Source organism: Brassica napus, chromosome C8, assembly GCF_020379485.1.
Source record: "Brassica napus cultivar Da-Ae chromosome C8, Da-Ae, whole genome shotgun sequence".
Taxonomy (NCBI): Eukaryota; Viridiplantae; Streptophyta; class Magnoliopsida; order Brassicales; family Brassicaceae; genus Brassica; species Brassica napus.
The window spans coordinates 29,888,503-30,027,921 of NC_063451.1; the positions used below are offsets into that span (position 1 = coordinate 29,888,503).

At 37.0% G+C, this 139,419-nt stretch overlaps 20 protein-coding genes and 4 non-coding genes across 26 annotated transcripts in view; 12 read left to right on the forward strand and 12 right to left on the reverse strand.

Moving 5' to 3' along the window:
• Positions 1 to 11,439: 11,439 nt before the first annotated feature.
• LOC125591965 lies at positions 11,440 to 11,976 on the forward strand. Its single transcript, XM_048766909.1, has one exon. The coding sequence runs from the start codon at positions 11,440 to 11,442 to the stop codon at positions 11,974 to 11,976; it is 537 nt and encodes a 178-aa protein (XP_048622866.1).
• A 4,594-nt stretch (positions 11,977 to 16,570) lies between these two features.
• Positions 16,571 to 19,763, forward strand: LOC106449785 (synaptotagmin-2). Its single transcript, XM_013891481.3, has 12 exons — positions 16,571 to 16,897; positions 17,124 to 17,222; positions 17,321 to 17,371; positions 17,458 to 17,581; positions 17,670 to 17,788; positions 17,867 to 17,968; positions 18,052 to 18,126; positions 18,243 to 18,319; positions 18,402 to 18,648; positions 18,732 to 19,082; positions 19,167 to 19,298; positions 19,386 to 19,763. Exons 1-12 carry the CDS (start codon positions 16,787 to 16,789, stop codon positions 19,515 to 19,517), a joined length of 1,620 nt encoding a protein of 539 aa, XP_013746935.1. The 5' UTR covers positions 16,571 to 16,786; the 3' UTR covers positions 19,518 to 19,763.
• Positions 19,764 to 21,602: 1,839 nt separating this feature from the next.
• LOC125591730 (ATP-dependent DNA helicase PIF1-like) lies at positions 21,603 to 22,865 on the reverse strand. The gene has a single exon (XM_048766476.1). It carries the CDS (start codon positions 22,850 to 22,852, stop codon positions 22,286 to 22,288), a length of 567 nt encoding a protein of 188 aa, XP_048622433.1. The 5' UTR covers positions 22,853 to 22,865; the 3' UTR covers positions 21,603 to 22,285.
• Positions 22,866 to 23,985: 1,120 nt separating this feature from the next.
• LOC106448487 lies at positions 23,986 to 27,491 on the reverse strand. Its single transcript, XM_048766910.1, has 9 exons — positions 27,431 to 27,491; positions 27,119 to 27,337; positions 26,607 to 27,045; positions 25,574 to 26,517; positions 24,892 to 25,486; positions 24,700 to 24,794; positions 24,318 to 24,594; positions 24,139 to 24,230; positions 23,986 to 24,038 (listed from the first exon to the last, which is right to left on the reverse strand). The coding sequence occupies exons 1-9, from the start codon at positions 27,489 to 27,491 to the stop codon at positions 23,986 to 23,988; spliced, it is 2,775 nt and encodes a 924-aa protein (XP_048622867.1).
• A 1,720-nt stretch (positions 27,492 to 29,211) lies between these two features.
• On the reverse strand, positions 29,212 to 30,745 carry LOC106448486. Its single transcript, XM_013890366.1, has 7 exons — positions 30,703 to 30,745; positions 30,508 to 30,592; positions 30,292 to 30,421; positions 30,000 to 30,202; positions 29,780 to 29,903; positions 29,490 to 29,705; positions 29,212 to 29,385 (listed from the first exon to the last, which is right to left on the reverse strand). The coding sequence occupies exons 1-7, from the start codon at positions 30,743 to 30,745 to the stop codon at positions 29,212 to 29,214; spliced, it is 975 nt and encodes a 324-aa protein (XP_013745820.1).
• A 4,606-nt stretch (positions 30,746 to 35,351) lies between these two features.
• LOC106431131 (rac-like GTP-binding protein ARAC4) lies at positions 35,352 to 37,005 on the forward strand. The gene is made up of 7 exons (XM_013871945.3): positions 35,352 to 35,682; positions 35,768 to 35,855; positions 35,951 to 36,060; positions 36,158 to 36,221; positions 36,312 to 36,376; positions 36,455 to 36,520; positions 36,606 to 37,005. The coding sequence occupies exons 1-7, from the start codon at positions 35,584 to 35,586 to the stop codon at positions 36,705 to 36,707; spliced, it is 594 nt and encodes a 197-aa protein (XP_013727399.1). The 5' UTR covers positions 35,352 to 35,583; the 3' UTR covers positions 36,708 to 37,005.
• Positions 37,006 to 37,987: 982 nt separating this feature from the next.
• BNACNNG26830D (protein FREE1) lies at positions 37,988 to 41,641 on the forward strand. The gene is made up of 10 exons (XM_013871976.3): positions 37,988 to 39,278; positions 39,421 to 39,507; positions 39,595 to 39,726; positions 39,822 to 39,953; positions 40,056 to 40,121; positions 40,215 to 40,325; positions 40,518 to 40,610; positions 40,719 to 40,752; positions 40,843 to 40,910; positions 41,313 to 41,641. The coding sequence occupies exons 1-10, from the start codon at positions 38,406 to 38,408 to the stop codon at positions 41,388 to 41,390; spliced, it is 1,674 nt and encodes a 557-aa protein (XP_013727430.1). The 5' UTR covers positions 37,988 to 38,405; the 3' UTR covers positions 41,391 to 41,641.
• Positions 41,642 to 41,980: 339 nt separating this feature from the next.
• On the forward strand, positions 41,981 to 44,179 carry LOC106431148 (GDSL esterase/lipase At1g20120). Its single transcript, XM_013871962.3, has 5 exons — positions 41,981 to 42,444; positions 42,991 to 43,121; positions 43,212 to 43,445; positions 43,534 to 43,789; positions 43,866 to 44,179. The coding sequence occupies exons 1-5, from the start codon at positions 42,015 to 42,017 to the stop codon at positions 44,057 to 44,059; spliced, it is 1,245 nt and encodes a 414-aa protein (XP_013727416.1). The 5' UTR covers positions 41,981 to 42,014; the 3' UTR covers positions 44,060 to 44,179.
• Positions 44,180 to 44,888: 709 nt separating this feature from the next.
• TRNAE-UUC lies at positions 44,889 to 44,960 on the reverse strand. Its single transcript has one exon. It is a non-coding gene; the product is annotated as a tRNA-Glu (tRNA).
• Positions 44,961 to 45,423: 463 nt separating this feature from the next.
• Positions 45,424 to 49,440, forward strand: LOC106431143 (UPF0496 protein At1g20180). The gene is made up of 2 exons (XM_013871957.3): positions 45,424 to 46,743; positions 46,969 to 49,440. Exons 1-2 carry the CDS (start codon positions 46,686 to 46,688, stop codon positions 48,084 to 48,086), a joined length of 1,176 nt encoding a protein of 391 aa, XP_013727411.2. The 5' UTR covers positions 45,424 to 46,685; the 3' UTR covers positions 48,087 to 49,440.
• Positions 49,441 to 60,469: 11,029 nt separating this feature from the next.
• LOC106431140 (expansin-A11) lies at positions 60,470 to 64,265 on the reverse strand. Its single transcript, XM_013871955.3, has 3 exons — positions 63,852 to 64,265; positions 63,458 to 63,779; positions 60,470 to 63,022 (listed from the first exon to the last, which is right to left on the reverse strand). Exons 1-3 carry the CDS (start codon positions 63,979 to 63,981, stop codon positions 62,716 to 62,718), a joined length of 759 nt encoding a protein of 252 aa, XP_013727409.1. The 5' UTR covers positions 63,982 to 64,265; the 3' UTR covers positions 60,470 to 62,715.
• On the reverse strand, positions 60,642 to 61,888 carry LOC111210787. The gene is made up of 4 exons (XM_022711391.1): positions 61,748 to 61,888; positions 61,454 to 61,630; positions 60,858 to 60,977; positions 60,642 to 60,782 (listed from the first exon to the last, which is right to left on the reverse strand). Exons 1-4 carry the CDS (start codon positions 61,886 to 61,888, stop codon positions 60,642 to 60,644), a joined length of 579 nt encoding a protein of 192 aa, XP_022567112.1.
• A 700-nt stretch (positions 64,266 to 64,965) lies between the features above and the next one.
• LOC106431172 (26S proteasome non-ATPase regulatory subunit 3 homolog A) lies at positions 64,966 to 67,344 on the reverse strand. 2 transcript variants are annotated; one of them, XM_013871980.3, is made up of 6 exons: positions 66,939 to 67,344; positions 66,723 to 66,852; positions 66,503 to 66,640; positions 66,184 to 66,238; positions 65,741 to 66,091; positions 64,966 to 65,665 (listed from the first exon to the last, which is right to left on the reverse strand). In XM_013871980.3, the coding sequence occupies exons 1-6, from the start codon at positions 67,018 to 67,020 to the stop codon at positions 65,153 to 65,155; spliced, it is 1,269 nt and encodes a 422-aa protein (XP_013727434.1). In that variant the 5' UTR covers positions 67,021 to 67,344; the 3' UTR covers positions 64,966 to 65,152. The 2 variants fall into 2 exon arrangements, with proteins under 2 accessions (XP_013727434.1, XP_022567110.1); XM_022711389.2 differs by having other exon boundaries at positions 66,711 to 66,852.
• A 211-nt stretch (positions 67,345 to 67,555) lies between these two features.
• Positions 67,556 to 70,817, reverse strand: LOC106431173 (polyribonucleotide nucleotidyltransferase-like). 2 transcript variants are annotated; one of them, XM_048766478.1, is made up of 11 exons: positions 70,579 to 70,817; positions 70,344 to 70,466; positions 70,119 to 70,199; positions 69,950 to 70,038; positions 69,795 to 69,869; positions 69,603 to 69,667; positions 69,455 to 69,517; positions 68,821 to 69,340; positions 68,557 to 68,615; positions 67,987 to 68,306; positions 67,556 to 67,894 (listed from the first exon to the last, which is right to left on the reverse strand). In XM_048766478.1, exons 2-8 carry the CDS (start codon positions 70,464 to 70,466, stop codon positions 68,904 to 68,906), a joined length of 933 nt encoding a protein of 310 aa, XP_048622435.1. In that variant the 5' UTR covers positions 70,579 to 70,817; the 3' UTR covers positions 67,556 to 67,894; positions 67,987 to 68,306; positions 68,557 to 68,615; positions 68,821 to 68,903. The 2 variants fall into 2 exon arrangements, with proteins under 2 accessions (XP_048622435.1, XP_022567113.1); XM_022711392.2 differs by lacking the exon at positions 68,557 to 68,615.
• A 1,799-nt stretch (positions 70,818 to 72,616) lies between these two features.
• On the forward strand, positions 72,617 to 72,689 carry TRNAK-CUU. The gene has a single exon. It is a non-coding gene; the product is annotated as a tRNA-Lys (tRNA).
• On the forward strand, positions 72,646 to 76,121 carry LOC106431166 (V-type proton ATPase subunit B3). The gene is made up of 15 exons (XM_048766477.1): positions 72,646 to 72,858; positions 72,971 to 73,053; positions 73,183 to 73,238; positions 73,315 to 73,413; positions 73,493 to 73,552; positions 73,627 to 73,738; positions 73,826 to 74,034; positions 74,268 to 74,396; positions 74,501 to 74,638; positions 74,767 to 74,917; positions 74,997 to 75,079; positions 75,197 to 75,244; positions 75,339 to 75,392; positions 75,475 to 75,558; positions 75,649 to 76,121. The coding sequence occupies exons 2-15, from the start codon at positions 73,002 to 73,004 to the stop codon at positions 75,832 to 75,834; spliced, it is 1,461 nt and encodes a 486-aa protein (XP_048622434.1). The 5' UTR covers positions 72,646 to 72,858; positions 72,971 to 73,001; the 3' UTR covers positions 75,835 to 76,121.
• Positions 76,122 to 76,232: 111 nt separating this feature from the next.
• LOC106431134 (probable prolyl 4-hydroxylase 3) lies at positions 76,233 to 78,143 on the reverse strand. The gene is made up of 7 exons (XM_013871949.3): positions 77,813 to 78,143; positions 77,643 to 77,727; positions 77,365 to 77,560; positions 77,081 to 77,210; positions 76,816 to 77,003; positions 76,624 to 76,712; positions 76,233 to 76,520 (listed from the first exon to the last, which is right to left on the reverse strand). The coding sequence occupies exons 1-6, from the start codon at positions 78,010 to 78,012 to the stop codon at positions 76,639 to 76,641; spliced, it is 873 nt and encodes a 290-aa protein (XP_013727403.2). The 5' UTR covers positions 78,013 to 78,143; the 3' UTR covers positions 76,233 to 76,520; positions 76,624 to 76,638.
• A 3,655-nt stretch (positions 78,144 to 81,798) lies between these two features.
• Positions 81,799 to 83,841, reverse strand: LOC106431163 (plastocyanin). The gene has a single exon (XM_013871971.3). It carries the CDS (start codon positions 82,445 to 82,447, stop codon positions 81,950 to 81,952), a length of 498 nt encoding a protein of 165 aa, XP_013727425.1. The 5' UTR covers positions 82,448 to 83,841; the 3' UTR covers positions 81,799 to 81,949.
• Positions 83,842 to 103,381: 19,540 nt separating this feature from the next.
• Positions 103,382 to 104,217, forward strand: LOC111203390 (mitochondrial import inner membrane translocase subunit TIM17-1-like). Its single transcript, XM_022697198.2, has one exon. It carries the CDS (start codon positions 103,382 to 103,384, stop codon positions 104,000 to 104,002), a length of 621 nt encoding a protein of 206 aa, XP_022552919.1. The 3' UTR covers positions 104,003 to 104,217.
• A 1,038-nt stretch (positions 104,218 to 105,255) lies between these two features.
• On the forward strand, positions 105,256 to 107,545 carry LOC106431145 (mitochondrial import inner membrane translocase subunit TIM17-1-like). Its single transcript, XM_013871960.3, has one exon. It carries the CDS (start codon positions 105,531 to 105,533, stop codon positions 106,185 to 106,187), a length of 657 nt encoding a protein of 218 aa, XP_013727414.2. The 5' UTR covers positions 105,256 to 105,530; the 3' UTR covers positions 106,188 to 107,545.
• A 342-nt stretch (positions 107,546 to 107,887) lies between these two features.
• LOC125591731 (mitochondrial import inner membrane translocase subunit TIM17-1-like) lies at positions 107,888 to 110,451 on the forward strand. Its single transcript, XM_048766479.1, has one exon. The coding sequence runs from the start codon at positions 109,418 to 109,420 to the stop codon at positions 110,060 to 110,062; it is 645 nt and encodes a 214-aa protein (XP_048622436.1). The 5' UTR covers positions 107,888 to 109,417; the 3' UTR covers positions 110,063 to 110,451.
• Positions 110,452 to 114,556: 4,105 nt separating this feature from the next.
• On the reverse strand, positions 114,557 to 114,663 carry LOC125592255. The gene has a single exon (XR_007328093.1). It is a non-coding gene; the product is annotated as a small nucleolar RNA R71 (small nucleolar RNA).
• Positions 114,664 to 122,409: 7,746 nt separating this feature from the next.
• On the forward strand, positions 122,410 to 122,516 carry LOC125592063. The gene has a single exon (XR_007327913.1). It is a non-coding gene; the product is annotated as a small nucleolar RNA R71 (small nucleolar RNA).
• Positions 122,517 to 139,223: 16,707 nt separating this feature from the next.
• The window catches only part of LOC106431155 (4-coumarate--CoA ligase-like 2), a 3,166-nt gene continuing 2,970 nt past the window's right edge, over positions 139,224 to 139,419 (reverse strand). Inside the window, exon 4 of the mRNA XM_013871964.3 lies at positions 139,224 to 139,419. This exon is cut by the window's right edge and continues 81 nt beyond it. Coding sequence (XP_013727418.1) covers positions 139,387 to 139,419 — 33 coding nt within the window. The 3' untranslated portion in view covers positions 139,224 to 139,386.

Below are 139,419 nucleotides of genomic sequence, written 5' to 3' on the forward strand. Positions count from 1 at the left end.
TTGGTATCAAGCTCCCATTGGAGGTAATTATCTCCGGAGAGATTGAGGGAAGCATATTCAAGTTGTTGATTTTCGACATCTGAATCAAATATCCATAAAGGAGTAAGGATTCATAATATAATTCAGGACTTGAATTTATATGCCAAGGAGATTGATGATTTATTATGCATTTTATTTTCAGAAAATATTTTATATGTATTAAGATAAAAATTTTGTCAATCAATGTGGATGGATTTAAAAATGCATCATGGACAAGACAAATAACTTTTATAATGTTCAAGATATTTGTAAACCAAAGTAGATTTTCAAAATCGGTTAAAACTTGGCTTATAATTTTGAATAAAGCAAATGTACTAGATTTTAAATGGAAACTGATTTTGTCTAACTATATGCAAACAGTGTGAATCATTTAGATGCAAACAACATGAACCACTTCAGACGCACTAGTATCATCATTGCTAAAGCTATGCGAACATGTATGTTTTGGTTTCAATTATGTGATACCTATGTCCAGTTTTAACAATATGATAGTTGGATGCATGCAAAGGTCAGTTCATGGATGATTCAAGTTCGATCTAATGATTTACTAAATGATACTATCAGGTATGTAAATGATCAGTTCATAATTTAATCATAGAATCAGGTTCAAGGATGAAACTAGATCAAGTTTTATTTTAACTAGCAAACTTATGTGATCAAAATTCAGTATGATATAAAATTTGTTCATGGTTGGTTTAATTAACAATATGATCAAATGATTTCAACCAGATTTTATTCTACCTTATGACATATCAATTTTAAAACAAGACTATGGCTTATAAAACTTTTAGAAATAATTTTCAGTCAAAGATATGCACTTAATAAATTCAAACAAGCATTTATAAAATCGATTATGCATTTATAAAATCATAAAAGGTTTTTAAAACTTTGATAGTTACAAAATAAATATTAATAGTCAAGGATATGCAATGAATGATTTTAATTTCGATTTTATTGATGGGTTGACTGATTTTAGGAGATCTGGCCGAAAATGGCACAGCAAGGGATTGATGGAATTTTGTTTTGGCCAGATTATACACTTATGTTTATCACATCTGGTAAAATGGCCAAACAAAAGGATTGAATCAAAAGGTTTAAGCTTTCTCTAATAATTTTATGATTCATAAGTTTTTATAAACAAGATTCATGTAGATCTTTAGGTATTTTGATAAGTTTATAAGTTTTTTAGAGAAACATAGAACCTTTAGAGAATTTTAAGTTTTATGGATTCAAGATACTTTTAGAATCAAGTTTCATATGGATCATATGGATCATAGAAACAAGATCAATATTTTAAATCCATAGATTGTTTATAAGTTATGGATTCATATAGATCATAGATTTGTTTCAGACATAATGGTGTTCTATAGATTTCAAGGTTTTGATTTGTTTACCTTTTTTCACCACAAGAATCTGAGAGGACCACCGTGAGAGTTGGCCGGAATTTGAGAGAGAGAGGAGTTTTCCGGCGGAGAGAGAGAGGTGGCCTGGTGGAGAGGAGGCTGAGCGCCGGTGGAGCAAAGGCTGAGCACCGGAGGAGCTGGCCGGAAAGAGGATCGCCGGCTGAGAGAGATTTCTCAGGTGGAGAGCACAATCGTGCTGATAACGTGTTAGAAATATGAGAGAAGTGTTGTTGTGAAAGTTGTGTCTTTCTCATTAGCTCTCACTATCAATATATAGTGGAGGTTCCAAGGGTTTACAACAAAAGAGAGAATCTACACATTTATTACATATTGACCACAAAGATATAGTCTTGGTCAAAGCTCATAAATGCTCCGGTTGAATGAGTCTTCATCTTGACTAGTCTTGGTCGGATGAGACGAACCGGAGACGGGTGTAGACGGACCGGATAGTCTGGACGGATGTAAACCTCCTTGATGGTTAATGGCAATCCACATATCCATATCATGGATTTATAACAGAATTTGATTTTTCTAATTATTTATTTGTTTTACACTAAAAATGTTATGTTATAGCCTTCAAGTTTACATTGCGCTCGCGCAATACAACACAAGTCCCGGGAAACATTTGTAGGACGGTCACCGCCGATTTAATCTGAACTGTTGGATCATGAAATAAGTATTACAATAGCCGCTGAGAGAATCTGAGCCGTCTAACACGTGATTTGCTTTAGGTAGAACTTGACCATACACGTCGGTGACTTTCTTCCTTAATGATCTCACGACTCACGTCGCACCAACCATTCATTGTTGTTGTGAGTTTTTTCAAGAATAGGATTGGTCGGTATTCATGCATCGTTTGCATGTGCCTGCCATAAAAATAATACCAAGAAAGATTATATCGAGTGGTTGTTTTATTCATGGTGGACATTATAATAGAAAGAATGGAGTATATCACTAGGATATTGTCTATTGCGTAAATATCAATTTAAAACACAGGGACATATTTACAATCTTTAATTGAAAAAATGCAAATGATATGTTACCCATTCGAACGACTGAGCCTAGCTAGAAATCGAATAAACTAATTAATAATCCTACGTGTTATAAACCAAATGATAATCGACCATAGAGAAGCCCGTACTGCAGGCCCAATCCGGAACACGATAAAAACAACCAGAGACTATGTGTTTATCTAGTATATATTCCATGTATATCTGTAACATAGTATTTATCCTTATCCTTATCTTGTTAGGATAAACATGACTTTATGACGGTCTAATACCTTGTATATATATGGACCTTCTGGTCGACAGTAATAATAACAGAAGTATTTCTCCAACACTTCATTTACAACACGTTATCAGCACGACGTTGCTCTCATAAACCCTAACCCTAAAAACCAGAAATAAATCCGAGCAGTAAAAACCCTAATTCCCGACGAACTTCAAACAGCTCTATCCCTCAACTCCGGTGGATCCAGACGACGAGCCAGATACCAAATTAAAGCTCTTGACGAGACGAAGCCAACGCCGCTAACCCCGCATCAATCGGAGTTCGGACGCGCCCTCACGCTCAGCTACAATACAGGCGGAAAATTTATTACAGAAACCAAAATCTCTCTCAACCATATACCAGTCTCCTATTCCAACAAGCAACAACAAAAACAATAATTCCGAGCAATCCATCAGCTAACCAGGAAGATCTCTAACTGATAGACCGATCAACCCATCAAAAGTTTTCAGGTATCATCGAAAACTCATCTAAAACCCATAAAAGTATTAAATACCCCCATCCGCAGCGATGTAGCTATATTTAGCAACATGTCTCTGCAAATAAAATAAAACCAGAAACCATAAACTCTTTAAAATCTCGAACCTGAACTTGTTTTGAACCTGTTCTTAATCTGAAACTGATTTTAAAATTGTTTAAAACTTTTTCTGATGATAGTTTCACATTAGAACTGTTTAGGATTGAAAGTTAAACAATTTTTTTTAAATCTAACTGCTATATGTTTAAAGAAACCGACTGTTACTTGCTTAAACTTATCATTATTGTTCTGTTTAATGTTCTTATCTGATCTGAATCAACTAGAACTGTTAAGGACTGCATGTTACCTAATTTTTTTGAAAATCTGATCATGGTTTCATAAATTAATCCGAGGTTTTACCTTCTGTTCTTGTCTGAGAAATTTGTTTTCCTGATGATTGATAACGACTAGAACTTGATTAGGATTGAAAAAAATATTTTTTTTTAATATTTAAAATCAAAATATCAGAGATATATCTAAGAAAATATATTTATTTTTAAATCGAAAAGTATATAATAAATTGCTTGAATAAATCAAATCTTCCTGATTTATTTTTTTAAGTCACAATAATTTCTGATTTGATTATTTTTCGAAAAAAAAAATAATAATAATAATAAATATATGGTATATTTTTCGAAAACCCTAACCTGATTTCATGATTGAATTGGTTTGTTTGATTGCATATTGTTTGCATACTAATATTGCATACTGAACATGAAATCTCGACTGTTAGGGATATAGATCATTCATAGTTTTCAAGAAATCTGATCTGAACTGAAAAAAAAATCATTATACTAAATGATCTGATCCAATGGGATGAAGAAAATATGGAACATTTTCCTGATCATCTAAGATAGAATCCCTAAAGGCCTTGAAACCTTGTGTTTGAAATAAGAGGACCTTAAATCTGAAAAATACATTGATCCACACCTTAAACCGTATGGTTTTAAGAAAATGCATCATTTAGAATTTTTTTTCTTTTGGTCCGTGTGTGGCATTGATATGAAGCATGAAAAATTTCAAAAAGATTACTTGATTAAGACCTGTTTTGAATAATGATTTCAGATGTCGAGTCACTACAAGAAAACGTAGCAGTAACAACGGCGGTTTACGACGAAATTATTTCCTCGTAACTTTACATGGGCTTTACAACGCAATTACGACGAGACATTATTTCGTCGTAAACTCCATGGTAATTTACGACGAAAGGATTTCGTCGTAAAGTCAATGTAAGTTTACGACGAAAGTACGTGGAATGCGAAATAGTTGTAAACGTTACATCGACATTACAACGAATCATGTTACCGTTATATAAAGGTGAAAACGTGTATTCAATGTGCTTTAACTTACCTAAATTCGTTGTAAAGTCGTTGTAAATGTTCCATGTAAAATCCATGTAAAACTTTTCTTGTAAAATCATTGTTATATTTCTCTATATATATATGTCATTTCCCACAACTCTCTTCTTCACAACACACAACTCTCTTCCTCTCGAACCTGATGGCGTTTAGACTCTGTTCCTCATTCAGCCACCAATTACTATTTCGAAGATGACGATAAGGAACATGAGTCATTCGTCTGTCTGCCAATTCAGTGGAGCGACAAGGAGAAGTGGACGGAAGTGCAGTTGGTTTATACTTGAAAGGAACCTCCGACCATCGTCAAAGGTTCCTCTCAAGTACAAACCAGCTGCACTTCCGTCCACTTTCTCCTTGTCATTCCACTGAATTGGCAGACAGACGAACGACACAGGTTCCTTATCGTCGTCTTAGAAATAGTAACTAGTGGCTTAACAACGCAATTACGACGAAACCAACGAAACCAAATTTCGTCGTAAACGCCATGTAATATATATTACGACGCAAGTACGTCGAAAAGTAAACTTTACATCGACATTACAACGAATCATGTTACCGTTATATTTAGGTGAAAACGTGTATTCAATGTGCTTTAACTTACCTAATTTCGTCGTAAATTCGTTGTAAATAATATGTTAAAACCATGTAAAATCCATGTAAAATATTCCTTGTAAAATCGTTGTTATTTTTCAACTACCCAACTCGAAAATTTCTCTATATATATGTCATTTCCCACAACTCTCTTCCTCACAACACACAAACGGGAGAAAAAAAATCAGAAAAAAAAAGATTTGAAAAAAAAATCTAAGAAAAAATGGCCGGTGGCGGTAGTATTTACGAGTTACGGAGTTGGATGTATTTGCACAAAGATTCCGACGGGAGGGTGACAAACGCATTTCTGAGCGGGCTAGAGACATTCATGCACCAGGCGGGCTGTACACCGATCACACAGGAAAGCGGTAAGATGTTCTGCCCCTGTCGGAAATGCAAGAATTCAAAATTTGCACGTAGTGAAACTGTATGGAAGCATTTAGTAAACAGAGGATTTACACCACAGTACTACATTTGGTATCAACATGGAGAGGGTTATGGGGGAAATGAAGCTAGTAGTAGTAATAATAATTTTGAGGATGGTCATCATAGTGAAGAACCGAATCATTTGCATAATGAATATAATTATCATCAAGATCATGAGCAGATGGTAGATCATGATAGGGTTCAAGATATGATTAGTGATGCATTTTTAGAAACAACTACAACAATAGCTGATGGAACTGGAAATGTAGAAGAACCTAATTTGGATGCAAAAAGGTTTTATGAAATGCTAGATGCTGCAAATCAACCAATCTACACTGGTTGTAGAGAAGGTCTCTCTAAATTGTCTCTAGCAGCTAGGATGATGAATATTAAAACGGATCATAATTTACCTGAGAATTGCATGGATGCATGGGCGGAGTTGTTTAAAGAGTATTTGCCAGAAGACAACGTGTCTGCTGAATCTTATTATGAGATTCAGAAATTGGTTTATAGTCTTGGGTTGCCTTCGGAGATGATTGATGTTTGCATCGACAACTGCATGATCTACTGGAAAGAAGATGACAAGTTAGAAGAGTGTCGATTCTGCAAAAAACCACGATTCAAACCGCAAGGTCGTGGGAGGAATAGGGTACCGTACCAAAGGATGTGGTACCTACCAATTACAGACAGATTGAAAAGATTATATCCATCTGAGAGGACTGCTGCATCGATGAGGTGGCATGCGGAACATGTCCAGAGAGATGGTGAGGTTGCACATCCATCAGACGCAAGAGCGTGGAAACATTTCAACAAGGTACACGCAGATTTTGCTACAAATATTCGGAATGTCTATCTTGGGTTATGCACCGATGGATTTTCTCCATTTGGAATGTCTGGTAGACAATATTCTTTGTGGCCAGTCATTCTTACGCCGTACAATTTACCGCCGGATATGTGCATGAAACAAAAATTTCTATTTTTGACCATATTAATCCCTGGGCCGAAGCATCCAAAACGGTCTCTTGATGTTTTTCTTCAACCATTGATAGAAGAGCTAAAGCAATTGTGGTCAGAAGGGGTGTGGACGTACGATTGTTCCTTGAAAAACAATTTTACGATGCGAGCAGTTCTGCTGTGGACGATAAGTGATTTCCCTGCTTATGGGATGTTGTCTGGCTGGACAACACATGGAAGATTATCTTGTCCATATTGTCTTGGATCGACGGATGCTTTTCAACTGAAGAATGGTAGGAAGAGTTGTTGGTTTGACTGTCATCGTCGCTTTCTTCCACTTGCCCATCCGTACAGAAGAAATAAGACATTGTTTCGGCACAAAAAAATTGTCAGAGACGGTCCTCCTCCATATCTCACCGGCCAGCAGATCGAAGCAGACATTGATTATTACGGAGCTCAGGAAACAATTAAAGTTGGAGGAAATTGACATGTTCCTGGAAATATGCCTGATGGATATGGTGTGTCTCACAATTGGCATAAGAAGAGTATATTTTGGGAGCTACCCTATTGGAAGGATCTTCTCTTACGCCACAATCTGGATGTCATGCATATTGAGAAGAACTTTTTTGAGAACATCATGAATACATTACTTAACGTCCCTGGGAAGACAAAAGATAACAAAAAGTCAAGGATGGACTTACCTGATATTTGCTCAAGAAGTGAGTTACATATCAAGAGCAATGGAAACGTTCCTGTTCCCATCTTCCGGTTGTCATCAGAAGCCAAAACAACCTTGTTTGACTGGGTTGCATCAGAAGTTAAGTTTCCTGATGGTTATGTTTCAAATCTGTCAAAATGTGTTGAACGAGGTCAAAAGTTCTCCGGAATGAAGAGTCATGATTGTCATGTGTTTATGCAACGACTTCTTCCATTTGCTTTTGCCGAGCTCCTTCCAGCAAATGTCCATGAAGCACTTGCAGGTAATTATAAAACGTTAATATATATACATATGTTATGAAATGTTATTAATTTGATTACTTTTGCAATATACAGCCATCGACGCTTTTTTCAGAGATCTCAGCACACGTAGGTCCAGTTGCAAAGGTCACCACATCACCTATGTATTTCACACGAGGATTTACCTTTCACACATACGAGTATGGGAGACATCGGGCAACGAGTAACTACGGAATATGTGTGAAAGGTGAAACGGACTTTTACGGGATCTTGCAGGAGATTATTGAAGTGGAATTTTCGGGGTTATTGAAGCTAAAATGCGTCCTCTTCAAATGTGAATGGTTCGATCCTGTTGTGAACCGAGGGATTCGGTATAACAAATTTGGTGTTGTGGATGTCAATTTTGGGAGAAGATACAACAAATTTGAGCCTTTCATTTTAGCTTCACAAGCCGAGCAAGTAAGCTTCCTTCCTTATCCTCGGCTTCGAACTTCCGGGATAAACTGGTTAGCTGCTATCAAAATTACACCTCGTGGATGCATTGTCGCTGGAGAAGAACCGCCCTTGCAAGAAGAAGACGCTATCAATGAAGTTGAGGTACCAGAACAACCAACTGATGAAATCCTTTTGATCGACCCGCAAAACTTTCAATATGAAGATATTCCCGAAGATGCGACAGATGAAGCACGTGAAGACGAGTTCGAGAGAAGCGACGATGATGATTGTAATGATAGTGATGAGAACGAAAACGATTTAGAGTGATGTAATATTGATGAGAACGAAAACGATTTAGAGTGATGTAATATATGTCTCTGATGTTGTATTTCTCTATTGTAAAGTATGTTTAAAGAAATATTGTTTTTTTACCATCCTAATGTATGTGTAACAAATGTTGTTTTATATAATATGTATTTGTGTTAATTTTAAAAAAATTATTTGGAGTTTTAGGGTTTTAGAGTTTAAGTTGGAGAAAGAGCACAAAGTAGTAGAGAAGAAGAGATATGATGTTAGATGATATGTGACTTTGGGGTTTAGGGATTTCATTCTCGGTGTTTAGGGTTAAGCGTTGTAAAATCATCGTAAACCGATTTTTCGACGTAATTTCGTCGTAAATGGAAAAACGCGGGCCTGGTAACTTCGTCGTAAACGTGGGCCTTGTAAATTCGTCGTAAACCAATGTTTCGACGTAATTTCGTCGTAAATCGAAAAACACGGGCCTGGTAACTTCGTCGTAAATTAAAAAACACGGGCCTGGTAACTTCGTCGTAATGTTACGAGGAAGTTACGAGGAAACCGTTTTTATATATATGGGAGAAGTCTTTCAGACGAGCACTGCTCGTATCTTCCTCCCTAACTCCTCTCCCCCTCTAAGGTAACTTTCTCTCTCTATCTTTTTTTTTTTTTTTTTATAGTTTAGGTTGTTAGTTTAGGTGATTAGTTTAGGGAATTAGTTTAGGTGATTAGTTAACGGAATTAGTTTAGATGATTAGTTTAGAAAATTATTTTAAACAATTCGTTTAGGATATATATTAATTTAATTTTTTTAAATTTTCTAGATGGCTCCTAGACCGAGACCAGCAGCTCCTGCACCTACGTATGCGGATTTGTTTGGCGATGGATCTTCCTCTAGCGGTCCATCGTCTTCTTCCGGGACAGTTCCAGACTCTCACACATCTCGGAGAGTTCCTTCGACCCCTCCTCCTCTTCCATCTCAGATGCCTCCCCCACGAGCTCCACCTGTCGCCCCGGATCAGCCTGCCCCACCGGCTGCAGTTCATCCCGATTTGCGGGTGCCAGCTCATGCACCATTCGCAAGATACACCGTCGAGGATTTGCTTGCCCAGCCCGGACGAGAGGGTTTACACGTTCTGGACCCCGATAGACCCCCGGGTACTTATTGGTAAGTACATAAAATTATTAATTTTAAATTTAAAATCTTTGATCAATTTTTTTAACAAATTTGTTATATTTGCATGTTTAGGGCTAACAACCGTGTTAGCCGGAGCGTTTCAGAGACGATGAAGGGATATTATGACGGCCCTTATCCCAACTGGACCATGACTCCCGATCACGTCAAGACGACGTGGTTTAAATATTTTGCGGTAATTATATTTACATATTATTAATATTTATATTGTTAATTAAATAATTATTATTTTTTTTTCTAATCTTTTAAAATGTTTGTTTTTTCAGCAAAGGTGGAACTGGTCCGTAGGAATCACCGAGAGGGTGAAGAGCGAATTTATTGCAAAGGCGAAAACTCGTCTTTGCAACACCGTCTCCGATTGGAAGGACAAGTGGGAGATTTACGGCTATGAGGGGAAGCCGAGCGGGGTCACAAAGGAAGCATAGGATGGCCTCATCACCTATTGGAACGAACCCAGCTCCATCCGCAAAGCCAACTCCTGCTCCGCTTCCCGAAGAACGAGGGATAAAGATGGCCATTTGCCCATGGTTCATAGATCCGGCCAAAAACCCCATGCCGGAATTCGTCTCGAAGCTGTAAGTTTTATTTAAATTTATAATTTTCATTATTTTAAACTTGTATTTATTAATTATATTTATTTTATTTATTATTGTTGTTTATTAGTTGGAGAAGACGGGAGTTTTGCCATCTCTCTCGGACTTATTCAAGATGACTCACGCCTCACCAGATGGGGTTTTTGTGGATCCTGCATCCGAGAAACTCTTCAACGCTGTGGCGTCTCGGGTTGAAGAGCAAGAGACGCAACTTACCCAACAGTCTGCAGATGGATTACCCGTCAAGTTGTCAACCGTAGAGGTCGACCGGATCTTCGAGGAGGTAAAATTTAATAATTTTAATTTTTCTTCTTTATTTTATTATTAACTCTAAATACGGTTTTATATATATACATATAGGTGGCTCCTAGAAAGAAGGGAAGGACGGTTGGAATAGGTTCCGTTAACGAAGTTGCAAGGGCGACTTCGTCATACTATTCGAGACGGGACCAGGACAACGACCGGATGCAGGCTCGCATGGATACCCAGAAGCAGCGTTTGGACTCTCTCGAGGGTTTGCTGGATGTGATGGCGGTGGGAAATCCAACTTTGCAGAGAGCTTTGGCGGAGAGACGAGCAGCTCTCGGGATGAGCCAGCCGGATCCCGAAGCAGGAACGTCTACAGACCCGAACCCCTCAGCCAACTACTTCGATGACCATGATGTTGGCCTTTAGTTTCCTTTTTTAATTTCTTTTGTTTTGTATAAAAAATTTAAATTCTATTTAATTAATGAATTTATAGTTTTTTTAAAAAAATTATTTGGTTTCATATTTAATTTTATTTCAAATATTTTAAATTTTAAAATTATTGTTTTATAAAATTTATATAATTATTATAATTAATTAATATTTTAAATATGGAGATGTAAATTCGTTATAAAATTCCACGTTAAGTCCTCGTAACGTTTACGAGGAATTTACATGAAGTCGTTGTAAAGTCCTCGTAAAATTTACATCGACTTTACGTGGAAGCCTTACGTGGCTTTTACAACGAACTATTACGAGGTATTTACATCGTCATTTACGAGGGCATTACGACGAATAGTTTCCTTCCGCTTTACGAGGAATTGACTTCCTCGTAAACGTAACTAGGACTTTACGACGAAACCTCCGTTACGACGAGCGTTTAACAACGAAACGCGTATCGATGTTAATTCGTCGTAAAGCCCCTATTACGACGAATTTACAACGAATACCGCCCTCGTAAAAAATATGTTTTCTTGTAGTGAGTTTCATACCCTCAGATTACAAAGCCCTTGATCTCTCTGGAGATAATTATCTTGATTGGGCTATAAACACTTCAGCCGTCTTGAAGTCTAGAGGACTTGGGAAGTGCATCAAGTATGGCAATGACACCCTTGCGTGTGAAAGACACAGAGCCATAATGATTATGCGACACCATCTCTGTGAGGACCTAAGAGACGAGTTTGGATATGTTAATGATCCTCATAATCTTTGGTCATTTTTGAATTCTAGATTCTGTGAGCCATTGTTGCACGAATCCAAGAAAAAATGGGAAGCTCTAAGGTTCCACGATTATGAATCCGTGGACAATTATCACTCTGATCTTATGAGAATCACCTATAGTCTTAGACTATGTGGTGAATTGGTAACAAACGAGGATTTGTTAAACAAAACTCGTGACACATTCCATTCAGAGGAAGTTATGTTATCACATCAGGCCAAAGGTTTCACCACCTATTATGACATGTTCTCATATTTATTAGACATTGAGCAAAAGAAGCAGAAAAGGATGGATAACATCAGACGGTTTAATGACATCATGGAGATATATTATGAAGTACTAGACAGTGAGATGAAAATCCCTGAAGCTAATAAAACCACATTTGATAAGAAGAGATCTGAGGAGGATTCCGAGTGGACACTCATGGACCATGAGGTCGGATTATACATTGAATAATTTTCCGACATTCTGATTTTATGTTTTCATATCTGATTTGATTTATTTGTTATTCATTTATGTTATTGAAATAATAAAAACGATTTTGTTTTTATATATTATCTTGCTTGGTCTTGCTTGATGATTCTTGATTAAATAACAAATAAAACCTTAATAAAAGGATAATCAGTCCACTGATAGTTGATTTCATGCATGGTTTAACTTTACCTTGATTGTATAGGTTTAACTTTACCTTCCTGCAATCACATAAAATGAATTGTTGGGTGTAGACTAATGAGTCAGTTCACTGATAGATTGATTTCTCGCATAGATTTAACTTCATCTTGATTGTATGGGTTCAACTTTACCTTCCTACAATCACTTGAAATCAATTAATTGGTACTGACAATGGCAAAAGACACGAAATTATTCAGACCCATTGAGTTATAAAGAAAAAAAAAATTTCAATGTTTTCTACATTGAACCAGTGAGCAAAGAAAATATGATTCCTTTCAGATTTTTGAAAAATCGCCTAAAAGCATTATGAATGCCTATACCCATATTTTCTACTGATTTATTCTATGCTAAGGATCAGTATGAAAGAGGCATAAAGCCATGGTAACCAGTATGGTTCACCACGAAATAAACACTTATGGCATGACCAGATTAGCCATCTTGATCCAAAACATGATGAAAAATTAATTAAGGCACAAAAGTGATCCAGTAAAATCTCACAATGTATTATAAGTACACAAAAGGGAAAATCACTAAAATAATTAAGGCTCCACTGTCCTAAGCACTACGAAATTATGAGTATGTTCATGAGGGGGAGAGAGGACTAAAACCCACAGTCCATGATCATATCATAAATTCGGATTCCATGGTTTACAACCATAATATACACGGCTGGAAAGCTTTAAAGCTCTCACTAATGGTACATCACCCACGTCCAGCCTAAAGCTTAAGGACTAAATGTATATAAATATTGATTTACATCAGGCCATACATGTAAGCATAGACATTCCCACCTCTGAATGATTAAGGGTCATAAACCAGACATATACACAAACCATCTTAAGAAAATACAAATATTCCACCACATATATGTGTGCCATTTAAGATGGAACCTCAGATGAGGATTGGGAATATATATTAGATAAATAAGACTTCCTCCACGAAACTATAATGTATCTTGTGCCAAACATGGATGATTTAATCAAGTGGCCAAGAACACAGATTACAAAAGATAGTAATCTGATTATCCAACTTTGAAAGGAGAAAGTTATCAGGCTGATAAAGAGTAAAGAGGAAAAGAGAAATATAATGGTATCAACCATAGTTGTCTTGGCAAGATCCTCAGACCAAAGATAATGATCTAGACGTTCTAAAAGAATATGATGAAAAGATATAAAAGCTAGCAGAAATATATGCCAGACACACTGACCCGAAAAGAAAAAAATGACTATGTCATACCAGCTTAAGCACCACGAATTTGATCTCTAAGAGACACAATCAAGTTGCTACAATGTCTATTAGAGATAAACAAATAAGTTCCAAATAATAAGGAACCTCGGAAAGTAATGAAAGGTGCTCAGAATCGTACAAATCCGAGTTCATAAGAGAAACCAGTTCAGACAGAGAAATAAGGTTGCGCAACCACACATCTAAGGTACCAGACCATGTAGTTTGGGACGCCAAACTGCAAGGTATAAAGGTCTTGGATAATAAGATCTCAAAATCTAATTAGATCATGTCTGGAACAGTATGAAACTAAAGATAAAGAGTGTTAACACCAAAGATGTATTTACATACATAAGAGCTCATAAAAGATTGTAGTACTTGGGATTTGAAGGATATAACCTGAAGATCATGAACCCACATAGAGTACTCATAAAACCTATATAGGGACGTGGGGTGTTCAAAGAATTCAAAGTAATTATAAGACAGATGGACATAGTAACCATGTACATACAGAAAAGTCATCTAAGAAAGAAACCAGTGAATGGATCTTGTGAGATAAGAAATTTCGTGAGATTAAAGGACATGACCACATGGTATAGTGTATCCATGTTCCTTCTAAATAACGTTCAAGTATAGCTTGATTACACAAGGACCAAGAAACAATTTATAAAGAGATATGCTCATATATGGTGGATGCTACTACAGAAAATCAAGTTTAATTTTGTCTGGATATTTACTAAAGAAATAATGGTGTAGTAAGCAGCAAATGGATCACTGGATAAAGGTATCAACGTACCATAGAAATATAAGAAAGAAATTCTCATAGAACAAGCTTTGTTCCTAAGTTGTTTATGGATTGTAATATACAGCAGCTGTAAGTAATATGAAAGACTAAGTATTTACTTAGTACAGTCAGTCCATACAGAAAATATTATAATTCCTTGTGATCATAATAAAGACCAACTGAGAGAAAAAGGTTTAATGGTTCAAAGGTTCAATGATACAAGTTATCGATTGATTAAACAGACTATGTTTTACATATGGAAAGTCTGTAGAAAAATCATAGCCATGTGTGTGTGTGTCAGCACGCCTAAGTGAGAACCATAAACCAGGATAGTGACCAGAAGGATGTCTGGTCGTGGCTTAATGATTATAAGCATTGCTAAAGCAAGAAAAGATCGATAACCATGTACAAAGGACATGAGTGTATGACTGCGAATTCATTGTGTGATGAGTTTCATTGCAGCAAATAATTATTGATGGTATGACCTTAGACACTCATGATTATGAATGAATTTAGACAAGGTCTATAGCTCAACATGGATCGACAAAAGAAAATAAAGAATGATTGGTTACAATGGATAAAGCCATTGGCACATACGAAGAGATATAAGTCCGAATGAACGAAAGATATGAAGTAAAGTTGTTCGTATGTGTTCTGGGTCTATGACTCAATATATATTGAATGTCCACGTTTTGGGAAAGCCATATAACCAAAGAGAATCCGTGGGACATGAAAAAGGACCAGCAAGTAAAGTTTTATTGCAGATTATAAAGTCCATCCGAGCACCGTTTGAAGCACCATCAGTTCATCCAAGACTTACAAGCTCATTCAAGGAGAATCCAGCTGATCATCTTCACCAAGTCATAGGCAACTTCAACGTTCAAGAAGACTCGGATATCAGATGGGAATGTGTCTACTACAGTGATGCATTCATCTGGGGGAGTTCATGTGTTGTACTCTTTTTCCTGTCTTTGGTTTCCCATTTTGCCACATTGGTTTTGGGGTTTTTCAGGAGAGGTTTTAATGAGGCAACATTAAGCATGCAACGAACCTGTACCGGATGTGTCGATCAAGGGGGAGTGTTATAAATCAAATGATGATCGACCATGGACCAGCCCGTACTGCAGGCCCAATCCAGGACATGATAAAGACAACCAGAGACTATGTGTTATCTAGTATATATTCCATGTATATCTGTAACATAGTGTTTATCCTTATCCTTATCTTGTTAGGATAAACATGACCTTATGACGGTCTAATACCTTGTATATATATGGACCTTCTGGTCGACAGTAATAATAACAGAAGTATTTCCCCAACATTTCATTTACAACACTACGTACTATCTATCAACACATTACAATTTTCTTAATGTTACCATTTGAACGTTTGAGGCAATCCGCAGCATTGAAGCTTTAACGATGGAATTTTCTTTCCATTTTAGAAAAAGGAAAATTCACTGCTGATGACGGCTAACATTACAAAATATATTTTAAAGTTGGAATTTAGCTAACTATAGTTGTCTAGTATATGAAAATTCTTCAGTGGTCGGCAATTTTAGTCACGACTTATCAATAGATCATATATAAGAAAAAAAATGATTTTTTCACAAACTTTAAAGATTGATATGAAGCTTTGGTCCATGAAGAGTTGATATACTTTTAACAGTTCCTACACCATAAAAGTTCAAGCACTCAAACCTGGTATTAACCAAAGGTATGGGGTAGTTTAATATAGTAAATTAAGAAGGTTTGTTCATCTGTATTATAGATTCAACATTTCTTTAATTAATAACTTTTTGGACCTTTAGATCAAATCTCTATGGACATAAGTTACTTAACATTTGTTTAAATTTAAAACAAACTAGTAATAGTATAGTAGACAAGAAGAGGAAAAATACTACACATAAATATAGAAGATTAAGCAAGAAAATGGAAACGAGAAGTTGAAGCAAAGGTATGATAAAATGGACAGCAAAAATCCTTATTTGTCGATCGATTCCACTGAAACTGTAAGAGCACCCGCAACCCATAACCGACGGCTCGATAACCAAGAAACAACTTTTGGAATATTTTATTTTTTTTTTCTTTTTTCGTCCGAAAAAAAAAAAAAAATTTGACCAATCGCGGACCGCCACGCGTAGTGGGGCCCGCGAACATTAACGAACTTGCGTATGAATCAGTCGTTATGCAAGAGGTTTATGGGGCACAGAAACCTAAAAAAGGAATATTATAATATTTTTTCTCCTAAAAAACATTGTTAAGGACTCCTACCAACCTAGTGCGGGTGCTCTAAAGTCCAGCCAAACAAATGGACGTTACAGGGAGACTCCGTACATAACGCTCTTGAAAGTTTCTTCTGTGATTAATTTCTCTCACGTAAAGAAAAATAGTAATGTGTCTATGTTTTTTTTTTTTGTGATTTCACTTTTATAACGTAAATACACAGCTAAATCAATATTATTTATTAACACTATAATATCCCCCATCAATGTGATCTCCTCTTTTTCGATTTCATTTTGTTGTAGTTTTAAGTAAAGAGTTTCTTTCTTTTTTTTCTCCAGGAGATTTGGACTTTGAATGAGATATGGGAATAATCAGCACAATATTGGGTACGTTTGGTTTCGGATTCGGAACGACGATCGGAATCTTGATCGGTTACTACTTGTTCATCTATCACCAATCTACCGATGTTCAGGCATCTTCTAATCTTCTTCTCAACTCTTTGGTTTAATTAATCACTCTTTTTTTTGTTTTTTTTTTGTCACGAACTCTTTTTTTGTTTGTTTAATACATCTATTGTACTGACAATTTTTTTCATGCATGCATGATGTTCTGATACTTATAATGTTCTTATTGGATCATAAAGAAACGTTCTTATTGTTTTCTATTTTGTTTATTTATAAAATTGTTTCACTGATCAGGATCCTGAGATAAAGCCATTGATGGAGTTAGATTCAGAAGCTATTGCAAAAATGTTCCCTGAAATACCTTTGTGGGTGAAAAATCCAGATTTTGATCGTGTATGTTTCTCAACTTCCTCTTAGTTAAATGTATATATGAGTAATATATATATGGTCTAATTATTTGTAACAAAGTCTCTCTGTTGTTCTCTCTGAAGATTGACTGGCTTAACAAGCTCATTGGCTATATGTGGCCTTATCTAGACAAGGTAAAGTCTTCTTCTTCTTAGCGTTCATGTTTTTGCATTCATGAGTCCTTAATTCCTATAAACAATGTATCTTATAACGTTTTCAGGCTATTTCTAATATGGCAAAGTCTATTGCAAAACCAATTATTGCTGAACAAATTCCAAACTACAAAATAGATTCAGTTGAATTTGAAATGCTCACTTTGGGTTCACTACCACCAACTTTCCAAGGTTTCTCCTTATCAACACTCATAATTACACATTGTTCAGCTTCTTCTTCTTCCATTTTTATATGTTTTGATTCTCACTCTCATTGCAGGAATGAAAGTTTATGCAACTGATAACAAAGAGCTAATCATGGAGTTGTCAGTAAAGTGGGCTGGGAACCCCAATATACTTGTTGCAGCTAAAGCATTTGGGTTAAAAGCCACTGTCCAGGTATGTTTTTGATCATTACATCTCCAAGAAAAGCCTATACATTTTTTCTTCTGATTACTTGCAAAATTGTATTATCAGGTGGTTGATTTGCAAGTCTATGCTACCCCAAGGATTACTTTGAAGCCATTGGTTCCATCATTCCCCTGTTTTGCCAACATATTTGTCTCCCTTATGGATAAGGTCTAAATCCAAAAAGGATTACATTATTATATATAGCACCTTACACACAGACATATAGTCTAAAATGTGATTTTTTTGTGCAGCCACAAGTAGATTTTGGACTGAAGTTACTAGGTGCAGATGTGATGGCAATCCCTGGCTTGTACCGATTTGTCCAGGTATGACGCTTCCAAAGCTGTATCATCTCCTTTCCCACCTACCAAAATGTTATTTGTTTTTTTTTTAACATCAAAAAATGTTATTTGTTGATACTAAACTCTGCAAAAACTTGTAGGAACTCATTAAAGATCAGGTTGCTAACATGTACCTATGGCCAAAGACTTTGTGTGTACAGATCATGGATCCTTCTACGTAAGTTTTGTTGTTTCCTACTTAAAGTCTCACTTCTACTACTATTGAGTAACTGATAAATATTGAGTTTCATGACGTGCAGTGCAATGAAGAAGCCTGTTGGATTGCTTAACGTGAATGTCATAAAGGCAATAAAGCTTAAGAAGAAAGACTTTCTCGGTGGATCAGACCCTTATGTGAAACTAACACTCTCTGGAGACAGAGTTCCTGGTAAGAAGACAGTTGTTAAACACAGCAATCTAAACCCTGAGTGGAACGAAGAGTTCGATTTAGTTGTTAAAGATCCAGAGAGCCAAGAATTGCACCTCATTGTTTATGACTGGGAACAGGTAACAATAACTTCTTTTTCTAAACTGCCTTGCGTCTCAAGATTCACATTTTTAGGTAATAACCACTCATTTGAACGTCTCAGGTTGGTAAACATGATAAGATAGGAATGAATGTGATTCCACTTAAAGACCTTACACCAGAGGAGCCAAAACTCATGACACTTGAGCTGTTGAAATCCATGGAACCAAACGAGCCAGTTAGCGAGAAATCGCGTGGACAGCTCGTTGTGGAAGTGGAGTATAAACCTTTTAAGGAAGATAACATTCCAGACAACTTAGATGATCCAAATGCAGTAGAGAAAGCACCAGAAGGCACACCTTCTGGTGGTGGATTGCTTGTGGTTATTGTTCACGAAGCTGAAGATTTAGAAGGCAAATACCACACGAATCCTTACGTTCGTTTGCTGTTTAAAGGAGAAGAACGTAAAACAAAGGTGTGATAAATTACTCTTTTAAACTCATATCTTAAAGACATCAACATTTGTGCTTTTTGAAACATGTTTTGTTTGATTTTGCAGCGTGTGAAGAAGAATAGAGAGCCGAGATGGGATGAAGATTTTCAGTTTCCATTAGACGAGCCTCCCGTAAACGACAAGCTTCACGTTGAAGTCATAAGTACTTCTTCACGAATGGGCTTGATTCAATCTAAGGTATTAACACAAGATCTGATGTTTTTGAATCCCTTTTGATTTTTTGAGCTAGAACAAGAACTTGATTGAGTGGTTTTCGTTTATCAGGAAGCTCTTGGGTACGTAGTGATTAATCTTGCTGATGTGGTGAGTAATCGGAGAATCAACGATAAGTATCATCTGATCGATTCCAAGAATGGTCGGGTTCAGATTGAGCTTCAGTGGAGAACTTCTTCTTGAGACCAGAGGTTTGGGTGTTTCTTCTCCTAGGGTTCAAGAAAGAACACTTGTTTGGTTTCGAGTTCCTTGCATTGTATGTAAAGTCTCTAGATTAACTATTTTTTGCTTGCTGTCATTTGATTTTAAGCATAACTAGATTTGGACCCGCGCGGTTTATTTTTATTTATATAATCATTTTATTTTTATGTCGAAAATGATGTATATTCAAATGTGTATATGAATTTTTCAAAAGTAAGTATGTGATTACATTTTCTTGTTTTCATCAAATTAACCATTTCTAAATGTAGCATGTATTTGTATCTTCTTTTATATATTTTTGTTTGATGAATTAGTGTTTGATTATTGAACTCATGAATTTTTATAATCTAGTTTGGTAAAATATAAAATTATTTTTATTTCCAAAGATATTGAAACATTTCACAAAAACTGAAATCAAACATATATTTTTGTTTGTTGAATTAGTGTTTGATTATTGAACTCATGATTTTTTAAAATCTAGTTTGGTAACATATAGAATTATTTGTATTTTCAAAGATATTGAAACATTTCACAAAAAACTGAAGTCAAACAAAATAAAACTTATATCTCTTATATTATAATTATAAGATAAATCAATGAAATATATATTTTGTTTTTGTTATTTTTACACAAAAATGAACTATCTTTTATTCAACAAATAACATTGACATATATTTTAAATGACTTATAGATATATCTTAAAAATACGTTAGAATCTTTTTTTCTCAAATTTTTAATAACTTATCTTCTTGAGTTAAATTAAAAAATCAAAAAAAAATCAGAGATTAAATTGGAGATTGTAATATGGGCCACTATAGTCTATGATCCAAGTAATGAGTCCATTAGATTTTAGTTACCTATTTTTTTCCGGGAACAAAACAAACTTTTTGTGATAATACACGCGACTATTCCTAATGTCTTCACAAACCTGATCTCAGTCTTCGTTTATGTCTTTCTCAGCAAATCGTTAAACATATATACAGATCACTTTTCATTTGAATCTAAACGGAAAAAGTTTTTGAAGATCATCACTAACTAACTCTTATCTACAAAGGTTTGGAGTTTATTTTAATTTTATCTAACTACCGATTTTATATTTTAGATGATTTTAGGGTTTTGTTATGTTCAATCACAAACTGATTGATTCTAAATGAATCATACAGATCGGCGTTTATATGAAATTGGAGAAGCAACAACGAAGATCGGTTACTGGGTGATCAAGCTTAGTTCCTGAGATCAAAAATCTGTTCAATAAAAGTCTTGGAACCTCAATTGTGTTCGGGGGAGAGGAATAACAGAGACAGAGCTCAAAATAGACAGGTACTTTAATATACTCAGTTGATATTGATCTGTTTTGGAGCTTCAGCGTAGGATAATCTCAAGTTAATGAAGAAATATAAAACAGTTGAGCTCTGTTTCATATTCTTAAGCTCTGTTTTGTTCACTCTGCAGAGAATCATCTTGACGATAACGGAAATGGAAGATACCAGCAAATTCATTATAATGCAGAGGAACTGTCGAATGATCTTCAGATCAAGAAACAGAGCTCAACATCTTACCCACTGGAAAGTCTCGTACATGGTTTAGTTGTGCAGAGAAACTTTTGTCCAGTCGTGAGGAATGATATTGCGAGGTGTAGATATTAATTTCTCGAACTGCACAACCGATTGATTTCGTCATTGAACATTTTGTGCGCAACCGATATATTTCGTCAAGCTAACAGATATATTATACAAACTGTTTCGCAGGACGCGTTTGCGCGGATTCAAAAATGTGAGGTCGATAGTAAAGAGGCTCCAAGGAAAGGCAAGGATCATTACACTTTGTTAATGATCGCCATCTCAACAACCAATATTTGAGCTTTGAAATGTTTTTTACACCATTGTTAATGATCGCCATCTCAACAACCAATATTTGAGCTTTGAAATGTTTTTTACTTGGTGTATTTTGTTGCAGGAAAGCAGTTCCGCTTATCGGATAACTGAAGAATGTTAGATGGAAATCACCAAGTGCTGGAATAATCATGCTACTTGTCACTTAATTCATGGAAACAGCAGGTGAACTATACAAATTGTTTTTCCAGACTTTTATTGATTAATAATTAAGACAATATAGATTAACTACTAAGATTAAGTACTTAAAGTAGATTAAATATTGATTAATTACTAAGACAATATTTCTTTGTTTCAGGAATGATATTGATAACAATGAATTGTAGAAAAGACTCCATCATAACTCAGCCACTTGACTCTCACTACTCGATAAGTCGGGTTAGCTTTTTAGAACCATTTATCATATGAATAGTATATCTAAGTGTTTTGGTTAGATAAGAAGGGAACCAGCCGTTAGATTAGAACCATCTACATTTTCCTAGTATATCTAAGTGGTTTGGTTAGATAAGAAGTGATGTACAACAGATTCATTGGTTTATTGTTTTGTTGCTGTGAGTTGATTGAAGTTTTCATATGTTGGTTTTCTTGTTTTTATTTCTTTGCTATAGTTTTAACATCTAGAAAATGTAGAGAAAAATGATAAGCTATATCAAAAACAATACAAATCCGTAAATAAGTTGAAAACAGCTTAAAGAAACTCAAGTACGATAAAGAACTTCCTCCTCTCTTCTCATCCTTAGCATAAATCTGAAAAACACATCACGTTTCAAAGATATTTTTAAATTATGATCTTAACATATAGTAATAAACAGTAAATGATGGAGAGCTTAAATAAATACCTCATCATGACTCCTTGGCTTATAGATTATTGAAAACCTCTTTGAAAACAACATTGACAGTCTTATGCTGAGGTTTTCCATCTTTGTCCACAATAAGAATTTTCAACCCTTTCTTCGACGTGACCCTAGAAATAGCTACGTAGAGCTGTCCGTGTGAAAACACAGGTCTAGGTAGGAAGAGTCCAACTTCTGAAAGAGACTGCCCTTGACTTTTCTTTATTGTTATAGCAAAAGCAACAGCTAAAGGCAATTGCCTTCGACGCATTTTGAAAGGCAGTCTCGTATCAGATGGTGTTGTCAATAATCTAGGAATATAGACTGTCTTCCCAACATTAGATCCAGTGATAATCTTAGCGGCAACCATAAATTCCATCAGCTGAGTAATCTGTAGTCTTGTTCCGTTCATTAACCCTTCTGGAGGATCAACATTCCTGAGAACCATAACTGGGCAACCAACTTTCAGGCGAAGTCTATGATTCGGCAATCCAGACACTTTAATATTCTTTAGAAAATCTGAGTCAAGTGCTTCATCATTCACCGCTTTTGTATCAGTAGGATCAATACTATCGGCACTGAGATAAATCATTTCCTCACCTAAAAAAATATCAAAACATAGGATTTAGTTAATGTATATAAGAAACAGTATATTTAGGATCTAAAATCAATCACGATAAAAGTGAAAATAAAAAAATTACCATCCAGCTTATCCAACATGTAATCATTGATCATGTTAACATCCTCATTGGTTGGACACAAAATAGCTCTCTCTTGGAAAAATTTAGCTTCTTTGTTTCCTTTTAATGAAGAAGGATCTCCGTACACTGCTTTGCTAATGGCCTCTATTGGTTCATCAGAATCAGTAATCAAAAATTCAGAGGGGATCTCGATCTCAGCTATTCCATCGTTAGGCTCTCCAAGTGTACCATCACCAACCTTTAAGATCCACTCAGAGAATTCCTTTAGATCCGCCAACTCTTCAGCTGACAAACCACCAGATGATAATCGCATGTTCTTAGTTAATTTCAGGACTTTACAATGCTCCCATAGATACGAAGAATTCATTGAAGCCATAACGATTGCAGCTCTACTACCTCCATTTATTACTGGGAGCACTTGTCTGAAATCGCCTCCGAAAACTACAACCTTTCCACCAAAAGGCTTGTCGCTCTGCTTCCCAATAATATCAGATAAGCTTATATCTAGTGCCTCAAAACAATACCTACTCATCATGGGGGCTTCATCCCATATAATCAGTGATGCCTCTTTCACCAAATTGGCTTGATCGGATCCATGAGCCATAGTACACGAAGAAAACTCATCTGGATTAAGTGGTATCCCAAACCTTGAATGAGCAGTCCTACCACCTTGTAACAACAAAGAAGCAATGCCACTCGATGCAACATTAAGAGCAATATCTCCTCGCGATCTAATGGCTGCAGATAGTAATTTCCAGAGAAAAGTTTTCCTAGTGCCACCAAATCCAGACACGAAAAACATTCCACCTCTTTCCTTGTTAACAACATCTAGGATTTCATCATATATTTTTCTTTGCTCTGTAGTCATCTTTGGAATATCTCTATCTAGAGTTTCTAACAATGCCTCACGATCATAGCTTCTCTCATCTAATATCAACACATTTGAATCCTTACTATGTGTCTTTGCTAGCTGTGGCATAGAAGGATATTTTGCCAAAGAAGTCCCACAACGCTTCAGAAGCTTTTAAATCTCCAGCAAAGCGAATTTCTTTTTCTCATCGTCACTTAACAATAGTCCTACAAAAGAAATTAAACTATTTAAAAAAAAGACACGATGGAGTATGTAACATTTTGCTAGAACATCAAATTCAAAACGAAAATAGTAAAATAATACTACCTGGCCTATTGAAAGTTTTACGCCTGTGATGCTCAATATCATCTGAAAGACATTCCCAAGTCTTCTCCCAAACGTCCTCTGGCCCAGATAAACTATTGTTCATGAGCATCATAACAAACAATTGTCTTAGTTCAGCTCATGTGCTTTCATAGCTTCTCCTTAGAATATCATCAATGTACTCTTGATCATCATCTAACAATCCTCGAGCATAACATTCATCTTTGTAGGTTGGATAAACAACACCTTCAAATGTTTTGATGTCATCGTAACTCGTAGGACCTCTCACATAGTTCAACAACACACGGAGATAATAAGCATGTTCTTGATTACGTGGAGCATAGTTGATTCGGCCAACACTGAATCCCCTTTTCCGTCTTATGAACTTCTTCTGGCTCTTGGAATATGTAAAGAAGTTAGGAATCTGAGCATAGGTTAGAGTTTTAGCCAGATCATCAACTATACACAACTCAAACCATGCTAAGAACATTGTATTCTCAATGAGTTTACGACTGATCACTGCTTCCAGCTTGTCTTTTTTTTTGAAAATAACCGTTTGTTTGCCTGGAAGATGGAAATTAAGCTTCTCAACTGCGGTTGACCTGAAATGAATGGGGAACTTAAAAATTCTCCATGATCCTTCAGACGCAGAAACATATCTACAATACCAATCAAAAACAGATTTTATTAGTTTTTTATATCATGTTATGATATTTTAAAATATAAATTGTATATAAAGATTTTGAAAAACAATACCTGCAATCAAAGAACTCTTTGAATTCATTCCTTTTGATTTGGTCCACTTCTCCTTCTGGAATACCAAGCGCCTCTGCAACCATGTGATCCGGTGGTTCCACAGCTACTGTCACACGATCACTTCCTTTATTAATGTACTTAAATAAGTACTTTATAGAACCAGTCTGGTTGCACCACTCTACATTAATATGAGCTCGATAACGTAGAGATAGTTTCTTGTTATAAGGAATAACAAATCTGTTGTCACATTTCACTCCACTCTTCTCTACATAACGATCTGTATCTTCTCTTCTACGGTAAATCGGAAATCCTTCTTTACTCACTGTTGTCTTATCAGCAAATGATTTCGGGTAAAGCTTAGAACATTTCCCATTTTCCATGCAAGGAGATTTCATATTAGCAGCCCCACATGGTCCATGAATCATCATATCCTTGACAATATCGTACAGCTCTGGTTCTTGAGACTTATCTGGAATCTCAGCTGAAATGATCTTGTCAATATCATCTGTAGTGGGAAACTTGGCCGTAGGATGCATAAATAAGAGAATGTGAGCATATGGTAGACCACGCTTCTGAAATTCAATCGTGTACATAGCTGCAACGATCAGACAACAAACACTGGTTTAGTATATAGTTGAAAATATAAAAGCATATGATCAAGAAAGCTGAATATTTAACTCACAGGATACAGTTTTGCCAAGGATATTCTTCTTAGTTAAATCATCCATCAATGAATCCAGTTTCATTTTGAACATCCTGCAAATGATGTCTGATCTGTCCTCTGCCTTTGACTTGCGGTTGGTAAGATGTCTTGTGATCTCTGGCCATTTAGGATTGCATGTAAAAGTGATGAAAAGATTTGGAAAACCAAAATTCTTACATATAGTCATTGCATCCAGATAAAGGTTTTTCATATATCTAGGACCACCAGTGAACGTAGCTGGTAAGACAAACGAAGATCCTTGCTCGGCCATATCAATCCTGCCCGCATTTTCTGACTGCTTGATAGAGTCATAACTATCAGAACGCAAAGTCGTCTGGTGAGTCCTCAGATAGCGTAGGCGATTGGATTCTATAGTTGTGTAGGCATCCACAACAAACTGCTGAAACAACCTTCCTGAATTTAGGATAGTATGAGCCTCATTCTTGCGTTCATGCAAACGAAAAGCAAAGAACTGCCTCATGCTGATATTTTCCTTTTTTAGTTTTTTAGTAGCTTTAGTAACACCTTTCTTTATTCCAAGTCTGAAACCATCCTCTCCATGTACAAATAAAAGAGGATACTGAAGTGCAAGATATGAAGCATGTATTTCATCGATCCTTAGCAACTTCCCTGATTTCTGTTGAAGAACAATATCTCTTTTATCCATGTCCAGATTGAAATCTCCAGGAATCAGTGCAGCAACTTCTGATGCTGTAGGTGTGTCATATGTTCTTCCATCCTTTACTCTATCACTGACTATCCTCATATGAAAAGAGTCTCTAGGATTGATGGTGAAACGATCTTTTGCTGATCTGAACTGTTTAACGTAAGGGTTGGTCTCATTCAGCATCTTTATCAGAAGGTCGATGATCTCTTTCTTAAGTCCATCACTTTTTTTATAAGCTTTCGCTTGACCCCTTTTGCTGTTAAAAATAACACATACAACGGTTCAGATTAATAATTATAGTAAACAAATATAAAATTAGGGAGAGAAGCAGATTGAAATAATTACCTCAAAGCCTTTGTTCTATTTTCTGTTTCATTTTCAGTGTCAACGATATAAAGCTGTCCGAACTTAGCATCATTTCCATTTGGTGGTTGTAAACTACCAATTAAATGGTAATTCTCACCTTGGAGTACCAACATGTTTGGCCCTTTTCCCTTTCGAACAGATCTATCAATTTTTCCACCAAGTGAAGTGAATGAGAAGACCATGTTGTAAGCTCTTGTGTTTCTCTGAAAATGTTTGCTTAATTTATCATCTCCAATCAGCAAATTCTTAAGAACTTCTGGTGGTTGTTTTAGTAATGGTAACTGCACTTGTCCTTGCATACAACATAGAGAAAACTTAGGATTGGGTGTTTTCAGACGCCTATTTAAGCGTTCACCAAACCACATAATAGCTCCACAATAAGAACATGTGTAAGTTGCATCCCCTTCATCTATATAAGCTGTAGATGGTAATAAGAAAATAGTTAGTGATTATTTAAACAAATTCGATTTTAGTATCTTGCTGTTTATTACCATCTTCTTTTGGTACAGCCTTTTTAGTTGCCTTTTCTGTAGCACGAAATGCTTCTTCAAAAAGTGCTGCCAGAGATTTAACTCTGTTAGTGTTAACCATGGTATCTGGAGCTGTGTCAATGGTTAAGTCAACAACTTTGATTTCTGGTTCCGATTCCGAATCGGTGTTTTCTCGTGAACTACAGTAAAAGTCTGGTTGAAAATTTTCATCAAATATATCTACATTTAGATAAAACACAAAATGTTAATACAGATACAATATCACAAATTATTACAGCGTATATACATATACAAATTAAGCTAATATATAACCTTCAAAGTCAGATTCTGTTGCTACTGAATTCCCATTATCTTCACTTTCATCACCACTCATTTGCGAGGTGTGGACTGTATCACACGCCAAATCTTCATCAAGACGACTTATAAAACTTTTCTTATGGCTGTTGTGTGGTAAGCTAGATCGTGGTCTCTTTCTGATGCCAGATGTGTCTAGCACATTAATAGGATAAAAACGGAAGTTTTGTCACAATCATTATATATATGCGATTGATACTATATTCAGAACTAATATTTATACTTACATGGTTAAGATGTGATTTGACTTCTCTGTAAACTTCCGTGTGAAGCTTGGCCAGTCCCACTGTCCACACCTACTGAAGAAAAACATATAGCCCTTTGGTTTAAGTCAAATGAACAGGGTCGCACAGAACACTAAAACAAACCATAAATATATTGAACCTTATTTTTAAAGCATTTGCTTATGTTTCTTGGTGTACATGGAGTCAGTAGTTTCAATATATTTTAAAGCATTCAATATATGCGATTGATAGTATATTCAGTACTAATATTTATACTTACATGCTAGTGATGTGATACAACTTCTCTGTAAACTTCCGTTTGAAGCTTGGCCAGTCCCACTGTACACACCTACTGAAGAAAAACATATAATGCTTGGTTTAAGTCAAATGAACAGGGTCACACAAAACATTATCATTAGAAGTAAATATATTGAACCTTACTTTTTAAGCATTTGCTTATGTTTCTTGGTGTACATGGAGTTTGTAATTTCTGTTGATTGCTAGGTGGAGCAGCATCAGTAGGGATGTATACAACATCCTGTAACAGTCTCTTAAAAACATAAGACAAAGGGACATCCTGACTTCTGATAGATTTTCTGTTCTGATTTCTGTCGACTTGTTCAAAATTCACACTGTTTTGTTTTCTCTGCAGCCTTTTATTCTCTGTTTGTTGTGTTGAATCCTTCCTTTGATTAGGCGGATCACTATGTTTTCTTTTCATTGTGCCTGCAAACTACGTTTGTTGACATTCACAAATTATACAAAACACAAATCAATGGTTACATAGTTTAGTTCTAAAATTGCACCTGAGTTATTTTTGAAGTCTCGCTCAATATGATATGGAAGAGCAAAGACGATGAATCAGAGTTTGGAAGTGAAAATTGATAATTTTTAGTTCCTATAATGTAGCAATATTGTGATATTAGCCATATATCTTAGTTCCTAAAATGTAGCAAGTGTGTTAAAATAAACTATAAGAATCTCCTAATTATTTTCGACATATGTTTTTAGATATGAAAATGTACTAATATTCTTTAAGGATCACAAAAATACTCAAATTTAATACATAGTGTACTATAGTAAACTTATTTTGCTTTCAATATTTTATTAGTCAAAAATATTGTGTTTATGAATATATTTTATATTTTAGCTTTGTTTCAGAGATCATAATATTTTGGCAATGTATGGTGGCTCTGGGAACTTGGACAAAAAAGGGCCGGACTCTAATACACGTCTTTGCCAAGTAAGTTTGAAACATATACAAAATTTAGAGAGTAAATCTTCTGGTCTGGTTAGATAACATAGGGCGGGTTCATATAGCTTTCCCATATTAGGTTTTGCCATTGGTCAACCAAAATTTTTAATATTGGTTGGATGTTCAAAATAAACAAACCACATTTAAAAAAGACTTCAATTATTAAGTAAAACTAAGAAAACAAAGTGTCTGTTTTATGATATAACAGACATTATTAAAAAAACACAAGTAATTAAAAAACCCTAAAAGCAATAAAAATACTAAACATTAAGATCATCATCTTTAATATTTTCCATCTTCACCAGCTTGGTGCACATTTTTTTGGAAGTTGAAGTCTGATCAACTTGATCTTTTCCCTTACGCTTTGAAAATGGCGTTGAAGAACCTTCTGATGAACTTGCTTCGTTTTTTTCTTTTATAGAAACCTTATCACACTACAAAAACACATTCCAAATAACAGTAAAATCATCTAAAACAACAAATAATGGTTTTATATAATACACGTGATTTTATTATTTCATATATATTGAAAATATACCTCTCCACCGGACATAATTGATGAACCAGAGCTAACATGAGTAATAGGCTCAGAGTTGGACTCGAGTTGGAGAATCTTATCACCAGACCATACTTGTGAAACCAAAAAGATGTCTGATCCATTTTTAACATTTTCAGAACCAAGAGTAAGACCAAAACAAAAAGATTTTCCAACCAAATCTGTTATAGCTTGAGGCAAAATATCTGGATCTTCAATCTGTAATGAAAAAAGATGAATATAAGTTGACGAAGTATATAAAATATATTTATGATAATATAAATTCTTATAACCTCTTCATAGGAACCATCCCAAATATCTTTAGCCTCAAAGCCCACAACGACTTTAGCAACAGAATCAAGAAGCATTAGTTTGCAAGTACTGGTGTCATCCTTGACAGTGAGATGCAATTTGAATCTGTTTCATTTCCAACCAAAATCATCACCAATCTGAAACGTAAATGTATATTGTTTTTTAAAAAAAATATATAGTTAAAGGATAGCAAAAACTAACTGTGGGGTTACGGTGGTGGTATTAACACGACATGTTGTGCACCAGAATATTGGTTTCTCATTTGGAGCCAAATTACCACCACCCTTCGATTTGATTCTCATGCAACGCTTGTTACACCTGTTCCGGCTAACATGACCAAAAATAAACCAGCTCCAATCCGTATCAATAGATTCGATTGAGCAGATTATTTTGCAATCCTCCTCCTAAGGTTACAAACATATAAATAGTTTTAGAAATGATAAAATGATGACTTTGGTACATATAATGCTAATTAGAATTTCAGAAAAGATACCTGAGTTGCTGTGATGATTTCAGAGATAGATATAATACCAACATCATTCCAATCATCAATTAGATCCTTGATCGGACGCTTGTCATTCTTTGTAGCCGTTAGAGCAAGAGCAAACTCATCATTTGGCATACTGAAAAAAATAAATAAAACCGTTTTTTAAGATGTGCAGAAAAATTTTACGTATTTGATAAAATATAATATTTCCAACGTGGTTACTTGTTTTTTAAAGTGAGACATTCAGGTAAATCATGATCGAAACAAATGAGGGATGAATCAAAAGCATTGGTTATCTGCACATCTCCTACACATCATAAGCAAAAGACATTTAGTAAATATTTATTATATAAAATGTAAAAATATAAATATACAAAAGGTAAAAGGATAAATTATTTATATCTATATTTGTAATACCTCTGTAAAACCCTATTTTAGCAAAGGGGATCAGGCACACCATATTAGGATTATTTGTTTGTTGGAGATGTTCTTCAAGTTGTTCTGCATATTTACCCCACAAACAGCATGCAATGCTTTCACCCCTGAAATAATAAGGTATTGTAAAAAAATTAAACTGAAAGTATATATAATATATAGTGTAATCAAAGTACATATCTTGATTCACATGACTTGATGTCCATTAAGCGAAATTCAACTTTTTTCTTATCATTCCCCGCAACTTGGACAGTTTGGACGTCACGAAGACTGGAAACTTGACCAACAACATCTGTCAAATAATTAATTGCTTAATATTAGTACAATATACATATATTATGAAAAAAAAATCTCATTGACTGACTAACCGATCAGGAAGTGAGTATTAAGAGTTCCATTTCCAATCTTTTCAAAAGGTGGGAAATTCAGAAACTGATCATCACACTCAAAAGTACTTTGGTCTATAGAGGTGTCTTCAATGATAGACATTTTGTAAATATGGTCTGTGGGACGGTACTGTCCTCTCGCGTGAGACACTGTAAATGTGTCAATGAGTCGCCATTCACCAAGCCGTATTTTACTCTCTGTTTTTTTTATGAGATTCTTCCTGGCCGAGCAGTGTATCTTAACACCCTGAAACAAAACCGATCATAAAACTTAGAACATGTACATAGTTATTTATAATGTAAAGTACAAAAACAATTGCAAAAGTGATAAAATAAAACATATAAAAATAATCGAACAGTTTCATCTGCGAAGATCATCTCAAGGGTATCTCCTCCATAATTTGTTTTCTGCCTCCAGGAGTGAAGCAACTTAACTTGGACTCGCCAGCCTTGTTTGTAGGGCTTGACGTCTTTTAATAACGAAAATGCTTGGATCATAGACATAGCTCAAACTGATTAAGTTTAGGTGATGGTTGAGCTTAACTTCCGCACGATCGATATATATATATTGATAGGATATTTAGTTTGTTAGGGTATTTAGGGAGAATATGCCATGAATTTATTCGCAAAGAATAAAATCAATTGTAGTCAATTTTGTGCCGGTTGTTATGGTTAGTTATATCGTAGATAATGATATCTTGATCATAATGATATCAATTGTAGTCAAGTAAAGATGCTGTTTCGAAATTTCATAGCAAAAATGTAGGAAACAAACATGAGAAGTCTACAGCAGATTAATCATTCGATCATCAAGTTAAGAATATCCTTTTTAATGAATCTTAGTTTATTCAAATTAGTTGGTTTAGATATAATCTTAGTTTTGGCATTCCCCGTTATTGTTGCAACAGAATATCACACGATAAAATCTTGTTATTCTTGTTGCTAAAGATAAAACCATGATTTGAATTTTAAATGAATTATATTAGCAGTGTTATATCTGTTTTAAAGATAAAACCAGCTGATGTGTTGGCTCGATCTCGATATGATAAGACCGGTTTGATGGTTCTTTTCAGTTGAACAGGTTCAAACAAAAGAACTCGAATTATAACAGGTTTGATGTATAAATAATGTGTAAATGACTACAAAAATCTAAAACAGAGGTTTTATGAACCATTAACGGTGAATGGTGGAGTAGTTAACGATGAATAGGATGTAAGGTGAATGGGGGAGTAGTTTACGAAGAACATTATGTATCTTCTGTCCACAAATATGGTTTACACTGAAGGTAGTTGGTTACGTTTATTACATGAACAGCATGTATAAAATACCAGAACTCTTAAACAGTTTCAGCTTCGTATTGGTCTATGAAATAGTTAAAATGCAAGTATACGATTTCATAGGTGGATTCGATTATGAATAATATGTCAATCATACGAAGCTAGATCTAATTATAATATATTAAGTACTCTAATGTATGTTCGTTAACCAAGCCTTTTTTCTAGGAGTCATTTTATTAGCAATGATATAAGTTAAGCCATATAATTAAAAATAAATGGATGATAACAAATTTCTAGTAATGGTCCATTTTTTAAAAAATCACACATGAAGAGAAGTCATGACTTCTGTTTTAATATATAAGACTAGATTTGGACCCGCACAACCGTGCGGATATTAATTTTCATGTTTATATATATTTTACATAATTAGAATATATTTTTAAAGTTACTTACATATTTAAATGTTTATATATAATTATTTTAAATATAACAGTTTGATAGTTTTCATGCTGTAAGTTAATTGATTATTTCAAATCATCACATATATTTGGTATTTTTTAATATATATATATTTTAAAATTATTTTTTATTCAATTATTATGATCTTGACCCGTAATTCAAAGCGCTATATTTTCTTTATCAATATTTTCTTATATTTATTCATTTAAGATAATAACTATATATATATATATATAAAGTTTAAGATAAGTTTATTTTATACATGAATTATCTAATTTACTAATGTTAACCCATTCTACCAACATATTATATTTCTAGCATAAATTTTTAATGGTTGTGAATTTTATAAAAGATAACTTAGTATATATATATATATATATATTAATGTATAATAACATTAATTTCATTATTAATTACAAAATTAGTGAAAATATTTATATACAATTTTTGATAATTAAGATATTGTTATAATCTTTCAACACATTTGTTAAAAAAATTAAATATATATATATATATATATATTTATAATTTAAATTAAAAGACATCAAATTATATTATGATTCAAGTAGTTAAAAGATTATATATTAGCATTAAGGAAATACATTTAATAAAAAATTTAAATGATGATCCAAATAAAAATATCACACATGAATCAAGGTGAGTTTGTTAACCAATTCGGGTTTTTAGGAGTCGATGTTATATTAGGAATGATATATTATTAATCCATATTATTAGTAATAAATGAATGATAACTGATTTCTAGTGAGAGTCTATTTTAAGAAAATAATCACACATGAATCAAGGTTGTGACTTATGTTTTAATATATAAGATGTGTCTATCAATTTTTAAAACATAATAAGTTTACAGTATATTTTTTCATTGAATAGATTGTATCAAACTTTCACATGTATTTGTATCTTCTTCTATATATATATTTTCAGATTATTAAAATCGTAACTATATATATAAAGATTAGTAAAATATTATTTTATTGTCATATTCAAAAATATTGTAACATTTTACAAATTTAGAAAGTTTTTTAAGAATTAAACTTTTCGCTTCATAGATTTATATTATCGAGATAATAATTAAACATTTAGTTTTTGTTTAATTTTTAAAATAAACTATATAGTTTAAAATTTGTTTTCATTGGTTTAAGTTAGTAAAGATTAATCATTGTTAGATAATATGATTTTTGTTATTTAAAAAAAAAAATCTTTATAATTTTAAAAGTTAACATCGATAAATATTTAAATAATTAACATATGGATGTATAATATTACGACATTAAATTATATTTATTTAATTTATACTATCTACAAATCCAATGAATCATTTATTGGTTAAATCCAATTATTGATAGCCCAATAAAAATTTCTTGTAGATCCAAAATTTAAATGATAAGATTAGAGATTAAATGTAACATGACTTTCTAGGAATATGTCTATTAGGTTCATTTTTAAAAAAATCACACATTAATCAAAGTTGTGATTTCTGTTTTAATATATAAGATGGTTTTATACAAACATAATGGGCCTTATGTTAACCATAGTTCAAATGAGTTTCATGAAAATTACCGGGCCAATAAACGTTCTGATTTATCTTCCAGCTTATTGAAAAAATGAGAATAGCGATCACGTTTAAGTTTTGCAAATTCATGTTTTTCGTTGATAGTTTGCAGAGTTATGGTTATTAGTATAATGATATTATATAAATATTATTTTAAAATAACACTGAGATGGAGTTAGTTAATAAAGAAAAGTGGGATGGGTTAATGGTTGGTGTATAGTTGGTAGGAAGGGCAGGCAGATGTATTAAGCTTAACTTCTCAAGATACAATGATTTGGTTAGCTCATATCTTCCTCGCTTTCTCCTCTATATATTTTTTGGTTAATCATTTCTTCTAATCTCCTCTTGAGCTGTTATATTTGCCTCTTGAGTTGTTTCTTTCAACAACGAAGCTACTGTCTGGTGTGAGTATGATTTGATGATGGGACATTCAGTGACATGGAGGATCGTTATTGGTTGGGTTAGTTAGAGTTAGGCACGTCCCTTTGGAGTTTGGACTCTCGTCGCCTATGTTTCGTAATCCTAAAGGAATTGAGAAAGAAAAAGAAAAGAGATTGATATATAGGAATCGTGCTGTAACACTAAGTAGCACGTTCTTGGTGATAGTTGCCAAATCCAATGATTATAGATTTCCATTATCGCCTATCCATATTTAGCTATAATACAAAGTCTCTATCCCGTATGTCTTTTTGTACTCTTGTCGTAGACAAATAAAACGAAGAGATAGAGAGCAATACAAAACATTCATGACATTTTGTATTATTCAAAAATTGAAAAACCCGTGACATAAAAAAGAAAAGAAAAAGAGATATTCAAATTTGCAAATGAAAATAAATAAACACACAAAACCAAGTGGTGAATAAATAAAGTAATAAATTAAAAATATTAATAAAGTAGGAGGAAGGGGGTGTAGTATATATGCATCTTAGCTGGCACATAGTTGTAATGTAACGACTCTCTTTAGTCATCATCAAAGTCATCAATCTCTCTCTCTCTCTCTCTCTCTCTCTCTCTCTCTCATCCATTTTTAAATTTTGTCCGGTCCTCTGCAACTTCTTGGTGCTTCTGAGATTCACAAGCTTGCGAGTTCGATTTTGGCGAGAATTAAGCTTTTTGGTTGTTAGCAGAATGTCTAAGATCTGAGGAAACTTTTTTCGATCCAGCAGAGGAGATGAGCGCGTCAAGGTTCATAAAGTGTGTTACTGTCGGAGATGGTGCTGTCGGAAAAACCTGCATGCTGATCTCTTACACCAGCAACACTTTCCCCACTGTAATTTTTTGTTTTAATAAATCGCTTTAAGTTTGGTTTGTACAATCAGGATAGTTTTAACATAAGATCTGTAAAATTGTGACAGGACTATGTGCCAACTGTGTTCGACAACTTCAGTGCTAATGTGGTTGTAGATGGGAACACCGTCAATCTTGGCTTGTGGGACACAGCTGGTTAATAATCTGTCTTCTTTAAACCGGTTTTGAACATTCAAACACACTTTTTTTGTTTCGGGGTGTCTTGACTTAAGTCTTTTGTTTGAAAACAGGGCAAGAAGACTACAACAGGTTACGACCTCTGAGCTACCGTGGCGCTGATGTTTTCATTCTTGCCTTCTCTCTCATCAGCAAGGCTAGCTATGAGAATATCGCCAAAAAGGTTTTGCCTATTTTCTTATATAATCAAACATTGGCGTGTGTGGTGAGTGAAATAAACATTAGTCTAATTTGATTCTTCTGCTCCTATTCTCTCTCAGTGGATTCCTGAGCTGAGGCACTATGCTCCTGGTGTTCCCATCATCCTCGTTGGCACAAAACTTGGTAACCAAACTCTTTCCTGATTCAACTCACCATGCTATATTGCTTTTATTTTACTAAACTTTTCTTACAAAGTTTTGTATGTATTTGCAGACCTTCGAGATGACAAACAATTCTTCATAGATCATCCTGGTGCTGTACCCATCACTACAAACCAGGTACTTGTTGTAATCTTGTAACACGGTTAGTCTTGCCATGATTACCAGTTCTTGATGTTGTTATGAATGATGATGCAGGGAGAGGAGCTGAAGAAACTGATTGGGTCTGCTGTCTACATTGAATGTAGTTCAAAGACCCAGCAGGTAAGACATACAATATATTGCTTGTCTTGATTCTCATTGTTTGCATATATTCTTGTTGTGAGACTGACGTTGTGGGATTCTGCAGAATGTGAAGGCAGTGTTTGATGCAGCCATCAAAGTGGTGCTTCAGCCACCAAAGCAGAAAAAGAAGAAGAAAAAGAACAAGAACCGTTGCGCCTTCTTGTGATTAAAAGAAAATCTCTTTACTGTAAAGAGACTAGGTAACCAACTAAAAAGAAGAAGAATGATGATTTCAACTATTTGATTCGGTTCCTCCCCATTTTAATGTGACCATTCCGACAGTGAAGGGAGAACATTTCGAGTAGCTTTTTGTATAGTTTCGAGTTGTTGTTGTTGTTGTGTCTTTTGCTCTTTCGTTTTGATTTAACAGTGTGTTGTACTCTTGCTATGTAGTCTAATCTCTATCTCTCTTCTCTTTCATTCTCGACAATGTGAATCTAATTAATATTGCAACTTTTGTTAAAGCTGTTTGTCTTCTGCTTCTGCCTCCAATTGTGTATATGCAAGTGATCTGATTGAGAATCATGGTATGAATCTAGTTTGGATCATTCCCCTGCTGCCTGTTCAAACTCTTAAGTCGACTTCGAACACCAAAACTTCTAACAATTGATTTCTTCTCTTCCATCACAACCGAGCAGAGAAAATTGAAAAGAGAGATGCAATAACTCAATGATATCAGGGAGGGCAGTGCAGTGACCATCACATGACTATTGTAAATGGATGCTGGGATCGGCAATTTAAAGAAGCCCGCCAGACTTTGAAACACATTAAAAAAAAAACAGTACAAGATTACTGTCAAAAACAGGGACACCCATTTTTATTATTATTACTTGTGAATGTTACAAACAGTGGAACTGTACAAGCTAAGGCATAGGCTAAAGCTGACAAAGGACCTAAAACATAACTGTGTATGGCAATGAAAAAAAATTCCCATCTCCCGACCTCATGACCATTGTCTTGCCGCCTTTCACCAAGAAGCCAGTCATCGCTTTTGCTATTGTCTTCCTCCATGGAAATGCAGCGAAGAAATGGTTCATCAAACAATGAACTGTACCGGGTTTCTTTGCTTGTCCTGTGTTTCTTTTTCTTCTTTGGTTCGGAAAGAATCGCAGTCTTGTCTCATTTTCAATAGAAGTGGAAAGCAGATTCTCATCATGGGTCGATGGGGGGGGGGGGGGGGGGGGGGGGGAGCAAACACGATCCTCTAGAGGCACTTGAGGGACAACAAATTTGGGAGTCCTAAACAAATGTTTCAACCAGCTTTACCGTGATATTACTCTCAGTAGAAGGAGAAGCTTCTCTTCTTTTTTTTTTTTACTATTTTGGCTGCCATCAGACAGATATCCAACATGGTGGTGTTGCTGCTCATGTTCTTCCATCAAACAACTCTTCTCAAGTTCATCTAACACTTGCTTGGTTGATAGATTTAGCTGCTTAATGGATTTAGTTTTTTTTTTAATATTCTTTTTCGAATATAACACTTCATCTAAGAATGCAACGTCATGTGAAATGAGTCGACTTTCGTATAGTCTCACTTTGTTATTGGGCTTAGTTTAGTTTACAGCCCAATTGCATTGTTAATAATGGGTCTTTGTCCTCCGTCGCACTTGTTGCACAGAGAGGAAAAACAGCGAGAATCATCTGTCCGCGTATCTATCTATCTATTCACAACGCGTCAAAATAATCTCCATCGGCCTCCTATCACGCCACGTGTATTATTATAAAAGATTAACGTAGTCCGCGAAACAGACAATCTTCTTTCCTGACGAAAAAAGTTCCATTGACCCCCAAAGATCTATCTTTCTTTCATCATCTCCACGCTTCGTCGTCCTCTTTCACAGATCAATCTAATCAGAGATCAAAGATGCAACCTGGAGATTACAATTCCTATTATCATCATCACCAGTACCCTCCTCAGTTTCCTAATCCTAATCCTAATCCCACCGATCTTTCTCAGAACACGTACGCGTCGGCTCCACCGTTTAGTGGCGGTTACGGCGCCGGCGATTACTCCCAGAACTATCAACCGGGGAAAAACACTGAACATGTCCCTCCTCCTTCAGCTCCTCCTTCCTTCACTCCTCCTCCGGCAACAAACCCTAATTCTTATTCGGCCTTGAACCAACCGCCCCCGATTCACCCGCCCGCACCATCTTCTTACGGATCGTCTGCTCCTCCGTATACATCGCAGCAGCCCATGTATTATCCACCCTATGATCCTCCTCCATCATCTGCTGCAGCTTCACCCAATCCTAATCCTCTGGTTCATACTCCGCAACAGCCTTACTCATCATCCTACTCTTCAACTCCTTACACTGGAGGAGGAGGAGGATCTTCCTATGAGAAACCGCCTGTGAAATTCGATCAACCTTCTTATGGCGATTACGGCAGATCCGAATCAGCCTCAGATCTATACGGAAAACAACGATCTGGCAGCGGAGGAGGATACCCAGCGTTCGAAGATTCATCCTACGGAGATGGAGTCTATCCTTATTCAGGAGGAGGCAAAGTTGAGCCGTACGGGTCTCGTGGAACAGCGCCCAAATCATCGAACTCGACCTTGTTCGACGATTACGGACGGCCCATCAGCGTCTCTGATTCCTCCTCCTCCGCTAAGATCGCTAGAGCTGTCCCCAAGGCTGATGTCCAGGAAGATGCCTCTGGTGGTGTTCAGAAGTTTCGTGTCAAATTGTTGGCTGAAACTTACGGACAGACCACTACTGATGTTCTTTGTCAGGTATTAATAATTCCCTTAGTTCCAAATCCTTTGTCGCCTTGCTTAAGTTATTACTAAGCTTAACTCATTGGTAATGTTAGGAAGTTGCAAAGTTTATAGCTTTTTTGTGTAATTTGGACTTGTCTGTTTTTGTTGTTGGCAGATTGGTTTGGATGGCCTCCGTATGCTTGATCCAAGTAGTAGCCGGACTTTGAGAATATATCCTCTCGAGAACATCACTAGATGCGAAGTAAAACTTACCTACTCACTCATAATACCTTTTTTTAATGTTTGCATGATTGGATTGTCTCCTTATGTATTTATTTCGTTCAATCAGAAACTAGACTCGTCTATACTGGCTTTTTGGTCTAAGACTCCGGTAGACTTCGAAGCTAAACGTATCAGACTGCAATCGAATAGTTACACCACCAACACCCTTTTGGACACTGTGACAGCTGCAATGTTTCAGGTTCTCTCTTAAGCCTGCATTTTTATAACATCTAGTCCTAGGTTTCATGCTTTCTCTTCATTAATCTGATATTGTTTTGTGATGATGGGTTTTAGGCCAAGGAGATTGGGGGAAGTAGCAGGCCTCCTGTCTCTGCCAAGCTGGTCGAACAGTCTGCTGAGAAGAAGAAAGGATTGGGTGATTGGATGAACAAAATAAAGCCTGTGAATGAGGAGAAAGATCATTGGGTATGATTTTTTTCGTTTTTGTATAAATAAACTGCTGGGAAAAAAGTCCCTCATTTTTTGCTATGGTGTCATTGTTCTCACTCCTTTTATATTTGGCTTCAGGTCCCTGATGAAGCAGTTTCAAAGTGCACATCGTGTGGGTCAGATTTTGGTGCATTTTTGCGAAGGGTATTGTTTCCCTCTCTGATCTGTCTAATCGGGAATTAAGTTCTGGTCATATCTGGGACTGACGAATGTTATGATCATTATTTTTTATTTCAGCATCATTGCAGGAACTGTGGTGACGTCTTCTGTGACAAGTGCAGTCAAGGTAGGATTGCTCTCACTGCTGAGGAGAATGCTCCCGAAGTCCGTGTCTGCGATAGATGCATGGTAAGCTCTGCTCAGTTTCCCTAAAAGTTGAGAAATAATGTTTCATGAATTTCTGACAATGCGTTGATCTAGCTTTAACATGGAAAATCTTGGCTGGCTGTTCTAGTTAAAAGTAAATTTGTTGTCGGGGTAGGCCTTTTAAGTTTTTAAAGTGTTGATCCTTATGTGATTCTGACTCTTGATGATGTGCAGGCTGAAGTGTCACAAAGGTTGAGTAATGCCAAGGAATCTGCTAGCAGGAACATGAGTTTGCAAAGCCATGAAGACCTCGCTAGGAAGTTACAGGTAGGGTTATCTCTCCGGGTTCTTTACTAAGTTTATGATTTGGAAATTGAGTTGATATCCGGCACAGACTATATACTTGTTTTCTGATTGCTGATATGTTTTCCACAGGAGGAAATGCAGAGAAACCGCAAGTCTTCGTCTGGTAATCTATATGTTTGATATACTTCATGCTATTGATTTGTTGTTTCTGGTCATTTATGATTGCTGAGAATGATACGTCTGGTTTCAACAGGTTTGAGAGAAGGATCTGGTAGGCGGATGAAGGAAGTAGCCTGTCCAACATGCACAGTTCACTTGCAGGTTAGATTCTTTGATAACCCATGTTTCTTTCTTTGTATGATTTTCGGATCTAGAACAAGGAAAACAGAGTAGTCCTCATAGATGTAATCACGTTTTGAAATAGAATAGGTTGGCAAATGTTGATAATCATACCATGCATCTATGAGATGCCTTGATTTGACATAATCGCAGGACTTACCTCCTACTCCTTTATTTTATAAATGTGAGGATAGATAGCACTGTTGTTGCCTATGCTTAGCTCTAGTATCAAACAGCTAGGTAGGTTGTCGCTTAATCATCTGAACGATTGGTTAAACCAAGTGGATGTAATTAAGACTCGAGCCAGATTGGAAGTTTTGATTTTTGTAGTCTCTCCTGGTACCATGCGTGCACTTATTAGATCATTTCTATATGAATTTGCAGGTTCAGGTTCCATCCTCAGGATCAGAGACCATCGAGTGCGGGGTTTGCCAGAACCCTTTCCTTGTTAGCTCGCATTGATCTTCCTACCCGCCTGTTTTGCTCTTTGACATATATTACCAATTAAACATATGAGATTTGGGTCATTTGGTTACTGAATTGGGTTTGATCACCAAAAATAAGTTGGTCGTCGTGTCTCATGTGGGTGTTGCTTCCCCCTTCTGTGTGTATATGAAAGTCTTTTGAGTGACTGAACAGTCTTTACCCTCAACGTCTTTGATCATGGACATGCTCCAAAAGTTTTAATATTATATATATGATTTCATTGTTCACGTGAATGAGCACTGCTCAATAAAAAACATTTCAAGATTATATATGAGTTTCAGCGATTCGCTACAAACCAGTTTATACTAAATTTTGAAAATTATGGACACATCTTGAATTCGCAGAAAATAATTGATGCCTTGGTGATGTGCTTAAAGTAAGTTGTTTTCTCATGAGCGTCTATTCTCATGAGTGCTAACTAGATCTGATCGGCAACCGCTGTTAAAGCTAAATATTAGGAAGTTTCAAAATGTGTGAACAAAAAAGACACCCAACCAGCTCCATACATGGTCACATGCATAGCATGTTCGAATCAATTTGTATATAATTGACTTGACAGCTAAACACATAAGCAAATAAGTGAATACATTTCATATAGTGATGAAGCAATATAGACTGGTTCGGTTTCTTATCTTCCTCTTATCACTTTTTATATGCTTCGTCACAATCCATTCTCAATGCCCACCAACACTACCTGCGCCTCAACCAATGCCACCACCACCACCTGGCCCACCTTCAAAGCCATGTCCACCGCAAGGCACATATAAATTCCCACCTGCGCCTCAACCGGTGCCATCACTAGCACCTTGCACATGTCCGTGTCCATCAGACTCATCTCCAAGACAAGTGCCACCAAAGAACATAACCGTACCGGCATTGTTTGTATTTGGGGATTCGCTCGTAGACACAGGAAATAACAATAACGTAAGCACACCTCTCAGGTGTAATTTTCGACCATATGGTATCGATTTCTTACAAGGTGTTCCCACTGGTCGGTACTCCGATGGCAAAGTCCCTTCCGATTTTTTAGGTTCTTTCCTTTGGCCTTTTTCTCCTTTTCTTTTTACAGTTAACTCTAGTAAGTCGAGTTTTGCTCGTATTCTTTTAGTAAAAAGCAAAAGTTGATTATGTAAATTGTAGCTCCGATTGTTTGTATGAACTTACGTATAAACAAGTGCTTGCATTTCCATGTTAAAATAAACATGGAATGCATACGTAAAATGCATGCATACAAATAATCGGTGGGTTCGTAAAACATGCATCTCTGTTTAATAAATGCGTTGAATGAATATGATTTTAATTGGTTAATCGATTATATAAGTTATGTCAAATTTGATATATAATATAGAAAAAGGAGCTATATCTCTATGGATAATAACTTACACAATATAATCCTCTTATTATATTATATATATAATTATATCCTCTCATTTTCATTTGTTTCTACTAGAACTGTTTTTTATTATATATTTATCAGTTGGAATATAATAATATGTGCTATTATGTTTAGCAAAAAAAAAAGTGCTATTATTTTTTCTTTTTTTAAATACATTTTGATTTAATCTTTATTTTGCAGCGGAGTATTTGGGGATAAAATCGGTCGTACCAGCATATATGGATCCAAAATTACAACCAGATGATTTACTCACCGGTGTATGCTTCGCTTCGGGTGGTAGTGGTTACATTCCTATGACACCCACATATTTGGTAAACTCGAATTAGTCTCCTCTCACCACCACTCTCTTTTAACTTAATCATCCTAACCATTTGATCTTATTATATAATAATCAAAACCAGAACGTGATACCAATGTTGCACCAATTGACATATTTTCAACACTACATAGCGAGAGTGAAGAAGTTAGTAGGACAAGAGAAGGGCGATCAGATAATAACCAATGGCTTAGCCATTGTGTTCGCAGGTAGCAACGATATGGGCATTACGTATTATGGTCCAGGTGCTCAGTGGGTCAAAGACGATATCTACTCCTTTACCTCTAATATGGTTGAGTCTGCTACCAGTTTCGCCATGGTATGCTTCTTTCTTTCATAGTTTTACTGGCTTATGAAAAAGGATATTTATATTCATGAACATTTACTCTTGGAAACATTTTGAACAGCAATTATATGGATATGGAGCAAGACATATAGGGGTAGCTGGAATGACACCACTGGGATGTATACCAGCACAAAGAACTCTTAAAGGAGGTCCCCATAGAAAATGTGCTCAAGATGTTAACTATGCTGTTCAGATTTTCAATACCAAACTCTCCATTGCTTTAGATCATTTGGCTAAAACTCTACCGGATTCTAAATTGGTTTTCATGGACATCTATTCTCCATTCAGTCAGATTCTAGAAAACCCTGCGGATTACGGTAATTTTAAAAACTGTTTTTAACAACTATATACGTTTCATATCTTATGTATAGCGTATGTGTAATATGTTTGTAGGGTTTGAAGTGATAAATAGAGGATGTTGTGGAACCGGACTAGTGGAAACTGGTCCACTTTGCAACGAAGAGACATCAACTGTGTGTAGAAATATTTCTGCTTATCTGTTTTGGGATAGTTTCCATCCATCGCAAAGATTATATGAAATCTTAACCAAAAAACTTGTTAAAAAATACATCCCTCTATTATTTTGAGAAGTAGATTTTTACTTGAGACATTTTTTTTTTTAATTCTGAGAGGATATAACATTTTGTATTTGTATTAATCATATTGTTATTACGAAATGGTTGTTGTTTCTGATAGTTACCGATCGATATTATTTGTCTTTGAAATGGTTTTCAATTTTTTGTTTGATAAATCCAGCGATTGCAGTACTATTTCCCGATGCATAGGTTCCTTCAGCATTTATTAAGAATCTCGGATGAAAACAATACTAGAAGTGTTCATCCATTCATTTTTGTTTGAATTTAAGATAAACTTTCATTTACTTTCAGATACCTCCCTTGCTCTTCACCTCACCCTCGTCCCTAGCGCTTGATGCATAAGATGATCCATCAACGTTATAGCATAACACAATCTTCCTGTTCACCTTCTCTTGATCTAGATGAGTACCATAGTCACATTTCCTGAAAACCAACTATTCAATCAAAACCTTAAGTAATTCTATATATGATCAGAGCTAAAGCTAACATATGTTCAAGGTAATGAGGTGTTATTGTATTTGAATCCACTGGTGTTTTACAAAGTATACAGGAGACTTGCTAACATTCCCAAAATGTATATCTTCAGCTGTCAAACGAGCTGCGAAACCAGTGGAGTTAAGTGCAATGGTGCTACCTTGGGAAAGTATGTATTTATCATGAATATATGTCATGCCATTATCTTGATTTCTGTTATCCAATTTAAGAGGGAAGAAAAAGAGGAGACAGTGGAAGCCAGCCCAAAAAAAAGGAAAACTCATGAGAACCTCTGGAAGCCCAACTAGATTTCTACATAAAAAATAATAAAAAATAATAAAAAAAGCTCCGATGCCGGGAATCGAAACCGGGTCTCCTGGGTGAAAGCCAGATATCCTAACCGCTGGACGACATCGGATAGATATCTTAATGTTTTAAACTAATTTATATAAAGATTTCTTTTATCATAACTGTTGCATTATGGAACTTCAAAAGCTAAAGTAATGTCAAACAAGGTTTGATTTATAAATACGGTAAATGTATAAAATAATAACCAACTACATTTAACCAAACAAAGAAATGAAAGTTGTATTCAATCATACTTCATCAAATTATTCTGAAAACTTTACTCGAATTCAAAGTCTAGATAACATTTCTTATTCACATATTCAGTTAAACTAACTAAGTATGAGCATGTAACTATATATTTTTCATCGGAGGTCTAGTTCCACCATCTTGTGTAGTTAGACGATATTAACGGTAAAAATTAAAATACATGACTAGCTAGGAATATGGATTGCGATCCAATACTATTCATTTTCGGTTATAAAGAATTTAAAAGTGTTATATACACTGATTATCAGTCTATATTTGATGATATATGGTCTACTTATTGGAGATGGTATCTACACTTGGTGAGATATATTTAACCATTATTAAATCAGTTTATATTACTACAGCCACATATACTTCAATCTATGAACAATAGCAAGTATCCGTATATTAGCACATTATTAAATCATCTGATATTACTACAGCTAGCAGTAGTACCATGACAAGTCCAAATATTATTATCTCCTATCCTTCGAGTAATCATGTAGATGTATATTATATAGCATGACTCTTCATACTATAACGTATTAACTACAAACTCTGTTTATATGATAATCTCGAAAGCAAATCCATATTATTATTGGTGTAACTTAGGATAATTTTGGTTTATTTTACCCAAAAAAAAATCCATATTATTATAATCTCTAATGTGTAGTTCGGTTTAGGGTTTTCAATCTCCCAACTTATTATTAATTAACCTACACTAGACCTATATATAAATAACACCCTCGTGAAGAATTATAATAAACTCAAATTGAAACAAGTCCATGCATGATTTGCATCAAATTAGTTCAAAAGAACAAGTCCATGATTAGATATTTTCATATCTTACCAAAACGTCAAACATCTCAATCACATGATGTTGAAAGATGAGAATTAAGAGGGCCACTCTTCGTATTGCTTGAGCGTTGAGACTTTGGATGATAAATGTCTTTAAAAAAATCTGCAAAAGATTAGCAATAAAATTAATAATAATTAGAAAAAAGCAATTTTCCAAATCAGATAATATTTGAAATAGTTCTACTTCTACGTGGCAAACACTCGTTTTGGGAAAGCGTACGAGGAACTCCATACTAATTTCTCGTAACGAATTATGATCTTTTAAAATTAATCTCCCTGACGAATTTCTTATTTATCCATTAAACACCGTAAAAGGAAACTTCTTCTCCAAAATAACAAGTCATCTTCCACGCCAAGAGCACAACACGTGTCAAAAGCGCAACGTGTCGTTCCATCTAACTTGCGCCTTAAGACATCGTTCAAAGATCCAAAAGGAAAATCTATATAGCGGTGCTAACGTACACCATCTCTCTAGCTGTCGCTTCTCAATCTTCTCTTCCTTCTCCCTTGTTTCATCTCTCTCTCTAATCTTTGTCTAACCAATCATTCCTACATATACGCTTATATATAATCACAAAAATAAATTATAAACCGCCATACAAAAAAAAAAACAAAGACGTATGTATATAAGAAACAAGAAGCTTTGTCTATCATTCACCTGAATCACATATACCTTTGAGCTCCAGAGAAGATGATGAAAATGAAGAATCTTCTTAGTTCTAGATTAAAGTCTTCCTCTGCAAGACAAGGTGAAACTTTTTTTCTTTATTTTCTCAATTTTTTCTCTGAAAATCTTGAATGATTTGTTTCTCTTTTTCTCTTACACCTAGTTCTTGAAATTGTTTTTTTAAGCTCTTGAAATTTTTTATAAAGAATCTTGAAATGTTTTTACTTCTGCAATGTTTAGATTTGTTCTCGTCATTTTTAGAGATATTTTGAGTTATCTAAACTGTTTTTTTTTGTCAATGGAGCAGAAAATTCTGAGAAGGAATATCGTCGTAGCTTGACGTCCAAGCTAAGTGTTAACGAGGAGTACAAGGAAGCTTTTAGGACAAAGTCCTACTTAGATATTCGGACAAAAGCAGAAGATCAATTAGGCATAACATTATCTAGCAAACTCTCTTCTTCTCCTCCGTCTTCTTCTCATTCTCCTCCATCCTCAGATCTCATCTTCCATTCACACTTCACCGATTACTTGCTCGACCCTCCTCAAGAAACTCTCGATGCTCTCATGCAAGACTCGAGTTTCCACAATCTTCTAGCTAACTTCTTTGACTTTAGCTCCGATGCTTGTGATGTATGCGAGTCTCTCCTTCAAAGCATCCAACAAATCAAGATCAATCACGTAAAAATCAAAAGGGTTATCAAGATTGGTAAAAGGGTTTGTAATAATGGTGCTAAAACCCCTGAACGTGCTTTGATATTTCAAGAGCTCTCGAGATACGCCTTGCTGAAAAACCCTTTGTATAGTATCATCAACCAAGCTCAGTTCCGGAGAGTTCATGATGCAAACTCGGAGTTGCTCGCTAGATTAACTTCTAAAAGGAGAAGAATCAGGAGAAAAGACAGGTTCTTTAAGTTTTGCAAGAAGCTAGGAGGTTGTAGTCTAGTGATATCTCATAGCGCTATTGTTATTACATTGCTGATCGTAGCGTTACACAGCATACTCGGCGTTTTAGTAGCTCCTGCTATGCTCGGTTTTTGCTCGTTAGGTCTTTTGAGGAAAAAGAAGAAGAAAGCGAAAAGAAACATGAAGAATAAGAGCAAGACTGATCCAACGCTAGAGAAGCTAGGGACACAAATGGATATAGCAGCTAAAGGAATGTTCATAATGATAAATGATTTGGATACGTTGAGTAGACTTGCCGGGAGATTATGCGATGAGATAGAGCATAGAAAAACGGTAGCTGCCATGTGTGCTAAGAGTGGGAAGATTGAAGTGTTAAAGGAAGCCTTGAGAGAGTTTAGTGGACATGAAGAAAGATTCTTAGAGCAATTGCAAGAGCTTGAAGAACATCTCTACCTTTGTTTCCACACTATTAATAGATCAAGAAGACTAGTGTTTGCGCAAATCACAGGACCAAGTTCTTGATTCTTTTGATTCATCAAAAAAATACTTTTGTAGGGTTTATGAAACATTTATATAAAGTAATAAATATGTAAGAATGTCTTTCAATGTTTTTGTCACATTTCTAGTGAAACTGAGTCAAAGAAGGAAACTATCTGATTCTTTTGTTGTTCTTGTAATCTTCACTGGATTTTAAACTATGCTTTTGTTCTTGGCATAATCATCGATATATCCTATTTGATTAGCTTGAATTTGTTTTGATCACGTAGAATTGGTTAGTCGAGGATCTTGATGTACACGGTCAATTTTATATGAGCTACAATATTCTATTTAATCATTTTTATTAGATTTAAGTTCGTTAACCCATTAAAACGAGATATTTTTATTTTCTTTTGAACAACCATTCATTTAGTACATTACATAATAGGAAATCTCTAATATTCTTATATATATTTTGGAAGTCTCTAATAATAAAAACTAGATTATGACCTGCGCCGTCGCGCATGATTATGTTTATTTATATTTTTAATTCAGTTTCACATTTAACAAATTATGATTTGAAGGTATTGCTTAACTTTAGTGTAAAGTATTTTTGTAAAATGTTGTTGTTTTTATTTGAATGAATTGGATTATTTAAATGAGCTTTGAACCATAGATGTATTTAAAAGATAGATTTATGTATCTTGTTAGATATTCTATTTTATTTAATATTAATTACTACTAATACACAATCTGTAATATATAAAAATATAGTTTACAAATAATTAGGAAATTTACTACTAATGTCGAATCCTATCTGGTAATCATTAAACTTAATTTTGAAGATTGAAGACCATGAATTTTGAATTAGATATATTAAAATAATATGAAATATATATAAAGTTTTATGGAGAACTAATTTACTTGAGTAGTGTTAGATTTTATAAAAGATGACTTTTATAAACAATTTTCTATCTATTTTTTTGGCAATATTATTAAATTTCTTTTGACAATAAAACGAACAAAATTAATATGTTTATATAAATTATAAATTTTCTAGTAACATTTTAAAATAAAACATTGTAGAGTGTTGATTCTATAAGTAAGTAGTTTTAACATGAATTCTTTAAATCAGTTTTAAACTGTAACATATTTGAGTAAGGTGATAAGTTTGAATAAAAACCGTTGAAAATGAATGTACTTTTCACAGAGTATTTTATTGTTTTGTTGTGATTGGAAAAAAGCTACATGACTCCTTATATATATAGTGTAAAGTCTATTGTTGGTCCATTTTATTTCAAATTTAACTAATTAGTCTACTACTATATTCAAATCCACACGGAAGCGCGATATTATTTACAATTTATTATGATATAGAGATTAATAGTAATGTAATTAATTTTATTATTAAAATTCTAATTTATTAAAAATGTTTTGTCAGTTATCAAAAGTTATAACGGCTTAACTAAAATTGACCTCATTAATATTATAAGTTAAAAATATATAAAAATAATAGCCAATCAAAATTTTTAAAGCTTTAAACTAATCTTTTATTATATAAATTATTATTAAACCATCCTAATTTTTCAATTCAAATAAGATAATAATATATTTATATCAAAACACAGATTTTTAAAATATATATTTTTAAGATGGCTAATCAGTATTACTAACATAAGTAGTGATCAAGAACAAGTCCGATGCAGTCTCGTTGAAGATTTTTATAGCAAGAAAGTAGCTGTAGGTCCAGACCGAAGTGAGTATTTTCAGGGTTCACTTAAGCAGTGAGACGTATTGGTGAAACGCATCAAACACTCCCCTGAAGCGCTTGCGGCTGCTCTCCACGAAAGAGGTAATCATTATAGACTTGAGGCTGTTTCGAAACGTGTCCTTCGGCTCCATGATGTGATATACGATGATGATTACATTTATGAAGGCATCTTTGTTATGCAATTGTCTTTTAGTTTTTTTTTTTTTGTTTTGTTTTGAAGAAACATGGAAGTATTTGTAAGCAAGAAGAGCTTAATAACTTGATACGGAACATTGTTAAATAAAAAAAGGAAGTGTACTAAAATGACACAAATTAATTGTGTTATTACTAGAATGACTCATATTTTTCGATCCGGTTTATGTTAATTTCGAATTTGGTTTACTTTTAGATTTATTAATACTAGAATTAGGTAAATTTTTGCTTACTGTCATCATCTTTTTTCTTCCTTTTTTACTTCTTTATCAAGTTGTCTTCTTGAACATTTGGTTATTCAGATTCAGATCTGTAACTTTTAGATCTAGAACTGTTAAAGTAGATGTGTAATTTCGACCTCTGGTTTTGCCATCTTTAGAAATCAAAAAGAGTTTTTAAGAAGTAAATGGTAGCTTTGACGTTTGTCATTTTACTTGAGTGATACATCAAGCTTTTAGAACTCGACCTCTTTTTATATAAAAACCAATAATCTTATCTTCCTATATGTTAATTGAGAAGTCAATTTAGTGATTTATGCTGACGTGTCGCCCATAGAAGAGCTCTCCAATTAATTGTTATAATTTGATTGGTTGATACTTTTTATTTTTCATTTATTTAATTAAAATTTTTAAAAGAAATTTTTTTATAGAATTACCTAATCTAATCTATGTTTTCAAACATACAATTAAGCATCTTAAATATAGATAAATTAACATAATTTATTTATAGAAACAATTAAATATCTAGATTACATTATATAAATTGATAAGATGCATATAAATACATATGTGTTGTGAAACTAGAGAATAGAATCTGTATGTTTCTTATTTTTGTATTATTCATAAACATAAGGAGCCATTTATATATAGGGAATTACACCGTCATAGAATAGTGAAAAGACTAGAGAAATGAAATACAAATATGGAAATAGTACAAATCATAGATCTATAAGGAAAATGGAAACTAGGGTTTCTCTCTCTGTAGCCACCGGCTCTCTCTCTCTAGCCGCTGGCTCTCTCTCTATAACCGCCGGCTCTCTCTCTCTCATGGCCGCCGACTCTCTCTCTCTAAGTATGAGCCGGTTATGGACATCCACAATATGATTTATAACACTCCCTCTTGGATGCCATAACCATACAGAGTTTGTAATACGCTTTAGATGTTGCCTCATTAAAACCTTACCAGGAAAACCCAATGGGACAAAACCATGGTGAAGGAAAAAGAGTACAACACGTATTACTCCCCCTGTTCTGAACATCACTGAAGGTCTTTCAGTCTACGCATCCCAATCTGATACGTGAGCTTTTTGAACGTGCAGGTAGGAAGTGATTTGGTGAACAGGTCGGCTGAGTTGTCACTGGAAAGCACTTGTATGACTTGGACCTCGCCGGCTTTCTGAAGCTCGTCTGTGAAGATGAACTTATGTAATATGTGCTTCGTCCGGTTTCCTTTGATGTAGCCATCCTTAAGCTGAGCAATGCAAGCTGCATTGTCCTCATACATCACAGTTGGTGCGTCCTTGCCTTCGGACATCCCACAATTAACTCAAACATGTAGGGTCATGGACCTCAACCAAACACACTCGCGGCTGGCTTCATGTATTGCCAAGATCTCCGAATGGTTTGAAGATGTTGCGCGATCGTCTTCTTCGTGGAACACCATGATATGGCCGTTCCACCATGTGTAAACACATAGCCTGTCTGTGATCGAGCATTGTGTGGATCCGAAAGATAACCTGCATCAGCAAAGCCAACTAACCCTTCTTTGTTATGGTTAGTATAAAATAAACCCAAGTCTTTCGTTCCTTGCAGGTAATGAAGAATATGTTTAATCCTGTTCAAGTGCCTTTGGGTTAGACAAGAGCTAAACCTAGATAATAGGTTCACAGCAAAACATATATCTGGTCGTGTATGACTAGCCAGATACATCAAAGCTCCTATAGCACTGAGATATGACACTTCGGGACCAAGGACATCTTCATCATCCATCTTAGGACGGAACGGATCAGGGTCCAGGCCGAGGGACCTCACGACCATGGGGCTAGATAATGGGCGAGACTCGGCCATATTGAATCTCTTGAGTACTTTCTATGTATATGCCATTTGATGCACAAGGATTCCATCTCTTATGTACTCAAGCTGTAATCCCAAACAGAACTTTGTTTTTCCTAGATCTTTCATCTCGAATTATTTCTTAAGATATTCAACTGTTTGGGAGATTTTTCCAGAGGTTCCTAGGATATTCAAATCATCAACATACACTGCTATAATCACAAAGCCCTGGCCGGATTTTTTTATGAAGATACAAGGGCTGATCGGATCATTCTTGTATCCTTCTCTCTCTAGGTACTCACTTATCCTATTGTACCACATTCGACCTGATTGTTTCTATCCATAAAGTGACTTATTCAACTTTACACAGTGTTGTTCTCGAGTACTCGATTTGTTTTTCAACTCTATACCCTCTGGTACTTTCATATATATCTCATTATCCAGTGGTCCATATAAGTATGCAGTTATAACATCCATTAACCGCAAGTCTAATTTCTCTCTTATAGCCAGACTTATCAAGAATCTAAAAGTAGTAGCATCCACCACAGGGGAGTATGTCTCCTCATAATCTATTCCTGGTCTCTGTGAGAATCCTTGTGCAACAAGCCGTGCTTTATATCTAACGACCTCACCATGTTCGTTTCTTTTCCTCACAAAGACCCACTTATAGCCGACTGGTTTAACATCATATGGTGCCCGGACTATTGGTCCAAAGACATCTCTCTTCTTTAAAGAGTTTAACTCCACGTTTATAGCTTCTTTCCATTTGATCCAATCTGATCGTTGAGTGCACTCATAAATAGACGTGGGTTCATGATCCTCATTATCATCCATGATTTCAAGTGCTACATTGCATGCAAATATATCATCAATATCAATATTCTTTCTGTTCCATTGTATCCCAGACAAGACATAATTTATTGAGATCTCATTATTATCAGGACCTTCAGTACCTTGAAGCTTGGCGTCCAAGCATCAGTATTAGGTACATCAGGGCCGACCGCATCTAAGATCTTATAATCGGCCGCGATCGCTATTAGGGTTTTGGGATCGGTCGCGGCTAAGTCCCGGGATTTTGGAACGGCCGCGGTCGTGTCTAGGATTTCAACAACCTCGGTTTCATTATCTGCACTTTTCTTTGTTTTTCGAGGGTTCTTATCTTTGGAACCTATTGGTCTACCACGTTTCAAACGTTGTCTAGACTCTGTAGCAACTTGATTGTGTCCCTCTTGAACATCAATTCTAATTGGTGCATTAGCAGCTGGTATATATGACTTAGTCACTCTTTGCGGGTCAGCAAAGGAATCTGGCAATTGATTAGCTAGCTTTTGTAAATGTATAATCTTTTGGACTTCTAAATCACATTCCTGAGTCCGAGGATCTTGCCAAGATAAGGATGTTTGATTCCATGTGATTTCTTTTACCAGCTTATTGCTATCTCCCCCTAATGTTGGATGTTCGAATTCATCAAAGTGACAATCCGCATACCTGGCCTTAAATAAATCATCCGCAGTTGGCTCAAGGTGTTTTATAATCGTGGGAGAATCATATCTAACATATATCCCCATCATCCTTTGAGGTCCCATCTTTGTTCTCTGTGTTGGTGCAATTGGCACATAGACGGCACAACCAAATGTCTTAAGATGGGATATGTCTGGCTCGTGACCCGTAAGCAATTGTAATGGGGAATATCTATGTTCACTAGACGGTCTTATATGGATCAGTTCGGCCGCGTGCAAGACCGCGTGTCCCCAAGCTGTGGCCGGAAGCTTAGACCTCATAAGCAATGGTCTAGCTATGAGCTGAATTCGTTTTATGAATGATTCGACCAAGCCGTTCAGTGTATGTACATGTACCACGGAGTGTTCCACACTTACCCCCATGGACATACAGTAATCATTAAACGCTTAGGACGTGAACTCACCAGCATTATCAAGACGTATAGTCTTTAAAAGACTTTCTAATAGCCTTTCGCCGATCTCTATGATCTGAAGGAACTCTTTGTTTCCTTCGCCCTTAGTCTCAATATGAAAGCCATTCATTCAGATGTCTTTAAAGCTCAATAGGCTTTTCTTAGAGCTGGGTGAATACAATGCATCAGATATCTCTAGATGCGTACCCTTAGGCAACATGATATTAGGTTGGCCGTAGCCCTCTATGAGACTTTAGAAACTTTTATATCAAAAACTTTCATTCATTAAGATTCAAAACAAGTTCAAAGCAATCAAAACATAGAAAACACAAAGCAAAGAACACAAAACACTAGATGGCCGAAATCAACTTTGATCTTTTAAAAAATCTGGTGTTTCATAATCCATGAGATCATCTCGGTCATGATTGAAATCTTCTTCACCATCTTGATAAGTCATATGAGCTTCAGGATTCTTCCCTTTCAAACTCTCTTGGTAGAGGTCAACAAGATGTTTGGGAGTCCTACATGTCTTAGCCCAATGATTACCCATACCACATCTATGGAACATGGATTTGGTCGAGTTTTGTGGCTTGAAAGATGTACCATGGCCTCGGCCATGACCACGGCCTCCATAAGAGTTTCCTTGGCCACGACCATATGAGTTGCCTCGGCCTCGACCAAACAAGTTTCGGCCTCGACCACCACGTCCATGCCATTTTACACGACCACGGCCGTGTTGGCAATCACCCTGGACATGGTTCGACTCTTTCTTAGGCTCTACGGCCGTATGTGCCTCAGGTAATGGGGTTGTTCCAGGAGGTCTCAATTAATTGTTCCTCATCAATAGTTCATTATTCTGCTCAACGAGCAAGAGACAAGAGATCAAATTAGCATAAGTTGTGAAGCCCTTCTCACAGTACTAATGTTGTAACAACACATTGCTTGTGTGGAAGGGGGAAAAGGTTTTCTCAAGCATATCCTTATCCGTTATATCCTCACCACACAGTTTCAATTTAGAAACAATCTTAAATAGGACCGAGTTATACTCCTCCACGGACTTGAAGTCCTGGATTATGAGATTCCTCCAATCATACATAGCATTTGGTAATAACACCGTTCTCTGGTGATCATATCTCGTTTTCAACTCTGTCCAAAGGTCTAGAGGATTCTCAATAGTCAAATACTGATATTTGAGACTCTCAATAAGATGATGGCGTATAATCAATATAGCACTGTATCTATCTTTCTCACTTGCATTATTGCCCTCGGTGATACATTCACCAAGTCACTTGGATTTTAGGATGATCTTAGCATCAAGTACCCATTGCAAATAATTATCTCTAGAGAGATTTAGGGCAGCAAAATCCAATTTGTTGATTTTCGACATCTTAACCTCAAGTCGGGTTGAATGGACCACCGAATAAAGAAGAGCCGCGAACAGATTGTTTGCTGATTGTCGCGGGCTGGAATTGATCGGGTTGCGAGCTGGAACTGATCGTTGCTGAGATCGCGAACGGAAACAGGCTGAGTATCGAGCTTAGGGTTCGTGATCGTCGGTAGGGTTTATCGCCGGGGAATTAGGGTTTTAGGTCTCGGGATTTTTGCTTAGGGTTCTTAGAGTAATCGTGCTGATAACGTGTTGTGAAACTAGAGAATAGAATCTGTATGTTTCTTGTTTCTGTATTATTCATAAACATAAGGAGCCCTTTATATATAGGGAATTACACTGTCATAGAATAATGGAAAGACTAGAGAAAAGAAGTACAAATATGAAAATAATACAAATTATAGATCTATAAAGAAAAGGGAAACTAGGGTTTCTCTCTCTCATGGCCGCCGACTCTCTCTCTCTCTAAGTATGGGCCCGGTTATGGACATCCACAATATGAGTTATAACAATATGATACTATATAAGCAATTATAAAATGATTTTTATTATGTTTGTATTAGTAGTGAATAAAATAAATCATAGATTTTAGAACACTAATTAATCTCAACTTAATAATATTAATTAAATTCACTCATTCACTATATATATATAGTATAAAAATATGTCAAATGAATGCAAAACAGTCAAATATATAATTCTAAAAAAAATTCCAATCATTTTTTAATGACAATGTGATATCATATATGCGTTATCACTTTTAGAAATGATTAAAAATTATAGATTTAAAACATAAAAAATTATATGCTAAGTATTTAAACGTATTTTAATCAAGAATTTTTTTATTTAATTGATCTATTAATATAAACCGATGAATTAACATTATTATATGGTAAGTCATTTAAAATTATATTAGTTGGTAATTCATTTAATTTATTATATGGTAATTCATTTAATTATATTAATCAAATTATTTTTCACGGGATTTTTCTAGAGTTAATACTCTATTGATTAGCATGCTTATTGTTAATAGGAAAAAAAGAGACATAAAATAAAAGAACAAGAGAGAAAAATAATAAAATATGTTTGTTGTGTTCTTGGTATTCTCATATTCTTATGTATTTAGTTTTTATGTGTTTTTCGAAGTACATGTACTTTTTTGTGTTACTATAAATGTGAACTAATTAATTTTATGTGTTTTTAAAATGTTAAGACAAATTTAGTAAGAAAGTTTAATGAAAATGACCATCTCTACAATTGTTAAAGTCAAAGATGGTAAATATAATGTAAACTAAAAGTAAAAAAAAAATATTTAAAAATTAATGAGATGTATTTTTACGCTATAATAAACTTTTAAAATGTAAGAAAATAAAATTTTAACAAAATTTATAAAAATAAAAACATTTTATTTCATATAATATTGGATCTCACATTAATATTAAGTATATATGCCTAAATAATGACATTTGGTTATTTAAAAAAAGAAATAGTATTTTTTCTTATTAGTTAATCAGATTTAATTAATATAGATATGTCTAATTTAATTTATAATAAATAAATAAAAATAATTTAAAAGATATGTAAACTATGATTAGTTTTAATTAAAAATATTTGGTTGAATAAGTTAGTGTTTGATAAAATAGTGTGATAATTAGAGATAATTTAAGGAAAAACTAGAGTTTGACCTGCGCGTCCGCGCGGATACTTATTTTCACTTATATTTATATATTTTCTAATTGTTTACCATATATTAAAATGTTTATAAACACAAAATTTAAATAGTTTACATGTTGTAAAAAATATTGACCCGTACGCCATACCTTCGATAAATATTGACCAATTGATATGTCCAAGTAATATTTCTTTTAATACAAAATCGTTTTCAAATGTAATAATATTTTAAATATTTTGATTAAATATGGGTCATATGGCGAGATTTAGATAGATTAAAAATGAATATTCAGTTAGAAACATTAAATATTTAAATTTTAGAATAGATAGATTTTATTGTTGAAAATAATTAATAGTAACTGAAATGGTTAAACATGTATTTTTAGAATTTTTTGAAATATATATATTTTAAGCGAGATTTGGATATATAAAAATAAAAATATTTGGGTGAAAGCCCGTAATTTTGCGGGTACTTATATTATATAATATATATATATATATATTATATATTTGGCCATATGATTAAGACGCCATATGATGTTAAAACCAGTGGATATAGATGGGTCTTGTGAGGAATAGAAATCGTGAGATATAAAGCTGATGTTACACAAGAATTCTCACAAAGACCAGTAATAGATTACGAGGAGACATACTCCCATGTGGTGGATGCAACTACTTTTAGATTTCTCATAAGTCTGGCTATATAAGAGAGAAAATTAGACTTGCAGCAAATTGATGTAGTGACTGCATATTTATATGGTCTACTGGATAATGAAAGTGATAGAGGGTATTAAGCTGAAAGAACATCAAGTTCTCGAGAACAATATTGATAATCATCAAAGTATATGATTTGAATATCCTAGGAACCTTTGGATACAATTTTCCAAACAGTTGAATATCTCAAGAAAGAGTTTGAGATGAAAGATCTTGGAAAACAAAGTTTTGTTTGGGATTACAGCTTGAGTACATTAACAATGAAATCCTTGTGCATCAAATAGTATATACAGAAAAGGGTACTCAAGAGATTTAATATGGATCAGTCTCACCCATTATCTAGTACATGGGCGTGAGATCACTTGTTTTGGACACTGATCCATTCAGTCCAAAGGTGGACGATAAAGAAGTCCATTTAGTCCTGAGATGGACGATGCAGAAGTATTGTTTTAGATACTGATTTGTTTGGTTCATAAGAAGGACGATGAAGAAGCTTTTGATTTTGGTTTATTTTATACTAACCAGCCCAAAGAGAGTTTATTTGGTTTTGTTGATTTGTTTTTCAGACAGGTTATGTTTTACACATGGTGGTACACGCATATCACAACAACATCATCCAAGATTTCGTGTGTGTGTATTTGAGGTCGATGACTCAATATGTTCGATCAGGTTGTGGCATGGCCGATGGTAAAGAAGAACCAACTATCATGTTCGAGGACGAAGCATATTCTTCTCAAGATCTTCATCACCCACGGATTGCAAAAAATTGGAGAGGTCCAAGGGACCTTCATTAATGTCCAAATCACCATGGTTTTGTCCCAATTGAGTTTTCCTGGTAAGGTTTTAATGATGCAACATTAAAGCACATTACAAGCTCTAAATGGTTATGTTATCCAAGGAGGAGTGTTATGAACCAGATTGTGGATGGCTCATAACTAAGAGATTATACCATCAGTGGCCCAAGAAAGAGAGAGTCGGCCAGCTTTTCCTTTTCTTTATGTCTTTATGTTTTCTTTTTTCTTAGTTGGATTATGATTTGTACTATTTTCATTTATCTATGACGGAGTAATCTCTATGTTATGAATAAATATAGACTTTTTACTTTCACGGTAGATTATTATTATTATTTTTTTGCAAGGTTCCATTATCTCTTATTCCTGCGCCTGTCTACAAAATATCAATCGATTTCATCAACATACTTTCGCTGGAGACACTAACTGGCTTTGTACTGTGGGCCTCTGATCTCATTCTCACTGAATGGCCTGGAGTTGTCAAAGTTGTACATCCTAATCCTAATGCTGACATATCTAAGGTTCAGTTTTTTTTTTGAATTGGTGGTGTTTTAGTCAGTTTTTATGCCTTGTTGAAGGAAGTGGCCCTTGCACCAGATACTATTTACTGGTGCAAACGCACTGAAACAGATATTCACTTTTTCCTTGGAATTAGCTGGTGGACAAGGTATTGGTAACAAACGAAACCTCTCTCTCTCTCGGTTTGGTGGTTCTATTTGAATTTACCACCCTTTGCTTGTTTTACAGGAAATCCTGCTCTAGCCAATGAAGCTACAGCAATCGCCATCAGTGTTTTGACACAAGACGTTGATTGCTTTAAGCAATGGGATGTTCTCTACAAGGAGCATCTTGAAGCTAGCGTTGCTCTTCTTAAAAAGCTTGTAGACGAATGGAAGGATCATTCCCTCAAACTATCATCATCGTCGAGTGATACTCTCACTGTCAAGCATGCTATGAACAGCTTCAGGATGAAGGTAATAATGCCTCTCTTAGATTCTTATAAGCTAATATTAACTCTCTGACCTCACCTGCTATTATTGTCTTTAGAACGAAAAAGCCATCACTGAAGGAGTAGCCAATCTTTCTCTTTACAAAGAAGCTGACCAGTCGTGCAAACTGGTCTCCAGGAGACTCTCACGTGGCCCCGGAATAGCACCATTAACCGCTATGGTTATAGCAGCTGGAGCAGCCGCTGCAGGAGAAGTTGTTGGTTGGAGCCGCACTTTATCTATCTTGCCAATATAGCATAATATGAATGGGTGCTTGCTGATGTTGAGGAGGGTGTATACAAGTCCTCTCTTAAGAAGAGACTTATCATAATATTAACGACTTGTTTAATCTAAAATGTATTATTACTTGTTGCCTTCTTTTAATGCCTTTCTTTGAAGCTATTAAGGTAGGATTTATCACTAAACTCACAACTCTAATTATGCATGCACCAATACATTATCAGGGTCAAGAGAACCCATTCTTGATCATCTTCTAGGTAAAATTTGAATCAGACTCGAGCAAAAGAGACCAAGAGGTTTAGTTGCACAAAGGCAATATATTTGGCTGTGTTCTGAGAAACATAAATGATTCTTTATTACAGAAGAAATAATAAACCTAATTTCATCTTTCTAACTAAACTGATGCCATGATAATTGAAGATCAAGCTACCTATTGCAAGAGTGTCATTGCCATTATTATTATAAGCTTCAGATTGTGGTGGAAATCAGACTGTTAAGGAAAAAATTGGTAGGCATTTAGAATCTGGCACCGTCACTGAAATGTGTTTATTCCTCTGTCTCTTTACACCATTCGTAACCTGTCGTCCTTTTTATATGTGTTTATGCTCAACTTGGTTGCTTACTCAATTTTATCATGTTTGTCTTGTAAATAGGGAGATTGTGGTGCAGTTCAATGCTGATGTGCAGATGGGATGCAGTGGAAGTCCACTCCAACTCAAAGAGAGGTTTGTTATTAAGACCTTATAACTCAAGAAGAGTGTTGTGACTTGTTAAAGTTTTGTGGACATGCCTTACACGCAAATACCAAAACACAGATCATCAAAAGAATCAAATCTTATTTGGCAGGATTATTGGCTTGAGAAGGTTGTATATATCTTCTTACTAGTTCCTTTGCCAGTTTCTCTGACGAAGAGAAGCGAGATCAAGTTCGTTACTGATCTCAGAAGCAGACATGGCACCAGGAACCTCATGCTTGTTTGCATAAACAAGAACAGCCATATTGTCCGGTACCTTCCCCTGTATCTAAATCTAGGGAATTAAAAAAAATTGGCATTATATAGAACTTGCTAGATGTTTAAAAGGGACATGGTTTGTTACCTCATCCATCACCATGTAAAGGAAACTCTTTGTCTCTTCCATTCGCTCTCTGTCCCTGCTGTCGACTACATACACAAGCCCGGATGCCTCTGCACAGTAGTGTTTCCATAACGGTACCATCTGCAATGTGCCATCATGAGGTTAAGACATATTAAATTTTTAGTGAATTGGTCTAACAACATTTATAAGTAGATAAAAGATATAACCCTAAATTAATAGATTAGATTTATCTTTGTTCATGGTCCATGGACATAACACATCATCGCGTTATTCATTTGTTTCCTTGTTATTTTCTTGCATCCTCTATATTCTATAACAATTTCTTATGGTAATTTTAGAAAATATTGTATTTATAAGTTTTAAACAAACATCAACAGAAAAGTGCATCAAATCAGATAATATATAATAATAACAAAAAAGAATCGAGACAACGCCGCTACCGCTGCTTCTCGACGCCGTCAAGGCTAGAGGCCGCCGGCGTCGGGAAATCTGCTACATCTTCCTCATGGTTTCTCTCACTCCAAGTCAAAGCTCTCGTCTTGTTTCTTGCTTCGCACTTACTAAATCAGTTTCTCTAAATCTGGTGCCGTCGAAACTCGAGAAGACTCGTGGTCTCTGCTCAGGTTTTCAAGACCACCGGAACTGCATCCTTCACCGGGGTCTTCCGAAAAAGCTGTACAAGGTCCACCTTTCACCTCCTTCCCTACTTTGAGTTCGCCCTTCACATGCACTCCAGATCTGAGAGGCCCTCCGTGGGATGTTCCGGATCTGAGCTACGCTCGGATAAAGATCAAAACTCAGCCATAAAGAACACAGGCCACTGCAGTGCATCATCTTTGAGTTATAAACGGGGTTCCTTTTCTCTTCTCGGCGGCTGCTCAACCCCCAACATTCCAACTATCATAGCCTTCTCTCCTCCATCTTGCGCCACCGTCCTTCATCCCGACAACGAAGTGCTCCTTAGCTTTGCCGCACACACCCTTGTCTACAAGCTCAGACCCGATGTTCTCCATTCCAGCTCCGCCTCCCATCCCGGATCTAGGGTTTCTCCAGCCAGGCTGGTTGTTAATGGGCCGAATTTCAATTGTTTGTGGGCCTGGCCCAGTACCACTAAAGAGAAAGCAGCCCTTTGCTTAGTCAATCAATACCCACTGCGTATCACAACGAGAGTCAACTAACCACGGGTTTGATTATTTTGACTAGTTTAAAGAATTCTGAGGGGTTCCTTGGGATCTATATTATGCCCTTATTGTTATATCACTCTTATAGGATGAATTGTTCGGTGGATTCACTGACTTTGTTACCGGTACTATCATCCTCTTCTACAAAGGAGAGAATCTTATTACCATGCCTCTTTTCTGTGAAAGGAGATGATTCCTCGGGTTTAATACCGAGAGTTTGCTTCAACTTACTCACCGGTTTGTTACCTTGTGTAGCGGTCTGTACGGAGCCAGAAGATGCAATCGAGACTATTTCGGTTTCTCTCGTTTGTAAGGGTTGGCTTTCAACGTCACAACATAAGGTGACTAAATCTTAGCTGTTGGACCTTGTCTTACATGCTTCCTCGACGTATTCAAGCTTTGTCTTGAATTCGTTGTCATCTTCTGATGAAGAATTATCATGTTTAATCTGAATTGCTGTTGTAGCTTATGTTTATTTTCCAAGAGGATGTCTAATTCCTTCTTGTTATTGTAGTTCTTCGAGTTGATTTAACTAAAGAAAGTTTGTGTTAAAAAAAAAAATAAATAATAATAATAACAACAAAGCGGGCGGGTCGCTCCGGGAGAAAAGAATAGACTCAAAGCGCGACCACTGCCAACAATCTTCCAGACAGGGAAGAAAAGGAAAAAAAAAGTATTTAAAACTGAACCCTGGAAGAATAAGTCTGTCCAAAGGACCAAGAAGAAGGAACAACATTTAGGAAGACTCTTGTAGCACCATCAGTAGTGGTAATTGAGAAAGAGATAGATTGACCATCGAGATAAGCGTTTGATTGCCAGTTAGCTCCCCAGTTGCGAGACATGGCTAACCAACCAGTCTTTGATCCTTTAATGGATACAGATTTAATGGAACCAGCTCCTCCTACGTTCGATATGTTCACTAGCTCGAAGTAATCCCTTCCGTTTATTCTGAATCTCACTCCTCCTCTCTTATAACAGCTTACTCTGTTTTTTACATGACCAAAAATAAAAACAGAGACATTTCAGTTAGAAATTTTTAAGAAACTAAAAAAAAATAAACCTTTTAACTTTCTTTTATCTCTCTCATTTTAAAATCCATCACTATTTTCCTCTATGTTTAAATCCTGATTCAACAACTACTGATCTGTTATTTCAATTTGGAATTTGGAGAACTTTTTATGATGAAAAAATGATTGATATCTACGCGAACTATAAAACTATCACATAATAACACATCTAAAAATATTAATGTATCATTAGTTACATTAATTATATGGTTAATATGTATCAACTAACACATGTTATGTAGTTAACATTATAACCATGTTTTCGTAAACTATGCTAATTTAAGGTTTAAAATGATCAGATAGAAACTTAGTGGGTTCATTTACATATATTAATCTTCTTTCAGCAACTAACCTTTGGAAAACGACGGGAACAATCCCGCCTCTGTAAATCCCGATCTTTTCCCAAGCAGGTTGTGCCATGTCGAAATGTTTTAGCGGCGGATTGCACCAACCACCGTTGTTGCTCGGTAGAGCAAAGTTTGGTGGGCAGAAGTTAGTTGTTGTAATAACAACCGAAGCTCCTTTCTTGCACCACCTCGAGTCCGCGGCGTAATCACACGTTATCCTATAGCATTCTCCACACGAAGCTCCGTTGTTAAAGAGAGCCGTGCTTAACGCCGCCGTCATTGTCCCATACCCCGCCGAGTAGAGATCTCCGTACCCACAAGCTCCGCCTGAATAGACAAAAATCTATCAGTTTTTGTTACATCATTTAAAAAAAGACAAATAAAAATTGTTAAAATTACCCATTGTTCCTGAAGCGTCACTCCCTCCATAGAATGTGGCGTGACCGTTGGTTAAACCAGAAGGCCTAAACGCATCAACCGTTATAAAAAGAGCGGCTAAAAGCGCCACTCCAGCTAGAGACTTTGCCATGACTATATTGTTTGTAGAAGAAGAAAGAGATTATGATGGTGTTGATGGTCGAGAGAAGGAGAGATAGAGAGTGGTGTTTAAATAAAGGTGGCCAGTGTGTGTAAACTATGTAGTACGTAGCAACAAAACCTTACATGTGGGTCTTGTATCTTTATCTAGCCTGTGTATATCTTAATTTAATTCTTCTACATCTGTATATTTGTAAGTAATACTAAGTCCAAAAAAGACAGTAGTTCTGCACACTATGTGTTGTAATATGCATTTGTGTTTATATTCCCTTAAAAAGTTCATAATACTGTGTTATGCGGTGGATACTGATACCTTTTTGTTTAACTGAATAAAAAGAGTAGAAAGAAAGACAAAAGAGAGTTTTTTGTTTGTGATATGATACAAACATGTGCAGGGTTCATCTACCACACTCACATGCTTGCTTGTCATGTATTATTAGCAACATGCCAAATCGCTTTATTAGTTATCATTATTTGGATTATTCGTTCCTCAAAACTTGATCTCCAATCTAAGTTGACGAATATCACCGTCACGGCATCTGTCGACTTACACAACCTACCTGCCACTTCTTACAGGTAGGTAGTGTAAGAAGTGTAAAGCCAATGACGTTGATGATGTTTTAACTAGTTGGTAGTTGTAAGAGCCCGGGAATCTTTTACTGATTGTCATTATTGAAAAACTAATGAATCACGTAACAAAGACCTGTAAAATTTAAGCAGAACATGATACTGTTTTATTATAAGAAAATGAAACCTAGTTTGGCAGGGACAGACTAATGTTATGTATCAATTATTTAACCCATTATTTAATGGTCATTCCACATGTCTAGTCTTCATCCTTCTGGTAGTAAAAAGATAAATGGAGACTTAATTACATTATAATTTGCCTACCCTGTTTATGATAACATTTCACATGTCTATGTTCTAATAATTAGCCGCCCCAACACATATAGCTAAAAGTATTCAACTCTAAAGATGCGAAAAACTACCAAACACCATTGAACGAAGTTGAGAACCTTGTCTATACAAACCTCTGTTCTGAAGTTGAAAGTAATAAAAAGAAACAATATTAAAAATCCTCTAAAAACACTTAAAACGAAGGGCAGAGTAAAAAGGTCAAATTGTGAGCAGCAAGAAACAGAGTGCGGACAGAGGATCTCTCTCTAGAAATCATCATCGTCTTCCTCAGCCATATGCTTAGCCAACTCTTCCTCTTGCTGCTTCCTCTCTCTCCTCTTCTCATCGCTCTCTTTCTCCTTGTGCGTGTTGGGAGGAAACCTCAAAGCCCTTACCGCCTCGTTATGCATGTTAAGGCAGAAAGCGATTCTCGAGTTAAACGCTGTTTGCGGTTCATTCGTAGAGTAGATGTCCCCTGTTTCTTTCGACACCATATACCCGTTTCTGTGATCAATGGTCGCACCTATTGCCCCGTCGCGTATTGCCTTTGCGACGATGCTTTCGGCATCAGCCACAGGGTTCTCGGAGTTAAGCCTCAGCTTCTTGGCGACATCGGGAAGGGAGATTCTCGAGTATGAGATGCTTATGTTGCGAAGTCCAGTCCTGATGACATTGTGGCGGAGCCGCACGATGAGATTGTGCGTTCGGTCTTGAGCGAATGTGTCTGAGAACTTCTCCTGCACTGTCCTGAAGAGGTCCAAGTCTCCAATCCTCACCGCCTGCAAAAAAAATCGAAACAGATTATTATTATTATTATGTCACAAGAGCAAAACTATGAAGGTATATACACTCACATTGGTCAGCTCAAAGTAAGGCTTCAGGGCCTTGTCCATCCCCTTGTGAGTGAAGATCGACCTCTCTGGGATCTCACCAAGTAGAAGGCGAACCAAAATAGCCCATTTATTGCATTGGATTCTGAACCCTATAGCTGCGATAGGGGCTTTCCTGGCTGCCTGAAGGAGGCTTTCTTTTGCATCTGTATACTCCAGCTGAATGGTTCTGATCTTCCCAAGGTAGAAGAGGTACCTACAGAACTGTTGGTTTGAATGTGCCTCAAACCGAGGTGCCTTTGATCTTAGCTTCTCTGCTTGATCATAGAGATTGTAGTGCAGGTAGTTACGAAGCAAAAGGTTTAAAAGTGTTTCCTGCATCCAATATAAATATATTTGTCAATAAGTAGCAAACAAAAAGTTTCATAGCAATGAGAGTAGGCTGTATTTGATGAACACACACATACCTGACCCAACTCATCATGGCGAAGGGTTGCAGAATGATGCAATGCGAGAAGGTTCCTGCAAGCATAACCAAGTGAACAATATAATTAAAAGTTGAGCTACTACTAAACCGGCGTATTTCAGCAAGATCACCGGTTTGCTCGTAACTCAAGGAGTAGTAAAAGTAGAGCCTTGAAGCAATCACATCGATGGTCCTTCTGTTTAAGTTCTTAAGACGAGCAATGCTTGCTGAAGAACAAGCTTTAGCCTAAGAGAACAAAATTTAAAAACAGGAAAGAAACTCAAGAAAAACAAAACACAAGAAGCAACAACAACAATAACCTCGTTGTACTTATTCTGATCAACAAGAAAAAGAAGAACAATGAAGTAGCAGTAGATCTCGAGCTCAGCAGATAAGTGCTTGGAAGAAGCTTGCGCAACCGACGAAGCTGTATCAACTTCCATATCATGTTCATCACCCTAAAACCATTTAAACATTCAAAGGAAAGAAGATATCACAACAAGCTAAAGAGAGAGAGACTACAATCACCACATAACTAACAGGAAAGAAGATAGAACGGAGGCGGTGAGTTTCCGCCTGAGTCCGACAGTGAGACGCACGGCGCGAGCAACGCGGCGAACCTCCTTGGTGTAGGATCCAGTATCAATCAACGCTGCGATCTCCTTCAAATCTGTGGAAAGTGTGTGTGAAAAATCGATTAATTATTAAACTTTTTTTCGAAAACTCGGAAGAGAGGGAGTGTAGATCGAGAATTACGCTGAATCGTGGAGGTGGTGGTGGAGGAGATGATGGATTGAGAAGGGGTGTGGTTGTCTTTCATCTCAACGTCTTGAGTCATCTTTCTCCCCCCAAATCTCTCACGGGAGCTAAGGTGTAGAGCTCTCACGGGATTGATTAGGGATTACGCTGAATGTAGAAGACTGAGAGAGAGAAGCGAGCTTACTAGTTCGATTCGACCGGCGAGGCGAAAGTGACGACGAGAGTGGATCAGAGTTGAAGATGAACTCTTTTTTTCTTTCCCAAGTATTTTTCTTTTTGTTCAAGACACAATACGTATACTGGTGGTGTGAAAATGCCAAAGCCGGAATGTGTTGAAGAAATGAATCAATGATTGGTGAAGCTTGAGACACACAACGTGTACTTGACAGACTCCATCATGTTTCGTGCAAGTAAATGTAATACTCTGTCTGTTTCAAAATAGTCAGATGTTTTAGAAAACACACAAGAATTAACACATACACATTTTCCTAAAAAATATTAAATAAATCTAATCCAGCCAAACCTGACTTTTAAACTAATTAAAAAATATCAAACATCATGTATTTTGAAACATCAATAACTCTTCAAAACATCATCTATTATGAAACGGAGAGAGTACCAAACTTGCAAATTTTCAATAACTCAGAAAATAAAGACAAAACTGGGAAATGTTTGGAAGAAACAAAACAAACCTGAGAACTCACAGAGGCAACATTCATAAAATAAATGAACATTTAACATTACCTAAAAGACAAAATGAAAGATGGAAATTATTCTACGGCAACATCTTGTTCTTTTTAAGATAGACAATGAAGGGAAAAAAAAAACCAAAGTCCATTCAACGACCCTTCTCACTTAAGCAGCTGCATTGTTCGGTGGTCCTTCCGATCTGTTGTATCCACCACGTCCTCCTCCTCTTCCACGACCTCCTCCCCTTCCACGGCCACCACGTCCTGTTCCAACAACTTTTTCATATTAAAACTCTCAAGCAAAATACTGGTTAAAAACATTGAGACAACAAGGGTGTTTTAAAACATCATCCTACCACGGCCCTGAGGAGGAGCATTGTTGTTGTATCCATAGTCTCCTCCATCTTGTTGATTTTCATAGTAAGGTTGAGCACCACCGTAACCGTAACCTCCCCTTCCACGTCCTCTTCTTCTCCCGCCCCCTCTTCCTCTACCAGATGATCGCTCGGGGTTCATACCTCCATCATCATACCCATGATCCCTTGGAGGAGGAGCAGCGTAACCATAGTCTCCTCCTGTGTTTAAAAAGGCTCATGGCGCTCCATGGCGATGAAGTATGTGCCTTGCGCCTTGCGCCATGGCGCATCGAGGCTCTCGCCTTGAAGACCACTTGAAACTGTGATTAAAAAAAAAAAAAAACTAAATTACTATGATGATGAACATGCAAATAAAGCATTCAATAACGTAAAGAACATGCAAACACAAACTATACCATAAAGAGCAATAAAATACATGTTAAAAATGAATTTCAATATATATTAGATTTGTTTCAGTTACAAACAAAGATTATACATCAACTTGATCACAGGAGTCCTCAAGCTACAATATACTAGTAAGCGTCAATTATGTAAGCATCAATCACTTACTGTATAAAAGAAAAGAAGCACCAAAATTACAGAGATAAGCAATCGCAGTGCATTCTAGACTGTAACCAAGAAACACAAGTAGTCATAATAATAAGAAGAAGAACCTATGAGACTAACCTTAAGCAAAACACTGTGAGATATATGTTTTGTGAGAATTTTTGACGTTTGGTTTAACTTTGAAGAGGGAGCTAGGGTTTTGATGAGTATTTTTGACGTTTTGTTATAAGATTGGTGAATTAGTTAAAGCAGGGTTTGGTTTCGTACCTGGTTTAGTGTCGGTTAACATAGGGTCTCCAAGGCGCGCCTTTGCATCGCCTTTGAAGGCACCGCTTTATGGCCAAAGCGCACTAGGCGAGCGCCTTAGGGACCATACCCTTGCCTGGGATGTGCATGGCGATGGAGCTATCGCCTGAGTGCGCCTTGCGCCTTGGCGCATAAGGCGAGCGCCTTTTTAAACACAGGTCTCCTCCACCTTGTTGATCTTCATAGTAAGGAGGAGGACCGTCGTAACCTCCTCTTCCACGGCCACCACGTCGTCCTCCTCTTCCCCCGCGCCCTCTTCCTCTACGCTCATGATCCCTACCTCCATCATCATACTCACGATACTGTTGAGGAGCATTGTGTCCATAGTCCCCTCCATCTTGCTGAGCTTCGTGGTGAGGTTGAGGACCATAACCTCCTCTTCCACGACCACCACGTCCTCTCCTGCCACCTCTTCCTCTACCAGGTGACTGCTCAGGCTCCATAGCTCCTTCATCATACTCAACGTTCACATACCCGTCACCTAAGAGAACCGGAAAAAACGAAAAATACAATCAAATCCATAAGATTGGAGCCCTTCTTCACAGATCAGGTGAGAATAATATTTTGGAATGGGAAATTGCGAATGCAATCTTACCTCTGCCACCTCTTCCCCTTCCTCCGCCTCTGCCTCTTCTTGCTCTGCCTCTTGGTGGTCCCTCTACAACAGATAGATCGATTATAAGCATAAGTCAACAGGGTAGTGGGTCGAAAACGCTCATTATAAAAGTCAGACGGTTGAATACCTCGTCCTTCGTGATCAATCTCAGCTAATGGCTTCACCATCTCAATCGGGATCGGACACTGGTAACTGCAACATCAGTTAATAAGGATATTATTAGCAGACAAGCGCTTGAGACACAGAGCCTTAGTTCTTAAAGAGAACAAAATCCTTATATGGAAACTAGACCCAAACAACAAGCATTAAAAAAACTCACCCAACAGAGGATGTGTTGAGCTCCTTCTTCGAAAGTGTTATAGTTATCAACGACACATGCCTTGTTGTCTCGATTCTTCAGGAGAAGGGAAAAAGAAAATCAATAACAGGTGTAATAAGAGTCCGAGCACCAAATGAAAACAACAATCCACTTACGGAAGAAGGCCTTCCTCTAGGGGTTCCCAGGTATCAGTGATGTCAGTGGATCCAATAGATGTGATCTGGTGAAGACCAGGAATCCTTCTCTGCAATAAGAGATTCAGTTACATTGTCAGACACAACATAACCTTACTTGTGATCTGAAACAGACAAACAAATATCATACCTTGATAAGCTCAACAATGTTGACAGTCTTGCTGATAGCTCTTCCCATTGCCTTGAAAACAACTTCATCCGATCCTTTCTCCTATATTACAAAAAAAAAAAAAAAAAACAAATCTCTTAATCTCCACCAATAACACAACCCTATGAACACCTCTTCGTTATCACAAGTACTATTATAACATTCATGATACAGCACAGATTTGTAATTTCACATTCAACAAAATACCTGAAAAAGAGCCATGGCGTAGGTGATGCAGTTACGCGCTCTACCCATACTGGTGATACGAATCTCGTTCTCAGCAATCGGAGTCTCAACCTTGGGCTTCGCCACTCGCTCATACATGTCCATCTGAAACAACACAAACACATACAGAATCAGAAGGAACTAGGGTTCATACGAACCACTGATTCGAATCTGGTTGTTTTCTTATAATCCTCAGTGAAATCGATTTAATGCTTACCTTGTGTGACTGTTCGGGTTAGATCCTCCAAAAACCCTATGAGATTCGGATAACGATTCGAAACGGTTTCGTATTCTTCTTCTTCTATACCCCTTTTTGAAGCAAGGCGCCTCTCTGATATATAACAACAGCCGCACAACTTCCCCTTCCGCACACACCCCATGAACCAGTGAACTGCCCTAATTGATTTCCGGTTCGTAAAATTTCACTCTAAATCGGTTCAAACCGAACCGAAGATAGATACCATAAACTTCCTCATCTCTCCCTCTCTTCATTAAATTAAGCATCAAATACGGATATAAAAATAAACTTAATTTGCTTAAATTCAATTTTACGTATCACTACATAGTAAAATTAGCATAGAAAAATTATGATTTGAAAGCTTTTGGTTCATATCTAATTCTACATCCAACCGTGTTTTTTTTTTTGTCGTCAAAAGCTTCATTCAAAAACTCAATCTGGTTCTGTCATCCTAGCTTCCAGAGCTAGCTGATGAAGAACCTTAGTGTCTACAAAGTTCAAGGCACGAGATCGGGTCTTTTTCGCAAGAGTATCCGCACGAACATTCAAAGTTCTGGGAATGAAGCATAAAGAGAAAAAAAAAATATGAGCGAAGTGTATCAATGACATCAAGTTATGGATCCAGCGTTGGCCACGGCTTGGAGGCTTTGATAATTTGCACAATTTGTTGACAGTCAGATTCAAAGCTCACATGCTTTAGACCCCGTCCACATAACTCCTCCATTGCCCACACCAGGCCCTCCGCCTCCGCATGTAGAGGGGAGTTTGATTGCCTGGCTCTTCTCTGGCCCACTACGATGACTGACTCCCCTTCGAAGAGAATAAAGCCGAAGCCGGTCCCCTCTCCATGTTCTGTCCATGACGCGTCTATCTGACATATCCATCTTCCAGCCGGTTATGTATCATCAAGCACTTGTTGCCTCTCTACGCTTGGTCCTTCTTCATTGTTTAGCTCCGGTGCAAGTTTAGCTATCCTCCACGCTTCCGCTTCATGACACGCCAAGTTCAGAGTATCCATAGCCGGTGTGTCTTTATTGTTGAAACATTTGTCATTCCGGGCTTTCCATAAGTACCATATAATCCATGGGAACATTGAAGTATCTATGACATTCAGCTTTTCCCCATCTGCAACAGTATATTAAAATTAACATATATAGAAGAACACGTTAAAAACCCCGGAGACGATGGAATCGTCGATAGAGCCCAACATTGGATTGCCGGTGGACACTCAAAGAGGATATGATTGATGGTTTCTCTATCTGCTCCACATCGACCACAGTGCCTCTCCTTTAGTTTACACGCAGATGCTACATATCCGGAAAGAGCTTGCCAAAGAAAATGCTTGATCTTCCTCGGTGCCTTAACCTTCCATACCTGTTTTTTCAGAATGTTGCAATTTGGTGCAAGTATCGGTATCTCATGTGCTTTCTTCCGTTGTTCTACTGCCAATGTATATCCGGACTTCACAGTATAGCATCCCGAGTTCGTATGATTCCAACTATATCCATCATGGCGCCATGATTTACTAATCCGTAATGAGAGAATCTGAGATACATCATCTGCTACTATAAGCTCGTGTAATAACTCTACATTCCACTCTTTGGTATCATAATCAATAAGGTGATGCACTTTAAGGTCCTTATCAACATGGGTTGTCTTCGGTTTAGGCGCTCGGGCAGGACTGGTGGGGAGCCAGACATCGTCCCAGATGTAAGTATCAGCCCCAGATCCAATCGTTCTTCTAATCTCATCCTCCAGAATTGATTTTGCTGCCAAAAGGCTAGTCCATCCAAAGGATGACGAGTTTGCTTTTATGGTACGCAATGGGTTCAAGTGTCTATAATACTGCCCCTTGAGCACTCTCGCTATCAGAGAGTGTGGATGTGTAAGCAGGCGCCACACTTGCTTCCAACCGTGTTTGTATCTTTCTTTTCGCTATAAATAGAAAACCATTCAGCAAAAAGTATGTCCCAAATCGTCTTGATATATAATATACGAAGGAAGAGACATTCATCAAGCCCGTCTAGCTCAGTTGGTAGAGCGCAAGGCTCTTAACCTTGTGGTCGTGGGTTCGAATCCCACGGTGGGCGCTTAATTTTTATTATTTTTCCGCTCCAAAATAATAATAATTGTTTTTTTTCGAGGAAAATAATATCACAAATAATTAGCAGAGGTCAGAAATATCCTCTACCACGTTCAGCACATCACAAATCGCAAATCATCTCTCCTTCTCTCTCTGCTTGACTCGATTCGTTCCAGGTATCAGATCTCTCCTCACACTTCGTTTTGATCACGTCTTCCTCTAGATTTCATTTCATTTTTTTTGATATCGCTTTGTTCCCGCCACTCCTTCTGACTTTTCTCTCCCCAGGAGCGGTTTGATTTGATCTTGATCTGCGACAATGGTGGCGGCTGGAATCGACATGGACGAAGGAGCTCTGGAGATCGGAATGGGTAAGTCTCCGATCGCGGATTACTTCTCTCTCTCTCTCTCTATAGCGTTGGTTGACTAACGGATAAGAGATCTAGCTTTTCTTTTTAACGTAATAAGAGACTGATTTTGAAGATGTTTGAATTGTGTAGAGTACAGAACTGTCTCAGGTGTTGCGGGACCTTTGGTGATCCTCGAGAAAGTGAAGGTATAAACAATTTGCTTTGCCATTGATAATATTGAATTCTATCTTTGTTATAAGAATGTTTATAATGTGCCTGCAGGGTCCAAAGTACCAGGAGATTGTTAACATTCGCTTAGGTGATGGATCTATGAGACGTGGTCAGGTCTTGGAGGTTGATGGCGAGAAAGCTGTCGTCCAGGTTACTCTTTATTCAATTCTACATTACACTTTAGATGTAGGCTGTACAGGCTATAACGTATTCATCTTATGGTTTTCAGGTTTTTGAAGGAACATCTGGAATTGACAACAAATTCACCACCGTTCAGTTCACTGGAGAGGTATTGACTTTGAAAGTTTCTTCTTTTAAGCGTTTCTGACAACCTAAGGCTTGCTTATAATGTTTTTATTTCAGGTACTGAAAACACCTGTCTCCCAAGACATGCTTGGCCGCATCTTTAACGGCTCTGGGAAGCCAATTGATAACGGCCCTCCTATTTTGCCTGAGGCATACCTTGATATTTCTGGTGAGTGTTGGTTGTGTGTGATCTCTGAGAAAAAAAAGAAGAAATTTGTTTTTTTTTTAATTGTGTGGTGAATAATTATTTTTATAGGAAGCTCAATCAACCCCAGTGAAAGGACCTACCCTGAAGAGATGATCCAAACGGGGATTTCTACCATTGATGTCATGAACTCAATTGCTCGTGGACAGAAGATTCCTCTTTTCTCTGCCGCTGGTCTACCTCACAACGAAATTGCTGCTCAGATTTGTCGTCAGGCTGGTCTTGTTAAGCGGTTGGAAAAGGCTGAGAACCTAATTGAGGTAATCATTTGCCTCCATTACAACCACTGAAGTACTAGGATCTTGCTGAGGTGTTAGTAAGTGTTTGTGTAACACATTCACTTTCTAACTTATGTAGAAGGATTTCAGTGGTATATGTGAGGGGATGTATTTTATAACAATTGAGTATCTTACTTTGCAAGGATTTTATTTGAACTACTGAAATTTTGTTTGCTGTTTGAAATCATTCGATATCTTACCTTGTGTTTCCCCAGGATCATGGAGAGGACAATTTTGCTATTGTTTTCGCAGCTATGGGTGTAAACATGGAGACAGCTCAGTTCTTCAAGCGTGATTTTGAAGAAAATGGATCAATGGAAAGAGTTACCCTTTTCCTGAACTTGGTAACTTACTTCTTTATATGCTTCTTGTTGTATCTTCCTTCATTGATATTACTAGTATATTATATCAATGATGGACTGACATTTCATGCATTCCACTCCAACAGGCAAATGACCCGACCATTGAGAGAATTATCACTCCTCGAATTGCCCTCACAACCGCAGAGTATTTAGCTTATGAATGTGGGAAGCATGTGCTTGTTATCTTGACGGATATGAGTTCTTACGCAGATGCTCTCCGTGAGGTAAAATGTCTTTCATTGGTCTCTGTGTTTGGTGTCATGATTCATAACTTGATTGAGGTTTTCACAAACCTCAACCAGCATGGATATGTTTTAATAACGTGTACCTTCCACGTGTTGATGAACTGTAGGTCTCTGCTGCTCGAGAAGAAGTACCTGGAAGACGTGGATACCCGGGTTATATGTATACAGATCTTGCAACTATCTATGAGCGTGCAGGGCGTATTGAAGGAAGAAAGGGTTCCATTACTCAAATCCCTATCCTGACTATGCCCAACGATGGTGAAACAATCATATCATTATTGGATTCTCTTCTTTTTGATTGAAAAAAGCTCATTATATCTCTTGTTGTAAAATTCAGACATCACTCACCCTACTCCGGATCTTACTGGTTACATTACTGAGGGTCAGATATACATTGACAGGCAACTTCACAACAGACAGGTACCATATGCTTTACTCGCTTTGCATAACTGTCACTATTTTCTAATACACATGAATGAAAAAGGTTTCTCATCTTTCTGTAATAATCTCTATTTTTCTGGTTCTTCCTTAAAACAGATATACCCACCAATCAACGTGCTTCCATCACTTTCTCGATTAATGAAGGTAGCAGAGCCACTTCGACTATAGTACCCTTATGATCTCACATGGATTGAAACATACTATGACTTATTAACTTGACCACCATCTGATTGTGTAGAGTGCTATTGGTGAGGGAATGACTCGCCGTGATCATTCTGATGTGTCCAACCAGGTTCGCTTACTTTACTAATGCATCGCACGTGGTCATTTAGTATCTTCACACCCAATTCAATATTATTCTGTGTTAATTTCAGCTGTACGCAAACTATGCAATCGGGAAGGATGTTCAGGCCATGAAAGCTGTCGTTGGAGAAGAAGCTCTTTCTTCAGAAGATCTGGTACTCTACTCAGTCCCATTCATGTTCATATTTGATACTCACAAGAATTAATTACTCATTACAATAGCTTCTTGTGTTGTGGTTTTGTAGCTGTATTTAGAGTTTCTGGACAAGTTTGAGAGGAAGTTTGTGATGCAAGGAGCATACGATACAAGAAACATCTTCCAGTCACTTGATTTGGCATGGACACTGCTCCGTATCTTCCCACGTGAGCTTCTTCACCGTATTCCTGCCAAAACACTTGATCAATTCTACAGCCGCGATGCCACAAGCTAAGCCTTTTTGAAGGAACCTTCATGTTGCTCCATTCTCGTCTTATTTGGAACTTGAATCATGTTTGAGAGAAGGAAAAACTCAGAGAATCGTGAATTTGGGATTTATTCTTTTGCTTTTTCTTTTTCATTTGTATAATAAAGGTTTGTGTAGGGGAAACTTCGTACCAAAACGCTATTTAAAAGCCTTGTGTTTGTGTTTCTGTCTTCCAAACTGATGAAACATGTCTTTTTGCTGTTGTGTAATAAACTATTCCCTCACAATTTTTATTATAGATACAGTATGTGCCATTTGTTCAAAATATTTGTTATATTTTGTTATTTGCTCATGAAAACCAACAAAAATGAGTCTATGAGACAATCCAAATCAAGAATGGTCCATCTCCTTTGCAAATTTGGGTGTATGAGTAAAACAATTCAGATTTATATAACGATAACAACAGTTTGTATATGATAATGTCATAACTAATTCACAACGTATATTTTCAATGACAGACACAAGTTGATTGGCTATAGTATACCAATGAGCAACAGTCTCTCTAAGCCATCCTAATTTAGTCTAATATTCTCTACAAAGAATAATGCTGACAAATATACTGAGCCGCAGGGACAAAAAACAAACATCATGTCTCTGCAATTTTTGGTTCCGAAGATTCATTTTATCCACCATCCATGAAACAGTATATTGTCCTGTCCAACAAAAGAGGACAATGTAAGAACCAAGAGCGAACACACGCTACATAAACATAATGGACATATTCTGTTTGAAACTCAAGGTTGAATGGACCATTACCAGCAATCAAAGACGCTAGACTTTGTACTCGCCGACATGCATCCATTTGGTAGATGACCATTTGTTCCCTCTAATCACAGGGCATCCACCTAGAATCATTGAAGCATATATTATCATCTCCACACTCAATGGTATCGGAGAAAGAAAAGAAACAAATTACAGATGTGTTCTATATGATTATTATTATTATACCATGCAAGCTTGAGGGATCTAGTGTAGCATCAGGCCTCATGCTCCAGAAGAGCAATGCATCACCCATTCTCGGCTTTACGGAAAGTCCCTTTTTCCCACACTCAGAGAGCTCATTATACCATGGCACAGAACTAAAATTCATATTGGCAGCAGGAAACACCGTTTCACCGCCTTCTTCAACATCCGACCTGTAGGGTGTTTTTTTTTTTTGTATAAGAGAAAGAAGACAATAGTTGGTAATATAATAGAGTTCAGAAGATCTTACAGATACATGAGCATTGTAGCCATGCGTTGACCTCCATTCTTAGTGTTGAACTCGTCAACAAAGTAATCATAGTGTGGTTCATACTTTTGCCCTTCTTCGTAATGAAGAACCTGAAGTCCTTCTCCATGATCTGCACATTCCATAATCAACCATCTTAAGCACAATACTAAATGAATAGTCATTTTTAAAAAAAAATACTAATTACATATATAACAAAATTAGTCTACATATGATACCAATTAGATAAACTGCTAATTGATCATTGAAAAAGTCTCTCAAAAAACCTGCAGGAATGAAGGTGTAATCGGCAATTCTTTTCTCAATGGTCTTAATGACTTTGTCCCTTCCTCTCCTAAGGAAAGTCCCTGAGCTTGTTCTCACCCTGCTATCTTTGCTCTTGCCGGTTTGGCTATCAACAACAGTTGACTTCACCATATATGGTTTCGCAAGACTGATTAAATATTCACATTCTTCCTTCGACTGGTCAACATCAATAAATAAAATTTAATACTCTCAAAGATTCAGACATGTTATCTAATCTTTGAAATAACAGAACACAAACCAAGAAACCGTGGTAGAGGAAAGCTCTGGGCTCCCAAGAAAGAATCTCAGTCCATTGATCTCCTCTCTTCCCTATTCCCTCGCTTCTGAAATAATAATAAAAAAATTTAATCAAAACGTTGCAAACAATGAAATAAATAAAAACAAGAATTCCGACAGGACTCATGCCACCTCTCGGTTGCAGCTCGTCGGAAAGAAGAGAGATCGGCCGGAGAATATTCGTCGAAGGTATCAATCGGAAGAGAGAAAACCCCAAAAGACAAAAGCATCAAGAGAACGATCGTTAGCATGAAAAGCATCAACAGAACCAGCATTAGCGTCGACCATTTCCTCGCCTGAGATCGCTGCGACTGTCTCAGCTTCATCGCCATCACCGCCAAAGATACACCCGAAAGCTTGTAAAATGAAGAGAGAGATTAGGAATCGATCGGAGAAGAGAATCACAAAACCTTCTTCCTTTCTTCTTTTATTTTCGATCTCTGTTCTTCTAACGCCCTGTTCTTACAAGGAAATTTCTTAAATGACATTTGTACCCTTATTTAAAATGGTCGGTGGTTATTTAGGTGTGGGTATTGTTGTAATTTCAGAAGGAATGGTTTTATTTTCCAGTACAATGTTTTTTACTTTTCTTACACAACTGAAATGATATCAACCAATGGGATATTGTTGATTAATACACTTTCTATAATTAACTTAAGTGTTATCATCTTTGACTAAACATATGACGTTCCTCCCTTTTAAAGTAACTCTGTTTTCTTAAAATAAACTACAGGACGTATGTGCTTATAATTGTTAATATTTTCAGGACTACTGTTAATTATTTTCTGCTTACGGTTCTCTAAAATGTTAGCTGTGATCTGTACGCACAAATCATACAAATATAGGATAATTACTAAGCTAAGAAAAACATGGTTTTTTGTACAGCATTTGATAGATAAATTTTCAATATTAATGTAATGACGAAGATAAGGTTATTGACGTACTTAAAATGGGAACACAAAATACTATAAATGTGATGAATCCCAAAGTCTTTGTGGGGACTACATAATGAGAAAGTCAATACGTCAACGGAACGTTTGCTAAGTAACGTTATTACTGTGTTTTAGCAAAATCTAAAATTAAAATTCCACAAAAGAAACAAAAAAAATCATTAATGCTGAAACTGTTGGGCTTTTTGTACATAGTGGGCTTACTTATCTGAATACACGGGCCAATATAAGCTTTTGACCTCCTCTATGGCACAATCCTATTCCTGAGCCTTAGAGCAACTCCAGCTCTAATGATTAAATTAATAGGTTTAAAGGTAATATAAGAAATTAAGAACTTTGGTTAGTGGAAATAATTTTTTGTTACTCCAATGGGAAAACCCCATAGAGGTTCTTAAATATTTTTTTTTAATTAGAATGATTTAAAATAAAACCATACATAAATTTTTTAATAAAAATTACATAAAACATATGAAAAATACAAATACAAATCGTAAACGAAAAAAAACCGATTACTCGAAATCTTGATTTGTTCCAACTACACAGAAGACATTGCATTATACTCAAACAAACTAGTAGAGGTTATTGTTTGTTGTATTTTAATGGATTTGAAAATCCGAACTAAATCTAGTATTATTGGTCCTATGATTTTCAAATCTGTATTAAAATCATGTGTTATTGGTTTAATGATTCATAAATTCTATATCAAATCAAGTGTTATTCAATCGTACAGATTTACTAATATATTTGATTTAATAATGGATTTGAATGGATTTGTTTGGATTTTTTAGTTAGAAATACAAAGACTCAAATCCGAGGAAAAACCTCCGGATTTACATATTTTACTTGGATTTATAAATACTATATGGATTTCTAAATCAATCAAAATATATAAACCAAAAACACCTAAACCCAACTTCTCAAAAAGAACCATACACGATAAGCATACATCGTCTAGAAGAACCATACACGAAAATGGTTTTTATCACAACAATCTCAAGATCTTTTCAATGGCACAACAAGCTTCATGCTAGATACTAGTAACAAAAAGGCCCTAACCACTTATCATCAGTCTTCAGCTATGTTAATAGACTAATTTCTATGTAAAAAGGTTCTACGGAACATACCCCTTGAAAAGCACAAAGAAGAACAGATCGGGGATTGACGTTCTCTCCTATTTTTCTCTTAATAACAAGAGTCACGTCTGGCAGCTTACGAATCTCCATGCTATTATCTGTCCACTTCCCCACTAATGCTAGCTCACTACAACTAGGATCAGCCCCAATGGGATTTATGTCAAGACACGATGCCGGGTTGTCCAACTGGGTGCGCCTCATTCCTTTCAATTCCCCATCTCCAACTTCGAGGTAAAACAAATTATCTTTACTTGCCAAAAGAACCTAACAAGCAAAATCAATTGGTTATTCAAAAAACATGTTATATGTGTTACAAGTGTGGAATTGGGACAAACCTGTCTAGCATTTGCAGTCACAATGTTAAGGTTGAGGAACTGACTAGCCTAACGGAACTTGAAGTGACCTGGTCCAGAGCAGTAAGTTCATATTCCACAAAAAAGGATAATGAAAAAGACATAAGTAACAGCTATCAAATACCTGTACAAGTTGATTGTGCACAGCATCATGGCAAAATAACGTCCGCACTTCAGACAAGAAGCCCTTGATCTCTGTTTCTTCCAGTTCATCCACACGATTCATGGCAAAGATACGAGTTTCACCGATGAAGCTAACTACAAGGAATGTGTCCGATGCTTCATCAACTGAAGATTTCAAAATCAAAACTAACAATCACAGTGAATTACACTACAATTCAATTCCAAAAACCAACACAGAATCTGCATCAATGTAACAATCCAATACCAAAAACTCCTTAAATCGAGAATCATAAGCTTAGACAACCAATTGTACATACGAGTCATTCTCGACCGTAATCAATTTACACACCAAAATCCTAAAACTAATCGATATAAGAAGCATAATCAAAGTTCGAAATCGGGTGAAGAAACAACCTTTGTTGAGCTATATGACGAGCTTCTTTCCGGCGGAAGGATTGTGGAGGCCGTTTTTGGCTTTCGTCATCGGCGTTTGAGTGGAAGAGAAGAAGGAGAAGAAGGAGGAGAATGCATGTCCCATTCCTCACTGACCATCCTCAAGGATCTCCTCAGAATCGTCGGAGAAGATGAAGGCTTGGAGATTAGAGGAGAAAGTGAAAAAAAAATTTGCGACGAAGGAGAGGAGAGAGACATTAATGATAGGTCGAATAAGGACACGCCACGTAAAGGATGCTTAACACTTCTACAACTGCCTAAATTAACACCGGTTCTGCAGTGTTTAATGCTTTTTGATTTATTTTTTTTTTCATTTTTTTTTAGAACCTCCCTAAACACCCACCGATGGAGGTGGTTTAAGCAGCTATACTATACAACAAGTAAGCTTCTTTTTGGTGAAAAAACTTTTCAACCTCAGACATTAGTTTCCTTGTTACATGCAAGTGCAATGCAATGTTATACAAAGATGTTGTGCTTAGGCAAACAATAGCTATTAGCTTAGTTCTTACATGTTGTAATTGGAGTTGTATACACTATTATTATTTGGTTTATAATTGTTTTAATAGGATTTATACCTAGTAATATAGATGACTTATTCTAACTAATTTTACACATGTTAAATTTAAACATGTAGCAGGTTTGACAAAAAAAAAAAAGATTTAAACATGTAGCAGATGGGGCGGTTTATATTTTACATATGAGTTATAACTTATAAGTGAGTTTGCATGATGTTATAACCAAGTCCATGCATGATAAAACTATAGGTTTAAATTTGTTATGTAAATTGATTCTTACATGCCGTAGCTCGGCTTATACATGTCTCAACTGAATCTATACGTAGTAAATAAACATCTTGCACTTTAAACAATTCAATTCATATGTGCTATGGTTTGATTGTGCATGGTACAAATGGATGCATGCATGTCTACGCTATCTATCTGAACTCAAAACCTGTTTGGGACAAAAGCTCCACAACTTTCGATTCATATAACACCAACTCCATATCTTTAGCATTTATTTTTCCAACTTAGTTTATCATAATCTTAAAAAGCTTCAGAGCCAGACATAAATCTACAAGTAATTTATAAACCAAGACAAACCATTCATGGATGGAACCAGTACTCTCATTATAACAAATCAATGTCCATTTGATTCCAACACTCTTTAGAAGTACAAAACACCTTATGTAAGCAAGACTGAAAGAAAAGCCTCTACTCGGATCAGAGACACTCTTCCGCTTTTACACTCACAATTTTATTAGTTAACGGTGACTTTACCGACCATACCAGCACCCTGATGCGGCGCACAGTAGAAGCTGTAAGTCCCAGGCTCAGTCAAAGCAACCTCGTACGTCTCTCCAGCAGCGTTGAGTAGATCTTGCTCGTCCATGGAGATCTTGCTCGCTTCAACACCACTTGGGATCTCGTCCTCATCGAACACGACGTTGTGTGGGAATCCAGCGTTGTTCTTGAACACAATCTTCTCTCCTTTCGCTATTGTGAACTCGTTGGGAACGAAAGCCAACGCTCCATCTCCTGATCCCAAGAGAACATCAATGGCCATAGCGTTTCCAGCCAAAGCGATGGAAGCTGCAGCCGCAACGACAGCGACTCCGAAGTCCTTTAGAGATGACTTCACGGTGAGGTTCCGTGATGTTGTGGTGGGGAGTCTGACGACGGCGGAGGTTTTGGAGATGGTGGATTTTAGGCCGGTGAACGATGGGATTGCGACGGTGGCTGAGGTTACTGAAGCCATGATGAAGATTCTTGGTTTATCTTAGTGAAAGTTTTTTTCGTGTGTGTTATCCTTTGGTATTGAGGATTGTGTGACTTGTGAGTTTTATGAGTGAGCGAGAGAATGAGATAGAGCAATGAGTGGCTCTGGGAGCAAACTCCATAGAAAGGAGTTATCTGTAGATACGCGTTTTCATTGGTTGGTTTTAGATTCTGTCTGGTGAAGTGGCAGAGTGTTTGTCATATGTTTTTTTTGTGTGTCTGAATGGATAACAGGATAAGCCTATTAATAAATAGACATATTCATTTCGTGACATGTCCCGAATTTTATCTTGTATTTTTAACTTCTTTCAAATAATTCGCAAGGATGTTTAGTTTAGTTTAACGGAAACAAGAAGAAGTAATATTTTTTATTTAATTTTTTTAAAAACAACTTTATCTAAAATACTTGTTTAGAAGTTGATTGTTTTTTTTACCGCGTTTAGAAGTTAATTCATAGCTGAAGTACCATTTGGAACTTACTTCTTATTCAAATTAGTGAAAATTTTGAAAGTTATTTTAGCTTTTCAAAATTTTAAAGCCATTTCTGAAAATTCAAATATTTTTATTAAAAAAGATATCCGAGAGGCAACCCTTTTTTTTTTAATCTGAGAGGCAACCTTATGTACAAAAATAAGATATTAACTTAAAAAATGATTGAAGGATAATATGTTATAAAAAGACGATCTCAGGGAATAAGAGGTCGCAGCAAGTCGGAGAGGAGAAAGAGTTCTCGGCTCTGAAGTACACTACCGGCAAGAGAGAATAAGAACAAATAATCGTACCACAGAATCACAGACTCTTAAAGTTACCTGATTCCTCTTCTTTGTAAGGATGCAGAGAGTATATGAGGTTGTCAAATAGTCAAAGGCTTGGGTTTTTTTTTCTAATGTCGTCGGGGCTGGTCTGGTTTATATGTTTGTACATGGGTCCTTTATGCAGTACAAATGGCACTAAGCTGTAGTACACAATGATTATTAGAAACCTGTGTAGTACACGAAGTTTAACCCGAGTTATGGATGAGCTAAAAAATATTTTGTTTACTATCAGTTTGTTTTTTTGTCTATTTCTTAGAAAAATTATATGATTATTTCACTATAAATTAATTTTCATAAAAATCTATTTGTTTAACAATTTTTATTGTTTGTTTATTTTGATTATTATAATAATTAAGGTGTTAGGAGAGAATTAGGGAAATAACAAAAAAAATTAAAATTAAAAAACTAATCATGGGTTAGAGAGATATATAAACAAAAAGGAAGACAGAGATAGGGAAGAATGGTGAGTTTTTTAATTTTATTTTTGCAATGGTTATAGGGTCAAATTTCTCTTATTATAAACCTAATAATAGGTTGAATATGAAATTGGATATAAAAATAGAATATTTTGTAAGTTCGATGGATTAAGTAAAAATCTAATTTATGTGAAGAGATATGAAGATTGTTGGACATCTTTATACGACTAATTTGCTGAATAAAATTTTGATTTATGTTAAGAATATAAAGATCATTGGACATTATTTATAAGTCCAAGAACAACCTCATCGGAGTTTCTTGCTCCTAGGTTTTTCAAATACATGTATGTGTATGTATATTATATACACATACATGTATTTTAAGAACCTAGGAACAAGAAATCTCCAATAATATTGATCTTAATAGTTCTGTTCTTGAGAAATTATAATTTTGGGTGATGGTGTCTATTTTTCCATTACAGAAATTAAAAGATTAGATTTTCTCTTTTTCCTACTTTGTTGTCACCTTGCAAAGTTACATTCATGCATAATACTTAATAGTAAAAAAAAACCTTCCCGTCTAAAGAAATAAACCAAGGTAAATGAGAATAATGAATAAATTTTTATTTTATTTAATTATATTTTTCATTCTATGTTCAACTTCAAATAAACTGTAGAAATTTGACTCTCAATCAAGAAAAGACAGAAAAATGGGAGTAAAGTAGAATAATAATCTTCCTTTTTCATGATTGGTAGAAAAAAAGTAACTGAGAATAAATTATCTCATGTGTGTTTTTTTTTTATGTAAATGCGTAGTCTTAGTGCAAATACTGCCAGTGTAAAGTTTGATTAACCTGGTCAGATATTTTATCTGTTTCTGACTGAATAATGCTATGGAGTTTTTATACAAATTAAAAATGATTAAGTTTATTTTAATTTCACTGTTTTCTCTCACTAAAACATGCTCCCTCCGTTCCACAAATATAGATTTTTTAGTACTTTCACACATATTAAAAAAACACATTAAACTATCACATGTATTTTAAGAACTTAGAAACAAGAAACCCCTGATAAAGTTGCTCTGATAAACTGAGTAAGATGATATATTATGATTTTGGCCCCTTGATGAAAATAGCTTGGGCTTTAAAGAAAATGTTGTGTTCAAATTAACTAAGTTAAGCCAACTTAGTGAGTAAGTCAGACACTACAAGAAAACAGCAAGGATACTGAGGGAAAAAATCGTCGGAATTTCGTCGGAATAACGTTATTCCGACGACATACCGACGAAACAAGTCCTCGGAAATAATTCCTCGGAATTTCTTCTTTCCTCGGAAATCCCTCGGAATTTTCCGACGGAATTCCGAGGAAACAAATTTCCGAGGAAATTCCGAGGATCACTAGTTTGTCGGAAATCTCCTCGGAATATACCGAGGGAGAACTTCGTCGGGATATTTCCTCGGAAGTTCATCGATCGATGCGTTTTTGGACATATATCCATCGATCGATCGGAATATACCGAGGAACAGGTCCCTCGGTATATTCCTAGGAAAGGTGTCCCTCGGTATATTCCGAGGAAGATGTCCCTCGGTATATTCTGAACGTTTTTTTATAAACAGATCGATCGATGGATTTATGTCCAAAAACGCAACGATCGATCGAGTAAAAAATATAATTAATTTCCTCGGAATGTAAAAAATATTAATTTTTTTAAAAAAATAAAATTTTTGAAATTTAAATTCGAAAATATAAAATTAAAATTAAAATTGAAATCATATTAATTAATATTCAAAGTTTCACAAATAAAAATAAAACATTCCGAGTTTTTGGAAGAAAAAAAAAACTACGGGTCTGGTACGTCCGGAAACACCTCGTTCGGGTACATCCTCTGCATCATCTCCATCATTTGCTGGTTCAGCCTCCTCTGTGCCTCATAGCCCGCCTGTTGAGCCGCCATCTGGGTCTCCAACAAAGATATGCGATCATCCTTGTCCTTCAACTGAGCCGTAAGTACTTCTGAATCAACAAAGGGCGGTGGTGCAGAAGAAGGAGGAAGAGGAACTAGGCCTGTTCAATATGGTAAAACCGAACCGTACCGAACCGAAATAGACAATATGGTTTGGTTTTGGTATATACCATATAAACCGAATGGATATAATTTTATAAAAACCGTAGGATTTGGATATGGTTTGGAATATAACCGATTAAACCGAATAAACCGAACAAAACCGATTAAAAGTAGAAACATGTAAATATGTATCTATTTTATAACAATACATGAAAATCTATTAGTTATATAAGTTAAATTTGTGTTAATAACTATTACCATAATGTTATAGTTATAAAGAACCTCATATAATTTGTAAAACACTTGAACTATAATTAAATAACAATACATCGCAATTCAGACATCTTATTTTCTAAGTTTTTTTTTTATCTTTTTGCTTTATTTTAGTATTCACTAAATTAATATGAAGATGAAAAATATGATGAAAAAATAATTAATGGAAAATTTTCACAACTTTTTTCTTATCTATAAACAAACAGAGTTTCGTGTTCAATCGAAAAAACATGACTTTAATTAACACCAAATATGAAAGAGTGAAAAAACTTTTCTTTCATGTTTCTGTTTTGTTTCATACTTTTATTTTCAAAATTTCAGGCTCTGATTTAAATTATAGATTTGATGATTTTATTTGAAGGTAGAAGCATTTTTACGTTTTTGTTCATTTATTTGAACATATAATATATTTTTAATAAATGATTGTGTTGACAATATGACTCTAAAATTCATTTTATATGATCTCAAACTAAATAATTATGTTTTTTGGTATAAAACCGAATAAATCGAAAACCGGCGGTATATAAACCGAACCGAACCGAACCGAAGTAAATATGGATTTAGAGTGGTAATTATATTTTACTAACCGAAATACCGAAAACCGAAAAAAACCGAACCGAAACCGAACCGATATCCGGATTGAACAGCCCTAGGAGGAACCGACCGGGTGCGACGACCCAAACCGACCAAACGTCCCTTCTTCTTTGGAACCGACTGAATAGAAAATAGCCAAATTTACAAATTTAAACCAAGAAATAAATGAATTGAACTTTTAAAAAAAGAACGTACGGATTCAACGATTTCGTTGATTCGAAACCGGGACAAGTTGGTCGAAGCCGTCGAAGCGTCATCCTCGGTTTGAAGCTGAGACACTTCGTCTACCACCTGAGTTTGGATTTTTTAAAAAAATCCCAAATAATTTAATCACAAAAAAAGATTTATAGATATTAAAAATATTTAATAAATATATAAAAATAGTTCAAATAAACAAAAAATAGTTTTAATAAATAAAAAATAGTTTAATAATTACAAAAAATAGTTTTAATAATAAATATATATATTAAAAATGTTTTTAAATCCCAAATAATAGTTTTTAATCACAAAAAAAGTTTTATAGATATTAAAAATGTTTTGTAAAATCCAAAAAATCTAATTTATATACAAAAAGGATTTTGTAAAATCCAAAAAATCGAATTTATATAGAAAAATCGTTTTGTAAAATACAAAAATCGATTTTATATACAAAAATCGATTTTATAAATACAAAAAAAGTAAAAAAATTATAAAAAAATTCTAAATCAATTCAACAAAACAAATTATTCAACCAAATCACAATTATAAACCTATTATATAACCAAATCACAATCCTAACCAATCACCCTAACAAAAATCTATCTAAACTACACAAAAACCTAACAAATAGAACCTAAGAGAGTGGGATAGGATCCTTACATGATTTGTGTAAGAGAAGGGGGAGATCGCCGGAGATATCGTCGAATTTCAGGGGGAAATCGCCGGAGAGAAGAGAGGAGTCGCGCAGAGGAAGAAGAAAGGGCTCGTGGTTATAAAACCTAGGGTCCGACGGACATTATCTGTCGGAATTCTAATTTCAATTTTCGCGAAATATTTGCCCGGTAAAATGAAAATATTCCGAGGAAATTCCGACGGATAGTAAAATATCCGTCGGAATTTCCTCGGAATATTCCGAGGAAATACTGAGGAACTAGTGTTTGGAGTTTCAAAACATCATTTTTTTTGCCGTATTTCATTTCTTATGCAATTGTAATGCATACCATTGAGGATTCTTTGTATATATGAGCATAAACCATGAAATAACAAATTTCAAAACTAATTGAAAGTATTCCCTTTACCGTTCATTAAAAGGTATAAGTGTTTCTCTTATGTTGTGGGATTTCGTTCATACAATCGGAAAAGTGTTAATTATACGGTAAGGAACAAATTTTTGACTTCATAATGAACGTAAGACACTTAATAAGGGTTATATAGGTGTTATTCAAACCGCAAAACGTTGTTTTCGGTTTAAAAACCCTATTTCCTCGGAATTTCCTCGGATTATTCCGAGGGAATTCCTAGGAAACCCTCTTCTTCCTCGGAATTCCGTCGGAATATTCCGAGAAAATTCCGAGGAACTAGTGTTTGGGGTTTCAATACGTCAATTTTTTTTATAAACGGATCGATCGATGTATATATATCCAAAAACGCATCGATCGATCACTAAGATGGACCAAAGCGTAACAATGTGATCGATCGATTAGATTATCCCATCGATCGATCGAGAATCTCAAGCGTTCCTCGGAATGTCCTCGGAAAATCTCGTACGTTTTTTTATAAACGGATCGATCGATGTATATATATCCAAAAACGCATCGATCGATCACTAAGATGGACCAAAGCGTAACGATGTGATTGATCGATTAGATTATCCCATCGATCGATCGAGAATCTCAAGCGTTCCTCGGAATGTCCTCGGAAAATCTCGTACGTTTTTTTATAAACGGATCGATCGATGTATATATATCCAAAAACGCATCGATAGATCACTAAGATGGACCAAAGCGTAACAATGTGATCGATCGATTAGATTATCCCATCGATGGATCGAACAAAATCTCGGGAGCCTTTATTTAAACGCATCGATCGATCCGTATTTGTACAAAAACGCATTGATCGATGCGTGTGCGGGAAACATAATTATAAGGCAAAACTCAAACTTTTTGGATCAAAACCTCAGAACTCTCATCCCCTCCGATTTCCCCTATAATTCGACCTCCCCCCCTTTTTCTCTCTCTATAATCATCCGATTTGAACAATTTTGGGCTCTATTCCCCTTGATTTTTCGAGCTCTACCTGATTCCTACACTCGTTTTCACCCTAAGACAGGTATACTCCGCGAATCTCCACATTCTGAAATCATGTTCTTGAGCAATTTTTTGGGTTTTGTGAATTTCTTATTTCCGTGTTGATTCATTGATCAAATATGCATGAAACAGATGTTTAAACATGGAATAGAACACAATTGTCTGTGATCAACGAGTTTGGAACAGGATTTGAGATGATTTAGGGATTGAGAATTTTTTTCAATTTGTTTTTTTTATCACAACTCGATTTCGCCTTTAATTTTCATGTTGATTTGAGTTCTTAATTGATTATAACCATGTTGAGAGCAATGATTCTATTTTGTAGAGAATGAAGCGCACGAAAACATCAGCAAAGAAGAACACACAAGAAGAGGGTTCGTCTCAGCGAGAGAAGCAAAGGCCAAAGAAGTGGGATAAGTCTGATACCACCCACTACAACAACATGAAGAAGGTAGCCGTTCCGGCTACACAACTAGCATGTCCTGAGACGATGACAATATTGGAAATCAAATCAGACATTGAAGGGCTGTTCCAGAACATGGGTCTAGGCCAACTATGCAACCTCAACGAACCCACTTATCCGGAGTTGGTACGCCAGTTCATAGCATCCGTATACGTCAGCCATCCCGATGATAGCCATCAGGAAGGTTTTCTGGCATTCGTAGTGCAGAAAGTATATTTTGAGGTATCTTTCACAGACCTCTGCGGACTATTTGGATTGAGTGCAGGGGAGAGGACATCTGGTCTTTATTGGACTTCAGAGCTGTTAAACTTTTGGGAAACGATTGGCACAAGGGTTTATAGATCTTCTCAGGCAAAGGAGTCACTTATCCGGAGCCCAGTACTAAGATATGCCACACGCCTCATTGGCTCATTGCTATACGGGACAACCACAGCCGCATCAGTCACGCAATGGGAGTTGTGCCTCCTGTACCAAGGTGTGAGGCATTTGCTACCGGCATTTGGAAACTCTACATTCCCACCTGCTACTGCCTTCAACATGGGAGCGATGCTGGCCGCAAACTTAGCAGGATACAAGGGGAAAGTAACCAAATCCAAGAGCAGTGCATGTGGATTTGGTGCAGTGATTACTCGGATCCTTACACATGTGGGTGTAGACTGCGAGAACCATCAGGTAGCACTGGACAGATCTAACAACATTGCTTGGAACTACCTGGATGTCATTTCTCTAGTAAGTAAGGAGTTCATAGCTGGTCCCCACTCGAGGATCGATCGGGATAGTCCTTACGTCTACGTATTCCAGGACCGAGCGAAGAAAACACTCTACTGCCACCTGCCTCAGATCGGCCTGACTGCTCTACTTTCAGAGGCTGCAGTTGAGTGCCTACCCCCTGCTACCGCACTAGTAGACAAGCCATCCTTCTTCACGCCAAAATATCAGACCAAAGGCAAGGCCGTGGTTGATGAAGAAGGAGAAGATGAGGCTGCACAAGCAATTCCAGATGATTCACAACCCCATCAGCTACTCCCATCAGACTCCAGCCAGTACAAGCTGCAAGAGCTTCCACCAAACGCCACTTCGCGCCAGCAGCAACATTGGAGAGATCAGAGTATAAAGACAAACAACGACATGCTACACAAGATCTGGGCTGCCATTTTATGTATCAGGCCGTGTCGTTGCCAAAAGAATGATGTAGTTCATCGGGACAACTCTCCATCCAGCTCTGGTTCGGGTTCGAGTGGTACACACAGGGTAAGAAAGAGGTCCAAGAGACCCAAAGATGCAGGAGCATCTAGAGCAGGAGACGAGGAGTAGGAGCTATCACCGGCCAGTATTGCCATTTGATTTCCGACCGTGCTATTTTATTTTCTTTTCTGTTCTAACGTTTTATGGTCTTATTTTCTGTTAATTTTGAACTTAGTTTTTTTTTTATTTTTTTTCTTAATTATGAGTTCGTATTTCTTTTACATGGTTTCTTCGTTTTATTTGGTTGTGTTTTGAGTAGTTTTTAATTCGTATTCAGCTTTGCCTTGCTAGATAAACCAAATAACTAATATACGAGGAAAGAGGTTATATCAAGTGTTCCTCGGAATTTCCTCGGTATTTCTTAAAAAAAAAAAAAAATCAATGGTAGTCTGTTTCCGAGTCATCATCACCAGATGAATCTGAATCTGGATCTTGGTGAAACTCTCCAATCACTGGTTCATCCTCTACGTGAACGACGGCTTCCTCTCCGAAGTCGGTTAAATCGACTACAAGGCCAACTCCAGCTAAATCTTCTGCTGCACTTAAGTTGCCGGATGTGCTTGGTTGTAGTGGGTCTTCCAGCTCAGAACTTCCCTGAACTCGGCCTCTCGGGTTGAGTCTTGTAACAGTAACCCATGGATCATCTCTGTTCCTTACCCAGAGGTACTTGATATAAAAAACCTGTAACATTTAGAAAAATTATAAATTAATACACATGATGATGAATCATTCTGAATAATTAACATTTAATTACCTGATCGGCCTGAGAAGCAAGAATGAAAGGATCATAATATTGCAGCTTTCGCCTCGAATTTACTGATGTAACACCAAATGCATCTGTTCTCACACCTCGATCTGGAGTGTTGTCGTGCCAATCACAATAGAAAACAGTACAGCGCAATCCAACCATGCCCAAATACTTGATTTCCAAAATCTCATGTATGTGTCCGTAGTATACATCATCTCCTGATGCAGAACAAACGCCAGCATCATAAGTCGTACTCGAACGTCTCCTCTTCTGAGTTGTGAATGCATATCCTCGAGTACAAAATCTCGGATATGACTTCACAACAAAGTTTGGTCCAACGACCATCTCACGTATCCAATCGTCAAATGTTTCACCTCTGGCCAAACCAGCAGACACCTATTAATAGCACATATATATATGTTATATTAATAAATGTGAATTAGTATAAATATGTGATAAAATATATTTTAATTTGTTTAAAGCACTCACATAAGTAAACATCCATCCAGTAAATTCTCTCTGCTTCATTTCTTCTAGTTCGTCCTCTGTGGCGTATCTATACTCGAACCGCTTTTCTGCCATGAAAATCCTGTATATGATGACAATAATGTAATTAATTAAGATTTAAATTTCAACTTGTTAAAATAAAAATTTGTAACCTCTCATATTGAAGAACGTCTTCGCAGTTGGTGAGCAAATATGTTTGCAAATGACTGCGCTCCTGCTCAGTAAGTCGACGGTCCTTTGGTTTTCCGCTAAGTCGTCCAACGTCTGTGAAAATGTCTGGAACCGTAACATGATATGTTGCCCGTTCGCCTCTATCATCATGCCGAGCAGGTTTTCTGTTTTTGGTCTGAACTTCTGCTGGAAAGTAGTACTCGGCAAAGTTTGAAGTTTCTTCATTGATCATCTGTGCGACTATAAAACCTTCCACCCTACTTAAATTTTTCACCATCTTCTTCAAATGGAACATATACCGCTCATACAGATACATCCATCTATACTGCACAGGACCACCAAGTTCCAATTCTCTTGCCAGGTGAATAACAAGATGCTCCATAACATCAAAAAATGAGGGAGGAAATATCTTCTCAAGGTTGCACTGAATCACGGCTATGTTAGTCTTCAAATTTTCAATACCTTCAAGAGTCACTGATCTCGTGCATAAATCGCGGAAGAAACCACTTATCCCTGCAATTGCTTCATGAACATTTCGTGGTAATAGTTCCTTGAAGGCGAACGGAAGGAGGCGCTGCATCATTACATGGCAATCGTGGCTTTTCAAGCCAGTAAACTTTCCTTCCTTTCTGTCGATACAGTTACGCAAATTTGATGCGTAACCGTCTGGAAATTCCACATCGTTTGAAATCCAATCAAAGAACGCATCTTTTCCCTCTGCATCAAGTCGGTATATGGGAAAAGGAGCCCTACCATTCTCATCAACATGAAGTTCTGAACGAGCACATATATCGACTAAATCCAGTCTTGACTTCAAATTATCCTTTGTTTTACCTTGAACATTAAGGATCGTGTTCATGAGATTGTCAAAAAAGTTCTTCTCAATATGCATGACATCTAAATTATGCCTTAGCAGATGATCCTCCCAGTATGGCAGATCCCAGAAAATACTTTTTTTGTGCCAGTTATGTAGTTCTCCAACAGCATCTACCGGAAAACGCTCATGTCCACCGACGTCTGGCGTCCTTTCTGCACCAAAATCTCTTAGTTGTATCTTCAAATCTTTCCCACAAATTTCCGGAGGTGGACTGTCAAACACCCTCTTGTTCTTCGTAAACAAATTCCTACTCCTACGATATGGATGATCAGGTGGTAGGAATCTCCTGTGACAGTCAAACCAACACGTTTTCCTTCCGTGTTTTAGTTGGAAAGCATCAGTGTTATCTTGACAATATGGACATGATAGCCTTCCATGCGTTGTCCATCCAGACAACATACCATATGCTGGAAAATCACTTATTGTCCACATTAGTACTGCCCGCATTTGAAAGTTTTCTTTACACGAAACATCGTATGTTTCAGCACCTTGAGCCCATAGTTGTTGCAACTCATATATTAGTGGCTGAAGAAACACATCAAGTGATCTCTTAGGATGCTCTGGTCCGGGAACGAGAATCGAGAGAAACAAAAACTCTCGTCGCAAGCACAAGTTTGGGGGTAGGTTGTATGGTGTAAGAATGACGGGCCATAGAGAATACTGTCTTCCACTCTTGCCAAACGGACTGAAACCATCAGTACATAATCCAAGGTAGACATTTCTTCTCTCATACGCAAAGTCGGGATACTTTGATTGGAAATGCTTCCACGCTTTTGCATCTGAAGGATGTCTGATCTCACCATCTGTTGAGTGCTCCGCATGCCATCTCATTGGTTGCGCTGTGCGTTCAGACAGATACAACCTCTGCAACCTTTCCGTCAAAGGTAAATACCACATCCTTTTATATGGCACTGGAACTCTTCCACTCGTATCTTTATAACGAGGCTTTCCACAAAATTTGCATGTAACCCGCTGTTCATCCGCCCTCCAATAAATCATGCAGTTGTCGCTGCATACATCTATTACCTGATACGATAAACCAAGACCAGCTACGAGTTTCTGAACCTCGTAGTATGAACCAGGAGCTACATTATCCTCGGGTAGAATACCTTTTACAAAATCAGCAATCGCATCCACACAGTCTTCAGCCAAATTATAATCTGTTTTAATGCCCATCAATCTTGTAGCAGATGATAAAGCTGAATGACCATCTCTGCAACCTTCGTACAATGGTTGCTTTCCAGCATCCAACATATCATAAAATCTCCTAGCTTGTGCATTGGGTAAATCTTCCCCTCTAAAATGATCATTTACCATCTGCTCAGTACCTACACCATAATCTACATCCGTTCTAATTGGTTCTTCTAATCTAACCGCTGGCTGAGGTTCGCTAGTACTACCATGTTCATAATCAGTTTCCCCATGATGATACCAAATTTTGTAACTTCGTGTAAACCCACTCAAATATAGATGAGTCCAAACATCCCACTCTTTAATAACCTTTCTATTTTTACAATTAGAGCAAGGACATCTTAACATACCTGTTTTTGCTTCCGGTTGTCGGTGAACTAACCCCATGAATTCGGTTATACCTCGTTGGTATTCTTCCGTAAGCAATCTCGTGTTCGGATCCAAATGAGGTCGATCGATCCAAGAACGAAAATAATTTGAAGAAGACATATTTTTTATGAATCAAATTCGTGTGTAAATAGAGTAAGAGGGAGGATGAAGATATGGAGTGAATGAAGAGGAAAAGGAGTGCTTGTATTTATAGTTTAAATCCTGCCGACAGACCGAGGAAATTCCGACATAATTCCGACGGAAAAGGCTAGTTCGTCGGAATTTCCTCTGAATTTTGTAAAATCCCCCAACGGCTCTCCAACGGCTATAATATTTCCTCGGAACTCATCAGTTTTTTCCGAGGAACACATTTTTCCTCGGAATTTCCTCGGAATATTCCGACGGATTGATATTTCCTCGGAATTCCGTCGGTATATTCCGAGGAAATTCCGAGGAAACCCAATTTTGTGTTTCCTCGGAATTTCCTCGGAAATTCCTCGGGATATTCCGAGGATTTCATTTTCCGTCGGAATGTCCGTCAGAATACCGCTGTTTTCTTGTAGTGAGACCAATTTGGTAATCAAACTTAACCAACTTGATGACCAAGGTAATTTTCACTATAAATAAAATTATAATATCTTCACAAAAGCACATCTCACAAACGTACAACAATATGTTTTTTCACAATCAAAACTTTTTAGATCTTCTTTTAATGTAAGTGTCTCAATAGTATATTGTAATAATAAAAATCGTAGATTTTGTTTTGGGATTGTGAAACAGTTTCATCATGGTTATATTTTGGGATTCAAAATTCGCATAGAACCATTACATGTTACAATGATTTATTAAATTAAGAAAATAGATCAAATCTCAGTTCCGTGAATTCGTCTATTTCCTTTAACATTTCTATACCTATTATTATCGTGTGTTTTTTTTTTCTGTTTCGTGAATTTCAATCATGATTTTTATGGTTCTACATAAGCATGAAAGATAATTTATTATTTGAGTGTAAAATTCTAATAGATTAAGGTTCGAAAATTTTCATTTTCGCAATACTTTTTTTCGTGTGAATCATATCATCACATTGTTTTATTATTGAATACGATTTACAAAGTCAAATGTTTTTAGCTTTTCTGTACAACGTTCAGCTAACTAACAACAACAACAACAAGAGCTGGCATTCTTTTATTCACAAACAGTATGAATTAAACAAACGGATTATTCAGGAAATGAGATTATTTTTTTTTTCTTTTTTGCTTTTCAAATATTAAAGCAACGAATCCTTTTTTTGTTGGGTTAGCCGCATGTTTTCTCGGTGCTGTAAGTCATGTAGAGGAAACCATCTGTGTAACGGCCTTGGCCCGATGAACCTTATCAAATGCTTTACCCCAAACCTTTTCGTTCAAAAACTCTTATTAAAACTCAAATTGTCTTACATAAAACCAAACTCAACAAAACTGAAATGTCGAATAAAAACTTAAGAAGAAATGGTTGAAAGAAAGGAGTCATAAATGAAAGACTCGAGAAAACACTTGCACCATACGGACATCTACTTCCGCTCCCTCTCGGCCCTACCTGTAAAAAGAGGGGTGAGTACATAATACTCAGTGAGGGTAGGTTCTAGGAACCCACGAGCTCAACTCAGGAAGAGCAAACAATCACAAGTCATGAGCTAATAAGGTCTATTACACAGAAACCTATACTACCCGACATGAACTAAAGACCCTACAATGCACATCCTTTTCATCTTTTCGTCCTTTTCATCAGTGGGTAGCCCCAACTAGGCTTCTACCCCATATTCTTGTGGATTGGCCACATCTCCTATGGGTGCTTCCATATTCTTGTGGATTGGCCACATCTCTTATGGATACCTAGCGTGGACTACTACCCCACATACTTTCCTTAGACTCTCTATATGATCCCTTATTCGTACTTATTCTTACATCTTTCACTTATCATTCACAACACGTCTCAACACCTTATCATCATATTCTTGACCACCCTAACATGCCTACGTTCTTATCACTTCAACACGTATTATCGTCTAGACAAGATCAATCACATATCACATCACATATACACACAATATCTAGAACTGATTAACAAAGGACTAAGTCCCATTGGTTACTCAACATGAGGCAAGTTCACAACCAAGTCCTCACCTTAGCTTTTTGCAGAAGTAGATCTGGATCTAGGTTTGGGGAACAGTCACTTCTCGAGATCTGATTTGAGAATCGGATTCACACAAGAGAGAGATGGGTTTAGAATCTGTCATTTTCCAATGACTTAGAGCTAGAGATCTTGGTTTTACCTTTAGGGTTCAGATCTCAGTTGCTTGCACGAAACTGAATCAAGGAGGCGGCGGCTAGGAGCTCGGTTGCGGCGGCTAGGGCTTCGCGGGCGGCTGGCGGCTGGCTTCGCCGGAGATGGAGCGGCGGCGGCGGGGTTCTGCTCAGGCAGGGCTTCGCTTGCTGTCTCTCTTGTGGCTGAACCCTAGGGAAACTTCTCCTTTTATAAGCAATGGGAGGGGTTATGTCTAGGGTTTCTTCTCCTTGGGCCTCCTGCACTTGAGTTTCCTTTTGGGCCTGGCCCGGGATGTTACAATTCTCCCCCACTAGAAAAGGATTCGTCCCCAAATTCTGGACCTCCTCCTGGTCCCGTTCCGCGTTTCCAAAAATCCCGGGGTAGTTAACCTTCAAATGCGACTCATGTTCCCACACATCCTCGTGGATTCCATCCCTCTCCCAACGTACGAGAACCATCTTTTCCTTTCGTCCCCGGTTATTTACTTCCTTTTCCTCCACAATCTTTATGGGTTTGCTAACCAAGGTCAAGTTACGTTGCGCATCCGTAGGCGGGTGCGGCAAGATCAGCTCAGGCTCCCTTACAACCTTTCGTAGCACGGAGATGTGAAACACGTCATGGAAATCTGATAGTTCCGGCGGTAGGACCAGCCGATACGCGACTGCACCAATCCTCTCCTTTATCACGTATGGGCCCATGTATCTGGGTCTCAACTTTTTCAACTTTCGGTTTGGGTCATTCCCTCGAGAGGTTCTCATTTTCAAGTACACCTCATCCCCTACTGCAAACTCTAGTTTCTTCCGGTGTTTGTCGGCGTAACTCTTCTGGCGATCGTGTGCTGTTTTCAATCTGTCTCTGAGGAGTTCTACTTGCTTGATCGTTTCTCCAACTAGTTCGGGGGTCATATCTCGTTCCTCCCCCACTTCGGTCCAACATAAGGGGGTCCTACAGGGTCGCCCATACAATGCTTCATACGGGGACATTTCAATGCTCGCATGGTAGCTGTTGTTATATGAGAACTCCACCAATGGTAGATATTCGCTCCATTTACCTCCCCATTCCAAAACACTCGCCCTCAACATATCTTCAAGTGTTTGGATGGTCCTCTCGGATTGTCCATCCGTCTGTGGGTGATACGCGGTGCTAAGGCGAACCTTGGTTCCCAACGCTCTTTGAAACGCCTGCCAGAAAGTTGAGGTAAACTTCGGGTCCCGGTCGGATACTATGCTTACCGGTACCCCATGCAACTTCACTATGGTGTTCAGGTACTCTCGAGCTAAGTCCTCAGTCTTATCGGTGGTTCGTATAGGTAGGAAATGAGCCGTCTTTGTCAGGCGGTCTACTATCACCCATATAGCATCCTTGTTTCTCGTGGTCCGTGGTAGCCCCGTGACGAAATCCATTGTCACCATATCCCATTTCCATTGTGGTAAGGGTAACTCCTGCAGCAGTCCTCCTGGAACTCCGCGCTCCGCCTTAACCAGCTGACAGGTCTGACACCGGGCTATCCACAAGGCGACATCTCTCTTCATTCCTTCCCAGTGATAGTACCGCTTCAGATCTTGGTACATTTTTGTCCGTCCCGGGTGAATTGCGAACCGTGATTGATGAGCCTGTGCCAGTAATTCGTCCTCAAGTTCCCTCCCTGTGGTACGCACACTCGGCCTTTAAACAGGATAGTACCAGTCCCAGCCGTACGGTACCCGCTCACCTCCTTGTCGACCATCCCTTGGAGTGTGGAGTCTGTTTCCTGGGCCTTACTGATTCGACTCAGTAGGTCAGCTTGTTCCACAACCTCTAACCCGGCGCCCTCCTCGTTCACGGTCGTCGCACAGAGGTGTAGTTTCGTTAAGGCCGTGGCGAGTTCCTGAGTTTCCTTTGCTCCGGAGATGTCTGATTTCCTTCGGCTTAAGGCATCTGCCACCACGTTTGCCTTCCCGGGGTGGTAATCGATGACCAGGTCGTAATCTGCTAGCAGTTCCATCCACCTGCGCTGCCGTAGGTTCAAGTCTCCTTGAGTGAACACATATTTCAAACTCTGGTGGTCCGTGAAAATTTGCACCTTTTCTCCGTATAGATACGATCTCCAGATTTTTAATGCGAATACCACTGCTGCTAACTCTAAATCATGTGTCGGGTAATTAGACTCGTGTTTCCGCAGTTGTCTAGACGCGTAGGCGATCACTCTTCCTTCCTGCATGAGTACGCATCCCACTCCGACCCCGGAGGCGTCGGTGTAGACCACAAATGGCACCCCCGGTCTAGGTAGGACTAGTACTGGGGCCTAGTCAGCATGTCCTTTAGTTGTTTGAATCCCTCCTCGCACGCCTCTGTCCATTCGAACCTAACCTCCTTGCCCGTAAGGCGAGTGAGTGGCCTGGCTATTGTGGCGAACCCTAAAACGTACTTACGGTAGTATCCTGCCAACCCGAGGAAACTTCGTACTTCTGTTGCGTTACTTGGTGTTGGCCATTTTGTGATCACGGTGATCTTCTCGGGGTCCACCGCTATCCCTGTTTTGGAGAGCACATGTCCTAGGAACCCAATCTTACGTTGCCAGAAACTACACTTGCTAAGCTTAGCATATAACCCCTGCTCCCTTAACTTATCCAGCACGATACTCAAATGGCGTCTGTGGTCCTCCAGGCTCTTGGAGTAAATTAAGATATCGTCGATGAAAACAATCACACACTGGTCCAGTTAATCTCTGAAAATGTCATTCATTAGCCCCATGAAAGCTGCCGGCGCGTTCGTCAGCCCAAAGGGCATTACTACGAATTCGTAGTGTCCGTACCGGGTACGAAAAGCTGTCTTCCTAATATCTCCTTCGTGAATAGGGATTTGGTGATAACCTGAAGCAAGGTCGATCTTTGAGAACCAGGTGGCTCCCTCCAGCTGATCCATAAGTTCGTCTATACAGGGTAGGGGGTACTTATTTTTAACGGTCACCTTGTTCAATCCCGGTAGTCGATGCACAGTTGAAGGCTCCCATCCTTCTTCTTTACAAAGAGTACCGGTGCCCCCCAAGGCGAGCTACTCGGACGTATGAATCCCTTTTCCACTAGTTCTTCCAGTTGTTTCTTCAGTTCAGCCATCTCTACAGGCGCCAAACGGTAGGGGGCCCTGGAAACCGGTGCGGTTCCGGGTTCTAGCTCAATCGTAAAAGCATTATTTCGTTGAGGTGGGGGTCCGCGTAATGGTTCAAACACATCTGCATACTCTGCTGCTACTGGGATATTTCCCAGATCTGGCGTTTCGGTCTCACCCACCATTTCAATAGTGGCTAAAAAGGCTTCTCCTCCTTTCCGGATTGCTTCTTCAGCATGGGCCATCGACACCACAGTTATTCCGGTCCTAGTTCTCATTCCTCTGTACACGATTTGCCTCCCATCAAGCGGAATCCTAACGCATGCTTTGGCACACTCGACCACGGCTCTGTGTTGTGCTAGCCAATCCATTCCCAAGATCACCTCGTAACGCCCCAGTTCTAACTCCAGCAGGTCTCCGGGTAAATTCACTCCTGCGAGGATCACCGGTACTTCTTCATATCTTCCCCTCGTGGCCATTTTCTCTGTTCCTGCCGTCTCGATCCCGTCACCATGGGGTTGAAGTTCCCCTTAAAGTCCCACTCACGCGTAAGTCTAGGGCTTACAAAACTGTGAGTTGCCCCGGTGTCGAAGAGAGTGAACGCTGTCACTCCTCCGACCGCGACAGACCCCGCGATTGGTTCGGCTCCTTCGCGACCCTCGACGGCGTACGCTCTTGGCCCTGCGGCTTGCCCTCTCTGCTGTTGGGGTTGCGCCCCCTTCCGCGTTTCCTCTTTGGAGTGTTGGGCACTCCCACGCCTGATGTCCCTCCTGGCCGCAGCGGTGACAGCGCCTGCGTTGGGCCTGTCTCTCCTTCGGGCAATCCCTCGCCATATGGCCGCGCTCGCCGCAGGCGAAGCATGCTCCTGCTCTGCACTCCCCCGCATGGAATCGTCCACACCTTTCACATGCGGGCCTTAACGGGGCAGGCTCAGCCGCGGGCAGTGCATCCCGGGGCCGTTTGGCACCCCGGTTCTGGGAGTTCTGGTTCTGTTTTCGTTCTTCCTCGAGCCCTGATTCCTGTTCTGCGGCTTTCTCAATCAGCTCATGGACATCACGATATTCCCTCACGTTGCAGCTATTCCTCAGTTCCACTCTCATGCCTTTGAGGAAATGGCGGATTAAGTCGTGATCACTCAGGTAGTGACCCGCAAATCTCCGAAGTCGGTTGAACTCGTCTCCGTAGTCTCGTGCATTCCTTGACCCCTGACGGATGTCCTGAAACTTGCTTTCCATCGCGTCCATGGCTTCTAAGGGGAAGTACTTCCCATTGAATGCTTCCAGGAAATCATCCCAGGTCAGTCGTATCCCGTGTGACCATTCGACCACTTCGTCCCACCACACTAGTGCGTCGTCCTTAAGATAGTGAGCAGCCAGGTCCCTACGGAACTCCGGTGGGCACCTTGCAGAAGCGAAGTTCCTCTCGAGTTGACGTCTCCAGTTATCCGCGACAATTGCGTCGGCCTTTCCATTGAAAAACTCCGTCTGCATACTCTTCATGTGTCTCAGCATGTCCCAGTAGTTGGGGCCTGGGGCGTGCACCACCGCAGGCGCTGCCGGGGGTGGTGGCGGTGGTGGCGGATTCTGGGCCGCCCCAGGTGGTATGGGGTTGTCCCCCGCCTCTGCGGCGGCTTCACCATTGGGCAATTGACCCCCATAGGCGTCACGGTATCTTTGCAATTCCGCCAGGAGCGCTGCATTCACCACGTTCGGCATTTCCACTGGGTTCCCATTCTCGGGTGCGCCCTCTCTTCGGCTTTCTGCCTCGCTGGAGGCTTGAGACGCAGACCTGGTGACCCGTCGTGTCGCTCTCGGGATGGCCGCAACTGGCCTTGTAACTCTTGCATTCTTGGGAGGCATTCTGTTGACAAGTGAAGGAGTATTAGCTACGGTTCTACTCGTATTCTATTGTCCACCGAGTGAGCTAGGAGTTCCGTCCGAGTGGTGCATTTTTTTTTTTTTTTTTTTAAAACTCTTTTTTGAAACACTTAGAAAAACGTTCGGAAGAAGTCCTTTTGAAACCCTTTTTTTTTTTTTTCCTACTTCTACCCGACCCTGCCCTTCCCACCCGGGACAGCACCGGGTGGGTTTAACCTGGCTCTGATACCAATTGTAACGGCCTTGGCCCGATGAAACTTATCAAATGCTTTACCCCAAACCTTTTCGTTCAAAAACTCTTATTAAAACTCAAATTGTCTTACATAAAGCCAAACTCAACAAAACTGAAATGTCGAATAAAAACTTAAGAAGAAATGGTTGAAAGAAAGGAGTCATAAATGAAAGACTCGAGAAAGCACTTGCACCATACGGACATCTACTCCCGCTCCCTCTCGGCCCTACCTATAAAAAGAGGGGTGAGTACATAATACTCAGTGAAGGTAGGTTCTAGGAACCCACGAGCTCAACTCAGGAAGAGCAAACAATCACAAGTCATGAGCTAATAAGGTCTATTACACAGAAACCCATACTACCCGACATGAACTAAAGACCCTACAATGCACATCCTTTTCATCTTTTCGTCCTTTTCATCAGTGGGTAGCCCCAACTAGGCTTCTACCCCATATTCTTGTGGATTGGCCACATCTCCTATGGGTGCTTCCATATTCTTTCGGATTGGCCACATCTCCTATGGATACCTAGCGTGGACTACTACCCCACATACTTTCCTTAGACTCTCTATATGATCCCTTATTCGTACTTATTCTTACATCTTTCACTTATCATTCACAACACGTCTCAACACCTTATCATCATATTCTTGACCACCCAAACATGCCTACGTTCTTATCACTTCAACACGTACTATCGTCTAGACAAGATCAATCACATATCACATCACACATGCACACAATATCTAGAACTGATTAACAAAGGACTAAGTCCCATTGGTTACTCAACATGAGGCAAGTTCACAGCCAAGTCCTCACCTTAGTTTTTTGCAGAAGTAGATCTGGATCTAGGTTTGGGGAACAGTCACTTCTCGAGATCTGATTTGAGAATCGGATTCACACAAGAGAGAGATGGGTTTAGAATCTGTCATTTTCCAATGACTTAGAGCTAGAGATCTTAGTTTTACCTTTAGGGTTCAGATCTCAGTTGCTTGCACGAAACTGAATCAAGGAGGCGGCGGCTAGGAGCTCGGTTGCGGCGGCTAAGGCTTCGCGGGCGGCTGGCGGTTGGCTTCGCCGGAGATGGAGCGGCGGCGGCTTGAGGCGGAGGCGGCGGCGGGGTTCTGCTCAGGCAGGGCTTCGCTTGCTGTCTCTCTTGTGGCTGAACCCTAGGGAAACTTCTCCTTTTATAAGCAATGAGAGGGGTTATGTCTAGGGTTTCTTCTCCTTGGGCCTCCTGCACTTGAGTTTTCTTTTGGACCGGGCCCGGGATGTTACAATCTGCTTCCTTGAAAGTATTGTACAAAGAGTGCATCATCGCCAGGGTTTAATGGTTCTATTCTACTTTTTTCTTCATACAGTTGTAAACGTCAAGAAAAGAAAAGAAGCGAAACCAAATGGGAACTCCAGAGAATACAAGAGAACCATGCCCCGACCGGATCTTAGATGATATTGGCGATGCGTTCGGCATGGGTATTGCCGGAGGATCCGTCTTTTACATGATCAAAGGAATCTACAATTCTCCCTCCGGCGCTCGTCTCTCCGGCGGCGCTGAGTATGTACGTATGAACGCCCCGAGAGTCGGAGGAATCTGGGCCGTATGGGGTGGTGTGTTCTCGACCTTGGACTGCGCCATGGTGTACGCTAGACAGATGGAAGATCCATGGAACTCCATCTTTGCCGGGGCCGCCACCGGAGGCCTTTTATCGCTGCGTCAAGGTTTCCGCGCGACTGGTAAGGCGGCTTTGGTGGGAGGTGCCCTGTTAACTCTCTTACAAGGAGTACAGATCGCTTTGGACAAACTCGCGAGTGCTGCGCAGCACGAGCAGGCTTCCATGGGTGATGCGGCCTCCTTACCACCTGCTCAGGTTTATGAGACTTCTTCTGCTCCGGAGGCAGGTTCGGGGTCTTGGTATGGAGGTTTGTTTGGGAGTGGGAAAAAAGAGGAGTCTGAGGATAAGTCAGGGAGCAAGACTCGGGTTCTTGAGAGCTGTGATGCGCCTCCCGTCTCAACTTAGGAGCTTAACTAATTTGTGTGGAAAATAAAATTGAGTAAACATAAATTTCATTGTGTGAGATGGTATTTAAGAGGAAACGGTGTATGATTTGTTTTTGTGTCGTGCGGTAAGGTAAAAAAAGTCAAATCTCGATTCCTTAAATTCATCTATTTTTTTTTTTACTATTTTTTTATTATATTTGTTATAATCTTTTCTAGGCCTGGACATAAAATCCGGAACCCGAAATCCGAACCGAACCCGAACCGAAAAATCCGACCCGTTATCCGACCCGAAACGTAAAAATACCCGAAAAGGTCTTGTAGGATGGTACAAAAAATATCCGAACCCGAACGGATAACCCGATAAATCCGAAATTAATAGTCAATATAAATATTTTGAAATATATATAAGTATTCTAATTATTAAATTCAATATTTGTGGCTATATTATATATAATAATAAATATTAAAATTCTAATAAATGCTTTAAGTACACAATTAGTTATAAATAAGTATTTTATAATTTGCTCATTGAAATAAAAAATCTACTCTCTATAAGGCAATAAATATTGTTTACAAATGATGTTTGTTTTCATGCTTAATTTAACATTTTATTGTTATTTTTTATCAATTTTATATGTGGTAGATTAATTTTTATTTAATTTAGATGTTTTTCTTTATGTTTTACTTCAAAAATTTTGTTTTTTACTTTGGTTATATCCGAACCGAATTGATATAACCCGAATCCGTACGGTATATGATTACTTTATGGGTTTTATGATGCAATACAATTTTGAACCGAACCCGGAGTGTTATTATCCGAACCCGATCCGTACTAACAAAATTTTAGTATGGAACCTAGAAGCGTAAACCCGAAAATCTGAAAACCCAAAAAACCCGACCCGAATGCCAATGGGTACCCGAACGCCCAGACCTAATCTTTTATTTTTCTACCTTGTTTGGTGATTTTCAATCAGAATTTTATAGTTAAAACTGAGTGAACACAAATTCTTACGATATTTAAGAGACAGCGGTGTATGTTTTGTTTGGTATATTATCTTTCCAACTTGTTTCGTGATATTCACTTCATGGTCCTCCTAACTCCTATGTAAGCACGATTAAAAAAGAAAATAAAATTGGAACGATTAGAATTTAGCTTTAGTACTTAAATCATAAATTATCTATCTTTCTAGACAAAGTACAAAATGATTAATCAATTCACTGTAATGAAAGTAGCATCTTACCGACGTTATATAGAAAAGGATAAAAAAAAAAAAAAAAAAAAAGGACAAAATCCTACTTCACATTCTTTCATCGTAATTATTTGACATTTTTGGGTTTAGTGATGGGCTTATTTAAAAGGGGCATATTCAACCCTTACATATTGTTAAAAAATCTTGGAGAACACGGAAATTCATCTTTCCATTTTCGCAATACTTTTCTTTCTTTCCACTTTTAATTTCGTTTAAAGAAAAAAATATAGGGTTTAATGGTTCTTTGATTCTACTTTTTCATACAGTTGTAAACATCAGAAAAAAAGAGCAAAACCGATGGGAACTCCGGATACTACAAGAGAACCATGTCCCGACCGTATCTTAGATGATATGGGCGGTGCGTTCGGCATGGGTATAACCGGAGGATCCGTCTATCACTTCATCAGAGGAATCTACAACTCTCCCGCCGGCGCTCGTCTCTCCGGCGGCGCACAGTATGTACGTATGAACGCTCCTAAAGTCGGAGGAAGCTTCGCCGTATGGGGTGGTCTGTTCTCGACCATGGACTGTGCCATGGTGTACGCTAGACAGAAGGAAGATCCATGGAACTCTATCATTGCCGGCGCCGCCACTGGAGGTCTTTTATCGCTGCGCCAAGGCTTCCGCGCGTCTGGTAGGGCGGCTTTGTTCGGAGGTGCGATTTTAGCTCTCATACAAGGAGTCCAGCTGATCGCTGCAGACAAAGTCGCGAGTGCTGCGCAGCAACAGCAGGTTTTCATGGGTGAAGCGGCCTCGTTACCACCTGCTCAGGTTTATGGACAGTCCGTGCCTGTGCCGGAGACTTCATCTGCTTCGGAGGCAGGGTCGGGATCTTGGTTTGGAGGTTTGTTTGGGAAAGGGAAGCAGAAGGGGTCTGAGGATAAGAGTGGGAGCAAAACTCAGGTTCTTGAGAGCTTTGATGCGCCTCCTGTACCAACTTACGAGTTTAACTAATCTGTCTTGGACTTTTTTTTTTTTACTAATATATAAGTTTTAGAGCTTAATAATTAGTTTCTATGATTATTATTCTGCAAAAAAGGCTCGGTAAGGTTTTATAATCTTTTTAGTTGTTGACTTGGATTATTATAATGTATGGTTGTATGTAAAACTAGAAGTTATTATTACATATTGTCTGCACTCGTTCTGAAAAAATGGCTCAGTGTTTTTACTGAAATTAAGAAAGTAAGGTGAAAGAAAAGTGAGAAGTGAAGAAATTATGAAAAAGTAAACATATGTCTTAGACGACCGGATAGAGCTAGTGTGATCAAAGTAAATCGACAATAATGTTAGTAAGTTAAGATAGATATACTACGACATCACCGAGAGATATATAATAGTATTGGACAATGTTGATTTGTAACTAGTTGAGCTTTAAAGGAAGTCATGGTCTTTGTTGAAAACTGCAGAAAATTGCAGATTTTTCTTCATATTTCTTTTGTTCTGTTCTTGTTCAAAAAGAAAAGAGAGGAAAGTTTTGTGTATATATCAGTAAGAGAGAGTAACAGAAGTAGATAGAGAAATATGAAGTAGAGAACTGATTTTTGCTTGCTTACATTACACAACATTGGCCATTACATATATACAGAGAAAACAGAACACTCTTGATCTTTTCCATATAGCCTTATTTTTGACTTAGCCTTAGCACTCTCCATATCTAGCCCATATTTTTTAAGTTATACTTGGACTACTGCAACAAGCAAACTCAAGAGACTTTTACAAAGACTTTAACAAACCAACACAATAACAGTCTTTCTTTTCATTCACTATTTCTCCAAATACTTCTCATTAGATCGAGGACAAGTCACCCAACGTATCGAGTAAGACATATAATATTAGAAAACATATTTTATCTAAATTTTTAGTAATGTTTATATTTCTTTCATAATAATAATATTTTATTAAAAAAATAGCATTGTTTTACAAAATTTTATTAATAAATGTATTTTTTTTTTGTCAACATTTTTATTAAAGGACCAAAGCCCAAACATTACAAGCAGATTCAATCCCTTCAAATTTTACATTCAGCCCAGTCGAAGCCCAATTATAAACATGATAAAGATTAAGAGAACACGTGTTTTGTGTTAAATAAATCCTAATGCATGAACGACACGTGTTCTGGAAACTGGAGATGGCGCCATCGGTTTCGCCGGAAACCTACCCGAACAGCAACCTTCAGCTACAACCTTCGGCCTGTTGATCTACTTGACCGCTCCTCCATTCCTTGTTCGCCGTCGATTCTACTCGATTCTTCATCTTCTCGGTAGAGGTGAATTACGGTGAGTAGCTTCAGAGAGATAGAGGCAGGGCCTTGCTAGAACGCTTTCAAAGAAGAAAACTCCAGCTTAATCTGAACCTGTATCATCTCCCCACGCTTGATCAATCTTCTTAATCTCTAACCTCCAAAGGATACTCCGCCATAAACTGAGCTAGCGAAGATTGTTTCCTTATATAGGAAAGAAATTAAGCATAACTAACAAGAAGATTGGAATTTTGTAAAACCATACGGGGTATGAATTTGTAAAGAACAGAGAAAACGGATTTAAAACACAACAAAATCGCCTCATCTATTGATCAGAAAAAACAAAAGGATTGAGTTTTCTCTTCATCCCCTCTGTGAAAGATTTTAGTGTAAGAACAGAGGGAAGAGAGAGAAACTCGGGGTTTTTATTGATGGATCACTATTATTAATAAATGTATTACCAAATAATAATTATTTTTAACAGATGATGGTAAGTTGGTAACAGATGAAATTTCATATCAACAGATGACTTTTAGTAAAATTATAATTGACTATAGTCAAATCTTTGTGATATTATTGACTAGTATTGATATACAATTAATTTCATGAAATTATTTTTTATTAGTTATTAATGGACTAGAATTAGTCTAATGTTTGTGATATTGTTGACTATTATTAATATACAATTAATTTTATGAAATTATATTTATTAATTATTAATTATTAATTATTAATTATTAATTTTATGAAATTATTTTGTATTATAAAGATCTACGTATATGTTATTAGATTAAAATATAAAATGCATGTTGTTAAAAGTTTGTTAAGTAAATTTACATCAGTCATTGGTTTACATGGTGTGCCATAACAGATGATTAGTCTACTCCCTGACATTAGTCGGAAGGTATTCCAAACTCGGATCAGGCAGTGTGGTACGCTTTCGGGCTAGTCCACTCTGTATCACTAAGTGCGTTCTTCCCGGGACCGACCAGATCAGCCGATAGAATTTATCAAAAAATAATAATAATAATAAATAAATAAATCTAAAGGTGTTACCGGCGCTGGCTTTATTTCCTTGGTGAGTTGTGTTTGAACCGAGTTTGGTTGGGATTCGGTTAGTTCAAAGGCATTTTATTAGATCGAGAAAAGTTTAGTTAACAAATGAAGAAATAAACGCAAGAGTAAACTGGTGCTCGGAGAGCTAGCCGAGAAAGTACAAGTCAACGAGAATACAATAAGTAAGAACTCTAGTTTTTATCCTTCAAGTATGTGTGTAAATTCTCGAATCCCACTCTTGCTGACCCTCCTCTTCCTTATATAAGATGCTTCCTTCCCAATGTCTTAGGTCGTCGTGTCCTAATGGCCTTGATCCCGATCGGCGGGCCGAGCAACTGGGCTTTCAAGCCGAGCTGATGTGCTTTCTTTGGATGAGTCGATTGAGACGGTCTTGAGCTGAGCTTGCGCTCTTGGTCGGGATCGCTCAGCCGAGCTAGTGCCTTGGGCCGGCTTAGCAGGCCAAACTTTCTATTTGACGGACCTTGTAGAAGGATGTAATCCATCTCGTACAGGTTGACGGCCAATGTTGTTGTACTCATTGCTTAATTGCGTTTATGGAATGTTTTCTTTCCTGAATCAAACTAAAGACAAGAGATTATTAATATTGCAGGATACTCATTGTTTCATTGCGTTTATGGAATGTTTCTTTTTCTGAATCAAACAAAAGAAAAAGGTAACTCTAAAAATATGTTAGAGCCTCTTACAAATACGTCAACAGAAGATGATGATGCTTAAATTGTTAGGTTGAGACTTGGGAGAATGTTATCTTTCCATTTTCGCAGTACTTTTCTTTCTTTCCACTTTTAGTTTCTTTTGAAGAAAATAATAGAAAGGTTTAAGGGTTCTCTAACTTGTCTTTCTCTCACAGTTAAGAAAAAGGGCGAAACCGATGGAAACTCCAGAGTGTACAATAGAACTATGTCCCGACCTGATCTTAGACGATGTTGGAGGTGCGTTTGGCATGGGTATTGCCGGAGGATCCGCCTTTCATTTCATCAGAGGAATCTACAACTCTCCGGCCGGGGCTCGTCTCTCCGGCGGCGCTGAGTATGTACGTATGAACTCCCCGAGAGTCGGAGGAAGCTTCGCCGTATGGGGTGGTCTCGTGTTGAGCTTTGCCTGCGCTATGGAGTACGCGAGACATAAGGAAGATTCATGGAATTTGATCTTTGCGGGCGTCGCCACTGGAGGTCTTTTATCGCTGCGTCAAGGCTTCCGCGTGTCTCGTAACACGGCTTTATTCAGTGGTGCGCTTGCAGCTCTCACAGTAGGAACCTGGACCGCTGTGGATAAATTCACGAGTGCAGCGCAGAACGACGAGGCTTTCATGGATGATGCGGCCTCGTTACCATCTTGTGTGCACATTTGTCAGGTTCTTGGTCTGTCTGTGCCGGAGACTTCTTTTGGTTCGGTGGCAGGTTCGAGATGTTGGTTTGAGAGTGGGAAGAAGGAGTCTGAGGATAAGTCAGTGAGTACATCTCAGATTCTGGAGAGCTTTGATGCGCCTCATGCGCCAACCAATGAGTTTAACTAAAGGGATGATTGGTTGGGGCTGTAGATGCTCTGGACAGCCAAAATTTAGTCTACAGCTATATATGTCAACCTATCGAGCTTTGCTTTCTTTAAAAAACTCACAGCAAAAAAATCTCTGCAAAATCAAAATATGGCTGTAGAGAGCTTTATTTCCAAAGCAAAAAATTAGTGCTTTAGAAATCTACAGCAAAGAAAGTTACAGCAAATAAATCTACAGATTAAATTCTACAGCAAAAAATATAAAGCTACAGCACTTACCAATCATCCCCTTAGACTTGGTAATTTTTCCATCATGCACGGGTATAAATATTTATAAAATAAATATACTATAATCATTAATTGTTATTTATTTTTAATTTTAAATTAATTTATAATTTGTACACATAATTTATATTAATAATATTATATTACTTTAATTAGACATATGATTTTATATATGTTATATCTAGTCAATTTTGTTGTTTTTAGTCGATTTAGTATCATTTAGGTATATTAGATTGCATCTATTTCCCTGAATTCAACAATAATATTTTTTTTATTTTAAAAATATTAAAATTATGATTAATTTTCTTATTTACGTTGGTTGTTGTCTTAGATATGTAAATATATTTGAGGAAGATTATGTATAACTTAAGATATATATTGTGCTTATAATGAAATATAAAATAAACTAAAGTGTCTGATACAAAATTATGTAAATTAATGTAACGATAATATTCTACAGTTTCATGCATATATATAAATTTACAAATGAAGAAAAATAAATAAAACTTTTCAATAATACTAATTATAAACTATTTTAGTCAATTAAACATATATCAGTTTTTTTTACTTAATTATTTTATGTAATCATATAAGAAAATAGATAGATAGATAAAAAAAATATTTCTATTACTTTGAAAATATATATTTTTGTATTGCTTAAAATTATGTTTTAAAAGAAATAATATTTCTTTTTCAAATATCAAGATTATTTGTGTGAATGTTGTATTATGAAATCACATTATATGCAAATATATATATTTTCATCTAAACAAATATAGATATAAAGAAATATTTTATTACTTCAAAAGTATTTTTTTTATGTTATTTAATAATATTTTTAAATGGAATATTTATATTTTGTGAACTTTCCTTTTTTAATGAAGTCATATTATATATACATATATTTTCTTTTTTAAACTTTATACATGATTCCTTTTTATTATATATGTTTTTTAGAAAATTTTAAAAAGGAAACTAAATAAAGAATTCAATAATAATATTTAAATGTAATATTTTTAATTCATTAAGGGTATCAGTGTAATCAACCATCATGAGAGTTAACGTGAGCGCGACACATAGTATTATAGAGATGTCTGAATTTATTTTACTAAATACAGAAATTATATAAATTAATAATGTAAGGACCATAATATTTTATTAATTTATAACATTATTAACTTACCAAAAAATTTTACTTTGAGATTTCTTTATTTTAAAATATATTTCTTATATAAAAAAACTAATTGATCTTGTTAAGCACCAAGGAAGATGTCTGTGCCCATGTAATTCTTTGTATAATATATTGATTAATAAGATCCGTGGACATGGAAGCTTAAGGGTATGTTTAGTGGGGAGTTCTTAAGGTGAGGTTCTTAACTTAATATAAGAACTGTCTCTTAACTTTTAACTAAGAAATACTAAGAACCGGATCTTAAATAAGAGTTTTAAGTGACGATTCTTAGTTTTTCTTAGTTAAAGTTAGAAAACGGTTATTATATTACGCTAAAAGCATCATCATAAGAACCCCACAATAAACATGGCATCAACAGTGGTCTGATTTTTCAACAGAGTACCTCACAAATTAAATACTAGTATTTTTTATTACATAATTAAACTTAAAATAAAAATAAAATAGAACCATCGACAATGTGACAGTTGGAACGTAAATCTCTTCCGCACGGTAGAACGTGTCTCTATTCAAAGACGTCTCTTTCTTTTTTTTTCCTTCTCTCTTCTTTTTCAATTTTTTATTAATTAAAATATAAGAGACTGTGGGGGAAGAACTCCCACGGCGCTCGAGCACCTCCGACGTGCCTATGAGGAGGTAGGGTTTTAAAAAAATATATTAAAAAATAGAAAGTAAGTAAGACAAGGATCGAAAATATCTTACTAAGGGCAGTTTTAGGACTTATCCTAAACACTATTTGCTTGGTGTCTGTATTTTATTGGTGTTACTTTTTCCTTTTAATTTTAATTTTATTAGTTGGATACTCAACTTTAGAACTCAACCACTAAGGTTGCTCTTGTTTCCTTTGGTCACACAAGCTTATTTCTAATTTTGTGTCATAGACAACTTGATATAGCTTGTGTGACCAAAGGAAATAAGCTTACATGTCGACAAAGTTAATTAATGAAGATAGATATGCTACAACATTACCGATAGATATCAATGACATTCGGATGCATCTGTCCAGTGTTGATTTGTAAGTAGTCGAGTTTGAAAGGGAAGTCATGGTCTTTCCATTCGCGATTTACCAAATACCTCTCATATAGCTTTACTTCCTTATTGGGTGATCCACGGCCAATGAGGTTGTGCTCATTGTTTCATAGCGTTTATGGAATGTTTCTTTATCAATCAAACAAAATATGAGATTATTAATATTGTAGGTAGGTGAGGATCATGAAAAAAGGATAACTCTAGATATATGTGTAAGTCTCTTACAAATACGTCGACATAAGATGATGATGATGATGCTCAGCTTCGACTGGATCATATATAAACTTTTCGGCCATCTTCTTCAAACTTGTTAATTATTTGTTTTTGTGATCACTAATAGAAAATCGTTTTCATACATAAAATCTGCATAACATAAATACCAAATAGTGTTTTCTGTAAAGAGTATACTGATAACTCATGATTTTAATAGTATTTAGCATTTTATTTAGCTCATTTTAATCATTTAGGTTGCATTTAAGTCTCAATATTGCATTTACATGCATAATTGCATAAATAGGGGCTAATGTGCACACTTGAGAAGTTTGGGCTGAAATCGTGAGGTTAATCGGGCAATTTACAAAGTTATGGGCCGAACTGAGAACTATAAAGAGGCGGGGGATCATTCTGCAAATACTGAGGGTCTGGTCTGCACAATTGGAAACTTAGGGGCAGAATCAGAAGGACGTTTCTGCAATTTTGATACATTTGGGGTCAAATCGTAATTATTCGAAATATGAAGGACCAGAAGTGCAGAAACCCCAAATTCCACCATTGCTGCTCCTCGAGCTTTCTCCTGCGACTGAAGAACGACGAGCGCGACGGTGGTGGCGGATACCACGGCCCGGATATCCGATCACGGCGAGGAGGCGACGACCTGTACATGAGAAGTTTCCGATGAGGAGTCTCAATGGTGAAGCTCGACTGTGACGGCGAGAAGCACTCCGGCGCTTCAGGACAAGCTGTCATGGCTCGATCTGAGGCCACGGCGGCGATTCTTACCACAGCTGCGACTTGTTGATGACGACGATGGCGTGTATTGCGGTGGAGAGGGAGAACTCGTGGCTGACCACGACGGAGGAGATGAAGCTCGACGACGCGGGTTGGAGGCTCGCGGGATCGTGAAACCGCACGCACGAAGAAGAGGGAGCGTCGACGTCTCAACTCGGGGTCGAGAGACGCGGGGAGCCGAACCCGCGCGCACGAAGTGTCTGAAGTCGCGACGTCTCGACTCGGGGTGAAGGCCGCGGGTTCCATTATCCGCGCGCGCATGAAACTCCTAACATCAAATTGGAGCCGTTGCCAAATTCTAAGTTGATTGTGACATTGAGATTTAGTCATTTACTTGAGACTAAGTCAATTTTTGTTTAATTGTATTATTGTTTTTCTTTCTTTTTTTCTCTCTTTGGATTTCAGGTGTATAAACACAAAGAACAGAGGTCCAACAAACCTAGTTCCAAGAGTTGAGGACATTAGAGCACTTAAGAGGGAGATTGGAAGACACATAAGAGAAGTAGAGCAACAAGCTCATTTGCAAAAGTTGGGGTTTGATATGGAGAATCTACCTCAAGCTGGTGATGCCTAAAGAGGCATTGATCCAAGAGCTGATCACCTTCGACCACAGTGCCAGCCACAACATCCACCGCGACAAGCTCGGCAATTGGAACCTATGATCAACCTCACATTAATGGTCATAGGTTTGGAATCAGAGCAACACCAGTGGAGAACAACAACTTCGAGATCAAGTCAGAGCTGCTCAACACCATAAATAACAACAAGTATCATGGTCTTGCTGCTGAAGATCCTTTTGATCACTTGTACAAGTTTGATAAGTATTGTGGTTTGTCCAAGACAAATGGTGTTTCTGAAGATGCCTTCAAGTTGAAGTTGTTCCCTTTCTCTTTGGGAGACAAGGCACACCAATGGGAGAAAACTCTTCCAAGTGACACTGTCACCACTTGGGAAGAGTGTAAGAGAGCTTTCCTAGACAAGTTCTTCTCTACTTCAAGGACAGCTAAGATCAGGAACGAAATCCCTGGGTTTCAACAGAAAGGTCTCGAGAGCTTCAGTGAAGCATGAGAGAGGTTCAAGGGCTATTGGGCTCAATGCCCTCATCATGGTTTCAGCAAGGAGAGTTTGCTTAGCACCTTCTATAGAGGAGCTCTACCACAGTGCAGAAACAGTCTTGATACTGCCAGCAATGGTTTCTTCTTGGGAAGAACTGAGGAAGAGGCAGAGGAACTGGTAGAGAACATGGCCAAGAGTGACTCAGTCTACAGTGAGGAGCATGATAGGGTCAACAGAAGTGATGATCAGCATACAAAGAAAGAGCTGAAGTCTCTCCAAGCCAAGTTGGATCTACTTCTTGCAGAAAAGGCTAAGCAGGAGAAGATGAACTTTGTTGGTGACCAGAAACAAGAGGCATCTCCAGTGATCAATGAGGTTGATGGTTTAGAAGGCCAAGAGGAGCTGTGCTTCATCAATGCTAATGGCACATGGTACAAGAAAGAGCCCAACTTCCAGTACCAAAACAACTACCAGCAAAGGCCACTCTACAACAATCAACAAGGAGGTTACCAAGCCAAGCAGAACTATCCTCAAGCCAACCAATCTCCTCAGACTCAAGGAAGTTCTTCTCAAGCTCAAACTCCAGATTCAAGTGTGGATTCTATGTTCAAGCAACTCTTGGAATTTCAGGCCAGAAATGAGAAGACCATGATTTATGAGTTCAAGAACATCCATGCAAAGATTGATGAGAACTATTCTGACCTCAACAACAAGTACATGCAACTTGCCTCTCATCTCAAGGCTTTGGAGAGTCAAGTTGCTTCTATGCCTTCATCCTCAAAGCAGCCAATGGGGTCTCTACCAGGGAAACCAGAAAAGAACCCCAAGGAGTCTTGCAATGTTGTCTTCTCCACTACTTCTCCAGAGATTGAGCTGAGTGATCATGAGAAAAAGAGGAGGATGAGATTGAACGACTAGTATTTGGAACTGAGTTTGGGGAAGTTGAGAGATTTGTTGTGGCCACAGCTGAAGCACAGATTGTGAAGGACGCTGTCAGGAAGATTAAAGCAACGAATCTGCAAAGAGCTGAGCACAAGGGTGAGAAACAAGTTGAGAAGAGAGCTGACAACAAACTGAAAAAGATTACGCTAGAGGAAGCAACTAAGGTTGAGCTATTACCCTATGATCAGCTCCCTTTCCCCCAAAGAGTTCTCACCAAAGCTCAGAAGAAGGTTGTCTCCAAGTTCAGGAAAGATCTTAGTGATGTTGGGGTCAGCCTTCCAAAAATCTCGGGTATGCGTGAAGCACATGTCAAGATGATGCTCATCAACGACATTCTTGACCACCAAGCTGAAGTGGCCGAGCTTTTGGACATCTCCATTCCGAAGATTGATCCACCAATCCCTCCAAAGTCCCTCCCTAAGCTTGAGTCTCAAGGGATGTTCATCTTGCCTTGCTACCTTGGTAAGCTCACTTTTGATGATGCTCTTGTTGATTCTGGTGCAAGTGTGAATGTCATCTCAATGGAGATGATGAAGAGTCTAGGGATTGAGAGCATGGAGCCAAACACATCTTCCCTACAGTTTGGAGATTCCTCTTCTACAATTCCTATTGGTCTCATCAAGGACTTCCCTTTGAAGATTGGAGCATGCACCATTCCTATAGACCTCACTGTTCTGAAGATGGCAACTGAGAAGAAAGTTCCATTGATCCTTGGCACTCCATTCCTTACAACAGTAGGAGCTTGCATAGACTTTGCCAACAAGAAGGTTACACTCGTAAATGTGAACAAAGCTGTCTCCTATCCACTACAATCACCAAAGATGATTGCTAAGTATTGTGGAACAATCACTTGTGGAGCATCCACCATTGAGAAGACCAAGGCTGAAGGGGTCAGTATTGTAAAAGAATGTCTTGCTGGAGAGTCCTCTAACGAGCTGTGTGATAAGCACTTGGAAAGTGCTAAAAAGAAGGAGGTGAGTAGAGCCACAAAGTCTGATCATGACAAGAAGAAGATTGTGAAAGAACCTCATCCTCCACCTCTTGATAAGCCTCCTCACACACTCACTCTCCACCCAATGAAGCTTAAGGATGGGGCTATTGAGTACAAGATCAAATGCAAGTGAAAGTCTACACCATTTTCAAGTGCAAAAGCCATCATCACTCCACAGCTCCAAGATGATCCAATCAAGCTTCAAGAGCTTCTTTCTCAAGTCCTCACCATCACTCTTGAAGATGGGAAAGATCCTCCTCTTCACTAGTAAATTGGAAGGAAAGTCAAGCTAGAGACTTAAAACAAGCTCACTTGGGAGGAAGTCCCATGGTATCCTTTGTATATATCTTTATATATCTTTTTCTTGCTTTAGTGTGTTTGAATAAGCTTAAGAACAAGCTTGGGGAAATTCTAAAAAATTCCCAAAGGTCATATCGAAAATTCCAAGGTGACAGCAAGTCCTCCCTCCTCATTTCCCTTCTCTTATGACATCCAACTTCAAGTAAGTGCATTTTACCTTTGTAAATACTTAGTTATCATGTTTATGTATTTCCCTTAGATTTCTCCTTTGAGCTTATTCTCACACAAGGGACTGTGTGAAGTAAGTTTGGGGGAGAGACTACTATCTCACATTGTGTTTTGTTTTGTCTACTTGTCATTAAGTCTCATACATTGCATTGTGAATAATTATTTGCATAGAAAATCCACAAAAATTGAAACATTTCGAAAATCACAAAAATAAGCATTTAGTTGCATCATTTGCATCTTTAGGATTGAGTCTAGAAGCATTTAGATTGCATTCATGCATTGGGAGAAACCTTGTAAAGAACACATGTCTAGAACTCAATTTGACATCCTAGCTAAACATATCAAGTAGCTTAAGCATCTTTTGAAAAAAAACTTGTAAGCTTCGAGCCTTGAAAACTCTTCTTGAAACTTGTTTGCTTGCTTGATATTGGCATTGTTCTTAAAATCACCTCCAAACTGAACTTGGCTTGAATAAACTTAATCTCTCTTGCATATGGGCACTTGCATACTTAATCATGGATCTCATACACATTTGAGTTATCTTATTCCATTATGATATTAGGAGTTTTCAAGGCTCCTAAGACAAATGTTGTAGTATAGTGATTGTCGAACCAGTTCTGAGGGATATCAAAGCACCGAGAATGCAAGTACTCACTTAATCTAAGTGCAACCGATAATTTAAGAGATTTTTAAACTACTACTAATACTAGAAAGCAATTACAGAATGATACTTTCTTGACTAAGGGAAAATAGAACTCATGGGTATAGGGATTAGACCTTGGGCGATCAAGTTTCGAACTAAGGATGGCAAACGATCAATCAAACTATCAACCTTAAGCTTAGACACAATCTTAAACAAACTCTATGTCTAGATGAATGTTCATTTGCTAACATATCTCAAACATCAAATGTCTTTGGTTGAATAATGTGAAAGCAATCATTACTAACAAGTCCATTGGCTATCTTAACACCTTTAACAACAAATGTCTTTGGTAAAGTATGTTAAAAGCTTAGGAGAATTGTCTCAGGCATTTCATCAAACACCTCGTGGGTGGGAAATGTCTAAAGATCAACTTTTGAGTGGCCAACTCATAAGATGCATTATGAATACTCTACTAGCAAGGAACAAGAATGATCTACACTAAAACATCCTAGAACTAACCTAATCACCCTTAATTTCCCTAACCCATGTATTCAAAAGGTGGTTACTCACTACTCTTCATGATTCCTCTTAAAACCATATTGGATTTCAGATTAATCATTTAGAGAAAATACAGATAATATAATAGAAATCAACAGTAGAACATGTGATCAATGAATCAAAGAGATCCTCTTTTCCAAGGTTTTTGGTGGTTTTCTTTCGAACAAAAGATATCCAGCCCCTGATGGCTTACAAAAGATACTTAAACATAGGTTTAGAAAGTAAAAAACGTGCATAATGAAATGACCAAAAGGCCCTTAGAAAAACATGAGTTCGACAGGCAAATAGACGCGGAGCGACCTGGGCATGTCGCTCCGACAAGTCGTTCCGGCCTTCGGTAGCGACCTCAGTGGGTCGCTCTGAGAGGTCGCTCCGGGCTTCGTTGGGTGTCGTCTCGCCATGGAAACGCGAGCGACCTCGGAGCGTCGCTCTGGCAAGTCGCTCTGGGAGGGGTGTCTCGCGATAGAAACGCGAGCGACCTCTTCATGTCGCTCTGTCCAGGTCGCTCTGGGAGGGGTGTCTCGCGATAGAAGCGCGAGCGACCTCTCTACGTCGCTTTGGCCAGGTCGCTCCGGGATGTGTGTCACAGCGACTTCATCTAGTCGCTCCGGGAAGTCGCACCAGGCAGTCCTCGTCCAAAGATCACTCTAATCACCTCCCTTGAGCTCCAAATGTACCCCAAATGTCTCCAGGAACTCCATGTGGTACTCCAATACCTAATAGAGACATATGTATGCAAAATGCAACCTAGACATGGCTAAATCCTAATCTATATGATGAAAATGCACATGAATAAATTGATAAAATAATGTGAATATGCAAGATATCAACTCCCCCAAACTTATTCTTTTACTTGTCCTCAAGTGAACCTTCTAGAACTTATAGGGAGACAGGTTTGAAGGTGGGAGCTCATAGCCAAAAGAAACACACAAAGCACTCAAATCAACATCTAAATTCAGCATTAGTACACCCTCTCTTATTATACTCTAGCTTCTCTAGGCCTATCTCAACTCTTTTCATCCCTACACTCATCATCATGCATTCACACATGCAAATCAGCCAACTCTCAAGTTCATTAAGCATAGTATCAAGTGAATTCTTGCAAATGGTCAATTGGTCCAAATCATTTGGGTAAGGGGAAGCTTTTTGATCAAGTGAGTCAAGGGGTTCAAGATATATGATATTTAAGGTGGTATACTCTCAAGACAAATAGCCTTGATATTCCACATAATATATCTAAGAAAGGGATCAACTCATGCATACAATGCCCAATCTCCATGTTCTACCCTTTTCCCAAACATATATGATACACATTCATTTCCGAATGTCAAACCCAACTCTCATCTCTCACCAAAAGATCCCAAGAATACTTTGCACATAAAACTCTTTTTCCTTGAAATCTATAAAGGATTTTCTCAACTTCTAAACAAATCTTAGCAGTAAACAACTTTGTTAGCCCCCTTTTTCTTTCTTTTTCTCTTTTTTTTTTTTTTTTTCGGGGGCCAAGACTTTTCATAAACTCGAGCTAGACATTTATCTATTATTTCCAATAAGATTATCCATTTAAACACAAAGGGTCTATTCTTTTCCTTTGAACTTTTCATGCTTCCAAACCATAGTCACCACACTCACCCCACCTATAGCTAGACAATAGAGTGCCTAATCTAGCAAGAATGAAGACCAAGCATTGTCGTTCCCGATACTCTCAACATTATGCACATGTAAGACTTTCCGAAAAAGGCCTCACTCATCAAATAATGAAAGCTTAAAAGGAGGAAGGGATTTTGGGAATGGTGTACCACTAGAGTTTATCAAAAAAGATTGGCATAAAGGATGTGACAACTCAAGTGTGTATATCCATGATTCAGTACACAAGGGACCATGACCAAGATGCATTAAGTTCGTTCAGTTCAAATAAGGTTGTAGTTGGCTTCAAAGACTGAGTTTCAGAAATCAACAAGTTTCAGGAAGAGTCTTCAAGGCTCGAAGCATACAAGTGTTTTTGAGAGGTGCATAAGCTACTCAGGTGCAAAGAAATGTTCTTTACAAGGCATTTCAAATCATTGCTCCCAATGCAAGTAAATGCAACCTATATGCTCTAGACTCTCCAAGAAATGCAAATGATGCAAACTAAATGAATGTTTTTTTTAATGCAAATATATATGTATAATGCAATACATGAGACTCAAAATCATCAAAGCAAACGTGATCAAATACTTGGTACCTCCCCCAAACTTAAATGACACAGTCTCTGTGTTGTCAAGGAGAGAGAGATACCCAAAAAGAGAAATGCAAAAACAAAATGGTATATACTAGGGAAAGTAGTGGGTTACCTTCTATGGGGAATGAGTAGAGGGAGATGCTCCCTCCTCGTCGTCCTCAGGTGGTAACTCTTCAAGGTGCTCATCAGCAAGAGTGTCCATCTCTTCAATGTAGAAGGCTTTCCCGAACACAGTTGGTTTCTTCATTTTCTCCTTGATGTCAAAGTGGAGAACATGCCCTTTACCCAAATGGAGATCAATCGTGCCCTCTTTCACCTTAACAATTGCTCCTGCTGTAGCTAAGAATGGACTTCCAAGAATCAATGGGTCTTGAGCCTCCTCACCCATCTCAAGCACCACAAAATGTGTAGGTATCTCATACCTTCCAATCTTCACAGGTAGGTCCTCCAAGATACCCACAGGGTACTTCACTGAACGATCAGCTAACACCAGAGAGAGTCTACACTTCTTGTACTGAGTGAATCCAAGCTTCTTTGCAACAGACAAAGGCATCACGCTTACACTAGCTCCCAAATCGCAGAGGCATTTCTCAAATACCATAGGTCCAAGAGCACAAGGTAGTGTGAAGCATCCTGGATCCTTTAACTTCTCTGGAACATCAAGCCTCTGGATGATGGCACTGCACTCATGGGTAAGAATCATCATGCTTTCCATTTCCTTCTTCTTTGCAGCTACAACATCTTTCAGAAACTTGTTGTATTGAGGAATCAACATGAAAGCATCGATGATGGGCATTGCAACCTAAGCTTCACTCATTTGCTTCTCAAACAAAGCCTTGTACTTCTCTAGCAGCTGCCTCTTGAATCTACCAGGGAATGGTAGTTTGGGTTCATAGGGAGGAGGAACAAAAGAATTCTCACTTGCTGGAGCAAGAACTTCACCATCTTTCACTGTTTTCTTCTCTTCCCCAACCTTTCCTTTACCTTTGGCTTCCACTATCTTCTCCAAGATTTCATCATTGGTTTTCTCATCAACAATCACCACTTCATCATCTAAGTTGATGGCCACCTCCTTACCTAGTTTCTCAGCATCCCTGGTGAGGGTTGTAGGAGGTAACTGCTTACCACTCCTAAGGGTGATAGCTTTGGCCTCCTTGGGGTTTTGGTCAGATTTTCCAGGTAGAGATCCTTGCTGGCGATTCTGGTGAGTGTTCATGGAAGCAAACTGATTCTCTAAATTCTTGACCGTAGAAGCAAGATGTGAGAATTTGTTGTTGAGCTCATTGTAGCTCCCATCAATCTTGGAATGAAGGTTCTTCAACTCATAACCAACATGCTTCTCACTTCTAGTCTGAGACTCCAAGATTTGTTTCAGTAAGGTATCAGTGCTGCTCTCTTGAGGAGCAGAGGAACCAGATGAGGGGTTTTGGTGAGGCTGATAGCTGCCTTGCTGGTTGTTTCTAGGCGGATAACCACTCTGTTGGTTGTTGGGATAAGATTTCTGTTGGTAGTTGTTGTACTGAAAGTTGGGCTCTTTTTTGTACCAGCTACCATTGTTGTTAATGAAACACAACTCCTCTTGACCTTCCAAACCCTCAACCTCATTGACAGCAGGTGGATCATCCTGGTTGGAGTTACCAACAAACTTCAGCTGCTCTTGGGTGGCTTTTTCAGCAATGAGTAGGTCGATCTTGTCTTCCAAAGCTTTGATCTCCTTCCTCGTCTGCTTATCATCACCCCTACTGCCTCTGTCGTGGTCTGCACTATAGACTGCATCACTCTTCACCATGTTGTCAACCAGCTCCTCTGCATCTTCCTCAGTTCTCCCCAAGAAGAACCCATTACTAGCTGTATCCAATCTGGCTCTGTATTTAGGAAGTGCTCCCCTGTAGAATGTACTCAATAGGCTTTCCTTAGAGAAACCATGGTGAGGACATTGAGCTTGGTAGCCCTTGAATCTCTCCCATGCTTCACTGAATCCTTCCAAGCCCTTCTGTTGAAAGCTGGAGATCTCATTTCTCAGCTTAGCAGTTCTTCAAGTAGAGAAGAACTTCTCCAAGAATGCTTTCTTGCAGGCATCCCAAGTGGTGATAGAGTCGCTGGGTAGGGACTTCTCCCACTAACGCGCCTTATCCCCCAAAGAGAAAGGGAATAACTTCATCTTTAAGGCATCCTCTGACACACCATTGGTTTTTGATAATCCACAGTAGTTGTCGAACCTGTCCAAGTGATCGAATGGGTCCTCTAAAGCCAAGCCATGATATTTGTTGTTCTCGATCACGTTGAGGAGTCCTGACTTGACCTCAAAGTTGTTGGCTGCCACAGCCGGTCCTTGGATTCCCAGTCTATGACCATGAATATTGGGCCGGTCATAAGCACCAATGGGTCGAGCTACCCGCGGTTGGTGTTCTGCCCCTTGCGGTGGATCTGCCATATCAATATCCAATCTCTGCAAGTGGGCTTGTTGTTCTTCTTCTCTTCTAGCTCTTGCACACTCCCTCTCGAAAGCTCTGATGTCTGCTACTATTGGAACTAGGTTTGATGGACCCCTGCTCCTCAAGTTCATACACCTGAAAGTGAAAGGTAGGTGAAGAAGAAGAATCAGTAACAAAACAAAATTAAAATGACTTAGTCTCAAGCAAGTGACTAAATCTCAATGTTTAAATCTACTCAGAATTTGGCAACGGCGCCAATTTGATGTTAGGAGTTTTCAAGGCTCCTAAGACAAATGTTGTAGTATAGTGATTGTCGAACCAGTTCTGAGGGATATCAAAGCACCGAGAATGCAAGTACTCACTTAATCTAAGTGCAACCGATAATTTAAGAGGTTTTTAAACTACTACTAATACTAGAAAGCAATTACAGAATGATACTTTCTTGACTAAGGGAAAAGAGAACTCATGGGTATAGGGATTAGACCTTGGGCGATCAAGTTTCAAACTAAGGATGGCAAACGATCAATCAAACTATCAACCTTAAGCTTAGACACAATCTTAAACAAACTCTATGTCTAGATGAATGTTCATTTGCTAACATATCTCAAACATCAAATGTCTTTGGTTGAATAATGTGAAAGCAATCATTACTAACACGTCTATTGGCTATTTTAACACTTTTAACAACAAATGTCTTTGGTAAAGTATGTTAAAAGCTTAGGAGAATTGTCTCAGGCATTTCATCAAACACCTCGTGGGTGGGAAATGTCTAAAGATCAACTTTTGAGTGGCCAACTCATAAGATGCATTATGAATACTCTACTAGCAAGGAACAAGAATGATCTACACTAAAACATCCTAGAACTAACCTAGTCACCCTTAATTTCCCTAACCCATGAATTCAAAAGGTGATTACTCACTACTCTTCATGATTCCTCTTAAACCCATATTGGATTTCAGATTAATCATTTAGAGAAAATACAGATAATATAATAGAAATCAACAGTAGAACATGTGATCAATGAATCAAAAAGATCCCCTTTTCCAAGGTTTTTGGTGGTTTTCTTTCGAAGAAAAGATATCCAGCCCCTGATGGCTTACAAAAGATACTTAAACATAGGTTTAGAAAGTAAAAAACGTGCATAATGAAATGACCAAAAGGCCCTTAGAAAAACATGAGTTCGACAGGCAAATAGACGCGGAGCGACCTCGGCATGTCGCTCCGGCCTTCGGGAGCGACCTCAGTGGGTCGCTCTGAGAGGTCGCTCCGGGCTTCGTTGGGTGTCGTCTCGCCATGGAAAAGCGAGCGACCTCGGAACGTCGCTCTGGCAAGTCGCTCTGGGAGGGGTGTCTCGCGATAGAAACGCGAGCGACCTCTTCATGTCGCTCTGTCCAGGTCACTCTGGGAGGGGTATCTCGCGATAGAAGCGCGAGCGACCTCTCTACGTCGCTCTAGCCAGGTCGCTCCAGGATGTGTGTCACAACGACTTCATCTAGTCGCTCCGGGAAGTCGCTCCAGGCAGTTCTCGTCCAAAGATCACTCTAATCACCTCCCTTGAGCTCCAAATGTACCCAAATGTCTCCAGGAACTCCATGTGGTACTCCAATACCTAATAGAGACATATGTATGCAAAATGCAACCTAGACATGGCTAAATCCTAATCTATATGATGAAAATGCACATGAATAAATGGATAAAATAATGTGAATATGCAAGATATCACATTATACCAATCTTTGTTAACCCAAATGGCACTTCATACCCTACAACCGTAACCATTCTTTGAGACCAAACATTGAAATTGCATGAGTGAGGCCTCTTTTGATAGCTTGTCATGTGCAAAATCTTGAGAGTATTGGAGGCGACATAGATTTGTTCTCATCTCTTGCTAGCAAAATGAGCTAGCATTTGGGGATGGTGAGAGGGGTTTTATATGTTATAAATGTTAATATCTTGGGTTTGGGGAGTGAGAAAGATGAGAAAGATGAATAAAAGAGTGTCATTAGAAAAGAAAACTCTAGGGACAAAAGGAAAATATGAAGCTCTAGGTTATGTACAAAAGAACCTTCCCCCTTAAAAAAAAAGAAAAAAAAAAGAATCAAAGAGAAAGTGGGGTAGGAAATGAGAAAGAGTTAGAGTTAAGTGTTTGTAAAGAAAATGAATTAAAGTCCCTAGTTGGTTGAGTCAAAATAAAAAGAGAGTTGTTCATTGGGCGAGTGATGTGAGTGAGTTTTATTTTGGTTTTGAGATGATGATAAAAGGGTAGAACTTGTAATCACTTAGGAAAATGGTAGAATGATGAGAATGAATCTATGTATGCATGAGTTGCTTCTAATCTTAGATAAATTTTGCATAATGATCAAGTTCCTTGTTGTTGAGTGATAACCACCTTGGAATAATAACATTTGAATCCTTCTTTTCATTCAAATTAGACCATTGCTTACCTAGCCAAATGATTGAGATCATGTGCTCATTTGTGAGAATTCACCTTGTGTGTATGTGTGTGAATCAATGTGAGAGCTGGTTGAAGGAACTTGTTAGTTGATGAGTATTGCAACTTGAGTAGAGGCATAAGAGTATGGATAGGTCTAGAGAAGCTAGAGTATAATAAAGGAGTTGCTCATGATATTTGCTATGTTTTCTTTGGGATGTCATATTGAAGGCTAGAAAGTATTTCTTTTGGTTATAAGCTCCCATTTTCAAACCTCTCTTCCTTGAGTTTTTGAAAGTTTACTTGTGGACAAGTAAAAAGCAAGTTTGGGGGAGTTTATAACTCATGATTTTAATAGTATTTAGCATTTTATTTAGCTCATTTTAATCATTCTAGGTTGCATTTAAGTCTCAATATTGCATTTACATGCATAATTGCATAAATAGGGGCTAATGTGCACACTTGAGAAGTTTGGGCTGAAATCGTGAGGTTAATCGGGCAATTTACAAAGTTATGGGCCGAACTGAGAACTATAAAGAGGCGGGGGATCATTCTGCAAATACTGAGGGTCTGGTCTTCACAATTGGAAACTTAGGGGCAGAATCAGAAGGACGTTTCTGCAATTTTGATACATTTGGGGTCAAATCGTAATTATTCGAAATATGAAGGACCAGAAGTGCAGAAACCCCAAATTCCACCATTGCTGCTCCTCGAGCTTTCTCCTGCGACTGAAGAACGACGAGCGCGACGGTGGTGGCGGATACCACGGCCCGGAGATCCGATCACGGCGAGGAGGCGACGACCTGTACATGAGAAGTTTCCGATGAGGAGTCTCAATGGTGAAGCTCGACTGTGACGGCGAGAAGCACTCCGGCGCTTCAGGACAAGCTGTCATGGCTCGATCTGAGGCCACGGCGGCGATTCTTACCACAGCTGCGACTTGTTGATGACGACGATGGCGTGTATTGCGGTGGAGAGGGAGAACTCGTGGCTGACCACGACGGAGGAGATGAAGCTCGACGACGCGGGTTGGAGGCTCGCGGGATCGTGAAACCGCACGCACGAAGAAGAGGGAGCGTCGACGTCTCAACTCGGGGTCGAGAGACGCGGGGAGCCGAACCCGCGCGCACGAAGTGTCTGAAGTCGCGACGTCTCGACTCGGGGTGAAGGCCGCGGGTTCCATTATCCGCGCGCATGAAACAGAGCTGCTCGACGGTCCAACGCGGGGAAACCAACTAGGGTTGTCGCCCGTGATTTCTACCCGACTCACTTCTTTACCTTAGTCGAATTTTAATGTTTTTAAAGGTTTTTTAGACTTTTTAATGGAAATCATTAGGTTTTCCAAAGACTTATAAATACTTTTGTAATCCTAAAGTTGAGATCATATCTTGTTTTCTCTATCTAATCACAAAGAACTTTAGGTGAAAGATCTTATCTTAATTATTTTCTCTTGTGATTGTTTTGATTATTGGGATCACTAATCATGATTAGCACCAAATCATCATTGATTCTTAGGCTCATCATGAAGAGTTGTGAGTAGTCATCTTTGGATTCATGGGTTAGAGAGATTAAGGGTGATTAAGCTATCTAAGGTGTTTTAATATAGATTCATCTTGTTCATTGCTAGTAGAGTGCTTTTAATGCAATTCTAGAGTTGGCCTCTCTAAAAATTGAGCTCTAGGCATTTCATGTCTGAAAGGTGTTTGATGAAATGCCTAAACCAACTCTCCTAAGCTTTTAATATTATTTACCAAAGAGATTTGTTGTTAAAGGTGTTAAGATGGCTAGTAGACGTGAGATTAATGATTACTTAGATAACATTCAACCAAAGAGATTTGATGCTTGAGTTATCTTAGTAAATGAACACTCATCTAGAGATAGAGTTTGTTTAGGATGGTGTCTAGGTCTAAGGTAGATAGATTGGTTGAAAGTTAACATCTTTAGATTGAAACTTGATCAGGTCAATTCCTTTAGCCCATGAGTTTTCTTATCCTATAAGAAAGAAAGCTTTGTCCTTTATTGCATTTTAGTATCATTCTAGCTAAAAAATCATCTCACCAATTGATAGCACTTAGATTAAGCATGGTCTTGCATTCTCTTTGCTTTATAATCACTTAGAACTGGTTTGACATCCTTTATTCTACAACATTTGATTAGGAGCCTTGAAACTCCTAACATCATATACATTTCTCTGCTATAGCAATTAGGGTTGGACACAAACCGATTACATGAATAATAAAATTTTGGTTTTGTATTTAGTTTGTTAAAAATGAGTATTTCCAACGTCAAGTAAAAATGACGGACTTACAAGTTACTTCTTATGCTTTAATGCTTGTTACTAATTGTAAATTACTTAATAATTATTGGTAAGTTATTTGATAATTCATTAGAATTTAAAACTAAATAACTTTATTAATTATAAAAGATATCTCATGATTTTCTTATGTTTTAGTCAACCTAGGAAACCGAATATATAAGAAAAAAAATTCAAGATGCTTATATGAATATATCAGTTATGTTTAATTAACTTATGGAAATAGAAATATAAATGAGTTAGTTTATTATGATTTGGGAAAATGTATCTTCGTTCGTTAACAAAATAACTTCAAATAGTTAGTTATATTTTAATATTTGATACTTATTTAGTACTTGCGAGTAATTTAAATAGATTATTTGATACTCTATTGGTCAAAACCAAATACCCGACTTTACAGGTCAAGTATCAACCAAATAGCAAGTACGTGATAAGTAACTAGTAATTGTACTCACCCTCAACAAAAATAATCCTAGCAACAAAAGTGTTCTACAAAATTACCTTGGATAGCAAAAACAAAGGAAAAATGAAATATATTTGTGAAAAAAATAATTAAAAAAATAATTGGAACTAAGCTTAGGAAGTTATGAAGATCATCAAACAAGTATTAAAACTTGAATATCAGCTTCATTCAGCCTGTTCACGTCGGATAAGAAAATCACCCAATCATGTTGCAAGGTTTTGCCATGTCAGCTTTGTGTTGCCAATGTTGGGCTGTCCACGGCGATATGTTATTGGGTTTGGCTTTATAATTTGTAGCATAAGCTTTGTTAGATTATTATTTACATAAAGCTTTGTAGTTTATTAGTTAAGATATTGGGCCGTTTAGATTTAGCCCAAATATGATTGTCTTCCTCAGTGCCCTTCATCTTCTTTCTTCAGTCGACGTTACTACCTACGTAAATGTTAATCAATCAAGGTATCCCACTATTCCCACTCCTTGATATTCAATGCTTCTTTAATTCGACGTTCACCAGATTCGTTGGATATAAATACGAATCGTATGAGCAAAAAATCGAACTCCTTTTGCTTTTTCCAATCCAGAGCTTCTGTTCATTATTATACAAACCGATCTGACCATGGCGACCTCTCAAATTTATTTCTCAAAGCTGCTTTGTTTTGGGAGGCCCTAAAGGTGATGTTTATTGATTCGATGGTTAAATCCTTATTTCAATATTTGATTTCAGATTTAGAGTTTTAATATTTTATAAATCCAGTTGATTATTGTTCCTTTCAGGCGACGCTCATCTAAGAGCCTCTATCATCATCTTAACACCTTCAAAGATCTCCAGGGACAAGGCTCGCTGTATGAGTTTGGTGACGCTTCTGTCGCGATAAGATTTACGGATCAGGCCGTCTTGGTTGATCTCGCATCACCCAGCCAACCGATCTTGACAGAACGTTTTAGGTTCTGCAATTATGACCAAACTCATGACACTCACTAACACCAACTGATTTGTTAGGTTCTGTTTCAGTACATTCCCCTCATAATCACTCCATTTTTATTATTTCACCTTATTATTGCCTTATTTTTATGTTTTCATGTAGATATTTATCTTACGGGAAGGTTAGGGGTATCATAACGTTTTCCAATGATGAGACCAAAGTACTCAACGCATCATGTAAACCATGAAATTTGAAAGGTATTTGACAACCATAGAAGTTTTAATATGTTAAACCGGGTCATCTTATCTCTGTTTCCTTGGTTTGGAAATTCATTATAGTATTAGGTTTGATCTATTCAGGGAGTCAAGCGTGTACCTCAGTGTATTTGACTGCCTTGCTAAGTTCCTCAATGAGAAGTTTGCTGCCTTCTGGTGTGGAACCAAAGGTGGTAGTGCCAGCAAACATAAACCCTAAGTAAGTTGGAGGTAAACACCATCGCTCTCTTCACCTCTCCCTACAATAGTTTCCAGCAAACGTTCTGAATGTTTCTCACACTTACCATCAGCTTGCCTCCTGTAAGAGAGTGTTAGTTAATCACATCTACTTATTGTTCTGCTCATTGAATGGTACATTTCTTTGTAAGCTGTATTAGCATCTCATATGTGGTTGGCTTGCACACAGGTTGGCTCTTTCTGAATTGCCGCTATCACATTGTCTAGAAGACATTGTTGGCAGCATTCTTACCTTTGAATTGAAACTCTCTCCATTCAACTTCTCTACCAACTATCAAAGTTTCACCATCTCTCGCTTTTTTAAAAGCCACCAGCGACCACCACTACCTTTGCTTGAGAATCATGTAAGTTAAAATGCTGCTATAAAGTATCCAACGCCCTCCCGTTCTTGACTATTCTTTGCAATTACTCATGGGCAGGGTGGTGATGACATGCCTGGTGGTAGTGCTTTGAAAAGGAGTCCTCTTGGTTTGAACAGTCGTGACCTGAACCAAAGTGGCTGCAGTGGTGATTCGATTGTTGAGGGCGATAGAGCAACCACTGGTTTGAACAGTCGTGCCCTGAAAAAAACTATGTTGTTGTTTTTTTCCAATGATTTTCCTGGGATTTATGCTCCGAATTTTATGCTAAAATAATAACTTTTCGTACTCAGATTCTATGTTTTAGTATGAGAATAACCTCTCATCGAAATTACTTTGATAATTAGGTTGATTCTGTTAAACTTATTTGGTCAAACACTATATATAACCAATCTCAATAGAATGTTAACTACAATGCCACATGAACCAGGATTAAAGCAAAAGTTCCATAAATCAGCAACAAAATAATATGACTGAACTTACTTCAACGCAATTTAGATAGTAAACAGAACATAAAAAAAAACCCTTAACGCAATATGTTTGAACACATTATAAAATGTACCCCACAAAACAGACTTATCATTTTCCTTTGACAACATGCCGGTCATTAATTTTATAAACCGTTACGGCTGCGACAAGAAAGTAATCCCAGAAGTCAGAAGAAGTTTATACATTTCTTTCTACCAGCTCCTAACATAAACATTTTCCATTACCTGCATAGCCACCCTCCGATATCATATGTCTTGACTACTTCAGCATAAAAGCTCTGAAGTTTCTTAATCAATGGCGAAGACAAAAACTGTACCTTATGGGGAACTTGGCAAAGACCAGCCTGCAACAGTTAAAGTTAAATAAGTGAGGCTTTCTTTTTTTTTTTTTTTTTTGCGCCATAGAAACAGAACAAGGTTCTTGACAATTCAAAAACACATTTTATCGAACTTCAGGTGTATTAGGCTTACAAACGTAGCTTTGTGTAGTTTATAATCAAAGTTATATTTTTCTAAACATAATAAAATATACATCAACCAAACCAACATAATAAATATATATGAATATCAATTATTTATATAATTATTGTATAGTCAGTCAAAATGATTTTTGCTCTTGATTATGAGACATCACTTTTTGATGACATTAGTCTATTTTAAATAATTCATATATGTTTGCTACTGCCAAAATATGCAAAGTATACTTCATATTTTTTGCTCTTGATTATGAGACTTCAGTTTTGATGATATTGGTCTATATTTTAAATAATATATGTGAATATATATATATATATATGTGTGTGTGTGTGTTTCAGAAACTATATTCTGCCAAAATATGCAAAGTATGCTTTATATTCTTTGGTTTAGATTATAAATCATCCATTGTATTAATATTAAAGTATATTAGACCACTTATATATCTTATTATATTTTTAAATAATATCAAAGTAACAAAACAAATTCACCTTTTTAGTTTTGTAAAGATAATCATGAGCTAAATGAGATATTACTATCCAAAATTCATGTATCTCTTTCTATAATGTAAAACATGATATCCAATTATTACAAAGTATTTTAAACCACTAAAAATTAATAAGGTTCTTGACAATTCAAAAACACATTTTATCGAACTTCAGGTGTATTAGGCTTACAAACGTAGCTTTGTGTAGTTTATAATCAAAGTTATATTTTTCTAAACATAATAAAATATACATCAACCAAATCAACATAATAAATATATATGAATATCAATTATTTATATAATTTTTGTATAGTCAGTCAAAATGATTTTTGCTCTTGATTATGAGAGATCACTTTTTGATGACATTAGTCTATTTTAAATAATTCATATATGTTTGCTACTGCCAAAATATGCAAAGTATACTTCATATTTTTTGCTCTCGATTATGAGACTTCAGTTTTGATGATATTGGTCTATATTTTAAATAATATATGTGAATATATATATATATATATATATATATATATATATATATATATATATATATATATATGTGTATGTGTGTGTTTCAGAAACTATATTCTGCCAAAATATGCAAAGTATGCTTTATATTCTTTGGTTTAGATTATAAATCATCCATTGTATTAATATTAAAGTATATTAGACCACTTATATATCTTATTATATTTTTAAATAATATCAAAGTAACAAAACAAATTCACCTTTTTAGTTTTGTAAAGATAATCATGAGCTAAATGAGATATTACTATCCAAAATTCATGTATCTCTTTCTATAATGTAAAACATGATATCCAATTATTACAAAGTATTTTAAACCACTAAAAATTAATACAAAATATAAAAGGCTAATATATTTTCATAAAATTATTAATACACATTCATATTTATTATACTTAAATTTTCTAAAGTGCTACAGAAAAAGTGTATCTCATTGATTAATTTTCATAAAAACATATTAACAGTTAGCCATTATAATTAAAATTATTTTAGAAAACTCAAACAACTAATAATTAAAAAACTGGCACGTAGCGCCGGAAAACCACTAGTACAATAGTAAAAGGCAAATATAAACCATGGGAGGAGGGTGTCCACGTCAGCTCAAATAATCAACCAATTAGAAAACAACTATGTTAATGAATAATTCCACGTCACCCGAAGCACTTCTCTTTCGTGTTCTCACCGTCTTACCGACAACGAAAGAAACCGACCTAATTTGTCGTTACAGTTCAATCGTAAATTCTGCATTCAATTATTATTAAACAAATAAGAAACTCTTCAAATTCATCATGTATTCCACATCACTATATTAATCGATGGCGAGTTCTAGATTCGAAGATTCTAATTACGCGAAGAAGCTGTTTCATCTCTCCTCTTTGTTCTACGGCGCAAGGAGACGCCTGAGCTTTTTCCTGGTCAGAGTCGACAATGATTCAAGGTTCTGATCTGATCTGTTGCTACTAATTGCTTTCTCCAGTAAACTAATCTTATATGTTGTCAGGTTGAATCATTTTTTCTTCTCATGATTCTTAGTTTTTTTTTTAAAAAGACTTCGATGTCCATTTGTTTTTACTAAAAACTTCGATGTCCATTTGTTTTTACTAAAAACTTCGATGTCCGTTAAAATTCTTTTGATTATAATTTTGCTTCTGCGCTTTTTTGGTTTTCTATGAACTGACCAATTTGTTTTGATTTGTTTTTTTTTGTGTAGAGCTTTTGTAAACTGGGAAAACACTGAAATATTTCGATAAAAGAGTTGACCTTCCACCCCAAAAGACCATGGAGTCTCTCCAAATTACACAGAGGTGGCATCCAGCTCTTGGATTATAGAATGAGCGATTTGATCGATACAGTTGACAATCACGAAGGCTCTGTTTGTTCTCACTCCATAGCCTTTCTTCTTCTAAAGAGGTAAGATAGGAAATCTATGTACATGATAAAAACTGCACACTATAGAAGTTTACTGGATTTTTTCATTACCCATACGAAATCTATGTACATGAATAGTCTTCTAGATTGAGATACATAAGCAACTCACATATACATTTTAGTTTTGTTCATGATCTTTGTTATGTTCTTGTGAAAAATGCTGATTGTACACAGATGATAATGCTGGTGAAAAATGTAGATTAGTACCTATTTAAATTCTCAGAATAGTTTAAGCACACACATATAAATATAATTTTGATGACTGTACACAGAGTTGCTTGCATCTCTTTGTTTTCTTTTGCTTCTTTTGTTTTTCTGTTTCTCTATATTCTATTTTTGTGGTCAACCCTCTATATTCTGTGTAATTATAAGTTTTAAATCTCAGAGAAACCATATTGTCTGCATCCAAGAGTTTTATTGCAGATTATGTATATCCTATTTAATTTAAAGCTTGGTGATGCATACTTTTCTTTACGACGGGCCTTTAATAAGATAATTATTGGTATTTATTTTACACCATACAGTGATCTGTAGAAAGTAATGAAGAGGAAGGTGGTGCTTACAATCCACTGAAGCTGCCAATGGGTTCGGACGGGAAGCCAATACCATACTGGCTCTACAAGCTTCATGGACTTGGCCAGATTTTTTGAAGTTCTTAGACCATCGTCAATGTTAAAGTAGACAGTGAAAACCACTATGTTGACTAATCAAATTTGGTGTTGTTGTGTCGTGTAGAAGTTTGAATGCGAGATACGTGGAAACAGTGTCTACATGGGTAGAAGGGCTTTTGAGAGACATTTCAAAAAAAAGTTTCACCACCAAATGGAAGCCAGAACTTGAAGAAGACTTACTCTGATCTCCAACGTCAAGGTTGTGTTCCACCTTTTTCCATCGAACGGAGCCGTTGCAAGACCTTGAAAAAAAGTGGCACATCTCATTAACTCAACTTCGTAATTGATAGATGTGGGACCTGAAAAGCTTAAGGAGGTAATGACCATACTTCATGTTTATATGATCCCTGAAGCATTTTTCCTCTAATTATCTGTCTTTTGTGTCAATCAGGCGCTGGGGGCACTGGGGCTGAAAGTTGGTGGTACTTTGCAGCAATGTGCCGAGAGACTTTTCCTTACAAAGGTTCGTACACTTCCATTTTGATTTCAAATTTCTTTATATAAATAGATTAGAGCAACATGATGATTTTTCATGTTTACTTTTCTGAGGTTTTAAGACCAAGAGCCTAAAGTGCTCCAATTTTTCTTTCAGGACTACAACTGTTCGTCTCAGTGCTTTCGATGTTCAGGCCAGCCAACTTCACAAGAACTTATTTAGGGTACGTGTTGAGCTTACTATCATTGTTGCCACCAGAATTAGTCCCAAGTTTGTTGGTGGTCAAAACCATCTCTCTACCATATCTGTTTGTAATGTTTTCCTGTAGAAATATTATGATACTGAATACACTTAAATTTGCAGGTCGCCTATTCATGATGATTCAAGTTTATATATTTTGGAACTTGCAAATAAAGAGATGTTGACTTGACCAACCGCTGGTTTGGGCGAGTCTGGAGCTAGCTGCTCCACAAGTTCTACTAAATATGGTGGTATAAAGAAAATTGCGCCTGTTACGGTGTCTGAGCTAAATGCATACGCTCTCAATGCTTCTAGCAGTGTGACATATTGTAATGCGTGTTGACATGACGGAAATAACCACCCCAGTGGTAATTCTATGCCTGGCGCAGTGGCGCTATATGTGTGTCCTGCATCTGCTCAGATGGTCAGAAGTTAAAAGAAACTGACATAGCTATAGGCAGTGGTGAAATCCTTGTGAACCCAACGCCTCTGCTGAATGAAACCACAACAGCTGCTCAAACAACTCTGATGAAAGCTTAACTACATAAGTTACCATATATAGTTTCCTGCATTTTCTGAAACTTCATTTGCATTGTCTTTTTCAAAACATCGTTTGGTCTCAATTTCATGTTTCCAACTTATTTATCAATAAAAGCATATTTCAATATTGGACCGGATACACATCAATTTATTATAGTTCATTGATGTGAATAGATCACTAACCATTTGATTTCTTTTTACCTGACGAAGTACATATATTTACTTTGTAGGTCAGAATTACCTTTGACAATTTTTACGAAAATTTGAATGAAAATTATTTTTAACATGATCTTCTAAATTATTTTTTAAATGAAATTTCAGTAAGTTTAGTTTTGAAAATGCAAATATTTAATTTAATTAAAGATAGTTATATTTGTTTGTAAAAAAGAAAATAAAATAAAACATCCATGCGTTGGATATCTGCACTTTATGCCACACACCTAAGTGGTCTATGTCTATTTTGTGTGAGCTTAAAAATTTAATCGATGTTAAATCAGACCAAAGCAAAAAATTACTAATAGCCAAAAAGTTCATATATTCATAACCAAACAAATTGAAACTACACCAAAACCGTAACAAAAACAAATTAGATACCGGAATATCTAAAATATATCTTATATATCTAAAAATATTAGCTTTACAGTATTTAGTTTTAAATAACAAAATATCCTTAAACACTATAATAAACCATTATTTGAATATCTCTTCTTTTATTTGATGTTTTTATCCGAACAACATGAATTATTAAATATTTAATCCAAAAATCCAAATTATCTACCTTTTTAAACGAATTATTCAAAATTACTTAAAAAGTCAGAATTGAACCAAATTGGATCCAATATTAATAATTTATAAAACTTTTATAATAAATTAATAAATTTCGTCGGTCCTAAGTTGGATTCAAAATATCACATAACGATAAAATAATAAGATAATATGTATCAAATAAAATCAACTATGTTCTCATTTAAATCATATGAAACATATTTTCTGTATAATAAATAGTATAAAAGCAATATGAAAGTCAAATTTAATTTTTTTAAATAATACGTATAGAATAAAATCAACTATTTTCTTATTTTATACAAAATATATTCCAAAATATAAAAAATCTAAGAAATAAATCTTTTCAAAAATTAATTACTCTATATATTAATAAAATATTAGTCCCAACATTAGTAATTTATATAACTTTTATAATAAATTCAACGTAAAATAAACTTTTTATCATTTATTTTCAAACCCTAATTATGAATTCAAATAACATGATTTATCTGATTTTAAAAATAATCACATATAAAATTCAAACAAGCATATATATAGTTACAATTTGTATAGGTTTTCCTTTACTTACCTATTTTAAGTAATTTTTATTATAGTAAATAACATATTTCCTCATTGTATGACTTAATAATTTAAAGAAATAGAAAATCAATAAGTGTTGCCAAATTCAAAAAACTAACACATAAAATTAATTCATGTTTTATGTGTTTAACATAATTGAGTACAGTTTTAAAACAATTTTACTTATTAAAAAGTTAAAATTGAACATATATTGAGGACAAAGTAAAATAATAATATAAATAATAAAAATTCAATGAAAATAGAGAAAGTTTTTAATTGATAATAAATTAGGCATTTTAAATATTTTATTAAAAACTAATGCAGACTTTTTTTTCCATTCAAGAATTAATATTAGGAAAAACAAACAATTTTGACAATAAAACAAAGCTGTAACAAGGCTAAACATTTTTGCATAATGGAAAACAATGACTATGGTAGAGGTAACTATCTTGGTAAGTATCTCTATGCCATAATTTTACTATGCATAGCAGAACATGAGGAATGTATGAAATTTATGGATCGTCATGAACGACAAACCGACATGTCTGAAGCTGACAAATGATGGAGTCGACTAAACATTGCTTATGTAATATATCTATATTAAAAAATAAGTGTTGTAGAACTAATATAATATTTATAATGCCACCAAGAAAGCTCCATATCAATAATCTGGAAAATCGTTGCATTGATTGTTATTACTATAAAAAAATGGTAAAGTTCTTGGAGTTGGTTTTATGGTGACTAACAAGTGTCTACGCTCATCGACCGCTACTCAATTTTCACATTTTCTGTTTTCAATGTTTTTTTTATTAGGTTTACTTTACGTTCTTCGCATTCAATATAACATTCTACTTTAAATAAGAAATGCAGTTTTAAATAACCACCACTTCCACTTGAATACCATATTGAAAGATTATGATTTCAACATAAATTACTCACAACTCAATCCTTCTAAACCCAAAATATTACAAATCACCTGAATATTGGATCAAATTTTTGTTAGAGGAAACAACATGAAGACCATTCGAAGCTTTCACAACATATCAACGCCACAATTCTTTAATATAGAAACAACTATTTAATTTTAAATATATCTTATCACATATAATCTCTCCATACTTCAAATTTTCTGGAAAACAAAAATCATTATCATATACTCCCTCCGTTCCTAAAAGATGTATGTTCTGGAAAAAAAATTTGTTTCAAAAAGATATATTTTTTACTTTTCAATGTATGATTTTATGAAAAATTGTAAGTTTCAAAAAAATTAATGGTGTTTATTGAATTTCTATTGGCTAAAAATTATGAAAAATTGTTATTCACAAAAAACAATGCATATTTAATGAGTTTTCTTAATATATGTGAAAAGTCTAGAATATACATCTTTTAAAAACAGAGGGAGTACTTCTCTTGCAAATGCAAATTTAAAACACAAATCCCAAAATCACACAAAAAAATAATACCATAAATCACATATAAAGAATATTCCCCCCCCCCCCCCCCCCCCCCCCCCCTAGTATAAATAACATGCCCAAACAACCCCATTATCCTCAACCCATTGTGATGATTTGGTTCTTAGGATTAGTAAGTACTTAATAAAGCTGTCTTTATTAATTTTTATTTGACTCTTGTTCAATGATAGCAAAAGATATTTAATTGCATAATATTTGTAAAAACCGCTAAATGCATTTATAAAGAGTAACACATTTTAGCCAATTGGAAATTGATGATTAAAGTTAGACTTTTGTGCTACCAGTCATCTTTAATTGCATGGGGGGGACCATAACGAACTAGGGAAGGTTATTGTAAGAGATCAATGCCAAAGAATATGAGAACTCTGGTATCTCCTCTTCGTTATCAAACACGTTACAGTTAATTTTTTTAACAGGAAGATGCACATAGAACTAGTAATTCATCAGCTAGGAGCCTTTTGTCACGTGAAGTTGGATCGTCCATGAAGCACGGTCATTCTGGATTCTCCCCAATAGATACCCATAATTCCCATTTTGTAAGAGTTACCTATGTTTTCTTATCTGATTTCTAATGCATTTGTAAGAGTATTCCCATTTTGTAAGAGTATTACCTCACCAAGCACAAATATACTTCTGATTGATATCTATAAATGTAAGTTTTGGCTGCAACAAACTCCAACGTCGGTTACATTCGTCAATACATAACAATCCTATCTATACTCTACTAACTAACTTGCAAAGGAACCTAACACAGATGGGTTTATGACATATCATTGGACTAGTTGCTTTTGCTTTGGGCTTGTGTCTAATTGTGTCTAACAACTGACTCATGCGCTTAACAGACGATGTTAACCAGTCTTAATCTAAGCTTCTTTTTTTTGTTTAATGCCATCATCATACACTACTGTCCTCCTAGATTGAGTAATGATGAGTTATGTGCCTTTGAAACGTTTTAGAAATAATTTTATTTTGCTAAAAATATACATTAGAAATAATTTTATTTTGCTAAAAATATACAACTACTGGCACACAAGTATCAAACTCGAGAAGTTGCAACTTTTTTTTGTGTATGTAAAGAAATACCACATAGACAGTTTAACGGATGAAGATGACAGTTATGCTCACGGCAAGGGACTTAGAGCTTTGAGTCATGCCAGGGTGGCTAAGCCTGGCGATCTTAGGCTTTAGGGTTGTTAGAGTCTGACAATCATTTTTTCTGATTAGCATTTTCAGTACACTTAATAAGCAATATTCAGTTTACTCAGAGACTTCTATAGAGGAAGTCAATAATCGGTTAGCCAAATAAACGAGTTAACTAACGGTGAAGTACGAGATAATGATGGTGGACACAGCTTCCTGCTAGAGTTTTGAAGTTGTGAGCTTTTTAAGTTC

Excerpts from the sequence above, each read along its gene's own strand:
- LOC125591965 (XM_048766909.1), top strand. The coding sequence starts at position 11,440 with ATGATTATGCGACACCATCTCTGTGAGGACCTAAGAGACGAGTTTGGA.
- LOC106449785 (XM_013891481.3), top strand. The coding sequence starts at position 16,787 with ATGGGAATAATCAGCACAATATTGGGTACGTTTGGTTTCGGATTCGGA. Across the intron at positions 16,898-17,123 it reads ACCAATCTACCGATGTTCAG|GATCCTGAGATAAAGCCATT; the intron begins GCATCTTCTAAT and ends TTCACTGATCAG. Across the intron at positions 18,320-18,401 it reads CAGATCATGGATCCTTCTAC|TGCAATGAAGAAGCCTGTTG; the intron begins GTAAGTTTTGTT and ends CATGACGTGCAG.
- LOC125591730 (XM_048766476.1), bottom strand. The coding sequence starts at position 22,852 with ATGATTTATCTCAGTGCCGATAGTATTGATCCTACTGATACAAAAGCG.
- LOC106448487 (XM_048766910.1), bottom strand. The coding sequence starts at position 27,491 with ATGAGTGGTGATGAAAGTGAAGATAATGGGAATTCAGTAGCAACAGAA. Across the intron at positions 26,518-26,606 it reads AATAGAACAAAGGCTTTGAG|CAAAAGGGGTCAAGCGAAAG; the intron begins GTAATTATTTCA and ends TATTTTTAACAG. Across the intron at positions 24,795-24,891 it reads AAAGAGTTCTTTGATTGCAG|ATATGTTTCTGCGTCTGAAG; the intron begins GTATTGTTTTTC and ends TTGGTATTGTAG.
- LOC106448486 (XM_013890366.1), bottom strand. The coding sequence starts at position 30,745 with ATGGTGTGCCTGATCCCCTTTGCTAAAATAGGGTTTTACAGAG. Across the intron at positions 30,422-30,507 it reads TGTCTCACTTTAAAAAACAA|TATGCCAAATGATGAGTTTG; the intron begins GTAACCACGTTG and ends TATTTTTTTCAG. Across the intron at positions 29,386-29,489 it reads CAATTATGTCCGGTGGAGAG|TGTGATAAGGTTTCTATAAA; the intron begins GTATATTTTCAA and ends GTGTTTTTGTAG.
- LOC106431131 (XM_013871945.3), top strand. The coding sequence starts at position 35,584 with ATGAGCGCGTCAAGGTTCATAAAGTGTGTTACTGTCGGAGATGGTGCT. Across the intron at positions 35,683-35,767 it reads CCAGCAACACTTTCCCCACT|GACTATGTGCCAACTGTGTT; the intron begins GTAATTTTTTGT and ends AAATTGTGACAG. Across the intron at positions 35,856-35,950 it reads TGGCTTGTGGGACACAGCTG|GGCAAGAAGACTACAACAGG; the intron begins GTTAATAATCTG and ends GTTTGAAAACAG.
- BNACNNG26830D (XM_013871976.3), top strand. The coding sequence starts at position 38,406 with ATGCAACCTGGAGATTACAATTCCTATTATCATCATCACCAGTACCCT. Across the intron at positions 39,727-39,821 it reads TGACAGCTGCAATGTTTCAG|GCCAAGGAGATTGGGGGAAG; the intron begins GTTCTCTCTTAA and ends GATGGGTTTTAG. Across the intron at positions 40,911-41,312 it reads CATGCACAGTTCACTTGCAG|GTTCAGGTTCCATCCTCAGG; the intron begins GTTAGATTCTTT and ends ATGAATTTGCAG.
- LOC106431148 (XM_013871962.3), top strand. The coding sequence starts at position 42,015 with ATGAAGCAATATAGACTGGTTCGGTTTCTTATCTTCCTCTTATCACTT. Across the intron at positions 42,445-42,990 it reads AGTCCCTTCCGATTTTTTAG|CGGAGTATTTGGGGATAAAA; the intron begins GTTCTTTCCTTT and ends TTTATTTTGCAG. Across the intron at positions 43,122-43,211 it reads CTATGACACCCACATATTTG|AACGTGATACCAATGTTGCA; the intron begins GTAAACTCGAAT and ends AATCAAAACCAG.
- LOC106431143 (XM_013871957.3), top strand. The coding sequence starts at position 46,686 with ATGATGAAAATGAAGAATCTTCTTAGTTCTAGATTAAAGTCTTCCTCT. Across the intron at positions 46,744-46,968 it reads GTCTTCCTCTGCAAGACAAG|AAAATTCTGAGAAGGAATAT; the intron begins GTGAAACTTTTT and ends TCAATGGAGCAG.
- LOC111210787 (XM_022711391.1), bottom strand. The coding sequence starts at position 61,888 with ATGGGAGGCGGAGCTGGAATGGAGAACATCGGGTCTGAGCTTGTAGAC. Across the intron at positions 61,631-61,747 it reads AAGGCTATGATAGTTGGAAT|CTCAGATCCGGAACATCCCA; the intron begins GTTGGGGGTTGA and ends ATCCGAGCGTAG. Across the intron at positions 60,783-60,857 it reads TTTACATGGTGATGGATGAG|ATACAGGGGAAGGTACCGGA; the intron begins GTAACAAACCAT and ends CCCTAGATTTAG.
- LOC106431140 (XM_013871955.3), bottom strand. The coding sequence starts at position 63,981 with ATGGCAAAGTCTCTAGCTGGAGTGGCGCTTTTAGCCGCTCTTTTTATA. Across the intron at positions 63,780-63,851 it reads TGACGCTTCAGGAACAATGG|GCGGAGCTTGTGGGTACGGA; the intron begins GTAATTTTAACA and ends TTGTCTATTCAG. Across the intron at positions 63,023-63,457 it reads GTTCCCGTCGTTTTCCAAAG|AGTAAGCTGTTATAAGAGAG; the intron begins GTTAGTTGCTGA and ends TGTAAAAAACAG.
- LOC106431172 (XM_022711389.2), bottom strand. The coding sequence starts at position 67,020 with ATGACTCAAGACGTTGAGATGAAAGACAACCACACCCCTTCTCAATCC. Across the intron at positions 66,853-66,938 it reads CACCACCTCCACGATTCAGC|ATTTGAAGGAGATCGCAGCG; the intron begins GTAATTCTCGAT and ends CACTTTCCACAG. Across the intron at positions 66,092-66,183 it reads GCCATGATGAGTTGGGTCAG|GAAACACTTTTAAACCTTTT; the intron begins GTATGTGTGTGT and ends TATTGGATGCAG.
- LOC106431173 (XM_022711392.2), bottom strand. The coding sequence starts at position 70,466 with ATGGACATGTATGAGCGAGTGGCGAAGCCCAAGGTTGAGACTCCGATT. Across the intron at positions 69,518-69,602 it reads GATTGATCACGAAGGACGAG|AGGGACCACCAAGAGGCAGA; the intron begins GTATTCAACCGT and ends TATCTGTTGTAG. Across the intron at positions 69,341-69,454 it reads AAGGGGAAGAGGTGGCAGAG|GTGACGGGTATGTGAACGTT; the intron begins GTAAGATTGCAT and ends CGGTTCTCTTAG.
- LOC106431166 (XM_048766477.1), top strand. The coding sequence starts at position 73,002 with ATGGTGGCGGCTGGAATCGACATGGACGAAGGAGCTCTGGAGATCGGA. Across the intron at positions 74,035-74,267 it reads AGGCTGAGAACCTAATTGAG|GATCATGGAGAGGACAATTT; the intron begins GTAATCATTTGC and ends GTGTTTCCCCAG. Across the intron at positions 75,559-75,648 it reads CTCTTTCTTCAGAAGATCTG|CTGTATTTAGAGTTTCTGGA; the intron begins GTACTCTACTCA and ends GTGGTTTTGTAG.
- LOC106431134 (XM_013871949.3), bottom strand. The coding sequence starts at position 78,012 with ATGGCGATGAAGCTGAGACAGTCGCAGCGATCTCAGGCGAGGAAATGG. Across the intron at positions 77,728-77,812 it reads CGACGAGCTGCAACCGAGAG|AAGCGAGGGAATAGGGAAGA; the intron begins GTGGCATGAGTC and ends TTATTATTTCAG. Across the intron at positions 77,211-77,364 it reads TTACACCTTCATTCCTGCAG|ATCATGGAGAAGGACTTCAG; the intron begins GTTTTTTGAGAG and ends TGGAATGTGCAG.
- LOC106431163 (XM_013871971.3), bottom strand. The coding sequence starts at position 82,447 with ATGGCTTCAGTAACCTCAGCCACCGTCGCAATCCCATCGTTCACCGGC.
- LOC111203390 (XM_022697198.2), top strand. The coding sequence starts at position 103,382 with ATGGGAACTCCAGAGAATACAAGAGAACCATGCCCCGACCGGATCTTA.
- LOC106431145 (XM_013871960.3), top strand. The coding sequence starts at position 105,531 with ATGGGAACTCCGGATACTACAAGAGAACCATGTCCCGACCGTATCTTA.
- LOC125591731 (XM_048766479.1), top strand. The coding sequence starts at position 109,418 with ATGGAAACTCCAGAGTGTACAATAGAACTATGTCCCGACCTGATCTTA.